The sequence below is a fragment of the Macrosteles quadrilineatus genome, unplaced genomic scaffold, assembly GCF_028750875.1.
Source record: "Macrosteles quadrilineatus isolate MER2022 unplaced genomic scaffold, UCM_ALF_1.0 Scaffold_10__1_contigs__length_6754688, whole genome shotgun sequence".
In the NCBI taxonomy this organism is placed as follows: domain Eukaryota; kingdom Metazoa; phylum Arthropoda; class Insecta; order Hemiptera; family Cicadellidae; genus Macrosteles; species Macrosteles quadrilineatus.
This window is the reverse complement of record NW_026542603.1, coordinates 5,323,376-5,430,329: the sequence shown is the minus strand read 5'-3', so window position 1 is coordinate 5,430,329 and position 106,954 is coordinate 5,323,376. Positions and strand designations below refer to the sequence as shown.

The 106,954-nt window shown below is 34.4% G+C and overlaps 3 protein-coding genes across 5 annotated transcripts; 2 read left to right on the top strand and 1 right to left on the bottom strand.

Annotated features, from left to right (window-relative positions):
- Nucleotides 1–353: 353 nt before the first annotated feature.
- On the bottom strand, nt 354–38,142 carry LOC129004651 (protein FAN-like). The gene is made up of 18 exons (XM_054433202.1): nt 37,777–38,142; nt 35,183–35,422; nt 34,463–34,562; nt 32,920–33,033; nt 31,876–32,061; nt 31,344–31,415; nt 19,955–20,157; nt 17,591–17,753; nt 16,066–16,220; nt 15,336–15,514; nt 14,953–15,084; nt 13,508–13,693; nt 11,267–11,507; nt 10,367–10,603; nt 8,688–8,776; nt 5,526–5,670; nt 4,564–4,673; nt 354–4,479 (listed from the first exon to the last, which is right to left on the bottom strand). The coding sequence occupies exons 1-18, from the start codon at nt 37,791–37,793 to the stop codon at nt 4,367–4,369; spliced, it is 2,682 nt and encodes an 893-aa protein (XP_054289177.1). The 5' UTR covers nt 37,794–38,142; the 3' UTR covers nt 354–4,366.
- A 2,459-nt stretch (nt 38,143–40,601) lies between these two features.
- Nucleotides 40,602–53,798, top strand: LOC129004645 (CKLF-like MARVEL transmembrane domain-containing protein 4). Its single transcript, XM_054433197.1, has 5 exons — nt 40,602–40,720; nt 44,762–44,907; nt 48,437–48,610; nt 49,040–49,138; nt 50,121–53,798. Exons 2-5 carry the CDS (start codon nt 44,770–44,772, stop codon nt 50,256–50,258), a joined length of 549 nt encoding a protein of 182 aa, XP_054289172.1. The 5' UTR covers nt 40,602–40,720; nt 44,762–44,769; the 3' UTR covers nt 50,259–53,798.
- A 7,001-nt stretch (nt 53,799–60,799) lies between these two features.
- Nucleotides 60,800–105,542, top strand: LOC129004639 (protein PALS2-like). 3 transcript variants are annotated; one of them, XM_054433187.1, is made up of 13 exons: nt 60,800–60,943; nt 75,013–75,122; nt 83,594–83,749; nt 84,471–84,632; nt 85,399–85,632; nt 86,008–86,106; nt 91,495–91,653; nt 91,969–92,179; nt 100,024–100,226; nt 100,730–100,861; nt 101,752–101,826; nt 102,400–102,590; nt 102,867–105,542. In XM_054433187.1, the coding sequence occupies exons 1-12, from the start codon at nt 60,847–60,849 to the stop codon at nt 102,574–102,576; spliced, it is 1,815 nt and encodes a 604-aa protein (XP_054289162.1). In that variant the 5' UTR covers nt 60,800–60,846; the 3' UTR covers nt 102,577–102,590; nt 102,867–105,542. The 3 variants fall into 3 exon arrangements, with proteins under 3 accessions (XP_054289162.1, XP_054289163.1, XP_054289164.1); XM_054433188.1 differs by having other exon boundaries at nt 60,801–60,943; nt 83,594–83,653; nt 102,400–105,542; XM_054433189.1 differs by lacking the exons at nt 60,800–60,943; nt 75,013–75,122 and adding an exon at nt 77,992–78,113 and having other exon boundaries at nt 83,594–83,653; nt 102,400–105,542.
- Nucleotides 105,543–106,954: the final 1,412 nt, after the last annotated feature.

Sequence of the window (106,954 nt, the reverse complement as noted above, 5' to 3'; positions counted from 1 at the left end):
GACATGTGCAGAATACAGCGAATCCAAAGCTCAGCAATCAGATTTGTATTCTGCCTTAAAAAATTTGATCATGTTTCCCCTTTCCGTGAAGCAGCCGGGATGTTGCCCATGGAAGCCATGTGCAGGTTTTTGACGTGCTGCATGACTCACAGGGTACTGACTCTCCGTGAGCCCGACTATCTTTGCGAGAGGCTTTCTGTCCGGGATGAGGTCATACAACGTAGGACACGTCATGGTGGGAGGCTTCACTTTCCAAGGGTCACCTTGGAATTGGGGAAAAAAAGTTTCTCATATTTCGGACCCGCATTGTACAACGGATTACCCGAGAGCCTAAAAACCGTTGCATCCAACAATACCTTTAAGATTAAGATTAAAAAGTTTTTAAAAGATATGAATGTTTAGTTGTAAGTGCAATAGGTTAATGACAAAAGTTGTTCTGAAAAACTGACATGTATCAGAGAAACGCTGGCTAATAAAGACGTTTTTATTTATTTATTTTTATTTTATTATTTATCCCTAGAAAATAGATGTAATTGCACAAATAAACACATAACACATAGGTAGCCTTTTTGTAGCTACTAGCTCTGTCTTTAGTAGTAGTCTTTCTATGTTCTTCCATTAGAGTCTTCTTCTTCCATTGGAAGTGTCTTCAGCAGTAGAACAAAGACTCAACTACCAAAGAAGGAGATAGTAGCTCTGAAAAGTCCATGTGTTTTTGCGTTTAGTTGTGCATTTCCATATATATTTGGTAGTAAGCCTGCCATTAAACCTATCAATTACAACATTCTTAAAAACCTTGGACTAAAGCCACCTTTACCAAAAACGATATTTATATATAGCTACAAATAAACATAAAAAAGCTTAATATTGATAGTCATATTACCTTTGACTTTAGATACACCAACCTTTAGATATTAAATTCTGCAATAAGTTGTGGCCAATTTTGGAATAAAAGAGAAATTAGTTCAATAACTGAACCTTTGACACAGTTCGCCACAGTGAAATACTATTTATTCTTACACAACTACTTTTCATTCATTATAGACACGGGTCGGTTCATAAAATCAATTGTTAGTTTTACCGGTTTTCAGCAAAGAAAACCAAAACCAAGAATCAATGGAAAATGTTGGTTTCAGTTTTTGGTTGTGAATTTTGATGCAACAGTTTTACTATGATCGTAGGAAACGATGACAATGATGTCTCCACAATTGCAGTAGATGTTCAATCTTCAGGATAGTGCAGCAATCATGAATTATCTACTCATGACATTACGAGTGATGCGAATAAAAGTGTAAGGAATAAAACAAATTCGTATTGTTTAAGGTAGCCTATTAAATACATACATTTTCCATCATTTATAAGAGAAAAGATTTTACCTGCAATAATCTTTTAAACAAAAATCCTACTGTTAACAATAAACCTTACACAAAGAAAAATATTATTAGTACCTAGGGCTAAAACGTGGGTAGTAACTTTATTGTAAACAAAAATAACCGTAAACCGACAACTAATAAAAAATAAACCGAGCTGATGAAAATTGCGACCACACATCACTAATTCATGCCAAAGTAAAAATGGAAATTTATGTTAAACTGGAGGATCTTTTGTGTCCTCATAAACTATTATAGTATGAGAAAGCAACAGATAAAACAGAACTGTAATGACACATACTCTGTGATAAGTTCCATATATTATCTGCAGTATAAAAAGTCAAAGATATTACACAGAATGTTGTAACACAATTCTAGAATAATATAAAAACAGGCTTAAAACCTGTAAGGATTACAAACTACATTATCGATTCATTAAGACAATAACTTACGATTTTACATCCTAAATGGATTATAATTTTATGCCGTTAACTTACTGTTTTCAAAACTTAAATCGTGTTTTTGTACATGGACGTCTAAGGGTATTTGTACAATGAAACTGGGATGGTAGCTTACTCTTTCTCTAAATGAATAACGGACTGGAATTAGGGAGGTATATAATCACTCTGAGCCTAATAGCTTCTTTAATGTAAGGAAGGATATCGATGATTGAAGATGATTTAAAGTTTACTTGCTAAAGCTGGGTTTTCCTAGGCGCGGAGAGCGGAATTGAAATTAACATGGCATTCCGCTCCGCTTCTAGGAAAACAGTAACATTAAATTGCCTAAGACAAGTGGAGTCCGCTATCCGCGTTCCTCTCTCCGCTCGCCGACTCCGCGCCTAGGAAAACCCGGCTTTAGTGGGTTTTGCTTTTGAATAACAAACGTCAGTTTGGCATTTAGTAAGGAAAGATAATGAAAAGATACATCATTTGTAGGCTAAGCAGTTAAGGAACCATCCAGTCAAGTTTCATTTTACAACTACATACAGGGATTATGATATTTTATTAAATAAAAATTTAGTTTTCCGCTAATTTTAGAAAGTTTTATGGCAAAATGTTCAAACTGATACGATGATACAAAATGAACTTAAAGTTTTAACATTAAGTTACCTGTAACATTTAGTTACAGGTGATCATTAAACAACAGCTATTTTCACAGGGAATAGAGTATCTAATGTAGGTAAAAATTGTGTAAGTATCGGCAAAAGAGCTCACTTCGTGTTTAAGCATGAAAAGCGGGACTGCTACAATAGATAATTATTCAAATTAATTCTTCTAAGGGCTTGTATACATGAGGGCGATAGACGCCTTGTTTGTCAAACACGTGTTAGCTAAGTACCTAGGAACAAATGGGATCGTTCACATGCAAATGTGCGCTTTGAACCAATACGCTTGTAGTTTTCACTTCAACCGTTACGTTTGCAGTGTGCCTCGAGTTACTAGACTGGCTGTACACATGAGATCACTAATCAGTCGAGCTCGCGTTTTTGGCCAGTTCTTACGTGAATTCATCTTTCCGTTTTGCGATCTGTGTGTGAATTGGGTATACAATACACTTGGAAGCAATTGACACAGAATTGTTTATTGGTAAAGTCAAAAAGTATCTCGACCATGATTGGAGTGTCCAGATTCTAAAAAAAATCGTTCTTTATAAGACTGCTTGGCAGTAGATTGTGGTCATATTTTCAGAAGAAAACAGTACTAAGGAAAAAAAGGACAGCTTTGAACCAAAGGAAAGAACCAATGAAACCATGGTTAATCTATAACAACCAAAGACATGTTAACTCTTCTAGCTTCATAGTCGCACTGAAGTAATGGATTGGTTGGTTCAACTAACGCCGTGTCTAGCGCTGTCTTGTGTATGGTTTCACATTTTGCCAATGTGTGCGTCTAACGTCCTCATGTGCACAGGGTGTTAGTAAGTGAATTGATTTTTCTTTGAGGAGATGATATATTGCAAAGCAAATTATTCAAATAGTTTTTTTTATATGTTTGTTTGGTAAATCTTCTTTTTTTTGACAGTCCCGATTAAGAAATTGTTTATGCTCGCTTATTGCTATGCTTATATTGGCAGTTGAAATTGACAAAAGGATGATCAGTACTATATAGTTCAACAGAAATTTCCTAATAATCAGTCTCATTTGCTGAGTCAGGACTATTTAGGGTGGCAAAAAAGTTTTGGGGTGTATAAATATTTAGAAAAGTAATAAAGTCACTAAAGTCAGAGCTACCAAACTTGGAACAAAGTTACTGGGCATAAAAATCCATTTAACACATTATTCCTCCTAAGGGGGTTATAGGATTTCTTGAATTTTTAAAAATGTTGCCCATACAAGTAACAACGTGGTTTTGTAACCAATTGCATATCCAAAAAATTCTAAACGGCTGCCATTTTAGGCTAGGTTGTCCGTTTGAGTCCAAGTTTGCAGTATTAAACTCACTTATAACAACCTTTAATTTTTAGTGCAAATCAACCTAAGCTTACATTTAAGATTTTTTTCTACCTCCTAGCAGGGTCATCTCTCTAGGGAGATAGTGTATAACCAAATAATGGGTTAAATGCTAATTGCTCAGTAACTTTCTTAGCAAAATATTTTTTTGGGGCTGGAGACGTTTTTGTCACTCGGTGTAACAATATTGCTGTTGTTGTGGAATCCAAACAGAAATTGTATGAATCTTGCAGCCTTAAGATAGGTTTAGAACATTTGTCCATAAAATTATTATTGTAAATGGTACTTGTAAAATGACATGAAAGACTCTAAAAAATGTTTCAGTCAGAATCTCTATGGACAAAACACTTCTTACATTGCACCTACATACATGTCACAATGTACATTTGTTTTCTACAAATTAATGAATTTATGATTAAAGTTTCAGCCAGTTTTTGGTACTGTGCCCAAAAGGACTAACTTATAGGTGGTGTTGACAAAATTGATCCCTCACGACCAATAACAATGTTAAACTTTTTAACAATAATACTTATAAAGTGTACGTTCAGATTGTGGAATCAGAATCGTCATTTGGTTTCCAAATGAGAATTTTTTTATCTTCTCCCCCGGAGAGGAGAATTGATCCATCTTCAGCTAGCGCCAAACATAGAACAGCACCTGGACACAAAAACAAACTGTTAGGGAATGATCAAAACCTGTGTCTTTTACTATCTAATATCGACCATTAGTTTGTAGTCTTACCTTCATGAGCCTTGACTTGACGTGTTAGAGTGACGGATATCAAGTCCCAGGTGTAAACACAACCTTTGCTGTTCCCAAGCAGCAACATTGTACCATCCCAGTCCAAACACCTGTACATTCATTCATTTCATAATTGGGTATAATAAATTTATTCCAGTATTTAACTACTACATCTTAAAGGTAATATAAAGGTTGAATCCGATCCAAAAACATGTCCGCAAGGGCATCGTATGGATAAATATATTATTACATTAAATTGACTCGTACATGAAAATCAAGCTGCGCATTAATAATTGAGAGACATCATCTATCATTATCTCCTGCGGTCACAAAAACATTGTCATCGTCTTCCCTGATCGCGGACAAATCTTGAATATCTAACACAGTCGTGTAGACATTAGACAATATCATTGTCTTCCATGATCGAGGAAAAATCTTGAATATTTACCACAGTCGTGTGGACAACACAAAAGTAGGATATGTAACGGATAGTGTCGGATATAAAATTATGTGTAGACTTCAATAGAGATCCGACTACCATTTTGGAAAGAGAAGAGATAGCTGTTTTGTGCGCTGATGGCTGGGTAGTCAGGGACATTATTTTATTTAATTATTATTTAATTATTTTATTTATTTATTTTATTTTAAAATACATCATTATGACAAAACACCTGTTTTTATGTTTGAATTGGACTTTATGAAAAACGTTTTGTGTTAATAAAATAAAAAAATCGGACTATCAAAACTAGATCCAGTCCAAGATCCAATTTTTTATGGATCCAACCAGGCGTTGGTTCTAGCTCAGATCCGGTAGTCCGATATCCGGATATGACCATCACTAATCCAAGGATAAGGTGGGGCGCAAAACAACTATAATAAAGCTTGAATGAATTTACTAGTCCCCCATATGAGTGCAAGACTAATAATGCCGTAATTTCTTGAGTTATAAGCCAATAACTTACTTGAGTTGGTCGTCCAGTTCTTTGTAGAATGTTTGCATTCCTCCACATGTCAAGTCAAATAGTCTAAATGTTTGGTCATCTCCACAAGACACTAGCTTCTTGCCATCAGGACTAAACTTGATACAATTCACAGTGTTTGTGTGTTCTGTAACAAGTTATAATCAAGATATAATTATACTAATGATATGCAAAACAAACATGTTTAGCTAATTTCCCATATAGAGAATAAGCTATTACCGTAGGTCGCTTAGTAATACCTAGACCCGGGATCGATTTACTTTTTGTTTTGAGGTCCCCGTAGGCCAAAAACAACCTACGTTCAAATTCATCTTACTAATATTATAAATGTGAAAGTTTGTGTGTTTGTTTTTTGTTTGTTTGTTTGTTTCAAGTTCAATCGCGCATTAACTACTGTATGGATTGGGTTTAAATTTGGCATGATGATAGCTCACATTACCGATTAACATATAGGCATATTCTTACCTCAAAAATCCTTTCGGGCTCCGCCCCAATGGCTCTGTGGTTCCCCATGTTAACCTTATGAGTATTCATATTTAAAGGGAATTAAATAATTTAGTCAGCTGTTTCAACTAAAAAAAATTGGTTCTATGATATGCAAAAGCATTAAAAAGTTATAAAATTTACCAACAGAGTGCAGCAAAATATTTTTTTTGCATTTATGAAAACAGCTAATTTGAACTAAGCAGCTACAAAAAACTGTGATACGCAATGAGAACTAACTGTCAAAGTAGGATTGTTTACAGTTGTTTCTGGTTTTAGTTTCATTAATAATTTGTGATATTTTGCGAATTTTTGATAATTTATTTTTTTCTATTGTTTAGGTGAAGTGGTAAAACAATATGTCTATGGTAGATGTGTAATACTATAGAATACTGTAAATTTAAAGAAGCAAATTTGATCAAACTGTGTCCTCCCTCATTGCAAACGCAAAGCTTGAGTATAACTGCAAAAAGCATTTTATACTTATATGCCAACCCCGTACGAAGGACGGGTGCTCTGCTAGTATATATATATATATATATATATATTAAATATATATATTTTTATTTATTTATCCTTTTTCCTTATATACATGTGTTCATTGCATAACTTAGCAAAATTGATCCGATTTTGATCAAATTTTGTACAAACCTGTAAACCTCTGTATATTTGAACAAATTAGCATGATCGGACTATGGGAATCGGGGGTTTTATGCAGTAAAAACTGTTTTTTCCTATTTGTTACCCTGAAAACATAAACTTTCACAATTTCTTTCCAAACCGTTTTGTGGAACTTAAAAAAATAAATAAATTTGTGCATTGAAGTGTTGTTGTATGCTTAATGGTTACAGAGATAATTATAAAAACTTTAAATTTAAAATTCCCTCGTAATTCTTATCAAGAATAAATAAACTGATGCAGTTTGATTGTTTATGGATATATTTTAATCAAATTTGGCATTTCTTTTAGCTATCAACATACCAATAAAAACATACCAATAAATACCTTCCCTGTAGCAGCAAACCTAGGTACTCATTAAAAATAAAGTGATTTAAATAGGAAATAAATCTGACAATTTTCAGGAAATACTTTAGTAGATATCCAGCCAGGTAAATGTCAATTCGCTTAGTCTGCAGGTTTGCTGCGGCAGGGGTATTGTGTAATTAAAGGAGGCATAATAGTGCTCTGTCACTTTCTTATTGCTCAAAAAAAAATATCTATATTTTTCTCTAACCTGGCACTTTGTTGTTATTATTAAAAGAAAGCAGAGCCCCTAAACAATAACAACAAAGTTAATACCCCCTGCTGAAGGATACCTGCTGACTGAGTGAATTTCCATTTGCCTGATTGGATTTTCACTCTAATATTTCCTTAAAGTGTTTAGATTTATTCCCTATTTAAATTACATTAATTTTTAGGGAGTACTGAGTACGTATGTTTGCTTCTACGGGAAGGTAATAAAAAGTGTTTTTTACATAACCAACATGTTTACAAAGATAAGACATAAAAATAACGTAGGAATTATTTGCGTCATCATATTGGAGCAGTCGGCCTATTTCAACAATTGAACAAGGCAAGCTAGGCAAAAGCCTGGAGGTACTTTGGCATTTTGTTTTGAATTTGTTTCTATTGATGTGCAATAAAATGCATATAGTAAATGACATCATGATACACATGATATACATCATGCATAGTAATAGGTTTTAACTCATGGCAAAAAATTACATACAATATAAATCCCATTAAACTACAAGTGGGCTGTCCAGAAAGTAACAGACATTTCCCATTGGTGCCGCTCCAGGTGGTGCCAATGCCAGAATGAGAATGAGATTTTTATTTGCCAGTTAGTATTCCATACAAATACATTGGCACGTCAAATTAGTCATAACATAACATTAATTAAAATCCAGTGGAGTCAGTGTTCTTTACATACAATCTTCTATTGAGCATAATGGCTGATTACAAAGAAAGATATTTATTTTAATCTTGAAATCCTTATCACTGAGTAATCTTATGGCTATTGGTAACTTGTTATAAAATTTACTGCTTAAAATTAATGGTTTTTTATCAGTCTTAACAAGTCTAATATAAGGAAGATTTATATTACATTTAAGTATTATGGCAGTGTATATCTCTCCTATATTCCAGCTTCTCTAATTGTGGTCTTAAATATAACAGGCATTGCTTAGTAAATAGAGAAAACAGTGTTAATACACTTGGTACCTATTCTTTAAAAAAATCAGTGCAATCATGGTGCCTATCTACAGCAGCTATGACCCTAACTGCCCTTTGCTGCAGATTGAAAATTCTTTTGCGTGAGCAGAAGACCGCCAAACAAGTAACCCATAGCTTATATGGCTATGAAAAATTCCATAGTATGTCTGTATGAGAGAAGGCCATTCTAGTTTGCCACATAATTGTTTAAGTGCAAATATACTTGAACTCAGTTTATTTTTCAAAACTACAACATGGTCATACCAGGTCAAAGTAGAATCAGGCCCATCACCGCCATCTTAATAGATAGGATGTGTAGGCTACTGAGTGTAGGAACGCTCTGATACCAAGATGGAGGTGATAGCACCACCCCAAGTGACACCAATCCGAAATGTCGATTAGTTACTGGACAGCCCTCATATAAATCAAAATTAAGTGATTACTTGCCTGTTATTTTCTGTGTTACAATGAATGTGATCAAAGACCACAAGAATATTTCACCATCTTCAGTGCCAGAAGCCAACTGTGTATTTGTTCTGAAATATATAAGATGGTTAAGAAATTGCCACAAACAGTTTTAACTTGTAATAGTCCCGTTTCAATTAGTTAAATGAATTATTAACTAATTAATAACCAACTTTGATGAATTAAAAAATTACAGATCCCGTTTTTGTATGATAATAAAAAGACAATAATGGACATTTTGGAAAGATGTAGCATAATTTGATTGATCATTAGCATCAGTTAGTAGCATAATCAATTGCACAGATAACTTTTTAAAGCATTTATTTTAAATTCAGTAGAACTCCAGTCATCCAAATTTATTGGGACCGTACCTCATTCCAATAGTTGGATTTTTACCAAAATTGGGAAATTGTATTAAAAGTAGACCGAGTCAAGCCTGTGGCGTTAAGGCTACGATATTGGTGATTTTTGTCGATTGTTTGACTGTTAAGACAAAACCAATTGTGCAGGAAACGACAACTGAACCTCTTAATTTAACCAGAGGAGACAATTTACCGTGAATCACAGGCCCAAAAAGCCAGCTTTGATGATTATTAATATTAATTGAAACATTTTAACAACAGAAATAGTATTGCCTATTGAATATATGCAATAATTACTAATCAGACAACTGGACACCATGTGAACTAAGGATTGAGCAAAATATCGACATTAAAAGGTGACAATGGAAATTACATTAAAGTAGTTGACAGGTGATATCTGAAACAGATTATTTACTGAAATAAATTAGTTTAACACCATACCTCACAAGGGGCTTTCCCCCATGTTCCACGAGTCTACGAAGCCATCTTCCTCGTTTCAACGATGCGGCACAAAAACCGGTGGTTCACTCACACCCCAACTGATATGGTCGCTGTGCATGCGCGACCATTGTTCTGGGTTGTACCATGGCTTGACTTCACATGATTGCCTTGTTGGTGGGACATTTAACTATATTAGGGAGGCTGAGCTCCACAAGCCAAGCTTTTTGAATTGTGATCACAGAATGTGTGTACAATGATTTCAAGATCGTAAAATTAACGCTTTTACCATGATTGCAGAGGATGATGTTTCTGTGACTGTAGGTGACGATGATGATATCTGCACGACCGTGGGAGATCTTCAGGATTTTGACACGATCATGGCATCTGCCTTCTTTAATAACGATTCTTACTACTGCAGTTTTAGGGTTTTTTTTTAAATAATTCTTTCTGTAAGAAGTTCCTAAAATTGGTGATTTGGATAGTTGGGGTTTAGATAACTGGAGTTTGGAGCAGAGTCAACCAAGACTTGAAAATTTAGGATTCTTCAAATACAGTATTGCGCTATGTTTGCCGATTGCTCCAGACTTCTGCCGATAACTACGTCTGAGTAACTAAGGATGGAAATCTAGGCTGTAACACAGTCCATTAGTATCTCTTTACATCTTTTTAGTAAAAAATACTGGGAACACCTGGTCCAAAAATATGAGATATCTACTTCAGTATCCAACAGTCAATGACAGCAGTTCTCCGTACAGCAGTTTATTCTTTGGTTGTAGCAATTGTCTGAAACAGCTTTCACTTTTTTACTAATAACAAAGATAGTTTTGTATATATAATAAGATGTTTTATTCACCTCACCTGTTGACACATAGACAAGTGACACGTCCGTCGTGATCCAACTGACTGACGAGGTCGGACGCTGGTCTGATTGGCTCTGACGGAGGAAAGGTCTCGGTCTGCCACAGCCGCACCCAGCCGTCCCACGAGCCTGTGACCAGCAGACGACGCTCGGCAGCCCAACACACACATGTGACCGCATCCTCATGACCCAGCATTGTGTCTATCACGCGGCCACACGCCACATCGTACATGATACTGTGGGTTAAGTTTACATTCAAAATAGAGTCTAAAAGTTCCATAATTGATTTTTAGAGATTATTAGACTCTTGGTGCTAGAAATAAATGGTTGAAAAAAGATTTGAAATTTTCAGGAGTAACCTTTAGTTGGGTATTGCTCACTTGGTATGCTTAACTGGTGGCCGATATTTAAGTGAGTGGATTTTAAAATTAAACATTGATTATTATTCAAAACTAATCTAGTACAATTTCTCCAATTCCTGATCCCTCAACATCTACAGGCAATATTAAGGAATCACCAATTTTTGAGAATTTATGAATTTGGGCTTGATAGGTACCGAATTTCAGAATTGCCCAAATTTGAACGTGGAACCAAATACTGAATGTCTACCTTGTTTATATAAACCTATTTTAAACCTTTAAATTTTAAAATTACTTATCTTCCAGATATTCTTCTAACAAGTATAATTCCCTATCTAAAAGAAAATTCACCAACAATGGTTTGAATTTGGAATATTTGTAAAAAGGTCCTATAGGCCTATAAGATTACAATTTTGAACCTGATATAAGGATACTTAGGGAATCTGGCTACTAATCTAATGGACCCTTTTTAGGGATGAAAAGAATTTGTTGTATATCTATTCTAATAATCTTTTTACGAGTAAATAAACAAGCACTTGCATATTGCTGTCCCACGATCCCACAATAACGGAGGTAGGCAGGAAGGCTACCAACGATGAGAGAGGTGTCGCAGCTAAAGCCGCACTGCGCTCCTGTCTGCCACCCTCGACTGAGTGGATCTTCAAAAGTCCGTCTCGGCCGACAGACACAGCCTGCTTCTTATCAGGAGTCAAGGTCACAGCAGTTACTGCGTCCTTGTGAGATACCAGGGTCAAAGATGGGACCAGACGCCTCACCAGATCTGGTACATGCAGCAGGAAGATGCAAAGAAATATGATTACTTAAACAGTTTTCAGTTAGAAAGATTAAGAACTAATAATATAAGAACAGTATTGTTTGGAAACAGTAAAACAGATATGGTGGGAAAATATTTAAGCTATTTAATGGATTGATGCACAGAGGAAACTTGCTATGGGACGACCAAGCATTTCAGTTCTTGTATGTGCTTGGGCCAACACTTGTGAAGAGCAAGGAGAAGCGACTAGTGCAAGGCACCACTTAAGTGCACCATTAAATGTTTCCTCTGTTTCATACGATTGATGTTGCCAGTATTTTTTTTTTCTTCTAATGAGCACGATCAAAGAGGGGTACAAGAAAGATATGTTTTAACAAAAATTAAAATATACTCAGTTTGGGACGAATGAAATTTTTATCAGTGAATGAGTTTGGTCAATTGAAATGGGAATGCAACCAGGCGTATTTTAAGTCAAATATTAGTGAAGGATTAGTCTAGAATACAATGAGATGCCTGTACCACAGTATGCTTTTTTACTGACAAAGACCAGCTGTTTGCTAAAGCCCAACGATTAAGGGCAGCTAAACACAGTTTTGAGTTTAAAAAATGCTACTGACATTTCTCAGGACTATATTAATGTCCATCTGATAACTACAGGTACATTATTTACTTAGACGAGTTCATCTTAAATTGAAATCCTTAATCAGCTACATCTTTCACGACTGTTAGGCTTGGATAAGAATTTATTACCATCCCACAGCTATCCAGGAATCAGAAATATAGTTATTATCTGATCTTACTCACTCACTCACTCCCATGGCCATTTATGCCCAAGGCGGGATTTGGCCGCACCAACAACTGCTCTCCATCTCTCTCGATCTTCTGCCTCTTCCACTTCTGCCCCCACTTCTCTGACGTCCTTGGAAACACTATCCCACCATCTCTTCTTGGGCCTTCCTAATGGTCGTTTCCCTTCTGGCTTTCCTATACTTGCTTCTTTTAGTAGTGAACCTTGTTCTCTCCGTAGTGCGTGTCCTGCCCACCTTATTCTCCTTGCTTTCACGTGTGCTACTACATCATAATCATTGTACATATTCCTTATCTCCCTATTATGTCTTTTTCTCCATTCTCCATTTTCTTGTATTGGTCCATATATCATTCTTAAAATTTTGTTTTCAAAAACAATCATTTTGTTTTCTTCTTTTTTATTTAAAATCCAAGTTTCAGCTCCATATGTTAATACTGGTCGAATTATACTATGATATATTTTTATTTTCGTTTTATGTGAGAGAATCTTTGAAGTCAACAATTTCTTACAAGAATACATACATTTATTGGCCTGAGCAATCCTATAATTTATTCCCTTATGGTTGAACAATAAGTCTAACGAAGATAGAGAAGAATATTTTAGAGTAAACAAAGAAACCACAAGAACCCTGCGTAAGAAAAAGAGAGAGTACTTGAAGGGATTACTAGAAAAAGCAGAAAGAGATCAGAGAGCACAAAATGCCAGAGACTTTTATAAATGTGTTAGGCACTTCAGAAGTGGATATACAGCAAACGCATTTGGCATTAAGGACAAAGAGGGCAATATTTTAGTACAGAAACAGGAAGTGACCAACAGATGGAGAGAGCACTTTGAGGAGTTACTAAATGGGGAAGAAATTGACAATAATGAAGAAATCCCCATATACCATGATGTACAACCTCTTGTTGAGAATCCAAATATTGAAGAAGTAGAACAAGCATTAAATTCCTTAAAGGATAACAAATCTCCTGGAGAAGATGGTATAGTAGCAGAATTATTGAAAAAAGGTGGCAGGACTACACTAGAAAAACTCCATGATATAATATGTAGAGTATGGAACGAAGAAAAAATGCCAAAAACATGGAAAGAATCTATCTGATCTTACACAATTGTTAAATGACGATTCACATTAATTAGTGTATATTTAACTATTTTAAATACATCTCTTAACAAATATTCTGTTCAACATTCAACTCACCAGCACAACTGACACTGGTAACGGGTCGATCCACCCAGAAAGTAGTCCTTTTTGGGTGCGGTTGAAAAAATATCTGCTTCGGTATCTGGCCAAACTCCATGATCTGAACTTCCAGCGCATGTCTCTTGTTGTAGTCAGATATAGCACAGAGGTCAACGACCCCTTCATAGCACACATCACAGAACACTGCAGCACACAGACAGGATTAGGTACAAAAATATGATTATAGAGAAGAAGCAATATTTTGTTGGGGATTGGGATTATTTTTCACATTACTTCAGGATAGAAGGTTGCAGCATTATCACGTAGATAAAATCCATTGATGATTAGCGGGATTTGAACATGAGACCTCGAGGAAAGAAGTCCCACACTCTACCCTTTGACCAGCTCACTTCCCTTTGACCAGAAAAATAAATTGAACAATAAAAATAAAATAAAGAAAACATTCTTTTAGCGGCACTAGAGCACCAAAAATTGTCATGACATACAATAATTTCCTACCATTAAGTTACTGGTTTTCATCAGGGACGCCCGGGGCGAGATTTAAATTTTCCCCTGTTTCCAAAAAATGTATTTGGGGGGTTTGCGTCATTAGACCCAACCGATATATCTCTATTGAACGTTTTGCAAGTATTTTTTATAAACGTAAAAACTACACTGAACTTAATTACTAAAAACATAGAATTTACAAATCACAGCAGACATCACAAAACAACTTTGAGTTGACGTAAGAGTTTGAGGTTGGAAACAAGAAAGTAGGTGAGGCGTGAGGGCGAATACGTAGAACGCAGTGTGTGTGTCTCGGACTCGCAGTATTGCCAACAAGTCACATGTCAGACGTAAAAGTAATAGTCCGAATTGTATATTAAATAACGGTATTTATTTTATGAATGAAATGAAAGCTACGGATTGCCTTTTTTTAGAATTGTCATTGTCATTTATTACATGTTTATGAGTTTGCCGTAGAATATTTGTTTTCGGTTTGCCAATAACGTTGTTAAATTTGTTACCTTCCAAAGCTGCGGCACCTCCCTAGCCGCGGCGCCCAGGGCGGTTGCCCCGCTCGCCCCGCCCTCGGGGCGGCCCTGGTTTTCATGCTACTATAATTAGTTACTCTAAACAATCCACGTGTATACAGTATGTATATTGCACTGAAAATTATTATGGAAATATCGCAGAAGATAAGTCAAGAAGAGCATTTATTTTAAATAAATGAATCAACTAACTACGGAACAACAAAAGCTATACAGGTGTAATTTAATGTATAAATAATTTATGTATCCTGTTTCTAAACAAAAAAGTTTTGCAACAAAAAGTATTTTCAAAAATTTGGCCAATAGGCCTAATAAATTTTTATTTAACTTTTTACAATCATTGAAAAAAGAGAATATGTACAGTTTTTTAGAACGATAACTAAGTAAGTATAAAGTAAAACCTTTACCTACAGTTATCAGCCTTGGCTGCTTCGTCTCCTGTCTGCTTGTAGCCGAAGATTAGATCAATCCAGTTGTGAAGATTCCTAGAGACGTAATCAGACTCTAATGCTTCCCTCATCTTCGTAACAAAGTCTTTAGGCCCTACAAAGTGAAAAACAGTTCCCATTCAAACATGGTAACATACCAAATGCTGTCAGTAACAGAGAAATATTGTAATGTTTCGTGTATATAGTGTAAAGTTTTAAGATTCTTGTTCCATTTCCCATTCAGTTAAGTCTGCTATCATCACTAAAAAATCCTGAAAATCTAAATGTCAAATGAGATTTGGATACTTTTAGCCATGTTAAACTTTAAGATGGTTGAAGTTCAAATGAATTTTTATATCTTCATACCTTCAGCCCACGGCGGAAGTTCAACGTCGCCGACCTTTGTATTGTCAGACCTGTAGCCAAAATTGATCCCGAACTTGTTACAAAGAAAATCTCCGTTGTTGGTTGGGTCGTAAAATTCAGGAACCAATTCTTTGAAGTCAGACATGTTATTCAAAATATTCCTCCACACGTCTGCCACACTGCAATAAGTAAAAGTTTTCTAATAACGATTTGTTGTTCTGCACTTTTTTATATATTATTCTACCATATAGTTAAAAGAAATTAAATTAAATTAAAATTGCCTTTATCTTTACACGAAAGGCAAATAAGAGGAACAAGTCCTTTCTACCTTTTAATCTCTCAAAAATAAATGTCATAAATAAATAAATAATAAATACTGTGAGATGTTTATTGGTAAAAAACAAAGTAGCTTATTGCTGTTTCAGAAAATGAGCTACCTATGCAAATTTCCAATTACTTTGTTAAAGTGGAAAGCAAACAGGTTCACAATGTAAATTTAGCAGATTGGGAACTACCACAATGCCTTAGGAAGAAAAATTAAGGTTAAAGCATCACATTTTTAGTCCAGATTTACGAATATAAAACCAAAATGTATACAAAGTAAATCAGTGACTGATTCATCATACATCTTGTCAACCTGAATATAAAATCGGATAACTAAGAGCTTAGTCCTCTTTTGATTTTCTAGAAGAACCAATATTAAGCTTTTAATGCTGACAGTAGTAACTACCTGTTGAACATCCTGTCAGCTTTGTCGAATGTTCCGTTGTTCAGACACAACATGTAGTGAGGGTAAAGCCTTGTGAGATAAAACAACACAAACCCAGGAGCCGAGTAGTGAGATCCGTATAGGAACTTGTTTTCTGGCATTTCCTCGTAACGTTCCTATCAACAGAAATAATACAAATGTTACATGAATATATGGGTGTGTTCCTAGCCTAGTGGTTAGCATCTCGGACTTCGTGCAGTAGGGACAGGATCGATTCCCGGCACATCCACTGAACATTTTTTTTCTCTCGTGACCTCTCTTATGAAATGCCACTGGTGAACTTAAAGGGGAAGAAGTGGCAAGGGTAGGGTACTAATGAGTACAGTCGATGCCACCTCTTATGTCTGGTACGAACTTTGGTTTGTAAAGATGAGCTCCAATGATTATTGCCCAATTGAGGGTAACGTTTGCAGTTTTGCTACGATGGTGGAGACGATGATGTCGAAGATGTTCACGATTTAACTGTGACCACAGAAGAATTAATGTAAATAAATAAATACAAATATATTTTTATTGGCACATAAACGTTTACACAAAATTGCGTAGCTATTAAACGGGCGAAGAAAAATTAAAGTTATAACTAATAGTCATATCTTAAAATAATCTATATATAAAGCCAAAAGTACCCATGAACTTTTGAGAAAACTACAAGTCACACCCCCATAAACCATATACTTAAAATGTTCGTCATGATGAGAAACCTTGCGCAAAATTATCCATTATTTCATAAGTTGCCCTATAAGGTCGTAATTGCTTTCCAAAGGGAACTTTCCATTTACCTAATGTTAAAAATACCTCAGCTGTTATTATTTGTTTGTATTCTGCTTTGTTTATTTCATCTTAACTTAACCAATCAATAGTTTTATTATTAATACTAATGTAGTAAAATGGGGTGGAGCCCGTGTGTAACAGTTAGTTTATATAAAACAATAAGGCTACTTATAATAGTATATACAGTATACAGGTAGTTTTAAAAAATTTTAAATTTTATATGTTTTTAATAATACATAAATTTAAATTAAATTAATAAAGTTGTATTCATAAAAAAATTTTCATTTAATTGAATGATTTATTTCATTGATAATTGAATGATTGATTTCATTGATTGATTTGAATAATTAGAGTTCTACTGAACAGTATACCAACATTTTTTTAAAAAGCTGCCGATGGGGAAGTGTCCCTTAGCAGCGTGTGTCAATGTCATTAAGTAGCTAAACAGTTTAAACAGGGTTAAACTGCTAAAATAAGATTTTATTTGTTGAAACACTAGTACTGAATCTGCAATGGCTAAGTAATGAGTATAAGGTATTTATTTTTTTCATAATCTTTTCAATGGGTCATTTGTTTACTATCTCCGCCTATTAGAGCGGTGCTGAGTGCTGATATCCTCACAATGGCTGATTTATTTAATCATTGCTCAATAATCCTACATTTCCAGTAATCCGGCACTGGTCAGACTAAGAAAATTGTACTACTGGTCTGATACCTTTAGTCTTTGCAGTTTAATGGGGTTGAGAGCACCGACAGGCTTGGAGAGATCACGATACGAATGAAAACTGAGCAGGTTGATTGTGGTAGAGGTGTAGTCTTGTAGCACCCAGGGAAACACCGGATATTGGGTCAGGTCATTGAAGGTTCTGTCTGCCTCACTGAAACATCAGGTATTGATTAAATATCAGCCAAAATAGTCAGCTAATTCAAGCACTGACTAACTATCAAACAAGGCGCTTTCCCACAATAAACATTCAAAAGTCTACTAGAAACACAAAAATATCCAACAGATAAAACCAATTACAGACTAAAGCCACTTATTCTGACTTTCTCCAAAATCATCGAAAGATTTATCCTGAATAGACTTCTACCTCATCTGGAACGGAATAAGGTTCTCGCACTACAACAACATGGCTTTCTCAATTACAAAAAGCAGGTAAATTATAATTGCTCTTTCACAGCTTGCAAAACACACCATTGACCTACTACAAGAAGAATGTGTTGTTACTAATTTCTTTCTCAACTTGAGCAAGGCATTTGACCGCCTCAACTACAGCCACCCCCTCAAGGAACGTCTCACAACAATTGACAAATCGGTCATAGTCAAATGAGTTATTCATTAGATTCTTCAAAATGGTGTAGTTTAATACAGACAATCACCATCAAGAGTTGTTAAGCCTTTAGGGAAAGCCAAAAATACTGGTTTTCGATAATTGGGTACCTAAGAAACAGGGAGAGCACCAAATTACCAAAAGGTCATCAGTGCTTTACCATACTTTGACTATGACTAAACTATGACTATAAGCTATAAGAAAAGTCATCTTAACCCTTTGACTCAGGATTTGTGTACAATTTCTTTATCAATGTATTTTTTTAGGATGTTTTGTTTTTGTTTTGGCATATGTATTTCAACACGTCAAATCCATATTTAACCGAAAAAAATAAAAAAAAAATTATCCTCTATAATAGTGTAAAAGAAGCAAGACAAGTGTTGTGTCCCTATTGAACTTGCAAATATCGCCAACTTCCGCCCAATCCAGACACTACTTGGGCTAGGTGGGCCCTTAACAACCAGCTAAGCCACATTAGTAAGCTTAGTATGGATTGTACCTTTTGTCGATAATGAGTTGAATTTGATCCAAAGCTATTTAAGCAATAGAAAACAAATGGTTAGTTGTAATAACAATGATTCTGATTTCCTACAAATTACAGTCGGAGTGTCGCAAGGCTCTCTCCTAGGTCCTTTCTTGTTTTTAATGACTACAGTTTTAACGTTTCTGTGATGTATGTTTTGTATGTGGATGACACCACCCTGCATACATTCTGATGTATATTATTTCAGTGTTCAACACAGACTAAAAATAGCTATGGAGGAATCAAAGTCATGGTTTTTAGCAAACAAATTAAATGTTAAGGAAAGTAAAACAGAACACATTAACTTTAAGTAACCATTTGAATCTAGTCTTAGATGATAGTTTATTAAAACCTGTAAAACTTCTTGGTATATATTTTGATAGTAAGCTGTCTTGGGACGAACATAATTTGGATACTGCTTGTGTATTTAGTATACACCAATGTTTTAAGTAAATAAGCGAGCAGGTAATTTTCAGCCCTAGAGATGTAAAAACCTGCTCGGTCCCCATAATGCCGATGATGACAGCTGGCATGGACAGAAATACGTAACTATCAGCCTCCAATTAATGTTTGTAAAACAGCTAAAAGCATCACAGTGAGGTGAAAAAATATTTCAATAGTCATAATTACCATCAGATTTTATTTTACAACAAATTGTCTTTTGATATAAAAATGTTACCATTTAAGAAATTTTGTACCACTGTTTGTAAGTTGCTTAAGGATAACGCATTTTATTCAACTGAGGACTTTTTAAATCATGTATGTTGATTTACTTTTACTTTTTCTCAAAAATGATATTTTGACAAAGCCTAACTATGTTATAACGGCAAATAAATTCTTCATTCTTGATACCTGTACAGGAATCGAACCCGCGCATATAGAAATACCTGAGCTCTACTCTCGTCAGTGCAATTGCCTTAGCCACCTGGTCACCGTTGGAGAGCCGGGACAAGTGCTACTATAAGGACCTTCAACACAAGCGCTTGCTGGTAAGATTCAACAGTGGGTTAAATGTACGGCTACCACGCTGCAAAATTACCGTGAAGGGAGAACTACACTTTTCAAACCGTCACCTTCAAAAGGGTTAAGAAGTCTTCTTATGTAGATCTGACCAAATATTTTTATAATAAATTAAAATAATATTTTTAAATATTTTTTTATAGTTGTGTTGGGAAAAAATAATGTAAAACATAATTAAATTCAATCAACAGAATCCTTCACCAACCTGTTAAGGTAGAGCAGATAGTCATAATTTGATAGAAGTCCGTTTTGCCAACATAAAGTCATCCTTTCCCTGTCCAGGTCGGCCAGTTTCAAGCTCGGCTGAGAGAGAAGACAACTGTAAAACTGTTCTCGGTCACTTCGCTTCTTGAAGCTTAGGAACAGGTTTTGCAACCCGTTGTGAGTGTGGTATTCTACCTCGCAGCCCTAAAAGAAATCATTTTCTATCAACTTGTATAACTCATGTAGAATGTGTACTTCTCTGACATCTAATCTTAAACTAATGTCCATGACTTTTGGGGGAAACCCTTAAACTATCTGCATTCAGTAAAAACCCAGGTTATGTCTTTTGGGAATATGCAGCTAGCTCATAAACGTCGGGATTTACATCCTGTTCCTTAGTCAAATTTTACACTTTTCAAATTCAAATAAAACCAAGCAATCGTAGCATTCTGGTTTGGACTACACCCTTAAAATGGCTGTTCCAAAAACCCAATTTTGAAGTACATAAATTGGAGATAAACTAGTGTACATGTTGCTCAAATTTGAGCAATTTTGAAGTTTATATTATTTTTTCAACTAATAACTGTCATAATTTCTGATGATTATAAAAAGTCAACTCAAAGGTTATGTGCCTAATGGAAATACTCACGATGTGTTACCAGTTCGATATAATCAACGTTTCTTGTAAATATTTTATCAAATTTCAAAAGCTGATATATAGGTCACCAGTATGTCTACAAATTTCAGTCATTTTTTTCAATAGCAATAAAATATAAAATATGTTCACATTTTAAGAGCTACCTGATATCCTTGGATAAAACTTGGCTGTCACAATTTTATTTGCTTCAACTGGCATTCTTTTGGTTAGTTTTAGTAATAACGTTAATTGTATTTACTTGATATGCAGATTCAAAAAGCTTGATGTTGTTCAGATAGGGACTTTGCTTAAATAAATTCACATATATCTTATGGAATAGCTTTATATGGTGGTACCACAAAAAAAAACCTGGACAAAATCCTACGTCAACAGGAAACGCTCTTAGAATCATCTTTAGTATAAAAAACAGAGAATCAGTTGGAAAATATTTGTCTAAATTGGGTAAAATGACCATCTATGATTTATACATTTTTGAAACTATTCTACTTGTAAAAAGTTCAGATTATCAAACTAACAAATTCCACAGTTACAATTTACGAAACACCAGGCATGTAGAACAACACAGATTAAAGTTATTTGAGCAAAACACCAGTTACATTGGAAAAAAAATGAATTTAGCCTACCCAAAATTCAATTCAATTCAATTCAAATTATCTTTATTCATAAAGTACATTAGAAATATATACATGAATAGTGTCACATTTCTTATAAGTTATAATAAAACATACATGCTTATAGTAAATGGGAAAAATTGTAAAAGAACATAAAACTAACAGTTAAAACATACTTTGATTAGTAGGGAAAGAAAAGTCAATTACAGTTCATCAAATGAATAAATAGCCCTGCTAATGAGAAATTTCTTAAGTTTATTTTTAAATTTTTTTATATTTACTTCTGCTTGTATGTCTTTTGGAAGTTTATTATAGAATTTTGTTCCGGCGTATTTGGGTTTTTTTTCGAAAAGGCGCAATTTATGAGGACTTAATGCTAACTTGCCTCGATTTCTTGTAAGATAATCATGTTTCCTTCCAACCAGCTCTATTTCATGAAATCTGTTTTTAACAGATACCACTGTTTCAAAAACATACATACCGAAAACTGTCATTATATTTTCTGTTTTAAACATTCTCTTAACAGAAGTTCTAGGTGGAAGGTTGTAAATTATTCTTATAGCTTTTTTTTGCATTCTTAATATAGATTTTAAGTTTCTCTTATTGGTTGAGCCATAAAGGGAAATCCCAAATGAAATCACTGAATGTATGTATGAAAAGTAAACCAACTTCAAAGTTTCTATTTCGCAATAGTTTTTTAATCTAGTTAAGGCATATAATCCAGAAGAAACTTTTGAAAGTACTTTTTCAACATGACAGTTCCAATTGAGTCTTTTATCTATTACTAATCCTAAAAATTTAGTACTATCCTTAACTTCAATGGTTTTATTATTAAATTTAATAATCGGTCGACGTTGATTTCTGGTAGTTCGAGTTTGAAAATTTATGATACTTGTTTTATCCACATTGAGATTTAGATTTTGGGAGTTAAAAAAATCATTTAAAACGCATATGTCTGATTTTGCCTTGCTTTCTAACTCTTCATTTGTTGAGGCTATGATTTTCAAATTGGTATCATCAGCATACAAGCAGAGTTTACTTAAATTGCTAAGTTGCGGAAAATCTCTTAAATAAATAATGAATAAAAGAGGCCCCAGAATGGATCCCTGTGGAACCCCATATTTTAAGTCAGTGGTATAAGATTGATATGGAATTTTATAGTTTTTACGGTTATGATAGATAATTTCAACAAACTGTTTTCTGTGAGAGAGATAAGATTTAAGCAAATTTAAAGCAGTCCCCTCTATACCCAAGGTACTAAGCCTTGAAATTAATAAATCATGGGATATTGAATCAAATGCTTTTTGCAGGTCTAAGAACAAACCCGCTACCTTAAATTTACCATCCAGACTATCAATGACCGATTCTATAAAATCAGTGGCAGCAGTTATAACTGATTTACCTCTGCGAAACCCGTGTTGAAAGTTGTCAAACAGATTGTTATTTTCAAAAAATGTTACCAATTGATTATAAATTACTTTTTCATAAATCTTAGATATAGAGGGTAACAAAGCTATAGGTCGGTAATTTGACACCATTTGCCTGTCCCCCTTTTTAAAAAGTGGTTTTAATTTTGTAATTTTTAGCTTATCAGGAAATATACCGGATATCAAAGAAGAATTAACTAGGTGGGTGATTGGTTTTAGTAAAAATGTCTTGACTTTTTTCAGAAGAACCACAGGAACCTCATCATAGCCCATACTAAAAGAGTTCTTTACACTATTAATAATTATATCTATTTCATTCTCATTAACAAAGCTGAATCGAAACCTTTTACCAAACTGAAATATTTCATTGTCTACCTGATTCTCAGACATTGGTTCAAAGTTAGACATTATACTAGTTACATTTGAAAAATATTCAATAAAACTGTTACAAATAAATACAGGGTCAGAATTCAACTTATTACCTACTTTTAAATTAATGTTTTGTACATTCTTAGATCCTATTCCCACTTCTGAATTTATAATAGACCAAGAGGTTCTATTTACATTGTTTGATTTGTTAATTTTTGTTTTATAATATTGCTTTTTAAAATACTTCAATTTTGACCTGAATGTTTTATTTAATTTCCTAACTTTTTTATATAAAGATTTACATTTTAACTCTCGGGCTGTTTGGCTAAGATAAAAAATTTTTTGTTTTTCTTCTTTTAACTCATTGCTAATCAAGTTAGGCTGTGTGTGCTGCCTTGACAGAGATTTAGGAAAACATATGTTAAAGTAATAACAAAATATTTCATAAAATATATTATACTTATTTTCCACTGGAGAGGCATAAAGATCTGCCCATGACTCACATTGAAGTAAGTTTTTAAACTGGTCAATTTGTGAGTCAGAGAATTTTCTTTTATACTCAAAATAAAATTTTTGGGAAGAATGTTTAGTCACAGTATTTAAAATTTCTAGCATCTGACCATCATGGTTGGACAACTGAGTGTTGATGCCTGTTACTCTGTAATTATAAGGTTCCAAATTAGTAAAAATATTATCTATGGTAGATTGAGTAGATTCTGTGATTCTAGTTGGAAAGTCAATTAATGAAGAAAATCCATTTGCTCTCACAATATGTAATAAACTGTTCCTGTTTCTATAATTTTTGTCAAGCATGTCAATATTAATATCGCCAATAAAAACTATGTATTTGTACTTTAAGTTGAGAACTTCAATTAAAATGTTAAACCTTCTAATAAACTCTGATTCGTTTTGCTTGATAGGATTTCTGTAACAACCAATTAAAAGTAATTTATCCTTTGATACAGCCTTTTGTATTTCAATTAAACAACATTCAAAAATTTGTTCTGAGATAAGATTTTGGATTTCAGATGGCATGATAGTTTTACAATTTAGGAATGGCTTAGTTAGGATAACAACCCCTCCACCCCTTGACTTTTTTCGGCCAAAACTAGCACTAAGGCTATATCCATTAATATTGAGTCTTTCTATTGTATCATTCGTCATTTTATGCTCTGTCAAGACAACAACGCTTGGATCTAGCTCCGATAAAGTTATTTCCAAAGAATCCAAAGATGACATTAATCCCCTAATATTTTGATGAAAAATATTCAAACTAAAATTTTTTATGTTACAATTACTATGGACTGACTTAACATTAAAAAACTCTCAGACTCGTTTGACATACACACACTTGATTCCACTGCACAATTCCCCAGCTCAACCGTTTCACCCCCAACAACTTCACACACAGCTGAATTCACCACAGGTAGTTGGCTGCTCTCAGAGTTGCTGGTGCTGTCGGAGGAAAAGCTCTCATCAGTGTGTGAAGCAGTGACCGGATGGTCCTGACTTTCTCCTGATGGGGAGTTGGGGCAGCTGCTCACTATGGGGTCCGAGACTTTCCCAGGGGATGAATCTTGTGGCTCTTGGCTTGATCTTGGTGCTGTAAGAGGAGGGAAGGCAGCCATGCTGGTTGGAGTTGGATGTTGTTGATGCTTCCCCAGCTCTCCCTTCTCATTTACTATGGTTACTGCCAGTCCTGTAGAGTGTGGACTACCGCAGCCAGTTCTTGAGTTTATGTCCACGAGCTGTTCTAATTGCTTATTAAAGATGTCATGTGGTATTCCGTTTCTCAAGATCCGGTGAGAATTTTGATTATATGAAACTATTGTCACTGTTGCATTGGTTGATTTTTGAAATTTTATTATATTGTTAATGAAATGTGATGGATCTACATTGTCCCGGACACATCCTATTGGGGAACAGATCAAATGTTTAAGGCCCCGCTTCTTGAAATTCTCTGTCAAATCCTGGAACGCTGCATCGTAGTCATATGGATTAGGCTTGCTGTAATAGGTGGGTTTTGTAATTAAACTAAAGATTGAGGCCATGTTATCCTTTTCTTGTATAGCCAAGTGTCTTGTCACACAGTGAGATGGCGTAGGTTTACCACACGATTTTTTGAAAATAACCGCAACACCAGCAGTCATGTGGCGGGGGTCATGGAAGTCTGCAGATATGCTGTGTGCGAAACCTACTGTTTTTCTTTCATGTCTGAGTTTAAGAATATTTGCCATATGACAGTCAGACACCTCAATAGATCTTGTCTTCTGAAAACTGTTGTTAGGAATAGCTGCCCCCTCTTCAGTGGTGAGCAATTGAAATTGGCCTTCATTTTCTTTTGCAGTTGTACATTCAAATACATTTCTTGCAAATTGAATAATCAAGTAGGCAAGCTTCCTTTTTCCATTATTGTTGAGGTGCATACCATGGCGTGTGAAGTGCTGTCTATCAAAGAGGTCAAAATCAATAATATGTATGTTGTTAATGCGAGCAACCAACTCCCGGATGTAGTTATTTGCCAAAGCTATGTTGTAGTGTATGACATCATCAGAAGATTTATCGTAACGAGTAGGGATGGTTGTTATACATACTGGTCTGGTTTTACTAAGTTTTTTCAATTCACCTTAGATTTTTCCATAAACATCGCGAGGAGAGTTCACAGATACATCATTTGTACCAGCCAGCAAAATTAAAGGTCTCTTCTGAGATTTAGCAGCTTGATTGTATATGAATTCAATTCCTGCTCCTGGTTTGACTAGCCCATCCATCAGGACTTTACCCTGGCTGCACTTAGCAACAATCTCTGGAACCCCTCTTCCTTGGCTGTCCGCGTAAAAACCTATTTTTCTCTCTTGATCTACATGAAAAGTTTTAACAATGCTTGTAACTTTTTCCATGGGATAAGGTTTTGTAAACTTTTTAACTTTATCCTTGACTGATGGTTCTTTGATTGTATTTTTGTTTTCACTGTTAGGAGATAAATGATGATTCCTGCTATAGTTTGAAACCCCTGCAGTTGTTTTATTTCGACCAAACTTTTTTACTTTTTTTTGTTTTTGATTGGTTGCTACTGTTTTCCAGTTATCTTTATCTTCCATATGCAGTTTATTATTTTCACATTGGTCTGATGTAATATTTATTCCTGCAGAACTTTTACTTCTTGTTTCATCTTCTGGCTTCTGATTCTCATCATGGTCTTCTTGATCAGCATGGTTCAACATGGTGAATCTGTTAGTTGTATTAATAGGTGTACTGTTGTGTTGTGCGACAGGTAGACCTAACTTGTTTGACTTATCAAATCCCACCTTAATCCAGTCTTCATTGTTCTTATTCGTGCTTTGTGTTTGTGTGGTTACATCACATGTAAGAGGTTTTGAAGATGCGGTAGAGTTGTTACTGGCTGAGAAATCTTGTTCGGTTGTAAGTAGGCGTATTTCCTCATTTGACAGCATTACACTGTTTTTTAATATGTAGGCTAACAGTGATCTTTTTTTAATGAGATCAGTCGGGGACACTGTAGGTAGACTGTAGGTAGAGAGTTCATTCAGATTTAATGTACTGTGATTAATAGGTTTTGATCCAAAGACTAGGAGTTCAACAAACATACAGACGTATATTCCGCAATCATAAGAGTTGATCTGCTTAGGTCCATTGACAATTTGAAAATGGAAGCCAGGCGCATCTAAATACTGTGACACTTTATTTGCTACGACTTTAGCATCTTTCAAGTTATGTTCACCCAATGAGTCATAGTAGAGGAAGCGGTTGTTTGTCTGTGTATACACAAGAACACTCCAGTGAGAGCCACTCACACCGTCCAGTTGCTTTGAATCATTTATTGGCATGATCAAAGTTTTAAAGTCCTTTACTTTAAGGGAGTCAAAGAAGTGTGTGTAATCATCCATATTTTTCATGGCATGGCATATTAGTGGATTGATGATCAAACATTTGTGCACAGAAAGAAATCTAGAATTTATAAGGTCAAAGTATCGCTGCAAAGTTAAGTCAGAGAGCCATTGGTTGCTGAGTAGCTCATCTGTTACCAAAGTGTTGTTGTAGATATTTTCTGTCTGTGTTTCAGTTGAAATAAATTGGATTTTCTGACTTGTACTCAGTGATACATCATTCAGTTTACAACTATTTGAGAAACTTAATTCACTCAATGAACTTGTTGAGCTATTAAGTGATAGATTAATTTTACTACCAGATTTTTTTGAAGTAGAAAAGTTGAAATCTTCTATTTTCAAGTTTAAATTGTTCTCTTTTATGTATTTTACAAGCTCAGTTTTTGACCTGAAAAGTTTCCCATTTGGGGATTTGACATATATGTCCGTCTTTCCTTTGCTTAGGCCATTTTTCCTAACATGTTCTTCTCTAATCCAACCTTTTGGCATGGCAGAAAAAGTATTTTTATTTACAGCCATTATCAGATTTTAAGAAAATATATTTTTTAAATACCAAATCAAAACAAACAAAATCAACAAACTATTTTAAAGGAACAAATTAAAAGTCCAGTCTTAAGATAGCAATGTTTGTAAACAAAGTAATTGAGTTAGAGCAACAGGTGCTCTTATCTCGCAGTACAAAGGTCAGTAGCTTGCACCTTGAGCTGGTCCCTCCTTATCAGCAGGCCTTATCAACTTTGTAAAAGTAGATCATGAAAAATCATAAAAATCCTTTATCTTTCGTTATAGTTTATGATAGTAAAAATTCTTTTTAAAACATACTACTTACATTTTCATAAACATAAACATTAGCTCCATGTTTGTAGCTAAAAATATTTACAAAAGATTAGAGTTTTACCACTGATATATTGAAAAAACAAGGGAGCACAAAATCACATGCTGTTCATGTCAAATCTTCTTCAATGGTCCATCCAAAAAAAAAAAAAAAAAAAAAAAAAAAATATTTTCAATTAACATAATTACAATAACTTAAAAAAAACTACTGAAAAACTATTTTCAATCTATATCATTATGTTCAATAGAAGAGTTTTGGAATTTAAATAATTTGAAATATGTTATATTATAATTTATGTTTGTAATTTCTTATTTAGAATACTTATATACCTAATTTGTTTTTCTCTTTTCCTTTCTGTGGTGCAATTCATGTATTTCCGGTAAAAATACTTTCATCAATAAAGATGATTTGTATTGTCTTGTATTGTAAACAAGCCTTTGAAGAGACTAAAAGCAAACAGTGCGGTCGACTGGTCAGTAAGAGGCTCAACCAACAATGAGGCTTTGTTTGAACACTGCGTACCGTAGCTAAGATAGTCAGCAATTGGATTTATTAATCTGTCATAATGATAATTTCCTACTGTCAGTAAAATTTAATGTTTGTAGCACGCGTTTCCTTGAATTGCAGAGTGAATATTGAGAACTTTAAAAGCCACAGGGGCAGAGCCCAAGGGACTTTTTGAAAAATTTAAGGTCAGTTTGCAAATCTACGTGACATACTCTTTCCAATGAGACGTGAATGGTCAAAATCAGTAGAGAAATGGCGGAGGAGTTCAAAGGATAAATTTAGTGTTGGCGTAGCCTATTAATAATATAGATCTTGATATGTATTCTAGTACATGTTATATCAGTAAATTATAACATTTATAATATCATAAAAAAAAGAGTTTGTTGATCCTTCGCGGTTGAATGGCGAGCATAAGTCACTAAAATATAAAATACTCCCATCGCAGCAAACCTGCAAACTAAGCAAATTTCCATTTGCCTGATTGGATTTTCTATTAAATCTACATATTCAAATAACATTAGGTTCATCAAGCACCTGGGTTTGCTGCTACAGATAGGGAAATAAATTGTTTTTTAGTAAAATATTAATATAGCTTAGAATAAAATAAATTAATTTGCCAAGTTTCATCCAAATACATCCATAAACAATATGTAACAATATAAATATCTTCATAAGAATAACATGGGAATTTTTAATTTACAATTTTTTGAATTTTCTCTGTGACAAAAATTGGACAAAAACACTTTGATGTATTAAATTATTTGTTTTTTTAAGCTCTTTAAAATGGTCTAGACCGATAAATTGAAAAATTTTTGTTTTGAGGGTCAAAAATGAGGACAAAACCCATTTTTTACCCCATAAAACCTCACATCAAAATGAAAAAGTAAATCGGTCCTGGGTCTAGTTCTTACCATGAGACCTACGGTAATAGCTACATTCCTATAGGGAAATTTGCTAAAACCAAGAATTTTATTTTTACTAGGCCTATCAATTTAACCTTAAAAAATGCATTTATAAATAAATGTGGGTGTTGCATGTTGCAATGATATAACAAAAAGGTTTAATTAACTTTTCCAGTTTGAGCTCAAATTTAAGATATTTAATTTTGGTTTAAACCCTGAGAGGTCACGTTTGTTTACTTAACGTGACCCAAAATTAAACCAAAATTAAATATCTTAAATTTGAGCTCAAACTAAATAAGAATAAGTTACAATTGTGTTATGCCACATGTTTAGACTATGGAACAAGAGCTCTTGAAATAACATGACTCACAGCACCAAGAAAAGCTGTTTCACACCTCATGAGTCATTTGATCAGTATGCAACAAGATAACCACGTATCGTTCTCTGCATGATAATGGGTAATCTACCGCTAAGCAAACAGAATGACACGGTTCTATATTTGTCTTACCTAGCAGTAAACTTTCTAAATCATAAACATATTTAAGTTAAGAATTATTTTTTTCAATATTTTTTATATGATTGATTAAACAGTTGATGTAAAATAAGACAATCATCTTTAACTACAAAGTTAACGGGGAAATGTTTATTTAAAAGAAGGATTAAATTTTTTGTTCATCTTTGACTGCTCGGTTTAATTTTTTTTGTGTGTGTATATAAATCAACAAAGTAAATTTGTGAACACTATTTTTCAAAGTCATTGTTGATTCGAAGTCATTCGAAAACACAAATCCTTTACAGGTTATACATTCGTACTGAAGAATATTTTTATAAGAAATTCAGCCAAGGCTCTGTCCCCCCAAGGCGTATAAAAGAAGGTGTGTGCACGCACATCCAGCGATATATTTACGCAGGAAACGCTAGTCCACCGAGATTCCTCACAAATAATCCAGTGGTGGGAGTATTTCAGGAGGGCCTTTCCACCACTCACCATGTGACATCATTATTGAAAAACGTTCATAGCTAAGCCACAATAAAATACAGCGTATGTCATAGTGTCGATTAAAATTAATTCAATGGTGATCTCCCTCTACTAAAAGCCATACATGATCTTTTTTTAATATCTAGACTTAGTATCTATACCTATATTATTGTATATGTATACCTAAATACATTACACTTTGCTGGTGTGGTGTATATAACAGAAAATACCTGATATTTACGCTATAACAGAATAATACCATTATTGCATGTTATTTATTTATTTATTTTATGTTTTCAGTTAATAAACACTTCATTCTTTAAAGGAAGTTAAATGTAAAATTACTAAACTCTTTATACAAATAATTAAATATTACTGTTTTGAAAGGATAGGGTAGGATTTTGAAAAGAAATCCAAAAGTGTTTTCTTTCCTTTAGCCAAGAGCACTGTCTAATGGGAATGATTCATTTATTTTCCCTGAGGCATTGTTCTAATACAATGGGCACCGTAAATAAATAAAATTAATTACTTATTCTAAGGGAAGGAAAACCATGCAAACACAACACGCAAAAACATTTGTTGAGGCAGCTCAAGAATCTGCCTCTTATAAATACAATATAATTTGAAGTTTGTATTTCAATGTATCCTGTAAGTTTTCATGTACCTCATCATTCAACGAACAGGAATCTAGGTTATTACATCTATGATTTCCTCCAGAAATAGTACGGACTGATATTATGGACTTTAATGAGGAGTTTAATAAAGAAAAGCAGACGTGTGTTGGACGCGCCCTGCCGTCTACACTGCCACATGTGTCTTTCTCTATGTTGTGTTAGAGGAGAGGCAAATATGTTGGTTTAGTGTATGTCATTAAAGTGTTCTCTACTACATCTCTACTACATCTCTACTACATACGTTATAATTAGCTGGCAATGCCGTTTTGCGCTGCTTTTGTTAAATAAATACATTTTGTTTGTGTTGTAAATACAATCTTGTCAATTTATTTGTAACTATTTATTTTCCCCAAGGCTACACATTTATGCTATACTAAGTTATTAATTTAATTTAGTTTGTGAGATTCCTATTGACTTAATAATAAAAAATCGTGTTCAATTTTTTGTCACTAGAAATGGTTGCAGGGTAAAGTTAGTATTACAATACTATAGTATTATACTAGAATTTACTACTATTTACCACATGTTGAAGCATAAATCTTCTCTTTGTAACACTCCGTATATCTGGAAGGTTTATTTTCAATAAATTATTCTGTGAAAAGGAAAAAACTTAATTATAATCGTAACAAATACAAGCAATAAATGTAACAGGATTTGCATCGGTATGATTAAATAGACTGTATTATCTCTTGGTACAAATTTGTACATTTCTAATCACATTTTATCCAAGACCTTAGAGAATTATATTAATTTACATTACTTTTTGCTTAATGACTAGGCCTAGATCCAAAATTATAAAACTCTATAATGCATTGTCATTGTCATTAATGTTTGAAAATTGGCTGTTACAAAAGAATTTAGAAAAAGCTCTTCTCTTTTTTGTCTAAAACCTGCTCTTAAGTAACTCAACTTTTTATCATTAAAAATATCACCATACACAATGTATAACACTTTAAAATTTACCCTACACTTATGAAAACGTCGACTTATTATAAATTTTATTGGTAAAATTATATACTATTTATCTTCAAAAAACAACGGTGTCTACTTACCGGTTCTATGTTGTTGTAAGATTGGAAGTAGAGCGTCGCGGACGACAGAAGCACCATCCCAGGATTCACCACCAATGGAGTGATCTTATTGGCTGTTGTCTCCAACACTACTTGTTCGTACAAGTCCTGCAGCCACAGCCGGTCAAACGTCTTGCTTGCCTGCATGGCTGTCTCTATAGCTTGCAACTACATCAACAATCAGGATTAGAAAATCTATATTGAAAGTTTAAATTTTAATGCTGAAGTAATTAATAAGTAGATCAACAGGGACAAAGTATAGATTTAAAGCTTTAAAACATATAAGTTTTTTTTTATATTTAAATTATAGTTGAATCATAATCATAAGGATTGATACTGAGAAAATTCAGTAACTTTTTGATGGTCTGAAACTGGGCATAACTGACCTTGATTGGGCAAATGGTCCTGCAAAAAGAAACAGCTGATCATGGTAAAGCTATCATCAGATACATTCAAGATTCAACACTCATCTTCACCACGAATACAAATCCTGATAAGTGGTAGCATCAATCAATCAATCAAAATAACTTTATTCGTCACAAATAATTTATACAATAATTATATATATATAATTATTATGATATTTTCTTAAGACTATTTTACAGGGGTGAAATATGAAAAAAGTGAAGGATGAGTGTATAAATGGAGTGAGATGTCTTGACTAAACTCAGCTGTTTCATCAGCCAGAGCCATTTATTTAAAGCCCAGTGTTCAAATGGGTAGCCTATATTAAAACCATCAGTCCATCTAAAGTAATTGTGTCCTACAGTGGTTTCGATAGTGACTGTTTTAGCAGTTATAATGTTGTTAGCTATGTTTGTAACTACTCTCTACACGCCGATATGAAAGTTGTCTGTTTTAGTAATCGCCAGCTCCAGTCAACCAAACAAAGACAATGATATCAAACAGTTATCAATATACAAGCATAAATGCTTACTGAAAGACAAAACAGTATCTTTGAGAATGGACCACTAATTTCCATAAACCACTAGTTCAAACTAGTAGGACAAACTCTTTAATACAAACCATGTTGTTCTGCTCCGAGGCAGGCAAGCTGGCCGCTCTATGAAGTTGGCCTATTCGCCGTAAGAACTGTTCTGTGTGGCCGTAGTTCAAAATAAAAATAAATTTCTTCCTAACCTGTAAAAAATAATCAACTCATTAAACTAATGATAAAAGTTGAATTTCACCAATTTCATTTAATTTGTATCTGTCTACTTAGTTTTTGTTTTCTTTTTTTTTGACGATGAATCTGAAAATGCAATCAGTTTAGTTTAACTTAATAGGGCATATACTACTCCTCTTAGAAAATATTTTAGATCTTGAATATTTTTTAGATCTTATTTTGATCTTGAGAATATTTTATATTGACGCTAGTTTTTACAATTTTAAAATTTTAAATAAGTATATATAAAAAATCGAAGATATAGGCCTATATGACATATATATATTTGATAGTTTTATTATATATATAGGCTATATACTTATTTTAAAATTATTGTAAAATTCATGTTTTGTTGTGTCTAAAATATTCTCTAAGAGGGGTAATATTTATTTATTTTCCTTATCAAGTTTGACTAAACTGATTGCATTTTCAGATTCAGCATGAAAAAGAAACTCATAACTCAAAATACTACTAATATTCAAAATTTCATCAAAATCCAAGATGGTCAGTTTGAGTGCCACATGGAATGACCCGTTTATACACACTTTGTATAAATAATCTCATTTGTGTAGGGTACACATGTGCAAAATTTATAAACATTGCACCATCAGTTCAAAACATATTGTTTGACACCATAAGGTGTAGTGCTGTCAGGTAGTATTGGGTAGTTTTCTAAAAACTTTTTGCTGTCTGCAGTTTTATAAAAAATCTAATATATAAAATTCTTGTGTCACAGTGTTTGTCTGCAAACTCCTCCGGAACGACTTCACCGATCGTTATGAAATTTGGTGTGTAAATTCTGTAGGTATGCGAATCGGACGTAAACTATTAACCTGGAGGCGAGTTAGCGTAGCGAACGAGCTCCAACCTAAAGGCAAGTGAGCGCAGCGAACGAGCTCCAACCCAAAGGTGAGTGAGCGTAGCGAACGAACTTCAACCAGGACGTGATTGAGCGAGAGGCGAGTGAGCGTAGCGAACGAGCTAACCTGGAGGCGAGTTAGCGTAGCGAACGAGCTCCAACATAAAGGCAAGTGAGCGCAGCGAACGAGCTCCAACCCAAAGGTGAGTGAGCGTAGCGAACGAACTTCAACCAGGACGTGATTGAGCGATGCGAACGAGATCATCTTGAAAATTAAACGTAACAGTACTTTCTTTCCATCGGTCTGTCTTAGGGGAAACCTATAACTTAGGCGATACGAAGTTCGCCGGGTCAGCTGGTATTTTTAATAAAACAATCTACCATCAGGTTACATGGAAATCAAAGGACAATATGAACAGATGCATAGGCCCTACTTGCCAACAAGAATTAATAATTTTTGCAAAAGATTTATAAACCAGGTTTGTCGTTATGTTAACTTAAGTGTACTGCTCTTATTTATAAGAATGTATAACATGTTTTCTTACGTCTCTGAAAGTGTAGGGCGCTATTACGTTACCCTCCAACATTTCAACGTGGCGATTGCAATCCACACATATGCCACTGTTAACATGGGAGGATGTCAGTCTGAAAGAAGATATAAGGTAACTTAATTAGAGAGCAAAGTCAATGGACATCTTAATTATTTAAACACTAAAAATAATTAAAAGTCTAAAACACGGCCACAATATGAACTAGTTATAGGCCTTCAGATATTTATATGGGTTTGGACCGCTTTCCCTAACCACCACCTTGGACAGCAAAAACAAAACTAAAATAGAATTTCAATTTTAATTATTAGAAAATATTATCGTTGTAAAATTGATCATGTGATAGCGTTGGACAAGATTTAAATCCTTAAACGTTATTTAAAAATCAGAAAAGTAATGTGATCTCTGAAGACAAAGCTTTCCAATGTAGTTATGTCCCATAAATTTTATCACTACCTACTCATCTCAACTACGTCATAATAAATTATGAGAAATTCTATTTCACTGAACAATTCATGAAATTCTAATGAAGTTTATTTGAAGAGCAATGTGGTTGAGCATCTGTGAAATATTATGCAATACTAGCAGAGTACCCGTCCTTCTTACAGGGTTGGCATATAAATATCAAGTGTTTATTGCAGTTATGGAAGAGGGCACTGTGATCATGTTATTGAGGTTCCACTGTGATTAACATTCTATGGATCTTCAAAGACTTACCTTTCTTTTTCCGACACTTTCAACTCTTCAATTGACATACAATTTTCAAATCTCATTTTTATTAAAGGCTTTACAACATCTTTGGGTTCAAACACCAATGATTTTGAGCATATTCTGAGTCTGCCAAGATTTTCCCTTCCAGAGTTTTCTCCTGTGCTATTATATTGATCAAACTGGTAAAAATATACACTCAAATCTTCAAAAAATATTTCGTTTGGATCAAGAAGAAGAAGTGAAAACCTGGAATAATAATTCTCCGTTATATTAGGTGTTACAAGCATACTTGTTCTTAAAAAATCATCTAGACCGTCCAAGATTAATATAGTAGGCCTACCCCCGCCACAGCAAACCTGCAGACTAAGTAAATTTCCATTTACCGGTACAGTATCCAGATGCTACATTGGATTTTTATGTAAATCTACATAATATAAAACACTTTAGGTTTAATAAGTACCTAGGTTTGCTGCTACAGAGAGGGTAATAAAGTGAGTTTTTTAGTAAAATATGAATAGCTTAGTATAAAATAAATAAATTTACCAAGTTTGATAAAAATATATCAATAAACAAGCAAACTACAACAGTATACTTATTCTACATACGAATAACATGGGAATATTACATTTGCAATTTATTCAATTTTCTCAGTAACTAATAACCGCACAAAACACTGCAATATACTAAATCATTTGTTTTTAAGTTCTTTCAAATAGTGTAAAGAGAAATTGAAAAATCTTATGTTTTGAGGGTCAAAAATTAGAACGACCAATTTTTACCCCATAACACCCCATTCATAGTCCGATTATATGCTGGTAAGCGAACTCAGGTTTTTCCCGCCTAACACCTTCAACCCAAATTTCATCAAAATGTGACAAAATTTACTCAATTTATTGCGTTTACGGACGTATATATATATAGGCCTACATGTACCTAGTGTTTTTGGCCTCTAGGGACATCAAAATGAAAAAGTAGGCTACCTATATCATTTCCCTATAAAGGATCCCGGGTTACCGTGTCACCTACGGTAATTACTTCCCTATAGGGAAATTTGCTAATAAGAAATTTGCAAATACAATTATTAGTATTTAAGCATTAGTACCGGTAAGTTAGTTATAACTTTCATCTAACTTAGCCTAAGTTAGTTGATTGGTGCTTTGACAGGCAGTTTCTCTAGAAATAAGCAATAGCCTACGTTTTTGACAGGTGAAAAAAAAAAACTTTATAAAACCCATACTATTAGCCTACACTTAATACAGTATTATTTTAGAAGCCTAGGCCTATTAGTTTTCCAGATATTAAATGTTACTTATGAAAATACGTAAACTGTTAAGTACCGGTACCACTTATTTATGGGCATATTTTAATAAAACTTTGAAATTTTTTTTTTATAGCCTAGAACTTTTTAAGAATAATATTTTACTAGAAAACAACTTTATAACCCTCCCTGTAAGTTGGCAGCAAACCTAGGTACTCGTTAAACCTAATGCTATTTTAAAAGATTTCAGTGAAAATCTAATCACACTATAAATTCACTTAGTCTCCAGGTTTTCTGAGGCGAGGGTATTTATCTTTCCTTTTTGTGTGTGCTCAATTTATTCTTGGCTATCTACGAGACATGTTTTTTAAGTAAGTACCGTTTTTAAATTTCTCCGTTCCTGCACTGCGATTGGCATTTTCAACATTTGCGCTGTGTTTGGGCATCTATTGGTTAGACCTAGCTGGAAATTCGAGAATAATCTGCCGTGTTTACATCCGGTTTCAAGCATTCAAAATGGTGCCACCAATTAAGACTGCCGCCGACTGTGAAGTGCGCGCTGTAATTAGATTTTTAAGTTCTTAAGGTGTGAAAGCTAAAATTGGATATCATCGACAGATGAGTGAAATGTCTGGCGAGAACATTATGAGTAAGTATTCAAAAAGGCCTGTAAACGCCTAATTATTGACAACATGCCAGATTGTTTGTTTTGATTTAAGTTAAGTACCCTAAAAATTTGACACACATGAACACATGATCGCACTACAGCCAAATAGGTTCATCTTCAAAGATATTCCACCACACCTTAACCACTTCTAGCTAAAAAAATCCAACTGTACCATACAGTTTCTTAACTGGGCTAGGCCTACGCTAACTTAATATCGATTTAAACAATCGATTGAAAACATCAATTGACTACGGTACTTAACTTAACCTAGACTATGTAGGCCTAGAATTCATATTTTTAACTAGGCCTAGGCCTATGTGAATTAGGTTATAAAATTAAACTGTCATCCCCTAACCTGCTACAGTTTCTTAACTGGTCTTTGCTAATATCAATTGAAACTATCGATTCGATTAGTAAATCTTCATTTGATTTTTCATTATCAGCAAGTTTGGTTAGTTAACTTAGGCTAGGTCTATGACAGTTAATTTTATAATTTATTATACTTAGCCTAGGCTAGATAAAAATCGGTTACCCTATTAATCGATATTTTCAATTTGATAGTTTCATCAGTCATACTGTATTAGCGTAGCCCAGTTGAAACTGTACCCAAATTGAATTTCCTTTTGTTATAATGAGGGACACGACATTCCAACGACAAATACGTGTTGTACTCACCTGCTCTTATCCATCATGAGCTACAACTCCTTAGGACTATTCAGTAAGGCCTGGGTAAATATTATTAGGCAGTTGTCGATTTACGTTGTTGTCATAAACATGCCAAAAGCAACAACTTGTCCTAAGGCCCAAATTGTGTTATCAACAGTAGTATAAACTAAGCTTAGGCCTACCCTACAAGTAGGCGGCCTAATGAAAAAACTGTGGGTAGGGCCTACAATAAGCCTATCATCGATGTTGTGATTTCTGACCGACACCGGTCAAGTGTTGTGCCGACCGCCCAGTTACGAGTCCTAGTTTGTAGTTTTAGTTTAATTAAATTTGATACAAATAACCACAAAATAAAAGGTGTAATGATAAAATTACGTCAAATTGTCATATCCTCATAATCTTTCAATCCGAATCAGCTGTCATTGTCAACTGTCAACTGTCTGCTGAATGCAATGAAAAGGAAATGAGAAAAACAATAACATAAACGTACGTAAAGCAGCAGACTACAATATACCGACGATACCGACTTTACCGAAGGCAGGCTAACAAAAAAAATATATCTGGGTAAACTTATATAAAAGCATGAAACTTAGCAAACTCAATTACTTATCAATACATTATTTATTTATTTATTCATTTCAACGGCAATCGCCATCATACAAAATAATACATGAAAAGTGACATACATGCAACCAGATACAAAAGAAAACATTTTATGGATGCACAAGGCCGGTATTACACTATCATAGTTCTATGACATATTATATTATCAAATATATGATAATATGTTCTCTCAAGGAGAACATATTATCATAGTTCAAAACCATTATAATAGTTGGTACATTACACTGTAATAATTTTCATAAAAGACATATAACTGGCTGGGTAGCTGAGTGGTTATAGTGCTCGCCTACTAATCAAAAGGTCGCCGGTTCGATCCTGAGAAAAGTCAGTAGCTTTTTGATGGTTCGAAACTGGACCCAGCTGTTCCTGATCATTGGGCTTTAAATAAATGATCCTGGCTAATGAAACAGCTGATCTTAGTCAGTAACAAAGCTACACAGATCATCTCACACCATTCTACACTCATCCTTCGCTCATATTTGGGTTAAAATACGCACCTAAGTGTCGTCCCCATCTTAATGATTGATTATTGATTATGATAATAGATATATGTCATAGAACTATGATAGTGTAATACGGGCCTAAGAAATGACATGATGATGAGATTTTAGATTACAAAGTGTGAGTTTTCGAATGATACAACCGAAATAAAGTGAGTTTTGGAAATGACACACACTTTTTAACATTAAAGTAGGATTACACAAGTTTTGACACGGTATTTTATAACAAATAAATGCGCCTTTTTTGCAGAATGCAGTAATAAGTGATACCAATAACTCAATTTCGAAAAAATTGATAAAGTGAGTTTTGGAATGGATCGCCTCAGTTTATCACCGGACAGAACCTAGGAGGATTAATCCTCCTAGGACAGAACTGCTAACAATACAATTCGCTTTAGCTGTTCCATAAGGATGAGAAATCTAATAACAACAAAGCAATAATTTTTATTTTTTATTTATTTATTCCGACGGCAATCGCCATTTTACAAAATAATACATTGACACGATTTACATGCAACAATTAAGATTAATACAATAGAAAACATCAATAAATGAGTAAGAAAAAGTTTGGTGGTGGTGGTGGACAGTTTGAGTAAAATTGCAACAGTTACAACATTGTGAAAAAAGTAACAATAACAAGAAACAGTGTAAATAATTAACATCAATAACAATAACAAGAAACAGTGTAAATAATTAACATCAATAACAATAACAAGAAACAGTGTAAATAATTAACATCAATAACAATAACAAGAAACAGTGTGAATAATAAACATCAATAACAATAACAAGAAACAGTGTAAATAATTAACTACAATAACAACAAGTGTGAATAATTAACATAAATAACAATCGGTAATCATCAAAATGACAACATTGTAAATAATTAACATTAATAAATTTACTATACATAACAATAATAGATTATGGCAATAGATAACAACATAAACTGTGAAAAAGCTAACGTAGCATAAAAACAAAACTATATAACAAAAGGATGGATCCGGAGGGAGAAAAACTTTTTGATAGAATGCTGACAACAAGACATTTCATCACCTAACACTGTTGAGCGTGTGGCCCTCTAATGGCACCACCAACTCCAAGAGCACAAATCCCATCACTTGACACGAATCAGCACTTCCCGGCACCCAGCATGTGGCCCTTTAGAGGCACCACCAAATAACCAACACTGATAGAGAGCGGAGAGGTGTCAGTAGAGCAGCTTCTGGACATCACGTCTGAAGGATGCTGGTGATGGCCCAAAGAAATCCAAGTGTGGGCAGACGTCTTCGCTAAATCTCAGCAGTCTGGAGATTCCGTGGTGAAGGGTATAGTTCGTGGGCTGATACCTCCTTCTGAAGACAGCTCTGGATCGGGTTCCTCTGGGATCATGAAAATAGGTCTAAAATAATAGAAAAAATACGTTGACACTAGTGATTATTGTCACCAATATGAAATAGAGATAAAAACCGAGCTATAAATTTTGACAATGGGATGGGAAGTCGGAAGTCTACTTGTGTTGGGTCACTTGTGTTTTAGTATGCCGAATCTGAAGTAAGTTAGTCACATTTTACCTACATCCATTTAACCTTGGTTATACATCTCCAAGGGATATGATGACTATATATAATCAATGATACTACAGTGTTGGCCATAAAATTATGTGCAGTGTAGTGGATTGGAGTCAAGTTGTTTCATGAATTATGATAATAGTGTTGTTAAGTGGTTTGATTGGGTATTTCTTGTCGTTGTGGACGTCGTCTGTAAGTTTCTACTCAAAATATTTTTATTTTGAGATTCTTTCTGTATCAATAATAAACCCCCATAAGGTAAGAAAATACATTTAATCTTAGCCTAGTAAAATGAAATATATTTCTTATCAGATTAGGCATAACTAAAGAAATCTGTTCTCTCAAATAAAGCTTATTTGTTTAGTACATTTATATTTGAAAGAAAGTTGACACTCCCACTCCTAAGTAGGCGTGTTACTGTAGTATTGTGTTCCTATTTTAAGCGATGATGATTTTGCAATCCCTCATTCCCCATCCTTAGAAATTAATAATCTACATTAACGCTAGAAAATTCAATTTTAAAAAAGTACGCATTTCTAGGCTAGGCCTATAAGTTTAAATTTTAAATTGCATAACTTGCCAACTTAAAATATTAGGACACCCACCTACTTGCAATTTAAACGATTAAGTTATGGACAATACAAAATATAGTAAATTCAGTAGAGGCTTCTGCTTCTACAGATTTATTAGCCTACCACTAGCCTACTGTGCCTAGGGATTGAAGGAAATAACTTTTTATCACTATTTTTTTGTCTCTGTAACTTACTCGGCCACCCCAAACCAAACCATTGACTATTGAATACTGAAGTAGACATCCCATCATAACGTAACTTAGTTGTGTGAGCCAGTCACAGAATGCCCTAGTGTCTAAAATTCTATTTTATACCTTATTTTTTGTTGCTGACCAGGTTGTCGAGTCATAACAGTTGCTATAGCTCACCATAAGTCATTCCCTAAATTTGACTCGGTAAAAAAGTTTAGTAGGCCTACTAGCCTAGACAGAATTTAGTAATTTAGATCAGCGTAATCTGTAGGTGGCTCACATCAACTACGACAATTTTGATAAAAACCTGGCTAACTTACAAATTAAGCATGGGGATGGAACGGAATGTCTAGTTGTATTACTTAACCCTAGCAGTGGCCGATCGACTCCTTGTGACGATCTGACGTTGATGCTTAGAATGGCCAACGACTCCTTGTGACGATCTGGGCCGAAAATTTTTTAGCGGTAAAAAAAAACACTTACAATCAACTCAGATGAGAATAATATATATACCATTCGAAAGATCACATTCTGAACTTTCATTTTATTACATAAACAAACTCTGTAGCGGGTATATAACAATGTCACGACGATTAGAAATCAAATGAATTTTCGACGCGGCACGACTTTTGCAGCCGACACTTGGGAACTGGCAAAACACGTCTTGTTTGGCATTACCCTGCTCGGGTAATTTTAGTCGTGGGATGTTGCGAGTGGTACCACCGGATAGCCATTGATTTTATCTTCATTGTGGTAGTAATATTTATAACGAAATATTGATTGCACAACCGGTACGATTTTATGAAAACAGCTGTTTTCGACATTTTTAACAAATGGCCAATCGACTCCAGATGACGATGTGGAAAATACGAATTACATACAGTGTAATTTATTATTACTAGTCATATAGTATATCATTTTGAAGAGGAAGAAATTTAGATTCAGAGAGTGGCAGCCCTGCACTCAGGGTTATTTCTGTATGCTCGCATGTAGACGATGGAAGTGAGTCATTACTGCTACAGTCTGTCAGCTGTCTTGTATTGCCATTATTTGTTTGTGTTGTTGCCGGCAATAGTTTTATCCGCGAATTATTACTAAATATGTTATTAGTTCGTAGTGTTAGTGTTAGTGAAGTGTTGTGTGTGTGTATAACAGTAATCTTCATGCATAAATATTACTGAATTGTGTGAAATAGTGTTCATAAAAGGTTGTATTATGTTAGCATCATGTCCTAAAATGATGATTCTGACATTCAGAGATTGTTGTACCTATATAATGATATACCCAAGGTGTTATACATTTTTATAGGCCTAAAGGTAAATGAATACACTACAACATGTTTATAATGGTTTGGGGGTAAACAATTTTGTAAAAAAGTTATAGCCTATACTAAATAGGCCTACTACTGTATTTTGTTAGCATCATGTCCAAAAATGGCAATTCTGACATTCAGAGGTGCTATATATGCTATATAATGATTTACCCAAGGTGTTATACATTTTTATAAAGGTAAATGAATACACTACAACATGTTTATATTGGTTTGGGTGTAAAAAATTTGGTAAAAAAATTATATAGGCTAGGCCTACTAAATACTGTACACTCCATTTTCTCGGAATGCGCAAAAAATTCAAAACGTTCTCAAATTGATACATAATCATACGTGAAAATAACTTTTTACCATCATACTTATGACTTTTTTGGATTCCTTATTTCATTAGCTTTACAAATATGTAGGCTACATATCATCAGCCTACATAATGTTTCACAACACAAGCAAACACTGTAGGCTATAGTTTACACTTATTTGCGGTTTTGCGGTTATTGTATTATTATGTCCCTCTTACGTACCTACAAAAAAAAATATTTCTAACATGTTATACATTTTTATGTAGGTAATTGAATACACTACAAGATTATTATGTTGGTTTGAAGTAAAAAAATTTGGTACAAAAGTTGTATACTAAGTACTGTGAATTTTTTTCTCGAGAAATCGCTAAAATATAAAAACATTATTTTATATACGTATGTTTATAGGTAAAAAGTTATTCTTATCATAAACCTTATGACTTTTTTTGATTCCTTACTTCATTAGCTTTACAAACATGTATATATCATTATTAGTATACACATATATTATAGAACTTTTTACAACATAAACTAACACTGTACGGTTTTCATTTTTTTCGGTTCTCCGTTTGTCATTATATTTCGCCCCAAAAACTTATAAAAAAATATATTTTCCTAACATGTTATATATTTCTATGTAGGGAATTAGATTGTCTACAAAATGTATATAATGAATTTCCCATAAAAAAATCCGTAGAAAAAAAAATACCAAGGCCGCTTTTGAAATTTCCAAAAAAAATTCAATTTTTTTTATTTTTTTCACTTTACCGATAAAATACACTATCTAAATCATTATGATATTACTATTTCTAGATTCTCCTGTTCTTTCCGAACAAAATGAATATGAGGTTGGCTAGGTTTACTTGTACGGTTGAATTTTTACGAATTTTCAAAAAAAGATCTGCAAAATCGCCAAAATGGGTTGGCCATTCCCCACTTCTAACATTGGCCACTGCTAGGGTTAATAGTCAAAGCCCAAACACAGTAGGTTGCCTAACTTAAGTTACCCTATGATTTCTTTTGTGATCACTTAGTTCATCCTCATAGGTATGTCGAGGCCTGATAAATTCTCTGATAGAAAGAGATGTGAGGTTTTTACGAGGCCGGCATACGTATGTAAACCGTCCTCTATGGTTAAGATTAAAGAGATATTCAAGAGATTTACTATCCCATTCAGTAATAAAATACAATAGGTATGTACCGGTAACGTCAAAACTATGCTAGGTATATATAAATCAAACCCAAATTATGTAGCCTATATAAATTAAATGTTAACCATTGCAAACCATGCTGAAACTGTTTAACACAGCTTAACTGTTCACACAGCAAACAAAGCGGCAAACCATGCAGTTATGGGAAAAAAACAAAAAAATGAAATTGTGGCACATACCTGAGTAGGCCATACATAGATAAAAATTACAAATTAAAACAATGGCCAGCCTTCAGAGCATCATAAAATTCTACAGATTCATAAAATGGATTCGTTTCGAGATGAACTCAATCACACTGTTACTTAACTTACCATGCACTTTAAACACAATTGCCTGTTGGCCCATAAGGTTGGCCTACTCTTACTAAAATATGTAAGTTACAGAGGTAGAACAGGCATTATGCTCAAATTATAGCTAAAATCTTATATAGGTAACTTTTAAATCAGGCTGAACTTTTTACCTAACTTAGCCAAGATAGGCCCTACCTATATAAGTTATATAAGCTTATAATTACAAATTTGTGTGATAATTTAAGTTAGTACCTACATAAGTTATTTTAAGTAACATTTAGGTACGGTAAATGTTAAGTAGGCCTATTACCTATTACGATTGACTGGTTTAGGGTATAATGATCACAAGTCATTGATAACCTAAGTTGTAATAGATCATAAAAGCTATGTTCGGTTCTAAATCCAGGAACAACCATGGCAGACCAAGGTTTTCCGGGTCAGCATACTACAACAACAACCATGACTGCAACGAGTACAACTGTGCAGACAGACATCCGTTATGATCCTCTGTACCTTCGAACATTGCCGGGGATGCTGAAAGTTGCCCAAGTTGTAAGTAAGGTTTCAAAACGTGTTATAACTGTTGGTCATCAAACCTGACTTCAGGTCCTATGCTTCTCAGTTAGTTCTTCTAAGTTTATTCCTTCCAAGATGTCAAATATTTAAACCTGCAAGTTAAGTTAGTTCTGTCTTGAACTTTAGGAGAGCAGAAGTGAATTGCATCTAGGGAACACATATAAATTGAAAAAATGATACAAGAATTATAGTAGGTAACAACTAGAACTTGGTTAGCCTAGTATATTTCCTATTTCTTTCTCACCTGTAATGTTTAGTTGTTTACACAACATATTTTCTCATTAACCCTCCCGCGGTTTACCGTCGATGCATCGACGCGAGTTCGCGGTCGTAGACGGTTCACCGTCGATCGATCGACGGTAGGCAAGCTTTTAAAAATAGCGTCTAATCGGCGTTATAATTTGCTAAACTTCAACTTATATAGTATCGTTGTACTCTCCAAATTACAAGCTTTCCGCCGATGTCTGTCTTTAGACGCCTTGCTCTATGCAAACAACTTTGACTACGTTAAAAGTCTTTGTTGTTGTTTACGCCGATACGCTGTTGGTTATGTTTGTTTACATCTGTTCTTGGTGCTTCTGATGTGCAGACTATTTTATTATTGTGCATTTTAACTATTTTAAGATGGATAGTAGTGACATTCGACGTGCTTTAAGCGAAGTAAGTGACAACGATGATCCAGATGATCCTGAAATCGGAATTGACAGTGATTTTGATGCCGATATTCTCGACTACATTGAACCCGACTCTGACTCTGACCTTTTAGATTTCTCGAGTGGTAGTGACGATTTTTACAGCCCTCATACAAGTGAATTAGACACTTCAGAAGTAGAAGATTTCACTGTTGAACAACCGACAAATGAACCAGGTAGGCCTACCCCAGAACCTCAAATTGTTACTCGAGATCCATGGGTTAGGGTCTACCCTCCCGAACCAGAAATTGACGTAAGAACTGAGTTTAGAGCAAGGCAAACAGGGCCTAAGGACTTACCTCCCAGAAATAGTCCTCCACTAGATTACCTTTCCCTATTTTTGACCGCTCCTTTTTGGCAATTGTTAGCCAGAGAAACTAACTCTTATGCTGAAAGAGTTATCGCTGCAAAGCGTGATACCCTGAGCCCAAAATCACGTTTTAGAAAATGGACAAATGTCACTGTTATCGAAATGAAAAAATTCTTTGCAATTCTAATAAACATGGGCCTAACAGTGAAAAATAATGTCAGACACTACTGGGACACAAGGAGCTCACAATGCTGTCCATTTTATGGCAAGCAAATGACAGTGAACCGCTTTGCCCTGATAAGTTCTTTTTTGCACATGACCTCAGCTCGAGATGTTCCTAGAGACAACCCAAACTATGATCCGTGGTTGAAAGTGAGATGGCTCTTAGACCATGTAAATTCAAGATTCAAGAGACACTTTTTTGCTTCGCAAGATGTTTGTATAGACGAAAGTCTTATAGGTATGAAGAATCGCTGCGCCTTCATACAATACCTACCCAATAAGAAGCATAAGCAGTATGGTATAAAAAAGTTCGAAGTATGCGACAGTAATACAAGCTATGTATTACATATTGAAATATATAGTGGCAAAGACTACCTACCTGCAGATCCTGAAAATTCTGATGAACTGTTCACTGAACGAGTGGTGATGGAGATGATGACAAAAGGCAACCTATTGGACAAAGGTCACCATCTGTACACGGATAATTTCTATACTAAAATTCCGCTTGCTGAACGTTTGCTCGAACGTAGTACATTTATTACTGGTACTATAAATAAGAAATCCAAATTTTTGTCAAAAACTGTAAAGAAAACTAAACTTGGTGAGAGGGAAACTGTTTACTTTCGCAAGGGGAGATTGTTATTGGTCGGCTACAGACAAAAGACAACTCGGAAACCAGTCCTAGTCATCTCAACCGGTTATCATGCTGAAGACGGAATTGTAAGAAGCAAGAAGGGGTTAGTTGGAAGGAAGCCCTTGCTCATCCACAATTACAATCAAAATATGGGTGGAGTGGATGTGAGTGATAAGTGTGTGTATGCCTTATCAATAAACCGACAAACCAGCAAATACTGGAAGAAGATATTCTTCAACTTGATTGATCTTGCCCTGTTCAATGCGTATGTATTATATAAGCTGAACAGTGACAAACCAAAGAGCAGGAGGGAGTTTCATATTTCTGTGTTGGAGTCTCTTGCAGATGCAGGAAATGAACAAGTTGTGCAGCCTGGACCTGGACCTGGACCTGGAGGTGACAATCCCCACCGCCTTGAACACTTACCACGGAAACAAGAACGGAAGTGTGTATCATGTGGTAGAGGAAGGTCAAGCTTTTGGTGCCCTGGTTGTAATGCTGGCATCCACAGGGAGTGCTTCCACCAACTGCAACATTATTGGAGGCCCAAAAGAGGGGTGAAGAGAACTCTGGTTGCAGATGACCCCGACTCCGACTAAGCTCCTTGTGCGTAGTTGTGTTCTTTTTTGTATATATGACAGTGTACTTTTTTATTTTAGTGTGTAAAACTATATATTTTCTTTTTCCTCATAAACTTGTGAACAAAATGGCTATTTTGAATTTTTTTATTGGTTGCAACCAGTTGTGATTTGTGGGGGAGCAAACTATGTCAGTGATTTTTTTATTTTTTATTTTTCTGCATCTACAAAGGATACACTCAACCAATCCAAGGTAAATAGGTTTATTTATTTTTTTTATTATAGATAACTTAATTTAGAGTAAAATGATATATAATATGTTATAGTTACTATGATTTTTATGTATGACATGAATTTTTCTTTTAAAGTCCGCAAAACCGCCAAAAACTGGTGAACCCTGAGGGTCAAAATAGTGAACCGTGGGAGGGTTAATAGAATATAGTAATAACAAACTGTCTTTGAGAAATGCCTATAGGTAAGTTAACTGAGTGAGAATGGTGCACATGGTCAAGTAGCAGAAGAGTTAATTTATTCACGTAAGGAAACACTTCAGCTGTGGTCGCTCGATGAACTTACAATATAATGGTTAACCAATTTTTGTGATGATCAGGCTTTGAATATGGTAATCGATAAACACTATATTGTAGCCTATAGTTTAAATGGACATGTTGATACTTTTTATTGCTTTATGATTAAGAAAATTCATTTGTTTTTCTATTGATATGGAAAACTGATTTGTTTAGATTAATAATATCGCTGGTCATGGTTCTATATTTTTTTTAAGTATTTTCTTTTTAATTATTTTTTTTAATTGGAGGGTAGGTAAGCAGGGTAAATGTTGGAGGGTAAATTGTTAAGCAACAGATAACCTGTAAAGAGTAAATAATAATGGGATGTTTTGTTAAAGTTTAATTTAAATCAGCAGCATCATTCCGGTTGTTGAATAGTTTTTTTTTTTATAGTTTTCTAATTAGTAAATTGTCTGAATATTTAATATGATTTTGGCTAAGAAGTAACCTAGGGTCTAGTTCTTAATATTATTTAATTACCATTAACTTACTTTCCTCAGGCCCTAAATTTCCTTGGGTTCATGACAATTGCGATATCAGGCACTGCAGTCTACTCTCAAGCCAGCTTCTTTGACTCGATCGCAGGTTTTGCGTTCTGGTTCAGTGGGATATTACTGGCCTTCTATCTGTTTCACATAGTTGAAAAGTTCTTCAACATTCCATGGCTCAAAATAGTAAGTATGAGTTGTGTTATTAACTTTAACTGAGTTAACAATAATATTTCTATGAATTTAAAAGTAGGGAAATAATTAAAATTACACTTTGTATCATATTTAGAATACGCTAGAAAAGAAACAAAATGTAAATTAATGTGTAGACCTACATTTGGAGATTTATTAAATCTAAATCTAATTCAGGTTTCCTCAATTTGTTTGTCTTAAGAATTTCTTTGTTATATGTCTTTGGGCTTATAATAAATAGTCCTGCCAAAGAAATAGCCAGTCTTAATCCTTAACAAAGATTCACAGGTATCTCATTCCATTTTATCCTTCATTCATATATTTGGGTTAAAATACATCTGCTTACGTTTCCATATTCCCTTGTAATAATAAATGTTGTCTAATACTAATATTATGAAGCTAATGAGAAAAGTGTTTGTGTAGGAGCTTGGGTTCTGTGCTTTATGGACAGTGTTCTACCTGATTGCCTCTACCATGGTCGCCGGCCTCATGAGCGTTTCTGCAGCATTGGGAGTCGCAGCGGTGAGTTACCTCATAAACCCATTCTTTCCTTAAGAGGCCAGAGATTCTCGGCTGCCGGCACTGGCCGTCACTTTAACATGGAGAGCATAATTATAATTCCTCGATTTCTGGTCTATCTGTTTTCCAAAAATTATTTCAACACTCTCATAACTTTGTAAATGTATGTAGAATTAAGACTGTACAGTATAAAAATCATACTTTTTAATTATAAGCCGAATATAAAATATCTCATTTCTTACATTTCCCATAAAGAAATGCAATCTTTCTCCTAAAATATAAAATGACTGGCACTATGAACAATTATTGTTGGGACACCATATTAAAGAGCATGTTAATTAGTGTATTTAGTGATAAAAATTATATATTTTTTTCAATAGTTAACATTATGTTTTGTATTTTTTTAAAAGCTTGCGAATAAGCCGTGCATTCCGACCTTGTACTAGTTTGACGGTGTCCTGACCGACAGCAGCACAGTCGATTGCCGACTACAGACCCGTTACTGAGCAAGTGCCCAAAAACTATTAATTGAAACTGGCCACAGTTTCACTGAAATATGTGTCGTTTTGTTGTAATATCCTTGATTTATCACAAAGCCAAGCAAGTGATGATATTTATTTCTGACTGTATTTATTTAATTAAAATATTACTGATATAAAAGATGAAAGTCCCTTGTTCTTTAACGTCTTCCTAAATGACCTCTCTGATACTTAATAAGTCACATCTCTTCTCTGCTTTTGACGTCAAGCTTTATTCATCCCTGTCATCCTTAGATGACTGCACTTCTTTTCAGAACGATTATGTTTTTTGCATCATTGTAAGTCTACTTTTTATTTAACTGGTCATTTGTGGTTTTAAATCATGCACAGTTAGGTCATATGTAAAATACCCACCAAATTTTTTCATGTACACATGTTGGCAACTATTTTCTGATGTAGCACAATACCTATTGAGCTAGCACAATACTAAGTGGTTGTATTTGCAGTTTTTCGGATTCTGCGCCATGGTGTGCTACGGCTATGATGCATGGTTGAAGTACCAAGGAGTGGTAAGTGGGGACTTGGCACAAGGCGAGCGTCACGTCCAGAAGACAACCAGCACTGTCACCTCACCTGCGTACTAGAGTGACTAACCTCACAACTGAAAAGTACCCAGCATCATAACACATTTCCTACTCATCATTGTCCAACAACATAAGAATAAGGAATCTAGACCAATACTGGTCGAAAAACGGGCGTATGGTTGAGTTTGTGTGGTTGCACTAATCCGCTGATTTAGTTGTAATGTTTGTTTAACATAACTACAGTATATTTCCAATTAATTATGTATAGAAGTGGGGATTACCATTTCCTAAGTTGTTTGATAATTTGTAAAATAAAATGACTGTATGGCCTTTATGATTTCTTATCTACTTAATGGTTATGTCACTTTTTTTTGTATTTGCTATTTCCTGACAATATAGGTAAGTTAACAGGAAATTATTTACCCCCAACATGGGACGTTTTCTAAGTATAACAGTTAAGTTGGTATTAAGTTGGCAGAACTTAAGAAGTTTTGCTGGAGTTTAGTGTAAATGTTTCAGGAAAAGTAGTCAGACATTCTTTGAATGACTAGTCATACTTTGTCGGTAACATTAAAACTAGTTACAAGATTATTAAGTTTGCTGTTAGTTTGTTAAAAATGCTTTCAAAGCCCGGCTGTTTTAAAAACACAACATACAATTAATTGTCATAGTAAATTCTGGATCAAATCGAAGGGTGGAAGAGGGGTGTAGTTGTTCTAAATGGATCCCTTTAATGAATCTTATACAGTGCCACAAAGTTATGTCAAAGTAAAACGTAATAGTTTCTAATAAATAATCACAAACTTTAATCGCCTAAATGCATTTATGTTGCTTAAAAGATTCTCAGTTCGTAAGCTTTTGCCATTCAGTTCTTATTTGGTAATATGTTTTGTTTTTCTCGCTTACCATCACAGCATTTCTTCTAGGTTAACATTGTTACAAGTTTTGTTGTTTATTTTTGTTGTTATGCTACTAATATGTTATGAGTGTTATGCAATTAGTTAAATTACAATAACGGATCAAATCTGATATTTACGGTTTTTTATATTTAACCAAAACAAAAGACATTACATGATTGATTTTGAAACAAATGTTTTTATTTAGCCAATAGAGTTCTTGCACTTTTTGCTGCACTGGATCAGTGAACATAGTGTACAATTTGATTATAGTTCGGCCGCTTAGAAAACGACCTGCGCGCTAATGCTAAACCAATGCTGGAGGAGGTCGCTTTCTAAGCGGCCGAACTATAGTAAGTTTTCTGTGTGAATCATCACTGACTTTAGATACTAAAACCTACCTTAAAACTCTCTTTAGGTGATCCTCCATGTTCTTATACTGTAAGTTGTTATCAGTATTATATTTCACTCTGAGAACAAAACAATAATTCAACGATAACAAAATATTAATAAACACAGATAAAATATGAACATACCATAACTTTGAGAAGAGCATAATTTATCTTATTTAAATGTTTTGCAAACTATTTGAGCTTAATTGTTGGTTGGATGAAAAACCTTCCTACTTATTTTTATAAACTGTTAGGCTGCTCTAGACCGATCCCTCACCACTAGATAAAATTTATGTCTGTATTTTTTTCTTCTATATCTATTTCATAAAAATTTAATACTTTTTTGTTCATTTATTTGGCAGTTGCAAAATAAACCAAATTTTTCTAATGAAAGAATTTTAATTTGACCAATTCAACCGATGTTGTGAACTCTTTTGTAGACATTAAATAATGTTTGTTCTGACTAATCAGTATTGTTATTTAGTTTAAAGTTCAATCTTAGCGAGCGATTCAAGTGCAAGAACATTATTTCGTATTACTACCTTTTTAACGCTTATTTATAACTAGATCTTAAGTTGTATTGAATATTCTGTATATTTTTCTTGTATTATATCTGTTGTAATTATATTTTTCTGAGCTTTATTAATACTGTCGACCGAAAAACCTTCGTTTACAAAGGTTTTTTTGTTTGATTACTAATTGATATTTGTTATTACACGCTTTGATTTTCATGATGGCTGTCATATGTTTCAGAACCAAAGATATTGTTGTTTATCATTCTATGTATGTCGGAAGGTTCAATTTTCAGTTTTAAATTGTTATACTTGGTCAATCTTAATCTTACCTTCTTTATTCTTCTTCAACCTCACTAAACTTGCATTGAGTTCATTGTACATAATTTTGTTGAACTTCAACAATCTAGACCCAAATATTTTTTTAAATCCATTTGTTTGGTTACTTTGACATAGTTATAGCAAATTTCTGTATAGGGAAGAAGCTATTACTGTAGGTGGCACAGAAAGACCTAGACCCAGGACCGATATACTTTTTTATTTTGATGTTCCCAGAGGCTAAAAACTCCATATGTTTAAATTTTATATATATATATATGAGTTCAAAAATACTGAATATATAATTTACAATTTGAGAATGTTTTCTTGAGTACTAAACAAACAAAATAATTTCTCCGTTACTTCCATTAGGTAGTTGTAATTGGTTAGGCCTACATAAGAAATTAATAATCAGAACATACTAATTTTGTGTTTAAAAGGTGTTCAAACTGGGATAAGTTGAAATAAACTATCAAAAACTATGAAATTGGTTACTAGAGAAGATTACAAGAGGTAAGAAATATCTTATTCTCCCGTCAATATGTGTACAGTATTTTGTTTCTTAGTAAGTATATTTAGTACCTACTACTAAAGTGTACTAAATAAATATATATCTACATGTGTTTATATTTGGAGAAATTTATATCAAGTAGTTGGTTGGTTTAAATATAAATCAAATATATACTGTTTGAAAGTAGTATTTTGTAATTATATCTCATTATAAATTTTTTCTTATAGTTTATAACATGTTATGATTGTAAAGACATATTGGTATAGTCAATTATCACTCTGGAATTAACAATTAATTATGATTACTTAGTCAGGATAAAACATGAGTTTTTTATGTTAAGCGAATAGTTAACACATCCATCAGATGCAGAACATGTTTACACATTGTCTTAAACAAAATGTATGTATAACATGCTTACCAACTAATGATTTTATTTGCTAATAGTTTGTTTATTTTAAATAATAAATAATTGATTATATACATTACTTAGGTAGAACAACTCATTAGTGAATTAGAAAGCTTAATGGACTGGGTCATGTTTGCAAACTAAAGTAGACTACAGGAAAATGGACCAATGACATTTCTGCCCGTTTGTCATAGCTAAGGTATTTTTTGTCACAAAATTTAGCAACATCTCTAATTAATTGTTCTATGTAAAAAAGGTCCAATTGAAACAATAACACAATGATAAGAATGTTTAGTTTGATTGGTTCGAATCAGCTGGTTCCAATAATTAATTTTTACGCTAATATCATGACTATGACAGTTTAAATGACACTTTTTCCGTCCTTATATTTCCCTATTCAATGAGTTCTATACTAAGCAGTAGTGTACATATTCAATGTTGATATTATCTACTTATTCGTACTTATATCTACTTATTTGTATTATTAGGTTGATTTGTTCTATTTTGTATTGTTTAATTTTGTTCATTTCTTTATCTTTTACAAATATAATTTTCTTTTAACATCTTTTATGTTTATTTATTCACTATTGTTTACCTTTATAATTTTAACTTAGTTTGCTCCCATTACTATCAATGAGATTTCTGGTGTTGACATTTATAGTCTATTGATTTGTAACGGTAACCCCCGATTTGTTACTCCTTGCAGCACCTGTTATGGATCCTACCCCATACAAGGTTTCAGAGGTATCATCACACTCGGGTCGCTTTTATAAATGGTGAAAATGGATCGACCCAGGGATGCAAGAGGTTTTAGGTTTGCTTGGGGAGTAAGAAAAAGAAACATTTAAGGGGCACAATAATCTCTTGGGCCCATGGCGCATCACAAGCAAACCGCAAGGCATTCACACTCTGAAATCTAGATCATGGAGTTATGAGTGTTGACTGATGATAAATTTTGGAGAGGTATGTTCAGAGTCAAATGTTGCTTGGTTTTTAAAATAGTTGCATCGGGAGTGTATACCACAATATGTATTTAAAAGAAGATCTACCACAATACTTAAATAGTTGGGTGATAACATTTTTTTTAATAGTTGAAACACTTCAAAGTTTAATTGTGACAAAGATACAGATGCTATAGTGGATTCCCCTATACAGGTCTTCGATCTATCGCTTGGATGTTTTCACGTTGGTTGGTTTCAGGTTAGTAGCTATTTGGGGGGAGTGAGGTTGGTAGTTATTCGGGGCAGGGAAGTGATGGTTTTTCGGAAGAGAGAAATTGTTAGTTATTTGGGGGGAGGGAGAGGTTGGTAGTTATTTGGGAGGAGAGAGGTTAATAGTTATTTGGGGGAGAGAGGTTAATAGTTTTTCATCCAAACCATAGAATAATGGTAAGTCACTCTTGGAAAAACAATTATTTTAAAAGGTATTTACATATTTATTAAATATACAAGTTTTTCGCACAGTTTCTCATTTATCAAGAATTCTATAATGTACATAATACGCCATTAAGATGTTAAATATTTTCTATCCTATACACACAAAAGATATGTTGATTTTTTGAATAGACTCAACACCCAGTGCATTTATTCTGGACCATTATCTGATGTTTAAGTCAATTATTATATATCAAAAGGTGTTTGCCTAGATGTTAAGCATTACATTTTCTCTAGCTTGGAGATAGAATCTATTAATTTCCCAGAGTATGATATTGTAATATTTGTGATAATATATTGATGTTGTGTAGTATCAAGTAGCCTATAAAATAGTCAATTCCTAAAATATGTTGTGTCTTAAACATGTTCAAGTGCTGACTAAGTGTTGTATTGTTGATCTTTAAAATCTTTCTCTATGGTGTTGTACTGTTCTAACCGTCTGTGAACCTAGATAATCTCTATTTTCATTATTAATACCGGTGGTTTCTTTATTACCAACTATGTACCACTTGTAAAAGTTGTATTTGCTTATGAACTAATGGTTATAAATATTTCTGCACCTCTTAAACGAACTGTAAACGAGGTGCTGCTTAACATGTCAACACCTTTACAGGTTTCCTTTTTCCATCCATACAGGGTTTGTTTTATTCCAACCAAAATGTAACAATTTAAAAACTGGACAGTGATTTTTTCCCTACAGTTACCTGACAAAAGTGGGCTTTCTTGTACTGACACATAAAGTAGCTAATTGCTGCATTTACTTTTGCCGCACTCCAGTATTCCAACCAAAAAACACAAAACCGTGTGCTTTATTAGGCATGTAATATGTGTACGCTTGTTAAAATAACTTGAGAACATGTAAAAGATACTTCAACTACGATCAGCTGTCCCAGTGTTTCCCATTTTGTTCAAAGCTTGAATTTAACCTAACCTTGTTAAGTGTTTGAAGGACTAATTAATTTTATGCTTTATAGTAACTGTAGAAGAAATATAATGTGTAACACGAGCGCAAAGTGCCTTTGCTGCCCTCGAGAAACCTTCCACACTCGCCTGTGGCTTGTGCGTAAACCTTTCTCTCATGTGCAGCAAAGTGCCACTTCGCACACTAGTTACTCAAATAACTATTTCCCTTTTCTATCCGGAAGATTTGAAGAAGTTACCACCTTTTTTTGTAATTTATATTTTTCAGCATGTGTTTAAAAGCTACATATCATATTTAACTACCATTAACTGTTTTGAACATGAGTAACCAACTATAGGTGTTGTATCGTATTTCTAAGCTATCACTAATACACATTTCCTATAGGATTCCTCACTGTACCTGTGAATCCTTGTACTAACTTAACTGTTTGCTTTAAGAGCTAAACAATAGTTGTATTTGAGATCTTAAGGCATTTCTTTGTGAATTTTCTGCCAAGTTTCAGCGTAAAATGATTTTTACTTTTTCCAGAATGGTTTCAGTTTTCAAACCTTCAGCCAAGATTGATAATGTTTTACAAGACAATAAAATATTTGTTTGAATTTTTCAATAAGTGGCTTATCTTAAGAGTAAAAGATTTAATAAAATACATAACACCATGGGAAGGAAGTTTGAAGGCTTTTTCCTTCGTTTATTTCAAAATAAGCAATTCTTAAAGCCCATTTAATTTATTCTTGGAATTTTTTCTCATATTTAGAGTATTACTCGTAAATAATGAAATCCCAGTTTTTTGTCCAGGTAAATTTTGGTTTTAGAACTTTCTTAACTCTAATCTCTAAGTATAGTCAAAATTTAAAAAATAACTCTTATTCTATCTAATAAATTTGCTATATCGTTTAAAATTAAATAATATTTTCTTATAATAATAAAAGATAATGATTTTATAAATTTCATTCTGGTTGACTCCATTTGGTTCACATTTATTTGCAAAGATGATTTGGAATTTTAGCAATAATATGAATGTGCTTTATTGATTTGTCAGTTTGGTATAAATATAAGCATAAACATGAGTGATATTTTGTACTGTAGAAATATATTGCATTGCTTGTATTCACGTACATTTTTGTTTGTTGAATAAAGTATTTTAAATACCTATTATATTTATTTCATTGATACTCCTTACTGCACAAATTGTACCGTTGTTGCCGACAGTTTTTATTTGAAACTAATTCATAGTTTCTGTTTCACAACTGATTTAGAGCGCAGAAGAGAGTACAGCGTTTACATCTACTGCAGAAAACCGTACTATAAATAAATAAATAAGGTCTTTATTCATGAGTGAATTTAATTTCAGTAACAATACTGTTTTACAAATTGACTCAGGTCAGGACTAAAACTAAACAAAAATTCTTAACACTACAAAACAAAATTAAAATTAAATTATAAATTCTTCAGGGTAGTTTTAAATTTTTTGTAAGACAGTGCTTTTAGATTACAAGGAAGTGCATTGTACTGAGCCGGCCCGAAGTAAGAAAACCCCCTTCTACCAGCATCAAGAACAACCCTTGGTATGTCAAGCAACAAGTCCTGTCTAGTTCTGCGCTCTCTCACGGCCGACCTCGCTTTCAGTTTTTCCTTTAAATATTGCGGTGCCTCAGTGATAAGTGCCATGTGGACGATACAGACAACCTGCTTATCACAGCTCTCCTGGACGGAAATTGTATTCGACATCCTACGGTGACTATCCTACCAAACAAAACAATACTGACGATCCTATGTAGGTCTCCTAACAATATTAGTAGGGACGCTGCTGGTTCAATAATTAGATTCAGTTAGCTATTTGGTTTGAAACTGAACCCAGCTGTTCTTGATCAGGCTTCAAATAAATAGTTCTTGTTTAAGCCTAATCTGGCTATGACAGAGCTAGTCATCATCACTATTGACTTTTAGGTACTGAAGTTGCAAGGATATAATATTTCAAAAACTAAGTAAATTTTATGTTACTTGTATGTTTTACCAAATTAATTGTTTTTTGTTGAATTTGGTATAAAATACTAAAATAGTCCCCATTTCAAAACAGTTTTAACAGACAGACGCTGAATGGACCGAGATAGGACATGTTTATTAACTTTTTGCTTATTTTGATCCAAGAAATCAGCACGTAAATCGGGTTCCCACCTTTTTGAACACCCTGTAACCTGTATGCATGGGGTTTCATAACAATTTCAAATAGTGTTTTCACCTCTGGGGACACTAAAATTAAAAAGTAAACCAGTCCCGGGGCTAGGTATTTCCATGCCTACGGCAATAGCTTCTTCCTTATGAGGAAATTCTGAAAAATCTTCTGGAAAACCTGCCAATGTGGATACGCCGCCGCCGCCGGGAATCTTAACCTTTTCCTCTCCTGTTTAAGCCCAACCACAAACCAAGGACCATTAATAGTCCACTGGCTGTGATCGAACACGATAACCATTGATTTGATTGAGCAACACACCCGTTATTCCGTATTCTGTCAAGTTTAAACGCGTAAACGGAGAGTTGCAATTGCAGAGGTCGGCCAATCGATGGACATGGGCCTGGGTATGCGCACTAGGTAGGTGGAAGCAATAGCTCACAGCTGTCTGTAAGTAACCTATCCGTCATATTGCCTTCAACGTGCCTTGTGTCTTGTGTCTCGTCATGAAGAGAAGTGAGGGATTGCCGAACAACCTGTGCGGCTGTGGAAGCGTGCTCAAGCCGATTTCGAGAAGGCTGTCGAATTCGAACGGCACTTTCAAAAGCGGTCTTGGTGAGTACGGTGTAAATAGGATAAACGCGTTTTGGACGTTTGTTTACATTTAACGATTATGATGATAACTAAACTAGGGTTCACTATATAACGGCTAATATATGGTACATAAGTTCTATATTCATAGTTGTACATACCGGTACACATTTGATTGTTAAAGAATTGTTGAGATAGGCTATATAACATTTATTATTAGTTGCGAAAAATAATTAAAACAGAGCATTCGGTATTATTTACTGTGCCCGTTAATAAAAGATAATCTAAAGCGTTATCAGGGGAACTATATATTTTAAACGGCGATTCTCTCAGACGAGAGAAATCTTTCTATATCTGGGAGAAAAATATCTCAATGTTAAACCAAATGTTGACTTAAATTAACGTTTTCCTAATCATGTACTTTCTAGGTTATGTCTTAAAACACATGTTAGTTTCAAACTACAGCACTTTCGAATCGCGAATTCGTTATTACTAAATTTTAAATTTTAATGTTAGTTAGTCAATCAATTTATAAATTAAACGATTAAATTACCACAAGATTACTTAAAGGGAAATTAGCGGATTCTAGTCAAAGTTGGCAACACTGATAGCAAACACGTGTCTGATAACGAGCACGCAAGTATGACGTCACCAGTCGATACCCTGTACAGGTGGTATAATGGAATAAGCTACAAGACTTTTAGGGAATTTATACGGCTTGTTTCCAAATATTAAAGATGGTATACAATAAAAAGAATTTTGTGTACTGCAATCGCTGTTCATATCAGAAAGAGGACATACGTATTATTCAACCCAGATCCTATTTCTTTTATACTATTGCTTTTGTAGGCCTAGTATTTATTACTGTTATTTAAAGACATTTAAAATTTAAATTAACTATGCCAGATTTATGTATATGCAAAATTACGTCATATCAAAATGTATTGTATTGGTTTAGTTAGCAGGGCCTTATGCTAAATGTACCCAAGAAATTGTCATAAACAAAAGTAAATCGTCTTTTGGTAAAAAAAGGGAACGTCTTTTATAAGGGAACGTGTATCCACAATTAAGGATACCATTCTAGAAATAGCATAGTAATATTGTCCCTAGTGTGAGATTGAATAAAGGCCTAGGCTATTGACATGATAAATATTATTAACTGATATTTCAGTAAATAAGTGAAATTATGGGAGACAGATGGGCGCACGGGTTTCTGTTGTCTAAGGTAGTGGCATTTTCATTTTGTGGAGCATGAAATGTATCCAATCCAGAAGATAAAAATTGTACGCTAGATGATCTTTTTATAAATAAGGTAGGAGGTGAATATTTACTACAACTAAGTAAATGTGGAAGTAGTAAAGTAACTTTGTCTGTAGGATGAAATGTATTCTCCTCTATTATGGTATTATGGTAATATAATATAGTAAACCTTGGTAGGTGGTCTTTTAGTGCACAGGTGACTTGAAAGAGGACATGGTTTAACTGGGATTATTAAGGAAGAAGTAATATATTTTCTCCTCCGGAGCATGAAATTTATCCAGGAAACAAAGATAAATCATCGTAGATAACTGTGAAGGGAGGAAGAGAAGATGAATAAACGATTAAGGGAGTATAATCATGGATTAAACAAGGGAGTATGTTTTATCTATGGTATGATCATGGAAATAGTAGAGGTATTTTGTAGTATATATAAGGCACTTAAAAGATTAAACTACACATATAAATTTGATTCCCTTGATAGCTGAGATGGCGGATGCAAACTAAAATACACATATTAGTACAATGTGCTCTAATGGAGATGCCTTGTGTAGCTCTTTTACCGAAATAGAGAGGCCTCATCCTTGTTGTTTAGAAAAGTTAGTTTAACGTACCCATACTTCAACAAACAAAATATTTACTAGGTACAACAATAAACAGCAATTCTTCAAATCAATTTCTTTAACATAAGTTATCTAGAAAACTATCAAATTAAGAACAAAATCTAAATCAAAAATATAGGTAATAAGAATATTGGTTATTCACTTAAAAGAATTTACCAGGTAAAATCGTTCGTAACTAAACCTTCCCTGTCGGCTGTGCAGCAAACCTCTTTGTAATATGAAATGCACGTACCTGATACGTATATAGAAATACTTCAGTAAAATCCAATCAATTAAATTAAATTCGATTATTCCCCGAGTTTGCTGCAGCAGGGTAGGGCCTATTTTATTACTTGTAAGCATTTTGTAAAGTTTTCTTTCGCTACAAGGAATCATTCTGTTTCCTATTCCGTCTATTCTTCAACTGCCAATCCCCATTCCCTCTTTGTTAGAAACAATATATCAGCAGACTGACTCTCCCTAGAGCGGCAAAAAACAGCTCCATTGATACTAAGGACAACGGCGGCATCTATACCTGGAAGCTGGAACTACCTGGTCTTGTCTTCAGTAGTGTTTGTGCCGTGGTAGTGGTAACAGTGGGTAGTGTTGTGTTAGAGAGTGGTGGTGGCAGCCCTGGAATGGTGTTCGGCCGCAAGACAAAAGTTGACACCCGCGAGCTGCTGGCCAGCCAAGACCTGATGGAAACATCCTTCAATGGCAAAACAGCTGATAACGGTAAAAAAGTGTTTGAGATATAAACGCGCCAATAATAGACTAGAGATTTTCCGAAGTTAAATTGGATTGCAATGAAACTACTGTGTATTTTTAATTTTTTGCGGATTGTGTAGAGCAAAATGAAAATGAAATTAAAACTTGAATTAATGAGTCCCATTAAATTATTTTTATAAAGACATGGTTTTATGACAGTTTAAAAATTGTCATCCTATGAAATTGCGTGTTGAAAAAGTTTGATTTTACTACACATTAGTCGAATAACAAGTAGAATTAAGATGGAAAAGAAGAAAACATACTCGCACCATGGTGTAACTTAAATTTTTACACATAAAAGTATATTTTTTCACCTCTCTTGCGTTAAAATTTAACATAGGCAAACCACACTAACCATTTACATGATAAAGAACATTACAAACACAAAACTTAAACCCGTTATGTAGACTCTGTAGAACACCCCTTTTGAATTTATGTGGAAGATAGTAACTGTTCGTTCAATTTTCTTATTGGTATAAATGTATTTATAAATACCAAACGGCGTCCCTACCGCTTGACAACTATACAAATACCGTACTACAACTAACAGTACTATACTAGCCGCACGCCAGTCTTACGTATTTTGTCGTCATTCACGTCTCTTCAAGGCAAACCAGTTTCTAACGTCCCACACTTTCAAATTTCTACTCACCGCTTCTGCAGAATGCGAATGCAGGTGCCTTCTTTGCAAGGTTCACGGCCCTAATATCTATCTTGTAATAAATAAGGCGTATGTTTTTATTTCCACATTTTTTTCACAAACCACTTAAAATTTACCCAAAATCTGCACTTTCAGGTACAAATCAACCGATTTTCATCATACCGTAGTTTATAATTACAGTAACACCCTTCAGTTATTGGTTTATAGATTAACAGAAGAAACAGAGTCTACTAGATTACTAACTAATATAGACCCTATAACTAGAAAGATGTGTTCCCACAGTTAACCAAGTAGTGTAAACGACTTTTGTACAATCAACATCATCATCCATTACAATGGAGAACTGTTAATCACGCACAGGTTCGTGTCATAATTTCGTTTAATAATATCTTTGTAATGCTGGTTTATAACTTGAAATAATATCGATTGGTTTGATCTGACCAAGATTCATCAATGGACAAAATCAGCTTAAAATTGTCAAAATGAGAATCTATGTAATTTAATATCGTACTACCTATATGTATAAGGTTAATTACTACTAAAGTGGTCTAAATTGGAACTTTGAAAGTCCGGTGGACAGACTACTAAATTTAGTAGTCATTGATAAGGCTCTGCCCGCCGGACTTTTAAAGTTCCAATTAAAAGATTTGCAAAGTAGGCTATGTAGCCTATTGTTTGTTGGATTTTTACACGTCATTCCAAAAGGAGTCCAGAATGATTACTGTTTACTCTGAAATCCAAAGTGTTTAATTTTATTGTGATAGATTGATTGAAATCATCTACACAGTGCACTTCAGTATCCGTATTTAATCGACATTATTTAAGTTAGATGGAACAAATATTGATTTACTTTATTCTTTTATATTTTCTTCTTTGTAACGACAGTAAAACATTACAAACTAACGGAATTCTTGGTCCACAATCACATTGTTGTGTTTTAGAGCCACATTAATATATATTTATTCAATTGTAACTGTATATTCAAAATAATGAAGACAACATGATAATGACTTAAGTGTAGAAACCTCTTTGTAAAAATGAGTTGAAAAAGGCGTTCTTTCCTCAAAGATTTCCTTAAAAGAAAATTAAAAGTACACAGAAACAAAGATGACTCACGATTTCGTTAATGGGATAACAAAGTAAAACATCGTTAATGACATACATGGTTTCCATTCAAAAGGTGTACAATCCAAGGTTAATTTGTAATCCACAACAAATAAGCTAAACACAATTTTTAGAATTTCTATGTGAATCTTTTGGCCTCTCAGTTTGTTAGGTTTTAGGATACCAAGGCAATTAAGTGGCGAGTAACCATTTCACTATGTTTGTTCGTCGCATGTTTTACATGGCACGCTTATTTGTATTTCGCTCCACACGCCAATGTCATTGTCAATCACAGACGTGGTTGTACGCATGTTGAATACGTCCGTGACGTCATCGATATCGACTTCAACGCCAGCAACAGCTGATTGTATGATCACGTGGCGAGTACAATGTACATCTACATTGCTAAATTTACCAATCCGCCCCCTCCACCAGCCACTAGGAGAATCGATGTTGACTTTGGATACTGGAAGACTGGATATTTATACTATATGAAGCTTTGAACTCCCTATAGGGAATAAGCTATTACCGTAGGTCTCGTGTTAAGACCTGGATCCGGGACCGATTTACTTCATTTCGGTGGCTTTAGTGGCCAAAAACATCATCCGTTCAAATTAAAATATTTATATCTTCCACTACTAGAACAGAAACATTATGGATCATAAAAATAAACAAACTATGCTGCATAATATTATAGTAACAATTAGTAAACATTATTTAATATTTCTGAAATGGAACTGTCATAAAACCATGTAAATGTTATTAGTGTCCGATTATCCGAATCAATAGGGACCAGACCCCATTCGGATAATCAAAAATTCGGATAATCGGAGTTTTACCGGAATTCCAGGAATTTTACAGAAAAATCCTCATTTTCGGTACTAAGTGAACTTTTAATTAATAATAATTTAAATCCGAACATTATTACAGTTTACAATGCTTATACAGTAGTACAAGTGTTCTATACATGTTATTAAGTCAATAGTGTTCCATCAAAGTCCAAAATTGGCTAAATGTGTTTAATAACAATTCTTTGATATTTTGCAAAACTTATTACTGTAGCTTTACGTTTTTAAAATTGTTGAAATAAGCGATTCGGATAATTGGAGATTCGGTTAATTGGAGTTCGGATAATTGGAGTTCTACTGTATAGGATTCTGGCCGGTTATGTAATTTGTTTATGTTTATGATCAATACCACTTTCTGTTTTAATACGCATGATGTATATACTGTACCCTTCATTTCTGAACCGTTGACAGGGTATATTCCAATCAGGCTCCTATAAGTTTATTTTTATACTGTTTGTGATAGACTAGGCAAAACAAAAAGCTTAATACAATGTTTTATGTGAAACCGTCATTTTCTGGTTTACTTACTCTAGAGCCCATAAGGGTATACTGTACTCCAATCAGGCTCCCAATACTGTAAGTAGTATGTTATAAAAGACACTTTTTGTCTGTGTGATGAACTACCTATATTTTTCGACTTATTGCACCATTATTTGAACAAACTATGTTAAAAACTAAAAATAGTTTTCATATAAATATAACTTCTCAAAACTACTTCTAAATTGTTTTCAATTCAATTTGGTAATGGAAACCAGCAGCTGTTTAGTAAGTGCTTCAATTGTTTTGTCTATTACGATTGCGTTAGTGTACAGTACCATACATTAAAAATGGCTGTTATTGCTGCATTATGATGAAAATTATTTTTAACACTGTTTGTGATAGAGGCAAAACAAAAAGCTTAATATGATGCTTTTTATTTGAAACGGTCAGTCATACTGGTGCATGGTGCACTCATGCTAAATCTATAGTTAACTGTACTACGTGCGGCGGACGATGTGTCATAGCATAGATAAAAGGAGTATAGACATACTATATACATATTCTCATATCTATTATCTATTATTATATTATTAAAGTGATACAATCAAATTTTATGTAAATGGTTAAGGCCATTTACCAAATAAAAATATAGGCATATGGCACATCAAAATGAAGGTTAGAGTATGTAGATTTGCCGAAAAGTATTGATATGGATGAATTTCCTAAGGGCTCTGCCCCACAGGCTGATTTCCAAAGGGCTACGCCTGGCATGCTTCTAAAGTTTAGATGATTTAATTTAGTTTTGTTAATGAAACAGCTGATCAGTACAATGAACTGGTGTTTGTTTATTTACTCGAAAAATATGTTTGTGGTGCTTTATGTAGATTGAGGAGGGTTATGTTTGGTTTTAAAGAAAGGTTGTATACGTTTTGTAAAGTATTGCTCAAAGTTTCATTTTGTAATTTATATAAGCTTCATGTGCTTGACTAAAATTGAAGAATTATGGTAAAAAAAAAAAAAAAAACATGTCATTCATGAAACATCAATATGAAGCAATCGATGCTATTGCTACACTAAGGTATGTTGTCATATTCTTTTGGATCCATTACATTAAAAGTAGGGGTTTGAAAGTAAGTAGGTTTACACTTTTATTAAATCAGTTTATATTCTCATACTAAATCATATAGTTGTTGTATTTTAAAACACACATCAGCACCACTTAAATAGCTCTCTGGGTCACATTTTCTTCCCGTTGCAACGCACGGGTATAGCAGCTTGTATACTATATATAGACATACTATGTCTATACTCCTTTTATCTATGGTCATAGGCAAAACACAGTGCGAGAGTAAATTTAGTGTAGTTAGCCTACGAGCAAGCGCAAGAGAAATAATCAAGTTCTGGCGTGGATCGAATCTTGCAGATTACAGGTTTGCGCAACCAGTGAGTGCCTTTACTGTTTACATTTTCTAATTTATAAAACTTATATTTTTGAAATTTTATACAGTCATAGATTATAAAAGTCTCTAGAGCAGGGTTTCAATTGAACTTCAATTGAACTTGGCAAAAGGTAAATGAAGTTTAAATATCTCATTGTTATTTTTATGTAGCAAATTTGATTGAATTGTAACTTTATAATGTCAATTGTAATATTGTAATTGCAAACAGGTATATTTTGTGTGCTGAATTAATGAAATAATAAAGAGAAAATTTTACAAGTAAAATTTAAATTGATCGATACAATCGGTTAAAGGTGTATATACTGTTATTTTAGTAATAGTATATAGTATTATGTATGTGGTAGTGAAGTTCGATATAGATTCCACGGAATATTTTATTAATATAATAAATCGCATAAAATCAATTAAAAAAAGGCTAATTACGTGTGGTAATGTTAAATTCGTTATTTTTAATAGTTTTGTAGATTTGTGTACCTACGTGTTATTGAATAATCACATAACTTTGTACAGTAGTCCTGCGACAGCTTGTTTTATCAACTGTGAATATATTTACTTGCAATTTGGATTGCGTTAATAGCTCATGTAATTACTGTCAATTACTGGAACGGTTGCAGCTAAAAACTCCAATTGCCGGAACCGTTGCAGCTTTGATGGGTACTGTGAACAAAGATGGTACATGTGTCGGGAGAGAAAATGTTAACGTTAACATTTATTCTAGCCTGATTGTAACAAACTAGGCTTTTTGCGTTGTGTAGCCTACTCAGCTGGTGTATAGATATACATACAATCCGAGCTCATGATTTAGCCAAGTTCTCGAACCAAACAGTCTTTACGAAAAACTTACTTTCCGAGTCAGGGCGTTAGCAAAGTCCAGAACTTAATAGACTCTGGATTTTAATTGGCTGGTTAGACTCTGGAGTTTATAATTAGACTCTCCGAGAGTGTAGGATATATAGATCTAGGACTTAGCTTAGATTCTCGTCTCCTTCCGAGTCGAGGATTAAGAGATGCAATACCAGAAAAATTGTTTCAAGTTTCAAAAAATCCATAACCAATCGACCTTATACAAGCAGAGTACCCGTCCTTCGTACGGGGTCGGCGTATGAGTATAAATGTTTATTGCAGTTATACTCGTGCTTTGCGTTTGCAATGGGAGAGGACACGGTTTAAGTCATAAGTCATAAGTCATTTATTCAACCAGATTTACATAGTTTACATGCATTGGTTATGTCAATTATAGCAAGTTAATACATAAAATATATCAAAAATTCCTTACATGCCATAGCTATTTACATTTGGTTTATATTTTAATTTTTTTTATTCACCCATTATGCCCATGATTGTGTGTCAGCAATAAACTCACGGACACGGTAGTAGCATTTAGATATTAGTAATTTCCGGAGATTTGTCTTAAAAATGACAGGGTCTGATTCAATTTTTAGATGTTTCGGCAAAGCATTGAAGAGCAGGATTCCGTTATTGAGAAAATTTAGTTCTTTTTTTACGGTATACTATAGTATAGCACATCTACCATAGCCATAATGTCAATAATGTTTAATTCCTTTTAAATATGAATACTCATAAAGTTAACATGGGAAACTCAAGATCTACTAGGGAAGAGCCCGAAAGGATTTTTTTAGATAATAATACGTCTATATGTTAATCGGGAATGTGAGCTATCACTGTGTACCGAATGTCAACCCAATCCGAACGAGATAATACGTGATTGAACAAACAAACTAACAAACAAACAAACACACAAACGTTCACATTTTACAAAACTAAAGATCACTAGTTTTGAAAACCTTTTTGTTGAGTGGAACAATCATATTATCTTATTTATAACAAGAATGCGTTCCCTTTAATTTGATTCGTTCGATTATATAATAGAGACCAAATAATACAGAATCCTATTAATAGGCAAGCATGTTTCTTGAAAACCTTTCTTTTTCAGGAGAGCAAAGCAAATGAATTTAAACTAACAAAACATGGGCCTTATGGGTCGCTATGCTGGTAACGAAATAACAACGAAATATAAACAGAAATTTAAAACAAAATGGAAGAAATCCCAATCATATGTTTTATATACAGCGTGGGGTGAAAATAGAGAAGTCTCTACTACATTACATATTTTTGGCCGAGTTTTCGAATACCGGACGAACTAAAGAATAGAGAGAAGGCCTTGAAGAATGGCGCTGCAACAGTCTGAAATACGTAGAAGCGTAAGTGCAGAATGATTTATTGATAGGGTTGGCGTTGTGTTGTTTGTAAGAGGGACCGAAATATACTAGGTTCGATGCCAACATACGCTTCTCAGATATCAAAGATATTACTCATATACCGCCATTTTAGTGCTTATTGTGAGTTGGGTAAATAAATTGTCAATTTTTTTTGTTTATACTGTGACGAGGCTATAAGTATGTATACAAATAGTAATTCACCAAAAAATATATTCCTGGATTCCTGGAATTTTTGAACAACTCTAAAAAATACAAATAAACACGGCAATCTCTATTTTTGTAGAACTGTTAAAAAACGTGCGAGGGATCCCGTACCACATATTATTTATTGCGGTTTTAAACTTTATTTGACGTAAAAATGGGTCAAAATAATCAAGGTATTCCTGAAGGGATAGTTCGAAAATAAATTTCTCCATGAGCGGATGTATCCTAAGATAGTTACTTTAGTAATGTCTCCTCATTACAATACAGTCATTGGACAGACACTTAATTCGAAACATGCACTTAAATGCTAATACTGTATTTGTCACTTAGGTAATTGCGTGTCATGTAATGAGTTTTGCCAGAGAAGCTACGTTGTTACTTCGAGGGGAATTTAGATTTCATATCGTGTGCTACAAAGGTAACTCATAGGCACTCAATTCACCTCATTTTGGGCTTAAAAATTGTGATTTCTCAACTACTTGGGCCTATTATTCTATGTAATTGAACTAAGTGTTGTTTGATATCAAATTTTAAATGAAAATGGTACTGTCCATTGCATTTTCTTAATAAGTTTACCAATTTTAAGTCATTAGTTTCCAAACAATATTACTTGCAATGAATATTTTTTCTCGAATAGCTCACGCCACTTTAAAGTCGTATTCCGAATTTCACTAGTATATCTTAAATTGTGTTCAATAAATGAATTTAACACAAAAGAAAAAAAAATGTTGATATCTCGCTAACAACTCGATATAAAAATGGGTAAAATTGTAAGTGTAATCGGTATTTTGTAATGGTTTCATATATTTTCATTTTCTTTGAACCTCTCGCGCTATAATAACTTTCTGTTATTTTCTTTGAGTATTTGTAGGCCTACTTTTACCGTATCAACATGAAAGGATCCCATTTTCAGAGAGTGTAGTTTGCAACTGGTTTGTCTGCTCATATTAGTTACACGCATCACACACCCACACAAACACACACACACTACGCGCACACACACACTACGCACACAAAAGCAATTAACATTGTATGTTTCTGTGAAGCTGTATTGCTTTTGCCTCACAAAACACGCGTTTGAAGTTTACAACCTGTTTACTAGCTGTAGCTGATTTTATTCCTTTTCGCTCATGTAACAAGAGTAAAATAACTGGAAATACACAGCAGAAGGTCAACTTAGACATCTGATGGATTTAAAAGGCTAATAATGTGATCCAAAAGTATCATTTAAGTCAGAGTTTGTATTATTTCCGTCTCGAAAAAGTGTTGTTTTCATTTTGGTTCCAATGCACACCCAGTGTAGCGTTATCAGTCAAGTTTGGAATTGTAAACTCCATAATCATCACTGGAGTGTTTGTACAGGTGACTCTCAACTCCATAGTGACTTCACGGAGGGTTTATTGTTCTGTAATAATTATTCCTATGTCTGAGAAGTAATGGAGACACTAGTATGAGAAGGCATAAATCCTTTAAATGGAAGACTTGATATTTTCGAGGACGTTTATTACTAAATAGGATCAGCTGCGTCCATTGTTGAACCATCAAAAAGGTTTCGACTTTTCTCAGGATCGAACCGACGACCGTCCAACCAAACCACTAGCTCAGCTACTAAACAATATTAATCCACTCACATAGAACCCTTATGAAGAACCATCACGCCTGGAGTTACCTTGGTAAAATTAATTCTAAATACATATAGTTATTGTAATAATTTTTTAGACTAATTCCAATAAAATGAAAAGCGCGCGAGTTTCACAAAGGGAGAGCGAAAATAACCACAGAAATTACTAGATGTTACTTTTGCTATGACCATTAGTCAGTAAAATACAAAGAAAAGAACGAACACTATGGAGATAATGTTGCTGGGGACAATCCATAACTTCTAACAACTTCGTGACAGAAATTGACTGATAGTTCGTTTACAGAGTTTTAGTGTTACGGAAGGAGCTCCATAAATTCCACTTGATGTACAGCAACGTCAGCAACCCTTTCAAACACAGAGGAAACTCTAACCGTTTTACCTTGTATTGAATTCAAAATAAAAATTTTAAGCTAATAGATACAACTGAGGTAGCACCGAATGAGAGAATTGCGAGACGTTCCCTATCTAGGAGGCAAGGTATGTTGTACCATTGACTACTGTATACTGATATCGTAGCCTTCCAATAGTCAAAGGTAAATTGACTATTTTTGTACTTAGTATATTTGAACTAGGGGGTTGTGAGCTGATGAGCTGATTCCCCTAGTTGGTAACAACCTAAAATCATTTTACTCTATTTTCTAGCAGAGTTGCCGGGTCAATGATGCCTCCAAGTCGTATTTCTAGCTTAGTGAAAAAATCCAATGATCGTGAACAGCTTTTACAGCATTAAATGAGCAAATAACTTTCACAAAAATAAATGGAAAAATAAAATCAAATGCCAGCAGCTTGATATGTGCTTTATTGAACGGAATAGGCGAGTGGCGTCTGCAAAACCGTTTACATATCTTCTAGCTATGTAACAATCGGTGTATCAATAATTATAATTCTAACTATCTAAGTCCATGCACCCTTTGGGTAACCGCAGCCAGGCTCTGTGGTGTGTGGGTGTGCGGGTTGTCAACAGTTGAATTAAAGCAGTAAGCGAGTAAGCTACCATCCCTGCTACCAGCGTACGTCCCGGCTTTCCTGTGTGTACTGCACGTCTCTAGGATCGAGGATAAGCGAGGAGAATGTCCGTGCTTGTTATATTATGTATTTTGTAAACGAACTCCACGACCCGCTAAGCTCTCTGCGGTGACACACGGACAATTGCCTCCCTGTCTTCACCTAGTGGAACGGTCGTCTCGGGTGTCGGTAATTTATTCTGTCACGTTTCTGTGTATCTCTTTCTCTCTCCCTATTTCCTCCTTCATTATGTCCGTGCTTGTTTCTATACAACAGGTAAATCTTGATAATGAAATTGCGGACAAAACTTCCGATTTTGTTTGTAAGCGTAAAAAGTAAAAATAAAATAAAATGCGGGTTGTGTATAAGTGGATACACTGTAAAATGTACATAAAAACAGAACGCATTATTAGTCTACATTAGGGAAACAATACAGATCAAGACATAGTCATTTAAGACTGGATTTATAGTTAGTTTAGTAAATGATGCCAGATAATTGAGATACTTAGGCCTAACTATTACTGTTAGTTAGATTTCCTGTCTAATGAAAATGGCGCGACAGCTAGCATAATTAATTAGATACCAAATTGTTCTTAAAAATACATATGAAAAACATTTGCTGATAAGGAATCAGGAGTATGACCCTCTCAAACATTCGGATCGAGAAAGTAAATGAGAGTAGAAGTGGTTTGGTAGACAAGAAAGTCGTTCTGTCCGTAGACCATAAGTAAATCGCTAGAATTTGCAGAGGCGTGGCTAGGATGTAGAAAAGAGGATGAAATCGATACAAGACGCTCAACTGGAATAATTCAAATGTAGCATTAATGTAATTTTGGTATAGTATTATTTCTTATATGTCCGTCTCTCGATGTAGTTAATTATGAACGGTTTACATATGAAAATCTTCATTGTTGACAATACGCAAGGACTTTCAAAAGATGTAATGCCTTACTATACTAAACAGTTCAATCCTAAATTCACATGTACCTGATAAAATGAAAATAGCAACAATTTACCCAAAGTATAAAAAAAGGAGAAAAAAATTTAAAAACAAACTACAGGCCAATCTCAATACTACCCACCTTCTCAAAATATATAGAGAAAATAATTTTTAACCAGATAATGGACCATCTGAATGAAAACAACCTCATAACTGAAAAACAACATGGTTTTAGACCTCAAAAATCCATTACTACAGCAGTATTTCAATTCTGTGACTTTATAACAAATACCCCCGCCGCAGCAAACCTGCAGACTAAGCGAATTTCCATTTGACTGATTGGATTTACACTGAAATGTCTACTTAAAAATATAACATTTATTCCCTATTTAAATAGAATTAGTTTAACAAGTACTTAGGTTTGCTGCATCAGGGAGGGTAAAACTGTTCTTTTTTTGTAAAATGTTTATAGTTAGTAAGAAATAAAAATATTTTCCAAATTTGATCAAAATATGTTAATAAACAAGCAAACTACAACAGTTTACTTATTCTCCATAAGAATAACATTGGAATTTTAAATTTAAAATTTTTTTGAATTTTCTCCATAACCATTAGGCGCACAATAACGCTTCAATATACTAAATTATTTGTTTTTTTAAGCTCTACAAAATGGTTTGAAAAGAAATTGCTAAATTTTATGTTTTTTTTGGTAAAAAATAGGAAAAACCTATTTTTACCCCATAAAACCCCCCGTAAACCCCCGTTCCCATGGTCCGATCATGCTGGATCGCGAACTCGTTCGAATAAACGTAGGTTTACACGTTTGTACCAAATTTCATCAAAATCGGATCATTTTTGCTCGAGTTATAGTGCTAACGGACACATATATATATATATATATAAATATATAAATAAATAAATATATAAATATATAAATATATATATATATATATGAATTTGAACGGATGGTGTTTTTGGCCTCTAGGGACCTCAAAACGAAAAAAAAATCGGTCCCGCGTCCAGGTCTTACCATGAGTACTACGGTAATAGCTTATTCCCTATATGGGAAATTCGCTAAAAACTGGGAAGAAAATAACAATGTCATAGGAATATAACTGGACATAGAAAAAGCATTTGACAGTCTAAACTGGAAAACCCTTATAAGTAAATTAAATGCACTTAACATAAAACAGGACGCTCAAAAATGGATCAAAAGTTATCTCACAAATAGAAAACAACAAGTAGAAATAGGCTACATAAAAAACAACATTGAACTTAAAACCAAATCTAAACTTCAAGATATGACCCAAGGAATTCCACAAGGAAGCATCCTCGGCCCCCTCCTATTCATCATATATATGAACAATTTTCCAGAAAACCTGCCAACAGGAATGGACTGTATTATTTTTGCCGATGACACCAAAGTACTAATCCCTCGAGATCATCACCTCATAACTAACGGAGGAATAGAAAATATCTTAAAACATATATAGAACAATTCTGCAAATCAATAGACCTTAGAGTCAATAACGCCAAAACTGTTAAAATAGAATTTTCCTGCAAATCAAACCCAAAAAAACCCCTTTAGGTAACTCAAACCCAAACAGATCAGACCATACCAAATTTCTGGGAATAGAAATAGACGAAAACTTAAAATGGGAACACCATATTAATTCACTGAAACAAAAACTATCTACATCAATCTATGCTATGAGAAGGATAACTAACCTAACCGACTTTACTACAGCTAAAATTGCCTACCATGCACTCATAGAATCACACCTCCGCTTTGGAATTGTTGCCTGGGGTGCAGCAAGTACAGACCTTTTTCAATCAATTTTCATATTACAAAAAGAAGCAATAAGAACCCTAAATAATACCCACTATCAAGAACATTGCAAACCATTTTTTATAAAAAAACAAAATTCTCACATTAACATCCTTATACTTGATTGAAGTGATAACCCAAACAATGAAACTGAATCCCACTAAATGATCAGAAACACATAACTACAACACCAGGAAAAAACCGATCTGAATCTACCGCAACATAGATTAGAAAAAACAGCGAAAACCCCAACATGTAGAGGGATGAAACTTTACAACTTACTACCACATCGGCTAAAAGCTATTACAGACCCAAAAAAATTTGCTAACCAACTGAAAAACTATCTCCTCGAACGACCCTACTACAGTTTGAATGAATTCCTGGATGACCATACTTTTAACAGAAGACAATAAAAAAAAACAAGCAATAACTAAGAAGATAAAGAAAAAGATGACGCCTCCCCCAATCTTGATAACTGCGGAGGAGAACAAAAAAAAAAAATCGAATTCTTTCAAAGTTCCCGTAGTTGATCAGGCATTCCACCTCAATCCTTCCTTGTATTCTCTTTTGGGGGTTATGTCCTGATGTTCTAATCGTAGTTTCTACTCGATCAAAATTTAATTTTTACTGTTCTTGCTTTTACTGTATTTTTTTCAAAGAGATCCTCAAAAAGGCAATTTAACCCCCTTAAAATTGAGACCCTAAGTGGTCGATGACTTGAAACATAGCCTCCAGGTGAACCTGAAAATAAGACGTCATCGTGACGTCACTAACCTGGGTGGGGTACAAATCCATGAGTGTACAATTCTGCCACCCCGTACTACAGAATGTACTACGGTATTCTACTATGTACTATGTGTATTCATTACTATATAATGAGTTAAGAGGTAGTTTAGAGTGTCTTTAGTACTGGCCGAATTTTACATAATCTTTTCCAACCCTTAAATTTATTTTTCCTTTGCGTACACATTGAGATTCAATCCTCCATCTTCAGAGCTCTTCCCGTTTACCACTCACAAAACCCCTACATTTGCAAGCTTGGCCAACCCTTATCAATTATAAATGTTCCGTGTTAATAACGCAGCTATTGTGTAGTCAAGGACGTGAGATCTTTGGGCTACGTCCAAATTCACCAACATTTTTGGGGTCGTTTCTAATGTCCAAATTCACCAACTTTCTACCTGGAGCAGGTACGATATTTCTCCCGGCGGGCGGGGAAGGAATTCCGAATAGTTTGCCCTCGCCTGCTCCGTCTCGTCTCGGCGAGAGTGTACTGCTTAGCCCTAATAGTACTGTTTAAGCTGTGATTGTTTCAGGCAGCTTTAGGTTAGGTTAGGTTAGATTAGGTTAGGTTAGGTTAGGTTAGGTTTGGTTAGGTTAGGTTAGGTTAAGTTAGGTTAGGTTAGGTTACAGTACACTCTCGCCAAGACGAGACGGAGCAGGCGATGGCAAACTATTCGGAGGGAATTCCTTCCCCGCCCGCCGGGAGAAATATCGTACCTGCTAAAGGTAGAAAGTTGGTGAATTTGGACATTAGAAACGACCCCAAAAATGTTGGTGAATTTGGACCTGGCCGATCTTTGTTGTCTGTTGATGTTGATTGTTGTGTTTTTGTTGGTTTCAGAGGCGTTCCTACATGTGAGGGACAACATGGACGGTCTGGACGCCAACGAAACGGACCTGCTGTTCCTGCGCCAGCTGCTGGACAACACCGTGCTGAGAAACCTAGTGCAGGTACTGGCTTTCTCACAAAAGCTATTTATTATATTCCACAGCGAGCTGGTCTAGTGGTTAGAGCCCGGTCCTGGATTCAAAACCCGCCAAATCACCAAGTGATATTGCCGCAACCCCTTGGTCTAGCCTGAAGTAATGTGACAAACAATCCCTGGCTCGTGCCTAGCGTTTAGTACAAAAAAATATGGACCCAACAAAACGTTCTTCTCCTGTTAGAATAACAGGAAACAACTTGAACAAGGGCCAGTGTTGAGTAACATGAAAACCATATCAATGGAATATGTAGACTGTAGAGAACATTGAAAAGTGTTTTACTAGCTTACGTTTTGCGATTAAACGGAACGGACCAGATAGGGGTACTTGCGCAAATGCCGAGTAACAAACACGAAGAAATGTTTAAAAAATTTACTTATACACAATACAATATAACACAATATAAGCCCAAATATCGCACGGTTTAAAAAAAAAAACTATTATTTTCTTTATAACTTATATTGGAAATATTGGCAATGAATAATGAAAGGTATAACTAAATTTTAAAAAGTTCAAAAAGGCCAATATAAAATAAATTGTTTTAATCACAAGCGCTTTCGGAAACTATGTTCCCATCGTCCAGGCTGTGTTTTTATATATTGGCCTTTTTAAAATTTTAAATTTAGTTATACATTTCATTGATTAGTTTCTAGATTAAAAAACGAAAATGAAATATTATTTTTTCATCTAAACAATAGATGAACGCCCCTTCATTTTATCATTGAGCTATGTAGTTACATTACTTAGTTGTGGCTGTGCTTTCGGGTATTTGAAGGCGTTCCAGAATTGACCGTCAAGACCTGAAATAAATTAAAAAAATATTGTAGATAATTTTTATATTTTGATGTTACATAATAAACACAGTTTTATCCTAGACTTTCAGTACTATTAATACACTTTTCACTCCGTTGTTTTTATGACCGTTTCATTGTCGAATGCTTCGAAATTAGTATTAATAACTACTGTAATTAATTATCGACTAAACTTTTTCTCTTATATTAGCGTAACTTGTATAGTATTTCCTTCGCTATAATAGCTATAACACCAGAGGAACAACAATAATTTATAAATATCTCGATTTATATTATTTGTTTGAAACAGTATCAAGTTGGTGAAACGATAAAGAAAGGGCGTGTAATTAGCAAAAATTAACAATAATGGATTATCGTGCTATTATAGCTTTTTTCATAGCTTACAGTGTACTGTATTTGGATTTTTTTCTGGTTTGTTTATTGCTCTTTTATCTTTTTCCCCATGTGCTCAATATTTCTTTAGGCCCCACTTGTTTTTTTCTAATCCGATGAAGAATCGAATTTTAAATTCCTTAATATTAAAAATTTGGTTACCTACTCAATTTTGTCCTACACCTTTAAAACAAATTATTACTATTTTTCCTCTTTCCATAAATGAGAATTAGACTCCCTCCTGAACACTAATTGCTTTTCTCATTTGTTAAACGGACAAAATATGCCAGCCCTGGTTTTCCTCGTGTTATTATAACTTTGAACAATAGACACTGTTTCTCACCCTTGAAACATGCGAAGACAAACAAGGTTTACTATTGTAAAGGGTCAAGTGTTGAGGTGAACTCCCACAACAACTGGTCACTGCCATTCAGCGAAATTCCCTCAAAACATCACGGCCTTGTAAAGCTATGACTAAGGACAGTACACTTCCGGCCTCTAATTGGCCATCCGGTTATTTTTACGATTAATTCGGCTACCCTGTCAGCGTTGCTACTTTAAAAGGAAAGTCAGTAAAGTCACGACGCACTTTTTTTGTTTTTTACCTTGGCTAACAACCTTGTAAAAATCCCACTGCTGATTTAATAATAGCAATAGAGCTAGAATTAAAAAAAAAACAATTCCATGTACGAGAACAAAAAAAAAATTATCCGTGAAGCCTTTTTGGTTTTAGGATCCTGGGACGGGGTGTTGAAGATTTTTGGACTGCAAAGCGTAATAACAAGCAGGAAAGCAGCCCAAAAACGATATAGTTTAAAATGTTCTGTAGATATTTGTATTTTGAAATTTTTTGTCGTTAGAATTTTTACACGCCTACTTTGTATGGGAAAAGACTAAACTCCCATACAAAATAGGCATACGGCATACGTGAAAATAATTGACTGCCTAAGAGTCAAGATGGACTGGAGGTGTCTTCATAGCATCATAGCTTTATGACAAATGAGGGTTGGAATCGAACCAGCAAAGCAACCGTGCAACCCTCAGATTCAACAGCAAAGTTAATCCATTTGTCTGCCCAGACAATTTAACATCGAGCTGATAAAATATTTTAAAGTAGGTATTTTATGTCTGGTCTGATGTGATTTCTAAATTAGTTGTTTTATATCTCACTGTATTTTCACTTTGATGAAAACGGGTGGACTAGCTTTTAATTGGTTACATGGCAATTAATAATAATATGTAGTTTCAATAACATATATTTATAAGGCTACAAAGCTGATGAATTATTTTAGTGATTGCAGTTTGTAATTAATATAGTCATCATAGTCGATGACTCGGATGCTTATATAAACGGCATTTTGTTGGTTTGTTTCTTTCAATGATTGAACTAATTGTCGCAGAAAATCAAAATGTAGTGTAAAATTATTGTAAACGCTCTCTGTGACAAAGACAAAAGATCCGTTAAACTTTACATCACACACTCACAGCACAGGTTGATATTACCATGGCCTGCTTGATCGAAGGAAAGTATTATTGATGACATCACTGCCAGCTTTACCTGCTCCACCGTTCGTTCGATGTCGCTTCGCTGCTTCCTTGAGCTCGGAACGCGTCGTCGTTCGTCGTTGTCAAAAGTGGGCTGGGCAGGGCTGTCCAGGCTGGCTGCCAGTGGCTGCTGTGTTTGTGAGAACGTTTTGTTGATTTCTGTATTTACCAATCCGTGTTAACGTGCAATATTAATACTATCTGTGATGTTTACTTCTTGTAAGTTAAGGTAATTATATAGGATAATACTTTTAGTTGGCTGAAAGATGAAATTCTCGCTAAAAGTAATTTCCTTCCAACCTTGAGATTGAGAATCATCAACAACCTGTTACAAGGGTTAACCTTTATTGGTAATGCAAAGGAGTTAATGTATCTAATTATTCTTTGTGTTTTGAAAGTTTGCTGTTACTTTTGAATGATGAACAATCAGATTTATTCTTTAACTTATGCGGGGCAATGTAAAATCTCTTTGTTTGGATAGGTTAGGCCTACCCTAGGTAACTTAGTAAATTGATGTTAGGCCTACAATCAAGGTTAAGTTAACTCACCTTTATGAGTTACTTTATGAGTTTGACATTTGGCCACAAGTGACAAAATAACTTTACTTAGGACAAGGCTAATTAGGCTACTGTAAAAGTTTTGGGTTTTTCATTTAAGTTAACTTAGTGTCCTTTTAAAGCAGCATAGCATATTTTAATTTCCATCCCAGTTTCAAGAACTCAAATTAGAATTAGGCTATAGGCCTTCTAGCAAACCCATGCGAAGGATTCTGGCACTAAATCCTTCTCTAAACTTAATCCCACTTTTTTGAGGTAAACTTAGGCCTACCGGTACAGTACACAACAAAGTTAATTCTGCGTAGTGAGTGCATCATTGATTGAATGTCATTGGAAATGTCGTCCTATTCCAATGCCAACAAACTTGCTTCAATGTGAGCTTCGCCACTCACGGGGAACGTTGTCTTCGATTGCCACGTTTTGTACAAGTGTTGCTTCTTACTTACCGGTACTTACTTACTTCTTACTTAAGTACTTCAACCTTTTGTGCGCTTTGTTTCCGTGTCTACCGTTCTGATCTTTATCGGTGCATCGTCTTTGAGTCAACATATTGTGTAGGGTGCTTCGTACAATTTCCATTAATGATTTATTTATGTAATTTTTATTATTTCCATACAAAATATATTTTTTACATAGGCCTAGGCCTATTAAAAAATTTTTGAAAACATTTTGTGATTGAAATTTTTTAACACCAAAAGACTTCATGTAGGCTAATGGCGGTGGGAAGATGTAAATATATATTTTATACAAATATTGATGTTATGAGAACTATTGAATATAAAATACCCCCGCCGCAGCAAACCTGCAGACAAAGCAAATTTCGACTTGTCTGATTACATTTTTACTAAAATATTTCTATAAATAAGGCATATTTCCCAATTTAAATAACATTAGATTTAAGGAGTGCTTAAAGGTTTGCACTACGGGAATGTAAAAAGGGTTTTTTGACCAAACGTCAATACTTAGTATAGGATGAAATAAATAAATTTGCCAAATTTTATCAACATCCACAAGAATAACATAGAAATTTTAAATTTACATTTTTTTGATTTTTCTCCGTAATTATTAGGCATACAACAATGCTTCAATAGGCCTATACTAAGTTAAATTGTTTCTTTTTTTAAGCTCTACAAAATGGTGGGAGATAAATTCCAAAATTTTATGTTTTAGGGCCAAAATGGGAAAAAAACCAATTTTTACCCCATAAAACCCCCCAGTAGGTTTACACATTTATACCAAATTTCATCAAAATCAGATCATTTTTGTTTGAGTTATCGTGCTAACGGACACATAGCCTATATAAATATATATATATATATATATATATATACTACCTATATGAATTTGAACTAATAGTGTTTTTGGCCTCTGGGGACCTCAAAACAAAAAAGTAAATCGGTCCCGGGTCCAGGTCTTACCATGAGACCTACGGCACAGAAAACATACTACTATAACCCAGAATGTCAACCGCATGGTAAAAAGCTCTCTCATAACACTTCATGCTTTTTACCATGCGGTTGGCATTCTGGGTTATAGTAGTATGTTTTCTTCACCTATGTTAATAGCTTATTCCCTATAGTATGGGAAATTCGCTAAAAATATTTCCTATGTGACTGTGAGCCAGTGGGGCCAAAAGATATTTAGGGGTTGAACAAGTATGTAGGCTACCGGTATCAGTACCTAAGCAAGGGAATTCCCGCCCCAGAAGTGAATTCACCAACTTCAGCCAAAATCGACACTGAGACATCTAGATTCATAATTTTTGATACCCTGACATAATTTTTAAGTTAGGCCTAGGTACTCATAATTATTAGCACTGAACGTGTGAAAGTATGGGTTCTTACTTCAGGAATAGGGGACCTTATATTTTAGATAATTACGGTAACCTTTTAAAAATATAATGTTAAGCTAGGCTATTTACGTTTTTACATGTTTATAGGACCCATTATTTGAACACTATTTTTGAAGTAATAATATGGCCATATACAATTTTTTTTTTTGATGGCTTTGTTTTTACACAGACATAGTTTTCACTGAAAAAGCACACCCTTGACAAAGCCACACAAACTGAATATGTAAAAAAACAGAGTCTGGCACGTGCAACCCTTTCCTCGTTAGCGTCTGTCCATATGCCTTATAAATTTGCTTTATAAATTTTTCATGGCAAAGAACTTTTAAGGGAAATTCCTACTTAGTCAGTTTGAAAGGATTATGGACTATTTGAGTACCATGACAGTTTGACCTGAGTTAGCCAATTTCGCTTTGATAGTGTAGGTGCCCAAGAGAGCTACAGCCAATCTTGGACCATGCCTAGATTTCTCATCAACATGATAATAGAGTTCTTTTTAACATGGGTTTATGAGCTAACAAACCTTAAAAAATCGAAAAGATACAACGGAGCGTTCTACGTCCCTTGGTAAAGATCTAAATCAAAACTGATATAAACCATTTTCTGTCAGTAAGGAATTTGGCACAAAATAACTATTCATTGAAACCTGAAGTAAAGAAAAGGTAAGAGATCAGAGGTGATGTTTGAAGATGGAATTCTTAAATAGCCTATCCATAGAATGGTTGGTAGGTATCAAAATTAAGGCTTTATCGTAAATAAACAAATATAATCCTAAAAGAATCCATGCGGTACCTACTTACTTTTCAGTTGTTCTTCTTTTGACTTCTTTAAAGTGAATAATTTGATTTAATCACCGGGGTTGTGACCCATTTATCGTAGAGAGCACAGACTAAGTATGTTGATTGTCGTGGATGAAGTAAAAACAAAACCCTTGGATTTGCGAAATAATTATTTGTTTGTTTTTATTCCAACACAATCAGCATGTTTCAGCTGATCGAATAACGTAAATAAACATTTTAAGTTTAAATTACTTGAGCAGAATAATATAGCCTAATAGATAGTTTTTATGAAAAACTACTGAAAAATGAGTGATTGGTATACTTTCTTAGGGTAAGTTTATTGGGTAAAAAAGCTTTAAAATAACACCTCATTTATGTAAAAGGAAGTTATGGTCTGCCAACACAAAAAAAAAAAAACACTTTAGAAATTATAAGATTAGATTAACTTTGTTTACGGTTGCTATAGCCTTTTGTTCTTGAATACATAAGTAAGATGTCACCCTATACATTTAGCCAGCTTCTGCAGCATACTCTGGGGTCTTCTCAGGGTAGGCTGGGATGAAATGTGTTTTAGCAAAAATGCTACAAACTCTCAGACAACTGTAGCAAAAATATTATTCTTTAAGCATTAAAAAAATCCATTAATATTACATGTTTGGACATTACATCTTCAATTTTATTTGTAGCAAATTTGCTATAGCCAGCAAAAACAATGTAGCATTTTTAAGTTGTGTATAGCAAAATGCTACCATAGCTTAAGCCCTGGGTCTTCTGCTATCTTCTTATCAATAACACTAGTACATATTTAGGCTACCAACTGTATATAAAAGCACATTTACACACACGAGGTTGGGTCAATCAAGACAAATTGATGACAGACACACAGCGGGGTCACGGAAGGTCTTTCTTCCTCCGTTTCATTTCTTGAACTGTGGGTTTTTGGATTTGAATTTGGACCGTTAGACAGTTGAGGGTAGTTGAAACTTTCCTAGATCTCAAAACGCCCCCCTTCAACCTGGATTCAGGCCCATCCTGATACACATATTTGAGTAACTTAACTATGCCACTTTCAAGCAACAACATTTCTTCAGGTCCTTCCTTGTCAAATGATAATCAGCGAATAAGCACAGGACATTGTTGTGTGACCCCTCATTCCGGCCAGGTACTCATCGACGAGTAAGCTACCATACCGGCACCATGTGTAGCTAAGTAGGCCTTAATAGTGATCACCACATTTAAAGAACCTCTTCTATAATACAAGGCTACCAATTAGTGATGTAAAATACCCAGGTATTTAAAACTCGGGGTAAATACCTGGGTATTTTGGGTAAATACCCAAAATCCATAAATACCCGGGTATTTTGGGTATTTGTGAAATCAATTGAAATTCATTTATATATACCCCTAAATATGTTATTATTATCATTACATGATAAATTAGGATAGTCGATAACACCTTTTAGGCCTACAGTAGCTTGAAGCTTTGCTAGTACCTTTTATTTAATGATTTAGCACCTTTTTTTTAATAATACATACATTTTCTAAATAAGCATGGGGTTTCGTGTCTTAAATCAAGTAACATCAGTTAAAATTTAACTTACTAAAAAATAGCCTATTAAAAAGGCTGTGGCTATTTCAATTTTTATCATTTTATAAATTTATAACCAATTAAATAACATAAACATAATTATTTTAATTTATAAATATCCAGAAATTGTTGAAAGATTTACTGGGCCTATAGATTCAAATGTTTTGTATCACAAGTTTATGAAATTAGTTTTTTTATTTTGATACTATTGATACCAACAAAAGATCTAGAACAAAAATATTATTAAATTCTGCCATCCTACAGATTGAGTTTTAATTATTTTCTTAAGTTGTTTACACATAGGCCACTACTAGGTTATAATAATTATTACTTTAAAAATAATTTTTATTCATTTTCAATAAAATAAATTGAAATTCATCTATCTATCATAGAAATTAAAAAATCATAAGTAGTCAGGACAAGTGCAACCATGCGACCAGGGTATTTATGCCGATTATGCTTTATGCTCAGACCTGGGTATTTATGGCGAGTATACACAGAAGTAAAATGCTAGTAGTGACCATATGAATTTTGTTTAACACATTTTATCATCGTTTTACTATCCTTACAGGGTAATAATTGCAAAAATACATCTCAATCTTCTCTAACTTTAATAAAAATTATAAACCCAGGCCTGGGGTAAATACCCGGGTAAATACCCAATTTATATTTACCTACCCACTGGGTATTTACCCGGCCCACATCACTACTACCAATATGTTTTTGAGTTTAAATGTTTTAATTGTCGTCTACTTAGGTTAGGTTAGGTTTAGTAAAACAATTGCATAACCTACAACTTTTATTGACTATTTTTACATACAAATTATATAGCCTAGTGATAACTTAATATATAACAGAAAGGATCCCAATTTGAAGTCAGCATGGTGTTTGTGTAAAATTTCAAGCTCTATATTAACTCTAGAAATTTTTTTTCAGGTTCAAGACCAATTAGAAGTGCCTCAAAAACTTGCGCCTGACCCTGTAGTAGCTGAGAGTGTAAGTTTAGTTAGTGAATTACAACAGTCGTGCCAAACTTCACCAAGTCATGAAGCTAAAGAATTGAATAGGATATTTCATAAACCTCATTTTAAGGTGGGTTTGATGTTTGTGATTTTGTAGGCAAGCAATGTTGTGATGTTGACAAGTTTCTCCGTATGATTTTGGCACAGTAGTTGAAAATGTTTGGTAAATAAGCTATTTGTAAATTTGATTAAAGCTAAAAACAAACCCTGGAAAATAGTTAGTAACAACTCTCTCGGGACAAAATAAAGTTTTTTAGCTTCAGTCCTTTGTAGCCTAATTTAAAAATCCTAGAGTGGGTTATGTTTTCAGGCTTCTACATTTTTACTGAGATTCTTGTTTTAAATGCAAAACAAAAAGATTTTCAAAAGAAAAAGTTTCTATCCCAGAGTTAAAGTAATTTTTATTTTTTGCTTCTTCTCAACTTCATTTCAGCTTAAAACAAGTAGGCCTTCATCTTTATGTTTTTGGCATGGCTTAGGTTTAAATAGAAAAAGTCAATATTTATTGCTCTTTTTCATAGCTTGGAGCTTTATATGTTTTTGCTTTTTGCTGTGTTGTATTAAGTAGGCCTATGTATTTTAATCTCTGTAAATTATACTGATCGCTAGAAATAAAATGAAGATTTTTGTTCATCCTAGTCCATTTTAGTTTTAAAAGTTCTTTTAATCCATTTTTAACTGTTGTTAGATTTTTGAAAAAAAATCTCAAGAAATTTCATTAAATTTCATTGCCTGTGCATAATGGTTTCAATAATATTTCATGTTTTTAAAGTCCCACATTTATGTTTCAGGCCTTATTAGAGACTCACGATAGGATAGCAGAAAAGAAAATTAGTAAACGTCAACTAGAAACTAAGCCAAAAATCTCTGAACTGAGTACAAACGGGAAGTCAGAAATGAATACTCAACCGATTAGGATAGTTGGGTTGAGAAAAGTACCAAAAGAGCCATTGGTGAGTTTTCAGTTTATAGTAGGCTAACTAATGTTAGAATCCTTTGTTCAAAGTACATTTCTGTGGTGAGTGTAAGTCATTTGAGGTAGCCAACGTTGAAGATTGCAGAAGTTTTTCTTCAAGATTAGTAAAAAGCAAAATTTGTTTGTTCATTTTTTTCCAATTGAGATAGAAAATGTTTCCAATAATTTTGAAATATAACTTTAGAATTTTGTTGATCATATTTGCTTCAAATTTTACCAACATTACAGTTTTAGCGAATTTCCCATAAAGGGAATAAGCTATGACGTAGTACTGATGGTAAGACCTTGATCCGGGACCAATTTACTTTTCATTTTGAGGTCCCTAGAGTCCAAAACACCATCCGTTCAAATTCATATACAGTGTGGAAATTAAGTCTTGAAACAAATCTGTATTTTCAAAACTGAAATAGACAGTAATAAAATAAAAAAAATAAGTCACCCCCACCCCCTACCCTGTTAGGGGGGTTAAAAAATATTTTTGATGTAAAAAATTATGGATTCTTTGTTAACAATCAACGCCACAAACAGAATATTTCTATCTATTTCAGTTTAAAAAATACAGATTTGTTTAAAATAAACCAATAGGGTAATAGGTAATAGGGAGAGTTATATCTTGAAACGGTTTTTGAACTGTTTTTTTATGACATTAACAGCCATTCATGAGCGGGGTGGCGCCTTGAAGCCGAGGTTCTAGAACAGTTTTACACCCCATCCCCTCCAGTACATTAATGGTATTGTTCCAGGGGTTCACAGTGCAGGTAGATGAGAATGGTAACCTGATCGTAGCCAGAGTGTTGGCTGGGGGAGTGATAGAACGACAAGGGCTACTACACCCCGGAGATGTGATATTGGAGGTGAACAATGTTGCCGTCACCTCGCCCGACGAACTTCAGTTTGAGGTTATGAAGGCTAAGGAGAATGTTACACTCAGGATAGCTCCAAATCCTGAGAACGCCAAGTCACTGAAAACCCATCAGGTATTGACAAAAATATCAGGTAGCCTATTGAAAAAAAAAATGGACGAAGGTTTCTAACTCTGGCCTCACCTATCATGGTTCATTGAGTAATTTTGAGTAACAGTCATGACAAAAGAGTCAACAGGTCTTGACATTTTAAATCTACTTATCTCTAGCAGTTCTAACCTTAAATTTTAATTCGACAGTTTAGAACAAATATTCACAGAGAAGCCTACCGGTAGGTCCCCCCCCCCTTGTCTTAGTTGCTGACACTGAACCGTACAGTACTTTTCTTGGTTCTAAAGAGTTTTGTTAATCACTTCACCAAAATATCTAAGATCAGTGAGCTATTATAACTTTTGTAGTGCTTTAATTCATCCGCTTTATCTGTTCCAGTGCTACATGAGAGCTTTGTTTGATTATGATCCGAAAGAAGACACATTACTACCTTGTCGTGAAATCGGACTGGCCTTCCAACATGGAGACATTCTACAAGTAAGTCACATTGTTAAACTTGTCTCTGCATCACCCACAGAATGTTATTGGTGTAGGTCCACAATTGGATGTAGGGTGTCGTTCATAAATACATTTTCCTTCATGGGTTGTTGGTGGGATAATTGGCTTATTTGAATAGGTCTATCCTTCTACTTAAAACACAAAACAAACCAGAATATTTAGAGATTTAGATATAGAGGACTAAAGTGGAGTGGCACACCGGATTTTTGTCAAATTATAAGGGACTTCTGTTCGGAGCATTTTGGAACTGATAAGTCTAAGTTATGGGTCAATCGCGCACACCCCTTGGGGAAGGACGGTAAAGCCATTATAGCGCATTTTCCGGACGACTATGACCTTGAATACATAATGGCTCATGTGAGGGACCTTAAAGGCACCAGGTACGTGGTCCATCGAGATTTGACTCGGGAGGTTAGAACGAAACGCGCCTATCTAGCCGAAGTCCGTACGGAAATTGAGAAAGTCTCCGGGAAGCTCAGAATGCCGATCGTTCATGACCATCTGAAGGTGGAGAACACTCGCTTCACCTGGGAGGAGAATAAATTGATGGCTGGGAGAGAAGACGGAGGGCAGAAGCTACTACACATCCTCGGCAAGGACTTCACGGATTTTCTTAAGAATCTCGCTGAGAAGGGCCCTGGGAAGAGGACAGACCCAGGTGTGAGAACAACGTACGCGGAGGCGACGAAAGTGGCGAGGGAGCAGCAGCACGTGTCGACGGCGGCGGGTACGACCAAACCGACACCGACAGCATCGCCGGTGGAGTCCATGGCTTCATCTCCAGGTGCCAAGGTCTAGGGAGTGGACGCCGATCCTGTAAGTGTCACTACTTTCAGAGCGAACAAGGAACTTAGTATATTAGCATACAATGTTTGTGGACTTAAAAATAAGCTAGAGGATAATTTATTTATAGATTTTGTCAATGAGTATGATTTAATTTTTTTACAAGAAACATTTATTAATCACGAGCAACATGATTTAGTTTTAAAAAGACTAGTTAACTTTAAGATAGATTTTAAATTTGCAGTAAGAAATGCAACACTAGGTAGACAGTCAGGTGGTATAGTTTTAGGAATAAATAAACAGTCAAAATTCTTCAATAATATTAAGTTTGAATATTTTAGAAATATAACTGCTTTTAAGTTACTGGAAGAAAACTATAATAGAGAATTTATTATTTTGCCAATTTATTTGAATTATAGCACTTGGGAAAATGATTTCGAAAATTTGTATGAAATAATCCATGGTAACAATGGTAAAAATTTAATCGTAATTGGAGATCTAAACAGTCGAATTTCTAGTGAGCAAAACATTACTGAAGATACTAATATACTGACCAATGCATGCCTAAATTATGATCGAAAGTCAAAAGATACAGTTTTAAATGTAAATGGGAAAAAAATTTTAGAAATGTGTGATGATTTTGGATTACTTGTATTGAATGGGAGAACAAAGTGTGATTCTAAGGGCGAATTTACTTTCATAAATAAATTGGGAGCGTCAGTGATAGACTTAGCGCTTGTTTCAATTCATTGTTTACAAATAGTTAGTGATTTTAAGATAATAGAGTACATTGGGTCAGATCACTTGCCAATACAATTAACTCTTAAGATAAGGAAAGAATTAGATTCCAGAGTCGAGGGGCAAGTTTTATCTTTACTTCCAAGATTAAAGTGGACCAATTTTGATGATTTTAATTTTAAGGAAAGAATACACACTGCTGCTTTAAATTTGCAATTGGACATAGACGAGGAAAGAAATGTTAAGAGTCTCATTCAATGCATTACAGAGTCAGCTCATGTTAAACAAGTAAAGTCAAATACAAATAACTCTTTCAAGTTTGCAAGGAAACAGCCATGGTTTGACTTACAGTGCGCTAAAGCTAGGCACAATGTGTTTAAACTATTGAGAAAGTACAGAAAAAGCGATGAAATTGAGATAAAAAATGAATATATTGAGGCCAACAGATCATTAAAAAATTTACTTAAAGCAAAAAAAACTGCTTACTTTGACAATATGTATTTATCTTTGACTCAGGCTAAAGACAGTAAATGTTTATGGAAACTTATAAATAGTTTTAATATTCAAAGTCCTAATACAGGTGGTCAAGTCAGCCCAAACGAATAGTTAGAACACTTTAAGAGTCTCTTGAACCCGCCCCTGCTGTCAGCCAATGTCTGTTATGCGCTTCCTCTTATTCAAAACGACTTTCTAGATAAAGAATTTAATTTGAACGAATTAAAAACAGTTTTATTGAAAGTAAAGAATGGTAAGGCACCAGGAGCTGACGGAATACCCTACGAGTTCTTTAAAAATGGTTCAGAGTCATTTTTAGTTAAGTTGCTGAATTTGTATAACAATATTTTCAAAACTAATAAAGTACCGAAAAGTTTTAAACAATCAATTATCTATCCTCTGTTTAAGAAAGGTGATAAAAACATTGCACAAAATTATAGGGGTTTATCATTTATAGATTGCGTAGCTAAGTTATACACAAGTTTACTGCACAACAGATTAAATCTTTGGATAACAGATCATGATAAGCTGTGTGAATATCAAGCTGGTTTCAGGAGTGGCTATTCGACAATTGATAATGTTTTTATTCTTTCAAATGCTGCAAAATTGTGTCTCAGTAAAAAAAAGGGTAAATTATATACTTTTTTTGTAGATTTTACTGCAGCTTTCGATACAATAGATAGAAATGCTTTGTTTTATAAGTTATCATGTCTTGGTATATCTACGCATATGTTACGCGTTTTAATGGATTTATATAATGGTACTTCGTCAGCTGTCTGGTGTAAAGATGGAATAACAGACTACTTTGAAACAGGCCTCGGTCTAAAACAAGGAGATGTTTTGAGTCCTTTATGTTTTAACTTATTTGTAAATGACATTATAGATTCATTAAGTGGAGGCTGCATTTTTGGAGATGTTCAAATTAAGGCTTTGTTATATGCTGACGACATTGTGTTGATGGCTCCGACGGGAACCAGTCTGCAGTTAATGATAAATGACCTTGAGAGATATTGTCAACAATGGAACTTGACTGTGAATTTAAGTAAGTCAAAGATCATGGTTTTTAGGAAAGGAGGGAAACTGAGGAAAAATGACAAATGGTATTTACGCCACACTTCATTATTTTGACGAACTTCCCACGCAAGGATTTAGTCCAGAAAACAGCTGTTTGCCACCAGCTTAATCAAATGGGGTTTCATTGCGTAATACTGTACTGCAATGAGTTTTACCGGACACCAATCAGCTGATTATACTGTATTTAGGTGGCAGTGAGTGGTTATAAACAAAAACATAACCTCTCTTAGAGGTTATGACTAGTGATTTTTAGACATTTAGTTGGTGGAAATATATAAGGATTTGTATGGATTTAGTAGTATGGCGTAAACTATCGTACGTAACTCGTCCAAAATGTGTGTACCGGACTCGTATGGTAATCCCGTACTCGACTTCGTCTCGCACGGGAACGACCACACTCGTCCGGTAAACACTTATTTTCAGGACTAGTGACGTAATATACTATTTCGAGGTGAAAGAATCGATGTGGTTAATGATTATAAATATTTGGGAATAAACTTAAATTCTAAACTATCCTGGGGTTTGCATTTAAAACACAAGTGCAGCTCTTCAAAATTAGCAATTAACAGTATTTGGAATACATTTCTAAATAACAAAAATGTACCTTTAAGTAAAAAATTCACTATTTATTTTTCAATTGTCAGATCAACTCTTTGTTATGGGTGTCAAATATGGGGTTTATGGGAAAGTGATTATGTAGATGGGATTCTTTGTTATTTTGTAAAGAAAATTTTAGGATTGGCAAAAAATACTCCCAACTATGCATTGTATCTCGAAACTGGACTAGAAAAAGAGTACATTTATACACTCAGCATGCATGCTCGTTACATCATACATGCTCTGTCACTGCCCCCGAACCGTCTACCAAATAAATTAGCAAAGAGAATAATCAGCGAAAATATTTATTGGAGCAGAGATTGGAAGGGTCTTGGAAGTAAACATGGAATTGAATTATCCTTTGATGTGAATTCCATTGAGGATACCCAGCGACACCTGTTATCAGTAGTAGAGGCAGTAAGGGGGGAGAGCAGGCGGGGGTTAGTCCAGGCGGCATTGGCCTCACGATACCACACAACTTATGCTTCATTGAATCTTGACCTTGGAGATAATGGATATCTATCAGATAACGTTCCTGATATTGTTAGACGATGGGTATTCAAAGTAAGGACAGAGACTATTTCCTTAAATTTTAAACCTTGGATGACAGACGCTAATTTTATATGTTCTTTGTGTAATCTAAATGAGAATGAGGACACTTATCATTTTGTTGCTCGTTGTCCAATTTTAACACAAATTAGAAATAAATGGCTATTGAAACCTGTTTTAAATAACTCGCTCAGAGTTTATAGATTTTCTTAATGGTAAGGATTGGCGTTCGCTGGCAAATTTTCTTAAAGAGGCTTGGAAGTATAGGTGGGATTTGGTTTTAGAATTCAATGTCTAGCAGCAAAACAATATACATATTATAGCTTATTACAAATATTTCACATTTTTAGTTGTATAAAATAAAATGTTGTCAACCCGGCAGACGGTCTTATGACCATTGCTGTAATGTGCTGTTTTGAGTAATTTTGTTGTTGTTATGCAGAAGATTGTGTTTAGTTATAAGTTCATATGTATTTATGCAGTTTATTTTTGTGTTAATAAAGCACTTTTTCATTTCATTCATTCATTCATTTCAAACCAGAATATTTAATACAGTAGTCTCCTGATAATCCATAATTATTAGTGGCTGAGTGGTCGTAAATTATGCAAACCTAACTAAGGATGCCCCAGAAATAACTAACATAGACTTTGAATGCATAGCTAAGCATAAATACAGGTGTAAGTTATATAATTAAAACGTTTTAAATGCAAGATACCTTGAACTTTGTTTCAAACATTTTTATTCACAAAATGGCATTTGGGGAATGAACATTTAACTCATTGGTTCCGTAACTCATGACTCATTGGTGGTCGGTGAATAAACAATGGTAACTCTATAGCCTACCTGCAAAATGATGGGTCTCCTCACACTAAACATCTTGGTCGTCGCTGTATAACATACATTTAACTTGCATCAATAATTTTTTATTTTGATATTTTGTGATCCTGGTTACATGTTTGTAGATAATAGGGAGTTTACTATACTACATCATTTTTGTATTTGTTGTTTTAACCTTATTTTTGGGGAAAGATAAGAAGTTCAATAAAACGTTCAGTTTCAAATCTGAAGAAACAAGGTGTTGGTTTTCAAAATGTTGAAATAGCCACACCTCACTTTCACTGTGTTGACAGATCATGAATACGAAAGACCCCAACTGGTGGCAAGCCAAGAAGGTGGGACAGGACGGCCCCGCAGGTCTGGTGCCTTCACAGGAACTGGAAGAGCGGAGGAAAGCTTTTGTCAAACCAGAGGCGGACTTTGTACACAAGATCAGCATTTGCGGAACTAGAGTAAGTGGGAATCGATTATGCGATTATTCCTATCGGTAACTTATGTTACATGATTATATTCAGTAATGGGTATTCTTCTGTTATACCGACCACACCAGGTTAGGTTAGGTTAAGTAACCAAACATTTTAAATGAAAGTGTATTTTTGAATATACAAATAACCTAACCTAACCTGGTATAATGGATATAGCAGAAAAACCCTGATTTGGTGGGCACAACAGAAGAGTGCCCAATAAAGTTGATCTATAGAGGTTTTTAGTACAATGATTATGTGATCTTAAAACCAAGTCAATCCTCATCAAGCAAAAAATTTCAGATTTCAAAAAAGAAACGCAAGCAGATGTACGAGTCTAAAATGAACAGTGAGTTTGACAAGGCGGAGCTGTTGCTGTATGAGGAGGTGACAAGGATGCCGCCATTCAAGCGGCGAACGCTGGCGCTCGTCGGCACACACGGCGTCGGCCGGCGCACACTCAAGAATAGACTGATCAACAGCGACCCGGACAAGTTTGCTGCTGTCATTCCAAGTGAGTTCATTAACCATGTAGTAGGTTATGGTTTATTTCGAGTCATCTAAATAGTGTTTACTTAAGGAATGGTTCCAAAAGTCAGGGTTATTACTTTGTAGTCAGATAAATCTTGGGAACTATTCCATCTCCTTATTCAATTTAAGTTTTCAATGGAGGGAGATTTGTGAAGCGTTGTTCCTGACTAAGATCAGCCGTTTCTATAGTTAGGACCATTTATGAAAGTGCAATGACCAAGGACAGCCATGTTCAGTTTAGGTTTTGAACCATCAAAAACTATTGACTTTACTCAGAAAATAAAACCTCTGATTATTAACAATCAAAGCCTTTGAAAAAAATCTTAACCCTTTGCACTCCGGCAAAAATTTTTTGGTCCTAGCCAAAAATGCCGGTACTTTGCCGGATAGGCCTAGCCAAAAACTCCAGACATTTTTACTAATTTTTGTAAGCGTTTGGAAAAATTTATGTATCTTCCTTGTCTGATCAGATAGAGACATACTTTTTGTTTCCTTTTATTCCCTATGAAATTCTACATAAAAATAAGTGAAAATAACCCATATCAAATATCAATTTTTTAAAATTATAATACGTTTGATTTCTTATTTTTAGAAAAATATTGTTTGAATGTGTATATCTAAAAGAAAAACCATTGAGACCATATATAATGTTAGTATTCTCAAATTCTCTACTTAGTTCTGAACACCACAAGTTCCATGCACCTACCTTGAAAAATGAAGAAGTTGTAGGCAAATTTGAAAATTGTTGTCCGAACTCCAAAATACTTGCATCTTGATAAATGAGGGTTACCCCAAGACTGTATCACAAATCATAATATTTTTCAAACTATTTCTTCCAAAAATCAAATTATGGTATTGTAAAAGTAATATTGTAGAAAAAACTCAAAATAAGTTTTTGTGTAGGGCCTTTAGCTTAGCACTATGATTGTTGAAAACGCAAAATGAAATAAAAATGTCGAGAATATTCAAAAAGTAAATCTATTCAACCTCATTAATTTTTACAATACTCAATAAAACATGCCATGCAAAAGTCATAAAAAATTCCATGCAGTCAATCATTCAAACACAAGACAAAAAAAACTATTTACAAATTATGCAAACACAAGACAAAAAAACTATTTACAAACAGGAATTGTTATTATTTGGTACATTTATGTTCGCCGAAGCAAACGCCATGTAGTCCTTTACCACAACGAACACATATTGTACGGCTTTTTTTCCTCTTGCCTCCCATTCTTGTGCTAAGAGGACTGCACTCACAGCAGTTCCTTTCCTGTCTTCCAGGTAAAGATGTGATGTCAAATTGAGTTTTGTTATTTGGTCCATCGCCACCATCCTTTTTGGGCTCTTCTAGGATTCTTTTCTTCGTACCACTGTGAAGACAGCGCCTCAATAATAGAAATGGTAAAGTGGTATCTTGAAATTACTTTTCCGCTGGTAATTTCTGAGTAAATTATATAGGCATTTAGGAGGATTCTTGCAAATATGTTAAAAGTGACTTTTTTCCAATATTTTAGGGTGCGTCTCTCATCCAAGTAACAATACATCATTTGATCATTGCCGTCAACACCACCCATGAAACGGTTGTATGCATCAATCATTTCAGGAATTTCTTTTACTAAATTATCATTTGTTCTTTTTTTTATTTTTTCAATAGACTTAGCAGTATGTTTAGAAGATAATAAAATAACTGGGTTTTTCTGACTTTTTTTCTCTCTGAAGCCTAAAAATAAAAGATGGTCATTTCTCATGTAGGTCTTTTGGCCAATGTCAAATTTTTCTTTTAGTTTAGATGGAATGCCTTTTCTATTCCTTCGTACGGTGCCGGTGATGAATGTAAGTTTCTCATACAAACTTGTAGCCAAAGGGATACTAGTAAAAAAGTTATCCATGAAAACATGGTAACCCTTGTACAGATACTGGCCTATCTCAAGCAGTTTGTGGACAACTTTGTAGGCTAGGCCTGTGGTTTTCTGTCCAGTACTTTTTGTTCCCTTGTAACAATAAAACGCAAGGCGATACCTCGAAATGGAATCGTACAGCATCCATAACTTTACACCCCATTTGTGATGGTGTTTGTTTGGGAGGTATTGCAACAACTGAGATCTTGATTTAGTTCCGATCAAACTTTCATCAACCGACAACTCACCGTGTGGTGTGTAGTACAGCCTAAACAGTCTGTTGACGGCTTCTAGCAGGGGCAAAAATTGTGCACACGGGTCATATCCAGGCTCCCCAATTTTAGGCAAATTTGAATTGTCTACCATATGAAAAAATTGAATAATACTTTCAAAACAAGATCGACTAAACATCTTTCCGTACCAGGGAGTATATTGGGAGTCAGATGTTGCCCAGTAGCTCTGAATTGTCGGTTTCCTATTTAGGCCCATATTAAAAATTACTGCAATAAATGCCTTCATTTCAGCTAGTGTTACCGGTGGGCTCTAGAATTAGGGGTCAAATTATGTAGATGTGATTCGATGTACTGATTAGCATACCTGTTAGTTTCTCTTACGAATTTTGTTAGGATTGTAACCGTGAAAAATAAATAAAAATAATCAATCGGTTCAGAATCACGAGGAGGACAGTGCTTTGGACCAGGTTGTTCGAAAAATAAAATGTCATGGTCAAATCCAGGGTCATCACTTTCATGGACAGGTTTCCATCCTTCTTCACTAGGGTCCATATCTGGTGGAATATCAGGGTCAGGGTTAGGGGTTTCACAACGTTCGGAATTTCTTATTACATCTTCAATACTGTTAATACTGTTCAATGAAATGGCGACCTTACATAGTAGGTATTTTAAGCCAAGTATGAATGGAGATGAGTGTAGGATGAGTGGCGCGATCTTGTAGTCTTGTTAGTGACTAAGGCCGACATTCCTTAGACACAGCTGTTAATTAATAGCCCATACAGCTAATGGCAACTAAGGGACCTACAGTTTATAGTGGAATCCGAACCACATTTTTCATTGGTATATACGAATTGGTCTAATTATCAGGATAGTACTGCGGATAGTCGTAGTACTCACTCGTGCGGACGTTAATCCACACCAGGGAGTATCGCATCCACAGTGCTTTCCTATAAATATCCACAATTCGTGACCTCCTAGTAGCTGGATTACAGGACTAGTAGCATGTACTGTATTCAAGTTCAAAAGGGGTTCATTTACATTTACTTCGTTGTTCAAAAGGGGTGCATTTACATTTACTTCATTGTTCAAAAGGGGCTCATTTAGGCCTACATTTTCTTCAAGGACATTTTGGATTAAATCTACATTATTGGTATAATGCAATTGGGTATCATGCAATTGGTTAGTTGAGGGATTAGGCCTACCATTTGAAGCTAGGTTAGGACTAGGCCTACCTGAATTCGAAATTACAAACTCAACAGGCCTACTTTCAGCTATGTCACTAGGCCTACCAAAAGGCATATTTCTATCACGATATTTTGTAGGTTGAGCATCTTCATCTGAACTTTCTTCCTCTGATAAAACATAGTCAGGGTCTTCATCAGTATCATCATCAAAACCTCACAAAACATCACTTTCGTTTTCACTATCAGAAGTTTCAGAATCTGATATGTTTTCCACAAAACTGTCACTCAAGTCATCTTAAACACCAACACCAGATTCCACTACGTTTCTGAACAGTGTATTTTCACTAACTGGTGATTGTCGTCTGCGTCTGTTATTATAAATATCTTCATCAGAACTGTCAGAATCTTCCATTGTAAACTTAAATATATAAAAGCTTAAAATTTTACTCAAAAACCAACTGTAAACAGAAACATTAGCAGTAAACATAAACAACAACAATGCAAACAGCAAACAAACACCGACCTCCCAGTTACTGCAGACAGCTGGATTGCGTCAGCCGGCCAGCGCCATAGACCACAAAAACAAAAGATGACAAGCAAAAAATTACAGCTACGTAGGAGAAAAAAAGCATAGAGTAATATTTCACAACTCTTTCTAACAAATATGTCATAATATTAGCGCGTTTGGACTATTTATATAGCCAGTACGATCGATTTTACTGATGACCGATTTTTCGGACGTCAGATTTTTTGGGAGATTTTGCTGACGTGCGATATTTCAGACCACGGAGTTTTTGGCCGAAATTACAACGTCCGATAATTCGGACGTCGGAGTGCAGAGGGTTAAAGTCAATAAACATTATCATAATATAAATGCAACAGATCTTCTCAATGGTTACACAAGTACTAATCATAGATGTTTAAATGTGACCAGAGAGATGTAAGGTACAGAGAAACCTTTCTTATGGGAGAACCGTGCGCTTTCAGCTCTAGTATGTTGTACTGGAATAGTATATTTCATTACTAGGACCGAAAGCAGCATTTTCCGACGCATGCTCAAGTTTCATGTGTGAGGCAAATCCGAACACAGGAAAACCAAATTTCACGTGCGAGGCAAAGCCGAGGACGGGAATAATGGAGCAAGTGTCAGAAAAAAGCTTTTGGTACGAGTTATGAACAATACTTTTCATCAGGATGCAAAAATACACACATGCAGAATAACACATCTCAGTAGTATTAAAAAAGTTTTAGACCACTATTTAACATTGAAAATACACTTCACAACTTACATATATGGTTTCATAATTTGTAGATTATTTAAATAAGTGCATTAATAAATACATCTTCACTTACGTTAATTAACTTAACATTTTGTATTTTCTACCAGTGTCTAAGCTTTCTGTATTCCTCTTCTTATCCTTCCCGTGATTTATCCGGTAAATGTGAAGCTATTTTCATAAAACCATCAGTAATGTTAGACATACTTTGAGCAATTTCAAACATGCACTAAACAAACAAATGCCTGTTTCTGTATAGATAGATTTAGATTATGCAACAATAAAAACAGCTGTTTCAAATCATTAAATTAAACCGTAACAAAACTCTAGCGCGTGTAGCGAGTAAATGGAGAACTAATTGAGAGCGAGGGAAAATCAGCTGATCGATTTTCCCTCGCCTTAAATTTGAGCTTGGGAAACGGCTACTTTCATTGATGACAGCTGCTATCAAAATAGTTACTTTCGGCGAGGAGTGATGAAAATATATTTGTAACGTGCAAGGAAGAACCCTAGCGGTGAGCACCCTGCAAAAATTCCTATTGCACAAGGTTTTCCTCCACCGTGAGCGTTGTTGTACATAAAGGCGAAGGGGGTTGATGTTGAACTTTGCCATAGACACCACTTTAATGTACCATTGAATTTTTCCTCTTTATCTTCTCTGTGATTTATTTATTTATTTATTTATACCAACGGTCAAACCAATACATAAATATGACAAAACTTACATAAGACTAAAAAAAAAAAATAGACATTTTTGATGAAATTTTAGCCAACTTGAAGTACATTCAATAAATAGATTAACAATGATAACAGAAAGATATAAGATATAAAAAGATATAAGAAATAACAAGGTATAGATATAACAAGATATAGATATAACAAGATGATATAACGATATAACAAGCAACAACAATGTAAATAGGAAATAAATATAACAAAATATAGTAAATAACAATATAAATATAAATATAAAAAGTAACAATGAAGCATAACACGGACAAGAACAACAAAACAATAATGATAAATCTACGAGGAACGCAAGCTGCTAACGAGTTTTTTTTTAAACGTTTCATTGTTCATGCTGAACAAGTCCAATTGACCAGGTAGGTTGTTTGCCAGACGTTGCAGACGAGGAAGTGCACTGTGGTACATGTACTGAGTTGAGTACTGCCGCCTCGCAAACAGCTGGGTATGGCGAAGGCTACGTGATGTGCGGAAGTCTAGTTCCAAGAGCAGGTCGGGAGCATCAATGGAGGATGTGATCAATTTCTTCAGGAATAAGACATCATTTACCTCACGTCTGGTAGAAAGAGGCAACAGGTTCAACTGGAGTTGCAGATCATGAACAGGAACAGCACGGTATTGCATCCCCAAACGTAGACCAACCAGGCGAACAAAACGGCTTTGAGTGTTTTCCAGCCTGGCGATCTGACCAGACTGGTACGGATTCCAAACTGTGGAGGAAAACTCAAGTATGGGTCTAACAAGATGGATATAAAGAGTTACCAGTGCCGATACTGAAAATCTGTCATGACTGACCCTGGTGATGAAATTAAGTGCTGAGTTGGCCTTCTTGCAAATGTAGTTAATGTGCTCTTGAGGATTGAGGTCAGGAGAGAGTATGATGCCTAAGTCTTTGACCTTTGAAGAACGTTGAAGTTGCTGATCTGCTAGTTTATACGGATGAATAATAGGATTATTAGATCTGGTGAAGGTTACCACAGAGCACTTTGAGACATTCAAAGACATTTCATTCATCTGGCACCACACTGACAGTAAATCAATACTATTCTGTAGAGCCTCGCAGTCTCTCACATGTGAAATCTCTCTGAAGATCTTGGCATCATCAGCAAAAAGCAGTACATTTGAATCCAAATGCTGAACCAAATCATTGATAAATATGGTGAACAAGGCCGGGCCCAGAAGCGATCCCTGAGGAACCCCGGAAATAGCAGGAAATGGTTGAGACAACGAGCCAGCCACTCGCACCTGAAGAAACCGATCCTGGAGGTAGCTCTCTAACCACATTAGAAGGGGTCCATTTATTCCAATGGCTCTAAGTTTAGCAATCAGATGTTTGTGGCTAACTCGATCGAAGGCCTTGGAGAAATCCGTGTAAACAGCGTCAATCTGGTGGGAATTTAAGAAGGCAGTAGTAACATTACTCTGGAAGGACAAGAGGTTCGTAGTGGTTGAGCGTCCCTTCATAAATCCATGTTGTTCTGCATTAATCACACTCTTCAGAGCGAACGACAATCTCTTCAGCACAAGCGATTCAAAAATCTTTGCTAATGTGGACTGGATAACAATAGGGCGATAGTTCCTGACATCAGCAGGAGATCCGGACTTAAAAATTGGAGTTACATAACCATTCTTAAGATTTGAGGGAAAGACACCAGCAGCCATGAGTGAGTTGAAATATATGGTGATATGAGGTGATAAAACACTGCTACAGAACCTCAAGACCAGTGGTGATATGTCGTCGGGTCCTGCACCTTTGCTTGTATCAAGTGAATTCAGCTCATCCTCCACCTCCGAACAGCTAACATAACATGATGAGATTGAGGTGATTGCGTTAAGCTCATAATCTGGTGGGGTAGATGACGGGGACTTATAAACAGAGGCGAAAAATTTGGCAAAAAGATTGGAGATATCCTGGTGACTATCAGCAACTTCAGCATCCAACTTCACTCTTGACGGCAGGGAGGGCAGTTTCTTAGTAGAATTCACATAACTCCAGAAGGCACGAATATTGGTTTTTATAGATGAATCAACAGTCTCGATGTAAGCTGAGTAGCATTCCCTCGTCATCCTCTTGCATATAGTTCGAACACCGCAAAACTGGAGATATATTCGGTCATCGAGACTCTGCTTGAAGCGCTTGTGTAGTTCCTTTTTCTTGATAATCATCAATTTGAGTTCTGAAGAAAACCATACTTCTGTGATGTGACTTAGTCTTGGGAAGTTAATAAAAGGATCACCATTTAAAATCTATTACATTTATTTTCATCTTCAATGTATAAATATGTTTGAATATCTTTGAAGTTTTATCAGTCAGGTTGGGAGTTTTACACTAGATTCTGTTACTAAAGCAATTTACAAATGTTGAAACACAAATTTACATTTAATGGCGATGATGGTGCCAAAATTCTAATTATTTTTGATCCATAGAACAGTTGAAACAACGTTGTTTATTTGAAATATACCTAACTAACCACAACTGGTTTTCCAGTGACATCTCGGCCGCAGAGAGAGTTGGAGGAGAACGGAGAGAACTATTGGTTCAGCGACCGGGAGAGCATGGAGAGGGATATTCGGGAACACAAGTTCCTGGAGTATGGCGAGCACAACGGACATCTGTACGGGACCTCTCTGGATACCATCCGGGATGTCATACGTCAGGGGAAGATGTGTATCCTGGATTGTAGCCCTGCGGTAGGATATAACTGAGCAGTTTATCTTGTGAATCTTATGACATTTAAATATGATAAACTGTAAATCATTTCACATGATTTCTGAATCTCTCATGAATTCAGAGGTTTTAGAAAAAAATATCTGCTGGACGCACACAGCAACAAAAAGTCTTACCTAGAATAAATAAAAGACAAGCGCTATGGTGAATTCAAAAGGTCATTGTGGCAGCTACTTATTTTACTATAACAATGGGTTTGTGATCATGTATAAACACTATCGTCCGCATTCACACAGAAAAACACTACTTTACTTATTTTGGGACTTTAAAAATTGCTGTGACGTCAGTTACTAACACTGTATATGTAATTATTATTAGATCAACTACTCCTCAAGCCGAGTCTGACGTTTTGTATTTCCATTTCAATTTATTTATTGAGAAGAATACATAATACAACATTTGAATAGTGTCAAAGATTACAACTATTAAAAAATACAACTCCCTATTCATGATTCCTATGTTGTAGGCTCTCAAGATGCTCCACAACTCGTGTGAGTTTATGCCTTTCGTCATCTTCATTGCAGCTCCTGGGATGGAGTTGCTGAAGCAGTTGTACAATTTCAACCGATCGACCGGAACATCATCTCGTAATTTGACTGTAAGTGTCCTCTACCGTAACATTAATAGAAATAAACTGCATTGTGATATTGCATGCGGGTTGAAATTGTCATTAGTCTTTATAAGCTGTTGTAAGATAAAAGCTAATGTAACAGTTTCAAATTTGTGGTAACTTCATGGAAATAATGATTTTTGATTCAGTAAGACTGTTGTGAGAATTAAATTATATCCTTGAATGGTTATGTTCGTATAGTCTTTTTTCATTCACGTGCATGTGTATTATTATTTGGTTTTGTAATTTTAACTTGGTAAAGAATTGCCCAACGCTGATTAGTTTACTTCATTATTGTCGATTACATTTTCAAAAAATCTATTTTAACTTTATAACATTAAGCTTTTAAACATGATTACTTAAATGTTGTACTCTAACTAGTACATATCTTAACATTTTATTATTACATTTTGTCAGCCTTTAAATCACTTAAAGCAAATGTAATAAATTAGTAGAAAACATTTTCCTGTGGAGCGATTTAAAACCAGTAGCCTAGATAGAACTACTAGAATTGATTGGCAGCTAAACTAAGGTTTCCTAAATACTTTTGTGATATTTAAATTGAAATTCTCATGTCAAATCTTTGTTAAAATCTATTACAAAATAGTCAATATTAAATATCTTTTTCCATATTTTCATCTTATCAAACATAAATCTAAAGGTACATACAAGTAGAAATAATTCAACTTTATTAACTTAGCGTTAAATTTATTTAAGTGGTAAATGGTCGGATGCTTATGTTTTACTCTTGATCTTTGACAAAAAATTGTGTTTGATATTTTACCGTTATGTTCTATACTTTTTTAGGCTGTTTTACCTTTTAAGTTGTGTACTTTTGTTTGATTGATGTTGTTTCATGCATGTTTGTGTTTGTTCAGTTTGACAGACAAAGCTCCATCCGCTACAGTTCAAGAAGAGCTCGAACACTGGAATCACTTGCATCGCTGTATGAGGTAAACACTTAGCAGTAATTGTAACTTTAACCAATGACTTTTGGAGACTGAAATAGACATCCTAAGACATTTGAGCCGTCACAGATTGCGCTAGTGCCTTATACCTTAGTTTTGTCCTTATTGTTCTACTGATATAGTTCCTGGCACATAACAAATGTTGAAGCTTACAATAAGTTGTTCTATCAGTTTAACTTGGTTAAAAAGCTCAGATATTCAACATCTATATATATAAATAAAAGAGGAAGTAAGTATGCATGTATTATGTATGTATGTAGTGTATATACCCATTGGACTCCGAATCCGCTCGTCAGATTGTAATGAAACTTTCAGGCATTATCCTACATTATTCAAAGATGGTTTGTGTGAAGTTTGGTGCAAATCCGTCAGAAGGGCTCCTCTGCCCCAAAGGGTTTTAAGGGGTCCAATGTCAGAATTTTTGAACTACAATGTTTACAAATAAATATAATTTAAAAGCAGATGTTTACTTTCACCAACTGTTTTGTAGGTTTGAAAAATCTCTTTAACAAAATACACTTTATCAAGACTTTTTCTATATCACACTTTACTTCCCAGGAAGACGATCTGCGTCGAACTGTAGAAGAGAGCTGCAGTTTACAGAGGGCCTACGAGAAGTACATTGACTTGGTGATCGTCAATGAGGACTTTGACCAGACTTTCCGAGAAGTGGTTGAAACTCTGGACAATCTCAGCACCGAACACCAATGGGTTCCTGTGAATTGGGTTTACTGAACAGTTTGAACCTTGTGAGTTATTTAGTACTGATTTGTTCAAACTCTCAAACCGTCTAAAGAAATGTAGTTAATTTTGTACCATTTTCCATTATCAAGAATCAATATTTTTATTCCAGTAATAATAATAGAGTTATTATCAATCTCTTCAGCTAACATGCTATGTTGGATTGAAAATTAACAACATGTTGAATTTTGTACATTAAATTAAAGTGATAGTTGATAAGTATACAAGTTAAGAACCATCTGTCACACTACAGTAGTACAACTCTGCTAATCCGTCACCTACAGGTCCAGGACCGTGTATGGAGCAGTGAAAAGGTTGGACTACCTATCCAAGGAGTAGCATGTTCAAGATTTTTCCGTGATTGCCAAAAACGATGTTAATGTTCCCTATATTTAGCCACAATTGCAGAAAGAGATGACAATGTTTGTGTGACCGTGGTGGAAAAATAACTTTTTCGCTAACTTTATGGGAGACGGTGATGATACGACCAAAAGAAAATGGTCACGATATTACTGCAATAGCATTGTAACTGTTAGGCGATGGCACGGTCGGATTAAATGAGGAATCAAGACTAGCCGATGTCGGACTAGCAGGGTTTTACTGTATTATGAACTTAATTTTTACTGTTAAATTGAATTTCACATGTAAGTGATTATGGAAAAGAATTTGTGGTAACTGGCCTTCATACATTTTTTAGTCACAAATGAGTAAAAAAATATACTTCATATGATTTTTTTTCAAGGAGTTATTACTGAATACAGTTCTAAATAAAAGTGTGATGTGTCAAACTAAATTATAAGGATAACGCCCTCTGTTTAAATTACTTCTTTATAAGCAATGCAGTATTTAATTGATGGCAAATCTAAGTGGGTACAAGTTTAACAAATATTTCAACAAATTAATAAAATGTGTACTCTTGTAATCTCTAACATACAAAATCTAGTTTAAAGTTGAAAAATCATGTTTTATAAAAATTCAGTCAAAATAACATTGTAGTTCAGTATACTATAAAATATTCACATATTTTAGCTCGGCTATGATTCTTTGCCTGTCGCTTATGTTGTTTGAGTGTCTCACACATATTTTGTTTGTTGGTATTTGTGTGATATTCAAAACCGGTTTGTGCTGGGTGAATTGTGTTCGATTTTTAAAAGTTTTAATGTTATTTATGCTTTTCAATAGTCTAATAAAAATTACTTTTAATTCACATTTTTACCAATTTTTTTCCGTTTCTTCTGACCATTTAGCTCTGGCTTTCCATTTAAGAATTTTCTTGAAAATATGTTTATCACACAATGCCTTCTATTTATTATTCTAAGCAACGTAAATGTTAAAATTACAAGCTTTTCAAAGCTGTTACATGTTATATTTATCACCTTAAATCACAGACTCTAACATCATAAATAGTATTATGTGGTCGGACTAGGTAAAAATATTGTGTTTATACTTTTGTATAAATTTTAAGTATGTGTGTTCAGCTAGCTATTCAGTAAATTTTATTTGTATTTTTCTCATGTTAGCATTGTTTAGCAAATGTATTGTTAAGTTTTAGTCTAGAATGCTATATGTATATTTATTGCAGCATTTTGATAAATGCTACTTTTTCGCACATTTTCAGTTAATATGTACTGTAATATTTATGTATGTAAGTATTGATTTATAATACAAATACAATATTTGTTAAGTTGACTTTAATGAGAATGTGTATAAAGGTTTGATTAGTCTTTTGAAAGCTATTTTTGGAGAATTAATAGGTCATCTGTAAAAGAGTCACAGTGCACTTGTTATTAATATTGATAGTTTTTAGAAAATAGATGCTTTTCCAACTTAATCGGTTTTTGTTTGTTCTGTTCTGTAAACAAATTTATTAATTTCATCATTATCATTGACTTTCAACTTTAACAAATAGTTACTATGTTGTTTGATTATTATTAGGCGCTTTTTCTTCCGTCCTTTATGAGTGCTTATTTTTGTTTTATTTATAGTAGTTTTCTTTTTGCTTAAATATACTTTATATTAAGAATGTAACATTGAGCACAGGAACTTAAGCTTTTAGAATTTTAGTGAGGATGGCAGGCTTACTTGAATGAGAAAGAGTCCAAACTGGCACAAGAGCAAAAAACTTTATAACAAAACAAGATTATTACACTGTCACTGACAGCATTAATTTTCAACATGGGAAGAGAGAGCTGCAGGCCTTTAGACCCTTTAAGTAAGTGAGCTTTAGGCCCCATTCAAGTAAGCCTTCCTTATTTAAGATATTTCAAATCAAGTTAATGAATTGAGAAGCTATTTTACTGTACTGTACATAAATTATGTTTTTTTTATTGTTATAGTATGCCCTTGTCAACATGTTAGTGCTGGCTCATTTATATCGTACTATACCAATGTTTTTAATATAATGTTAACATTATGGAAGTAAAGGTTATTAAATGTTGCCTGTTTAAAATGACGTGGTAAATTGCTAGATTTTTTAGAAGGATGAAAACTATCAACTAATTACAGGAACATATCAGATTATTTACTTTTCCTTTTTGTATGGTAAAATGTTAAATTTAAAGTTTTTAACTATTCATACATTTCTTTTCAACCTCTCAAAGTAGATACGTTTTCTTTTTGATAAGTAGGCCTACCATACACTTAAACACTGTAGATATATCATTAGTGTATAGTATTACATTGTGTTAGATTTTTCAAGATAACACTGTTTTATAAAGAAAAAATAAAACTCTTTCAAAATGTAAAATACCTATTGTTCACGAGCTTTTGGACTTTGTGTAACGTATTGTTATTAACTATTTTTATGTACCTTAGAATTAGAAACTTAGTATTATAGTTTTTACAGATTTACTCCGTCCAAATGAGTCTCTTTTTACACAGAGAATCAGCTTATATTTTTAAAATGTATTGTAACAATTTTATTTATTGTTTTATATTTTTAATAAAGCACTTGATCACAATTTTGGCATGGTATTTTCTTTCCAAACAATCCTTAACCACCTGAAATAAAAATCTTTAGAAATTAGATCATAGATTTTTTTATTTGCTCGTAAAGCACTTTTCTAGAGCTGTGCTGTAAGGCATGAGATTATCATATATTTATTCTTAAAGGGTTTTATTGGTTAAGAATCATGTTTGTTTGCAAGTAATGTACAGCGTTTTTACTGATAAAATGGATAGGAGCTTCCTCATCCTTAAAATAGTTTTAATAGTCCATTCTCAAAACTAAATGAACACCCTTAACAATTTTGGGCTTTGTTAGGAGTGCAGGTTTTGATTTAGTAATCTTGCAAATTCTCTTTATTCATTTACAGTACAAGTTATACAATAAATAGGGTCAATTAAATAATGTCAATGTGTTTATTTTTGTGATGTGTATCTGAAGAGCTATGAGTTTAAATAAAGTAATATGTTTGAATTTGAATAAAATTGATGTTTCAAAGAGCATTGGAAAATTAAGACCATTCAGAATCTTGACGGGCTGGGTCGTTCATCGGTTCATCCTTTGGTGTATAAACTCTCACAAAGATTTTGAGTTGTTAGACTAAGATATTTCTGATAAGAACCAATAAAATATACAGCATGGTAACAAAAGTCAAAAGTACTCTCTTGCCAGTTAAGCCTAGACCCTTCATGCTTATGGTCGATTGAAACGGATGGTGATAGGCAAAGGATAAAGTGGAAGAATAACTGAATGAACTATCAGCAGCTTGTTATATACACATGTCAGAAAAACAAACAAAAAACAATCCACCAGATAAGTAAATAAATACCCCCGACTAACTAAGCACAATCCCCTGCGAAGTCAGCCTAATTCCATTTGCCTCCGGACACCTTAACCCTTCACGTGACGGGATATATTATTAAAATATTATTAAATGACGGGGTGACGGATATATCCGCCTAAGTCTTTGGCGATAAAGGACGAGAGGTGGATATATCCTTTTATTGTTTTTGATGTTCTGGACGGGAAGCGGATGTATCCGCCTTCTCTTCAGACAGACTGGCAGGTGCTTGAGCAGTAAGTAACCAGATGTTCCGCGGTACCAAGGCGCCACTTTCCCGCTCTCTCCATGGCTGCACCCACTCCTGCACAACACCCACCTCTTCTACGCTCGCCCCTCGACGTTTCGCGCTCAACACTACGTTGTCATTATTTATTGTTGACATTTTGTTCTTTATTTATTGCCTAGCGTTGTCATGGTCATATCTTCAAAGACGGGTGGCGGATATATCCGCTGCTTTTCTACCACTTCACCTAATAGAAAAAAATGAATAATCAAAAATTTGCAAAATATCACAAACTATTCATGAAATTAAAAACATAAACATAACTGTAAACAATATGTACTTTGACAGTTAGTTCTCATTG

What these genes read in the sequence shown, in the direction of transcription:
- LOC129004651 (XM_054433202.1), bottom strand. An exon ending in GCTGACAGGATGTTCAACAG is followed by an intron (nt 15,515 to 16,065) that starts GTAGTTACTACT and finishes TACTTATTGCAG; the next exon opens with TGTGGCAGACGTGTGGAGGA. An exon ending in ACTTCCGCCGTGGGCTGAAG is followed by an intron (nt 15,085 to 15,335) that starts GTATGAAGATAT and finishes TTCACTTTGTAG; the next exon opens with GGCCTAAAGACTTTGTTACG.
- LOC129004645 (XM_054433197.1), top strand. Translation starts at nt 44,770, where the DNA reads ATGGCAGACCAAGGTTTTCCGGGTCAGCATACTACAACAACAACCATG. An exon ending in TGCTGAAAGTTGCCCAAGTT is followed by an intron (nt 44,908 to 48,436) that starts GTAAGTAAGGTT and finishes TACTTTCCTCAG; the next exon opens with GCCCTAAATTTCCTTGGGTT. An exon ending in CAGCATTGGGAGTCGCAGCG is followed by an intron (nt 49,139 to 50,120) that starts GTGAGTTACCTC and finishes TTGTATTTGCAG; the next exon opens with TTTTTCGGATTCTGCGCCAT.
- LOC129004639 (XM_054433187.1), top strand. Translation starts at nt 60,847, where the DNA reads ATGGTGTTCGGCCGCAAGACAAAAGTTGACACCCGCGAGCTGCTGGCC. An exon ending in TGCTGAGAAACCTAGTGCAG is followed by an intron (nt 75,123 to 83,593) that starts GTACTGGCTTTC and finishes ATTTTTTTTCAG; the next exon opens with GTTCAAGACCAATTAGAAGT. An exon ending in CACTTGCATCGCTGTATGAG is followed by an intron (nt 101,827 to 102,399) that starts GTAAACACTTAG and finishes TTTACTTCCCAG; the next exon opens with GAAGACGATCTGCGTCGAAC.